The following is a 144,179-nucleotide window of genomic DNA, read 5'->3' on the forward strand; positions in this document are numbered from 1 at the left end:
TGAACCAGACAAACACTATCTGTGTGAAGAACAGTGTGTTATGAGAATTGGTCCCTATTGTGTGTTTTCTATATGTGTGGGTGTATGTGTGTGTGTCTGTATGTGTGTGTGTGTGTATGTGCTTGCATGCGTGTGTGCGTGTGTGTGTCTGTGTGTGTGTATGCATGTGCATATGTGTGTATTTGTGCATGTTTGCAAGGGAGCTCAAGGATATGATCTGTGCGTTTGTACTTTATGCCAATGGGAATGTATGTGAGCTCAAATTTTTTTGCATCTGCCTGGTGGCCGTCGGCATGTATGTGTGTGTGCTTTGTCACTGTCAGTATGGGAGTGGAGCATCCATGGCACATTGTATATTGTGGGCACTCTTGGCATCTGGTGAGCACCCTTGGAGTATGGTATAGGCTCTGGGTTAAGATAGACATCCCATGACAACTTACAGCTGGTCAAAATCCTAGTGGAAGTTGTGAGATCCTGACATTTGGGGCCAATCTGTCCAAGAGGTACAACAGGCATGTGGGGGATGGCCTCATGAATGGCAGAAATCCCTTGCCTTTGCGCCTGTTCAATATGATAAACCAGATTGTTTCCAGTCCAGGGAGGACTTGCCCTGGCAGTTCTGGCTGGACTGTTCCCATTGGGCGCAGGGTCAAGACTGATTTGCATATGGCTGGGTCCAATCTGGAATGGCATTGTGAGCAAAAAAACAATGGATTTAGGCTCAGATCTCTGTACTGAGGTGAATGTATGACATTGTTCTGCATTCTGTCCATCAATAGTTCTTTTTGCATTTGTTACCCCGAGTGGGACGGGTATGCTCAGACGTGAGTCCCGTGCTCTCCATGCCACTGAAATCAAGCTATCCTGGCTGAAGAGGGGTGAAACCCCGAAATCGGACCTAGAATGCTTGTTTCCAGTCCAGGGAGGACCTGACCTGGCAGTTCGGGCTGGACTGTTCCCATTGGGCGCAGGGTCAAGACTGATTTGCATATGGCTGGGTCCAAACTGGTATGGCATGGTGAGCAAAAAAACAATGGATTTAGGCCCAGATCTCTGTACTGGGGTGAATGTATGACATTGTTCTGCATTCTGTCCATCAATAGTTCTTTTTGCATTTGTCACCCCGAGTGGGACGGGTATGCTCAGACATGAGTCCTGTGCTCTCCAAGCCAGTGGAATCAAGCTATCCTGGCTGAAGAGGGGTGAAACCCTGAAACCGGTCCGAGGATGCTTGTTTCCAGTCCAGGGAGGACCTGGCCTGGCAGTTCAGGCTGGACTGTTCTCATTGGACACAGGGTAAAGACTGATTTGCATATGGCTGGGTCCAAAATGGAATGGCATGGTGAGCAAAAAAATGATTGATTAAGGCCCAGATCTCCGTACTGGGGTGAATGTATGACATTGTTCTGCATTCTGTCCATCAATAGTTCTTTTTGCGTTTGTCACCCCGAGTTGGACGGGTATGCTCAGACGTGAATCCCGTGCTCTCCATGCCACTGAACTCAAGCTATCCTGGCTAAAGAGGGGTGAAACCCCGAAACCGGTCCTAGGATGCTTGTTTCCAGTCCAGGGAGGACCTGGGCTGGTACTTCGGGCTGGACTGTTCCCATTGAGCGCAAGGTCAAGACTGATTTGCATATGGCTGGGTCCAAACTGGAATGGCATGGTGAGCAAAAAAATTATGGATTTAGGCCCAGATCTCTGTACTGGGGGGAATGTATGACATTGTTCTGCATTCTGTCCATCAATAGCTCTTTTTGCATTTGTCCCCCCAAGTGGGACGGGTATGCGCAGACGTGAGTCCCGTGCTCTCCATGCCACTGGAATCAAGCTATCCTGGCTGAAGAGGGGTGAAACCCTGAAACCGGTCCTAGGATGCTTGTTTCCAGTCCAGGGAGGACCTGGCCTGGCAGTTCGGGCTGGACTGTTCCCATTGGGCGCAGGGTCAAGACTGATTTGCATATGGCTGGGTCCAAACTGGAATGGCATGATGAACAAAAAAACGATGTATTTAGGTCCATATCTCTGTACTGAAGTGAATGTATGATATTGTTCTGCATTTTGTCTATCAATAGTTCTTTTTAGCATTTGTCACCCGAGTGGGAAGGGTATGCTCAGACGTGAGTCCCGTGCTCTCCATGCCACTGGAATCAAGCTATCCTGGCTGAAAAGGGGTGAAACCCCGAAACCGGTCCTAGGATGCTTGTTTCCAGTCCAGGGAGGACCTGGCCTGGCAGTTCAGGCTGGACTGTTCCAATGGGGCGCAGGGTCAAGACTGATTTATAAATTGAATCTATATATATATATTTTATACCAACTAAAACGATAAAGACTAATAAAATCAAAAAAAATCTAAATTGGTTGGTATAGCGTATATTATGTTATAAAGTGTCTAGAGTTGGAGCACTATTTTATTGTCAATCAGCACTTAGCCCGGTGCTACTGCTCTTTTCAAAATAGTTTACTTTCCCTGTTAGGGTTTCATCCTTGGTTCAGGGGCCCGTGTGTTTTCCATAGTTAGTATAATTGCAGCCTGTCTGTAAAGGGGTTTAACAGATATTATGTGTAGTCCAATATTGTAATTTATGGTATAGATTTCTGGCTGGTCTGAAATTCTGAATTTGGATATTTACTGTGTTGTTTTGATTCTCTGCATGTGAGTATATATGTGATCACTGGGTGACGGCAATAAGGTGTTTGCATATTGGTGAGTTTAAGTGTTGTACGTTTATTCCTCTCTCTGAAACTGTATTTCAATCGTGTCTAATTTAGCCACCTTTGGCTTTACGGACGAGCAATTTGCCAGTATGTTTGGGCAGTTCAGCCACCTTTAGCAACCAAACATCTAGGGCCAGATGTAGGTAAAATTATTTTACCGATTCTAAAATACCGACTCATACCGAATCGGTATTTCAGAATCGGAAAATGAGATGTAGGTAATAAATCAGTAAAAATTACCGATTCGGAATCACTCGGAATCTGAAATCAGTATTTACCGAATCGGTATTTTCCGACTCGGTAAATTCCGATTCGGTAAAACCCATTCATTCCTATGGGTCCCTGGCCCATAGGAATGAATGGGTTTTACCGAATCGGAATTTACCGAGTCGGAAAATACCGAATCGGTAAATACCGATTCGAAAATTTGAAACTGACAAACATGTGAGCCTGTGAACCAATCAGGAACACCAACCACACCCAAAAACAAAGGTACAGTGGAATCAACCAATCAGAATCAAGCACCCCTCCCCAGTACCTGGGAGTGGCCACACCCATGCAGGTGCAGAAACCAACAGTCAGGAGAGCAGTGGGACAGACTGAAGAGCAGGCTTCCCTGAGCTTACCAGTACAGCACCATGGAGAGTCAGGATGGACAGAGGGATGCTGCTGAGCGCAGAAGAAAATTGAAATTCAGCCCTGAAGAACTGCAGGTGCTTGTTGCAGAGGTTGTCAAACATTACAGCAAGATTTTTGGCAAACAATCACTGCATGTTGCAGAGTCCATCAAGCGCACTACCTGAATTGACATACAAGCAAAGATAAATGCCATTGGTGTCACCCACCGTGAAATAGTCGATTTAAAAAAAAAGATGATATGACCTTTCTGAGAAGAAGGCCTACTTCGCGAGAAAAATCGAAGCTGCCTCCAATTCCTGTAAGGAGCTCTTTGCTATTGTGCGGGAGTTTACGACCTCACGCGCTGCACCAACGCAGACTCCCCCTCCTGCGCCTTGGGTCAGAGCGATCGCGGACTTTTTTACCTCTAAGATCCAATCGATCCAAGACTCTTTCCCTGTGCAGGGACCCGAGGCGCCCTGCTGGGCGGAGAATGTTGCTGCTACCTTGCCCAGTGCAGGTGTGGCCCTGACAGCTTTTCCTCCTCTCTCTATGACCGCCTCATTCGATCTGATGGCTTGTCTTAAATCAGGTTCTCCTCGGGATGCCTGCCCTGCCAAGTTTTTGGCAAAAATGGCAGCTATCATTAACCCATATGTGAACCCTCTGCTGAACTGTTCTCTTGCACAGGGTGTGGTTCCCCAGTCTTGGAAGCAGGCAATGATTATCCCCCTGCTCAAAAAGCCCGGTTTGGATGCGGAGGTGTTGGCAAATTACAGGCCTATCTCGCTCTTGCCTGCTTTCGCGAAGATCATTGAAAAGCATGTGCACAAGGTGCTGGCCGATTATCTGGAGTCCCATGATCTACTGCACCCTACTCAATCGGGTTTCCGCACCAATCTTAGCACCGAGACTGCTCTCCTGGAAGTTTTGGAGGCGATTAAGGAGGTGCTGGATTCGGGTGGCAGGGCGATGCTGGTGATGTTAGATCTGTCGGCGGCCTTTGACACCGTCCCCCATGAAGGTCTCCTTGCGAGACTCTCAGAGATTGGACTCAGGGGGACGGTGCTCCAGTGGTTCCGTTCATTCCTGGCAGGCCGTCGACAAACGGTCTGGGCCTCCGCCTGCTCCGCCGAGATGTCGCCATTGGGTGTCGGAGTTCCCCAGGGCTCAGTATTGAGCCCAACTCTATTTAACATCTTCATGACCCCTCTGGCGGCTCTGGCGGAGTCTTTCGGGGGCTCAGATCGTCTCTTACGCCGATGACACCCAGCTCCTCTTCACCTGCGAGAGGGGTGCGGATTTCGATGGAGGTAGGATCCAGGGTTGCCTTGAGGCTGTATTTCAGTGGTTCCAACATCACAGCCTCAAGTGCAACTCGGATAAATCCGAGGTCCTCTTTTTCGGGTGCAGTTTGGATCCGGACTGGAAAGAGTGGTGGCCTGAGAACATGTTTCCACCAGCAAGTTCGTCCCAGGTGGCGAAAAACCTTGGGATTAAGATTGACAACGGCCTCACACTGCGCTCACAGATAATTGGCCTCACGGGCACCTGTTTTGGCTTGCTCCGGATGTTGCGTAAGTTTCTCCCTTTGTTATCGGAGGAACACAGGAAGATGACAGTGCAGACGATAATTGGCTCGAGAATTGACCATGCTAACGCTCTCTATCTCGGCCTGCCAGAATATCTGCTTCAACGGCTACAGGTGGTCCAGAATTCAGCAGCTCTGGCCATCTTTGGACTATCTCGCCGTGCTAGAGCCTCTGGTCTCCTGGAGGCACTGCACTGGCTTCCTGTCCGGAAGCGGATAACTTTTAAGATCCTGACTCTGGCGCACAAAGCCCTGCACGCCTCCGGTGCGAAATACCTCCAAAAAAGACTGACCTTCTACCACCCAGCCAGGTCGCTGAGGTCAGAATCCTTGTTTCTTGTTGCAGTGCCTCGTGTGAAGAGGGCACGCATTGGAGGCCGCTCTTTCAGACTACTGGCGCCCCAGTTGTGGAATAAGCTGCCAGTGGCCCTGCGCAGCATTTCAAACTTGTTGGCCTTTAGGAAAGGGCTCAAAACCTGGCTTTTTACTTCTTAGTTTTTTCTGGGCTCAGTTGGTTTTCTTTCTGCTTTTTATCTGTTTTCCTCTTGTTATGTTGTGAGATCGGTGTGCAAAACAAAGCGCCGGGACACTCTATGAGTAGCCGTGCGCTATATAAAACCCCAGTATAACATAACATAACATAACATCATTACCAAAAAGAAACTAGCAGCCCACCGAAAAGAAGCTGCAGCAACAGGGGGAGGAAGAAACCGAGCACCACGACTCACCGACATTGAGGAGCTGGTGGAATCCACCCTTGAGCCTGAATCCATCCATGGCATTGGGGACGCTGACAGCTCCGCAAGAGCTGCAAAGAAACAAGGTAAGATGCATGTACATTTTCATTAACCCATATACCTATTCCCCTTCCACACTCTGTGTGCCTACATCACACTCCAGAACAGGTTTTACTCATGCCCAGCAATGCATTATGGGAGAGGTAGTCATAGGTAGATACCTCTATGCAGTCAGCATACCATACAGCAAGGGATGCAACACACCACTAGCATAAGCTAATGAGGGACAGGCAAATGTGTGATAGTAGTGTGTTTAATAAAGAGACACAGGTGAACAACTCCACTGACACAATGTCCATGTCTGTCCACAGGGTAGTCATTGCGCAGCACAGCAAAGGAGAGGGAGAAGAGGAGAGAAGAAGCTTGTCCCAGCACAGTACACGGAGGGAAGGACACAGAGCAGGCAGCCAAGTCATCAGAGGATACAACCACACCACAGCCTCAGTCTCCTCTTTTGTTTGGGAGTCAGGAGTCAGGAGCAGCTGCACAGTCCCCCACCCCGACAACTCCATCCCCTGTGCTGGAAAGGGCAAGGCGGCTTGATGTGCCCCCTCCCCGCATACTGAAAACATCTGAGGAGGAAGAGGATGAGGGTGACATGGCCATCAATCCACTAGAGTCAGCCAACGCTGAGCAGCTGCCCACTCCCAGAGCTGTGCGGGCCAGTGTCCGAGGACGAAGGTCACGGGAGGCAGCTGAGGAGCATCACGGTCAGGGGGTGTTCTGCGGTCTGGAGGCCACCATGGTCAAAGTCCAGCGCCTGCAGACAAGAGCAATGATGGGTGTTCAGAGGCAGGCATGCACCACCAACAACAAGCTGGATGACATAGGCAAGGGCATAGGAGACATTTCTGAGAGCATGCAGTCGCTGGCATCTGGCATTACAGACATGACCCAGTGCATGACTGTCCTGTGCGACAAGTTGGACAGGGACCACTTGGAGAGGCGCAAGGGTCGTGTGGATGTGCGGCAGCAGACAAAAGCCTTAAACAGATTTTTCGACTGCAACCTCCCTGCTGTGCAGACGGTCAGTGGCGATGCAGGATGCTATTGTTCAGTACTGACCCAATTTATCTGTGGGGATGGCCAGAGTGACCTCTGCCATGGAGCTTATGCTCGCACAACAGACAGCCACTCGAGGCGACACATGTGTGGCTGACAGTGAGGAATCCACCGGCAGGAGTGGCGCAAGCACTCCTGTCCCAGAAATACGCAGGAGCGGCAGGCGTCATTCGACAGAGACAGGCCACACCGAAAGCCATGACACACAGCCACATCAGTCCCACCCTGTAATCCGTGGTCGTAAACATTGACTATGCCCTCCACCCAAAGGACAGGTCACGGTGGTGTTAACCGTGGGAACCCAGTCATGGACATTGCTATTTCGTGTAACCATTGTGTGGTATCATTGCAATTGCGTAGCGAAAATAAAACTACGTACATCATAATCACAGCCTGTCTGTGTCTCATTACTTACTCAGAAATATTGCTGTGTGATCTCTGCCAGTCTCAGTCTCCCATCTGTAGCTGGTGCTGCTACTGTAGCATGGGGCTCTGCCTGTTCTGTGTCATCATCAATGTCCTCATGATGTGTGATCTCCACCTCTGTGCCTTCCTTGGTTGCGAGATTGTGTAACATGGCACAGGTCACAATGATTTTGCAGCACAGGATTGGAGTGTACTGGCGTGCCCCTCCACTGTTGTGGAGGCAGCGAAACCTGCTCTTGAGGAGTCCAAATGTGCACTCCACAACGTTGCGTGTAGAACTGTGAGCCGCATTGTACCGCCTTTCACTCCTGTTTAATGGGTTGAGGTAGGGGGTGAGCACAAAGGACCGCAGGGCATATGCACTGTCGCCTAGGAGGGAGGAAGATTGACATTAGTTGCATGTACATGATGCATTATTCTACTGTGAGTGTCAGGGTGTGTCAATGTAATTTACCTAGCAGGTATCCATTTCCAAACTCTCCGGCAACTAGGCGTGTGTATATTCCACTATTCTGAAATATATACGAATCATGGGTACTTCCTGGAAATTTCGCTACGATGTCTTTTATAATGTTGCCAGCGTTGCATATGACCTGTACATTGAGGGAGTGCGTTGACTTCCGGTTCCTGTATATGTGTTCTGTGGCTGCAGGTGGACAGAGTGGTACGTGAGTGCCATCTATGCAGCCTATCACGTGAGGGAAGTGTGCCAGTTGATAGAAATCAGTCTTGGTCTTTGCAAGTTCCACAGGTGTGTCAGGGAATGAAATATAATGCTCCACCCTCTGCATCATGGCGTCAAGAAACCTCCTGAAGAAGCGGGACAGGCAGCTCTGGGACACACCACCCACTGCAGCTATCACACTCCGGTTGCTCCCAGAGGCAAGCAGGTGTAAGCTACACAGCTGGAAAACAAAAATGTGAGGGAGGGTCTAAGGGGAAAGAGATTTTAAAGACCAGCTTGCATCCTGTCCCCCGAACTTACAGCTACACAGCACCTGCACATGGGGTGGGAAGGCATGGGCCCTGGGTGTTGTGTGCTCCAGGAGTGGGTGTAGGTCCCTGATCACGTCCTGGATGGTTTGGGGATGTAGCCTGTACCTCTGGAGTATTTCTGTCTCTGTCAGTTGAAAAAGTGTCATCCTCTGCCTGTACACTTGTTCCTCCCTTAGCCATTCCCTCTCTCCTGCTGCCTGTAGTCTTTGACGCCTTGCAATGACGTAGAAAGCCGCCATTCTGCTCACACTGTTGCATTTTGGGACTCATTGTATGGCCTTCACCTGGTTACCACCTGCATTCAATCTATGGTAAATACTGACTCATAAATACCGAATTTCCGTGAAATCGGTATTTTTCGGGTTTCCTACATCTCCAAGCCCATTGTTTTACCGTTTCTTATTTACCGAATCGGTAAATAAGGAATTGGTAAATGTGAATTCGGAATTTTCCGCATCGGTAAAAAAACGACTCATATTTACCGAGTCGGTATTATACCGACTCATGTTTTCCAATTCGGTATTCTACCGACTCATGTTTTCCGATTCGGTGAATATTAGCCTCCTACATCTCATTTCATGTATACTGTCGGGTAACGGCCGAAGTTACCGATTTTCGGCCGTTACCGACCGGTATTGGGCGACCTACATCTGGCCCCTACTGTCTCAGATAAAAATGAAGATGCTATAACATTATTGGCATTAAAAAAGAAAATGAAACGTATAGAGCTACACAGGCATTATATGCTTGAATACCTAAAAGCAGGCGTAATACCTCAGGGGTTGCGTTTTAGGAATATCCCAGGTCTGTTCATTCAAATAAAAGAATTTTTAGAACGATCGGCCTTGATATCAAACCGCTGCTCACGTGACTATATGATGCTAATAGTGGAAACAGCCAAAAAGTTTTAGAACAGCTGGCAGCAGAAATTCAGGATCTAGAAGAAAAAAATAAAAGCTCAGGTATAGTGGAAGACACCAAAAAAAAGTTAGAGGATATAGAAAAGGATCTTCACTCATATAAAGAATACCTCACCAAGCGTAAAATAGAAAAGTTAAAAAAAGATGTAAGGTTTTATAGGAAAGAAACTACCTACCCCTATCTGGTAGAGCAATATTACAATCAATCAGAAGGAGATCAATATGATCAATACACAAATAAACAGTATAATTATGGTAAGAAAATTACAACTTTTTCGGATTCCTCAGACTCAGAGAATGAGGATATGTAGGCAATGGATATCGAGGTTTCAGATCCAACACTAGACAACGGAGTATGCAACCTTTTTTAGGGAGGCGCTTTCCCAGAAGGGGCAATTGGAGACCTAAATACCAACCGAGGTTCCAAAGCAGCCCACAAATGGACTTCAATCAGTTCCAAGGCAATCCACTGATGGGTTTCAACCAATATCTAGAAACACGGAACAAAAGATATTGGAGGGAATAGAAACTATTCCTATTTTCAACCTAAGCGGATCCCAGTTGTCACCAACAATTATGTCAGTCCTTTCCAAAGGCCTGACATTTGCACCTCATTCAGGTCTAAATAAATCTGAATTATTTAGAGTCCTTCAAGCATTCCTGAGAAAGATCAGATTGAAAGTTTTTTTCTCAAATCATGATAGTCAAAGTGATGGGCTGAATTTATATAGTTTAACCCCAAAATCAATTTTTACACCTACGGTGGATCAGTTTCCTCCGCCGGTGGCTATTTTTGAACAAGTGTTGTATAAAAAATGTATCAATATCACCAAACATGTCCAGAAAACTCCATTTAATTTGAATAGCGAAGAGTACAAAGCCTTGGAACATCTAAAGGTCAGTACAGACAAAACTATTAAAGCATGCGACAAAAGGGGAAGGAATCGTTGTATACGATACCCCTACCTATGTAGCAAAAATGGAGAATATGCTGAGTGACACGCATTTTTATACACGGATTACCAGAGACCCCACAGTGCATACAGTTAATAAGATACGTAAGCTGACGAACCAAGCATTGAACGAGGGAGAGATCAGTCAAAAAGAATGGGCCTTTCTTAATGTAGAGAAACCTCGGATGGCTAGCATATATGGTATATCCAAGGTGCACAAGAGTGCAATAGATCCACCTCTAAGACCAATAGTAACTACCATAGGTTCAGCTACAGAGCTTCTAGCCAAATACATTGATGCGATTTTATGCGCTCATGTATCTCGGACACCAGCCTTTGTGCAAGACACAAGACATATCATCAATCTTGTGGAAAACATAACGTTTTTTCCAGACACCCAATATTTGGTGACAATGGATATCGAGTCTCTTTATAATAATATCCCTATTGATGGAGCCTTAGAAGCAATACATTGGTTCATCCAAACGTACAATATCAAATGTCCATCTGTATTCATTTTATTTATTTATTTGCAGAGTTTTATATAGCGCTGGCTGAGTGTCTCAAGATAGTACTATGTGATAATATCTTTGAATTTAACAAAAAGTTATTTAAACAAAAGCAGGGGGTAAGTATGGGGCATTATGTGCACCTACAGTAGCCAATATCTACATGTCACAATTTGAGAAGAGATATGTTTTTAACGAAATCGCTCTGTTCTATGAATCAGTGACCAAATGGTTGTGATTCATAGACGATGTTTTCTTCATTTGGAATGACACCTATGAAAATTTACAACAATATTTAGAGTGGATCAATTTATGTGATGTCAACATACACTTTACCAATCACATAAGTACAGAACAGGTTGAGTACCTAGATGTGCTGATAAAACATGAGAGAGGTATCCTGGTGGTGGATTTATTTGTTAAAACTTCCGCCAGGAATACTTTACTCCATTACGATAGTTACCATCCAGCAACACAGAAGAACAGTATTCAGTTCGGCGAGTTCTTAAGTCTCCGACGGAATTGTACTAAAATTGGAGATTTTAACATCAGGGCAGAAACAATGAAAAGGAAGTTCCTGGCTAGGGCTATCCCAAGAGGATCATAAGAGACTCTTATAAAAGACCTCGTTTTTATGATTGGCAGCATTTATTGACAAACACCAAAGACAAAAAGGATCCAGCATTAGTATTTATTACCAGACACTCTATGTTAAACGAGAGAATTAGGCAGGCAGTATGTGCAAGTTGGCATATACAGAATGTGAATACGTCTAAAGCAGAGCAGATCCCCAAACCAATGTTTGCATATAGACGAAATGAATCCATAAAAGATCATGTGGTACACTCACGCATGAGGATAACAAATGTCTCTCAGCAAATGAGTATCAGTGGAAATAAACCAGTGGTGGGCACATACAAATGCACAAACTGTAAATCCTGTGCAACAGCCATAGAAGCGCCAACACTACATTTTAATGATGAAGTAATTGCACTCGATAATTTGAACAACTGTCGGACATCAAATGTAATTTACTTAATAATATATCCCTACAGACTAGGTTAAGTAGGGGAGACAGGTAGAGCGTTAAATGTACGATTGACAGAACATAGGTCAGCGATCAGAACCAAGAAAACAATGGCACCTATGGTTAATCATTACATGGAGAAGAACCACGCGCCGGAAGATATGCAATGGTATATCTTGGAAAGGATCAATCAGAGAGAAGTGCTACACATAGACAAAATCAGAAAACTTAGAGAGGTCTATTGGATTTTTGTATTAGGAACATCAACTAGAGGTCTTATTCTTGAAATACCCTGGGATCAGGTGATTAAATAGAGATTGATCGTATTGAGAAGAAAAAGCTCCTTTTTTCTTCTGTACATCTTCCTGCCTCCTTTATATAAGGAGGATTTTCTCTAAATAAAATAAATTACAGGACTGTAGTTTGTAGAAATAAGAGAACACCGGGTGAGATGGACTACAGATATTGTAAACGTCCCCTTAATAAAGTAAGAGGCTATGTTGCCCTAAAACTAAGAAATAGATGTCGACATCAATTAAAGCATTGGGCCAATTGATTCCATGTTGTAAGTAACATGTATTAGGGTTCCTACATAAAAACATAGATAGCTACTATTTGAACTAAATGAATACAAAGACTCACGTATACAGTAGTCTCAGCCAAATTCGGGCACTTACAGTGATAAATTTAGCAGGTATAAATATATTGGCGGGGAGTTAAGTATGGGTCACTTAATAGAGATCATGAGTGGATCTATGGACTATGTCTATATACCTATGTGGGCCACACATTTACAACGTTAACTAAAGAGGCACATAAGATTGTAATATTAAAATAAGATTAATGTTGCCGTTTCTGTATTAAATAGTATGTGCAAGTTGGCAATGATGGGCATATCCTACTTTATTTTTGGGCTTAATTTTAAATGTCACTGTTAAGTAAGTTGGAAGGGAGTCCAATATAGCTACCATAGTTATAATGGCCTGTAGAATATAATAATGTGTGGTAATTAAAATAGTCGCTAACACAAGTGTCAATCAGTGAAAAATGGCAAGATCGATATTCTCTTATAAAGGGCCTATAACTATATATAATATAGGTACGTGTGGTATTATTATATCAATATATGCTTAAGGGATCAGTAAAAACTTACTTCAAGAAGGCAGCCGCAATATATACAAAGTGCGATAGAGTGGCACGGCAGACATCATGACGTCAGGGCGCTGGTTGAGATCTGGAGATAATATTTAAAATGGAAGATAGAGTGGGAAGCCGCGCTAGACGGAGAAGCCGGTCGGAGATGTAACAGAGAATGCCACACAACCGGTAAGCCGCAAATGACCCCAATAGGGCGGGAGGACTCGTACAATAGTGTTTAATCACCCACATGTTACAATGCAGATCCCAGGCCAAATATACGGTAAGTTAGTTGAAACGAGGGCGGGAGGACTGGTATAATAGAGTTTAGACACCCACATGTTAAAATTTAGACCCCGGGCGGACTATACGGTAAATCTGTTGAAACTGTGTTTCATGCAACATAACGTGGACCCATTGTGTAATACTTTTTAACAAAAAAGCCCACTTCAGTTACGGTTACTGAGATCTACTGAGCGCTCTTGTGGCCATATGTGAAAGCGCTGTTATCAATCATAAGAGATCTCGTGTCTTGGATACATAATTTTTTTACTCCAAATAACAAGTTTATTGGTCGTACACAATCATTTAAACCATAACAGAGAATTGTGATACCCTAATTAATAAGGAGTCCTGATATGTCTAGCCTAAAAAATATAAATAAAATAACGGTGCTTTTTCTATAAATGTCTGATTGTTAGCCCTGAGCTGAGATTCTGTTCTTTATGTGTTTTATCCGTAGTGGTCTTCATAACAAAATAGGAGAACATGGAGGGTCCCTTAAGTGAATACATTTCAATCTTGGAACGACTACGAAAGTAGATACAGGTAACACATATACATTTAGGGGAATTATATTTTTCTGTTTATCACAATGAGAATAACTTTTGGGCATGCATGAATTAAACCTGGTTTGACATAAGGTTATCATTGCTTCCTTTTCCTTGTGTAGTGTACAGCACTCTGGAAGCTCAATAAATAATTCTGCTCAAATTGGGGGCCAAGACATTAGGAAAATCGCATTGCTGATGAGCTTTTGCTCATGTCAGGTTAGTATGGGGATATCGCAGGATCGATTTTAATAGTCTATATTATATTGGAAGAGTCGGCAGAAAACTGCTGGTAAAACGGCGATAATGGGCTTGATATTATGCTCTATGGAATTCCAATTGAAGCTCATGTTAGATGGGAAGGACATCTACCATGGGCTTTAATTGGAATTCAATAGAGCATATTATCAAGCCCATTATCGCCCCGTTAAAGCGGCGATAATTTTATCGTCTGTCTTGATAATATGCCCCTAAATTCCTGCCATTATATAGGAGCCTGATAATACCTACTTAAGTGGAAAGATATAAACCTTTATCCAACTCAATATTAGATAATATTGAACCATATATAATAGAATTAAGAAACCCTGGTACCATACAAAAATATATAAATATGCCTCTCCATTTTCTGTTTGATACTGATTAGAGTGGTCAATCGCAGTTCATAACCTTACAAGTGAGGAAGGGCCGGCACGGATAATATCTTCGAACGAGATAATACAGGTAACCTGTATCCATATCGTAATCTTGTAATATAGGAATACCTGCTAGAATTCTAAAAAAATACAAGGAGGACTCAGGTAAATTAGACAACAGGGATGAGAACATTTACGTAGAGCCAATGAAATTGGAAAAATCTTTAAGATCAGTCGATAGATATTTCTTGCATGATTTCAGTAAGTTTTCTTCTGGGTTAGATGTACATATTTTTTATGTGTAACACTTTTCACAAGAACTTTGTAATATAATATGCAGCACAATTCACTTTGGCATGAGAGAGCGATTGGTTATTCACTTCACTTAGATAAGTCACAGTGTTGTTCATTTTCATTTTTCAGACCATAGCTTAGAATTATCAGTAATTGTACATAATACTGACATGTTGATTAAAATATTGAAACAGTGTGCTTAAACTCTAGATGACATAATCTTTTTACTTTTTAGTATTCACTGGTAAAAGAAAAATCCTGAAGAAGTCATTTGCCGAAAAGCGTTGGTGGTCTTCTTCAAATCACAACCAGTGTTTTTGTTTATACAATGTCAAAACTTGCTGCATATTGTGTACAGATGACATAAAATGTGATAAATATAATATGCTGTCTAATTGTGAATTCTACATAAGTTTGCGGTTGGATTTACTAGTGCAATATAGGCAGTAATGTGGAATTATTTATGTGTTCAAATTAATGATGTATAAATTGAATCTATATATTTTTTTATACTAACTAAAAACATAAAGACTAATAAAATCAAAAATATTTTTCTAAATTGGTTGGTATGGTGCATATTATGTTATAAAGTGTCTAGAGTTGGCGCACTATTTTATTGTCAATCGGCACTGAGCCCAGTTCTACTGCCCTTTTCAAAATAGTTTACTTTCCCTGTTAGGGTTTCATCCTTGTTTCAGGGGCCTCGTGTGTTTTCCATAGCTGGGGTGAATGTATGACAATGTTCTGCAGTCTGTCCATCAATAGTTTTTTTATCTTTACGTTTTGTCATCGCTCTGATGTGGCCTCTTGTCGGAAAATTCCTGCACTTTTCAAAACGAATGGAAGTGTAGTCACACAGAAATGCAGACGGGACATTTTTGTTTTCCGTCTTACTTTTTATAATTCACATATGTTTTCCACTCATCAGTGTGTGATCTAGCTTAAATTGACTCAACGTGACAACCTTTATTTATTTATCCTCCAGTGCTGACCATGTCATGACATCATCAGAGCCCTTTACAGTGGTATAGACAATATGATTTATGAGCAGTGTAAAACAGTATTTTCATACCTACTTATACGTGTCTATTTACAGAGATAAATTATAACCTATATATTGTAGTGCTGATCGTAGCTTGTGCAGTACGTCTAAAAGAAGAGTTTTGAAGGGACAAAATCCTAACTTTACGACTTTCAGTATTCACAAAAGGCATTTAGTAGTTGTAAAGTTAGGAGTCCTAACTTTACTACTACTAAAAGCCTTCTGTGAATACCAAAAGTAGTAAGTTTAGGTTTTTATCTCAGATTAGTTCTGTGAATCGGCCCACAGTGCGCATGACAATTTGGCCGACCATTTTGGCTCAGCCAAACAGTCATGCGCACTTAGCATGTGCCCCACTGGGCTGTAATATACAGCCTGATCAGTAACATGCACAGGCTCCCAGTCCCCTTCTGAGCACTGAACCACGGTGCTCAGACCAATCACAACACTGCGTTGTGATTGACTTAGGGGAGCCTATGTGCTTCAGAGACTTGTCAGGAAGCAACGACTGAGGAGAAATGGAGGCGGCCTCGAGGAGGTGTTTTTTTCATGTTTTCTTTCCCTCTCACCACCCCCTCCACCCCGTTCCCTGCCAGCCACCACTGGATACATCCCCAAACAATATATATGTATGTACTAATCCAGGCTGCCATAAGGGGAGCAGTATGTGACAGAGAATTGAGATAAACATATGAGCACTTAATTCAGAACATGACAATTTCCAGAAATGAAAGATAGGTTTCTGTCATGGTGGAGGTGCCGAGTACTGAGGAAGTCTGTGTGTCTCAATATCATTAGGACAGAAGAGCAAGTACTTAGGCAATTTAGCTGTTGAATACGAGTGGTTTCATTCAAGCACAAGTTGTGTGCAGTTAAAGTTACTTGCTGATCACATTTTCACAGATGCCTTCATTTTTCATTTACTAGCACATTTCTCTTAGGAGTAGGTAGTTTGCTGTTTCTGGCTGGAGTTCTTTTACCAGCTTCAAAGCACAGGAGTGCTTCACATAGTATTGCTACTCCTGCTTTTGGGAGGATGCAGACAATAATAATCCCTTTCAGCAGGGGGGCCTTTAGTAACTGACACAAACACCTTTTCTTGTGGGCAAGATTTGTCACAGGTTTATTAAATGCGCAGGTTGGGTTCTCTCATGGGTGATCGAGGTGGCCGTGGGAAAGTTTACATAAGCATTCAACATCTATCGTGGGAAAGCCCAAGCAAACTTGTGAAGCATTAGAGACCAGGGGAATTCTTTAGCATTAGATACCAGAAAGATTCTAAAGCATTGGAGACCAGGAAAATTCTTATTCATTAGAGATAAGGAAAATTCGAAAGCATTAGAGACTGGGCAACTTCTAAAGCATTAGAGAGCAAGAAAATTCTAAAGTATTAGAGACCAGGAAACTTCAACAACGTTAGAGACCAGTAAAATGCTAAAGCATTAGACACCAAGGAAACTTCTAAAGCATTTGAGACCAAGACATTATAAAGCATTATAGACCAGGAAAGTTCTAAAGCATTAGAGACAAGGAACCTTCTAAAGTGTTAGAGACCAGGAACATTCTAAGGCACTAGAGACCAAGGAAACTTCTAAAGCATTAGAGACCAGGAAACTTCTAACGCATTAGAGACCAGGAAACTTCTAAAGCATTAGAGACCAGGAAACGTCTAAAGCATTAGAGACCAGGAAAATTCTAAAGCATTACAGACCAAGAAAATTCTAAAGCATTAGAGACAAGGAACCTCTTAAAGTGTTGGAGACCAAGAACATTCTAAAGCACTAGAGACCAAGGAAACTTCTAAAACATTAGAGACCAGGGAAACTCTAAAGCATTAGAGACCAGGGAAATTCTAAAGCATTAGATACCAGGAAACATTTAAAGCATTAGAGACCAGGACAATTCTAAAGCATTAGATACCAGGAAACATTTAAAGCATTAGAGACCAGGACAATTCTAAAGCATTAGATACCAGGAAACATCTAAAGCATTAGAGACCAGGAAAAATTCTAAAGCATTAGAGAAAAGGAACCTCCTAAAGTGTTAGTGACCAGGAAAATTCTAAAGCATTATGGACCAGGAGCATTCTAAAGCATTAGAGATCAGGGAAACTCTAAGGCATTAGAGACCAGGAAAATTCTAAAGCATTAGAGACCAGGAAAATTCTAAAGCATTAGAGACCAGGAAAATTCTTCTTCATTAGAGATCTGGAAAATTCGAAAACATTAGAGACTGGGCAACTTCTAAAGCATTAGATACCAGGAAACATCTAAAGCATTAGACAGTCCCCCCAGGATATTGCGGCATAGATTTGCAAATTTAACGGCACAAAGGTGGGCATTTAGCGGCACAAAAGTGGAAATTTAGCTGCATTATTGCGGCACTTAATTTTATTCGTAATCATTCCTTTTCAGCCTTAAATCAATGTAAACTGATTTAGCAGGGTATTCTACTGTGAAAGTGGCATGTTTAAAGTGTGTGCAGCTCCACAGAAGCACAGCTCCAAGCTGCACATCATGAGAGGGGGCCCTATTTCTCCATTAGGTGTTCCAGCACCCATGTATGCATCCCTGCCGGGGCACCGCTGCCTCCATTGGTCATGTCAGTTTTTCTGAGTATTCTGAAGAGCAGGTGATGTGACTGAAATTGAATCCCTGTTGATGACGGATCGCAGACCACTCTCTGATCCACAGACATGGACAGAAGCCCAAATTCACAAAACACTTCTTGCAGGTCAATGAGCAGCAGTCTCCTAATCCTGCTTTCTGACAAGGCAAGCGTTTGCTGAGCCACCACAATAAAAGCAGTGTTACATGAAGAATAACACCAACAAAAGGCAGGACGACATGGAGCGTGCTCAACAGGCACTCATCACCCAGCCATAAGTTTTCCTTAACATTCCATGCGTAATCTTTCTCGCCCTCTATGGAAAATGAAAAGAGACGGGATAATGGTGCATAGGCAGAGGAGTCTTTGAGACCCACAGACAGCCACATTATGGTGCCCAGGCTGCTAAAGCAGCAAGACTCTGGCTTCTATGATGAATTATTTCCTCTGTGTCCATCAATTGTTCTTTTTGCATCTGTGTTAAAAATGGCCACTGCCACGATACATTACGCGGCTGGAATATCTTGTATTTGCATGTTCAGATTCAGTAAGAACACTTTAGCAGCTTCTGATGTTTGAATGGACAGGCATATGAAACAGTGAGGTGGTAGGTGCCCATCTTTTGACTAATGACAGTACAGTTTCAGTTCTCGTCCATGCTCCACTCACCTTCCACTGTGACTGCTGTTGCAGGATAAGCCTACTTATCCAGGGCACGCCTAACCCATTTCTTGAGCAACCTTCCCCTAGACATTAGTGCCAGGAAATGCCTGGGCGGCAGGAAATTGCTACCATACTGCCGCAGCCTGAGCCGACCGACACTCTCTCTTAGTCTCTGGCGTCATGAGAGTAAAACTCCTGTTCACGTGGGACTTACCGGAGCGAGGTGCCAGTAGCCAAAGTTAAGGAGTGCTGCAGCAGATGAAAGCCACAAAGGCTAAAGGCTTGGATCTTGGCCAGGAGGAAGCAGATATTGGCGGCTGGACAGCGGCAGGTAGTGAGGGGTGCACGCACAGCCAATAAACAGGCATTGTTTGTTTTGCAGACACTTTTTTCTAAAAATCGCAGCAATATTTGTAAATATCGCGGCGATCGCACTATTCAGCAGATTTCGCGATTTTTTCAGTGAATCGCGAAATCGCAAAATGCTGGAGGGTCTGATTAGAGACCAGGGGAATTGTTCTTAAGCATTAGGGTCCATGAAACAACTAAAGCATTAGATACCAGTAAACATCTAAAGCATTAGAGACCAGGGAAATTGTAAAGCATTAGAGACCAGGAAAATTCTAAAGCATTAGAGACCAGGAAAATTCTAAAGCATTAGAGACCAGGAAAATTCTAAAGCATTAGAGACCAGGAAAATTCTAAAGCATTAGAGACCAGGCAAATTCTAAAGCATTAGAGACCAGGGAAATTGTAAAGCGGTAGAGACCAGGAAAATTCTTAAGCATTAGAGACCATGAACTTCTAAAGCGTTAGAGACCAGAAAAATAGTAAAGCATTAGAGGCCAGGAAAATTCTAAAGCATTAGAGACCAGAAAAATTCTAAAGCATTAGAGGCCAGGAAAATTCTAAAGCATTAGAGGCCAGGAAAATTCTAAAGCATTAGGGACAAGGAAAATTCTAAAGCATTAGATACCAGGTAACTTCTAAAGCATTAGAGACCAGGAAAACTGTAAAGCAGTAGAGACCAGGAAATGTCTAAAGCATTAGAGACCAGGAAAACTGTAAAGCAGTAGGGACCAGGAAATGTCTAAAGCATTAGAGACCAAGAAAACTCTAAAGCATTAGAGACCAGGAAAATTCTTAAGCATTAGATACCAGGAAAGAACTAAAGCATTAGAGACCAGGAAAATTCTAAAGCACTAGCGATCAGGAAATGTCTAAAGCATTAGAGACCAGGAAAATTCCAAAGCGTTAGAGATCAGGAAAACTCTTAAGCGTTAGAGACCAGGACATTTCTTAAGCATTAGAGACCATGAACATTCTTAAACCCAGATTGAAAGGACAGGTAGGAGAAGCTGGTGTTCACCAAAGAGGCCAAGGCCCTCGCACTGGCCCCTTTCATACTGTCCCTGACCTCAGTCCACCTCCCGCAGTGATGTCATCTTTAGGGAAGGGTGAACATCTGCCTGGTGCCCCATGCAGCGCTTCCACAGGCACAGAATTCCTCTTCTAAGGAGGGTAGGAACACCACATTGCTGCAAAGAAAGCACTGTACTGGCGGTTGGAGTTCTGCCTCACGCCCTGGGGAATGGTAATAAATGATCTTCATTCATCGTGAGGGGTGCCTACCATACATCTCCCCTCTCTCCCGTGTTTTTGGTCCACACTTGGCACCTGCTGCACACCTGCTGCACTGAAAACACATGCAAATATACATTTAGGGAAAGCAGCCCTTCTGTGCATAAAGGCAGCATGGTTGTATATTGAAAAAATGATGAAACGTCATCTGACTTACATCTTCTTAGGGCAGCCTTTAAGAGTCTGATGGCACTCCTAGCTGTGTGCTCTATGGTTCCTGCTGGCTGTCTGCTACAATTATAGAAGAGTTGATCCCAAGGCAATGAATAAAACATCAGACAGTTGTTGGAGGGGCTGTGATACATGGGGGACTTATATACCCATATAGTGGGATTGCCCATAAATACAGCCAGATGGAGAGCAGGTTTTGGACCTCATTAAAGACATTACCAAACATTGATGTACCATGGTCACCACAAATATTACTATTGGGCGACTTGGAGGTTGATGACCTTTGCACCCTTTCTCGAGAAGAAGACAAACTATTAACCCCACTTTTATCAGCAGTCAATTTGGTGGTAGCCCAAAAATGGCAGAACTCAACCCTACCAACGACAGAACAGTGATGGGTATGGACGATCCATGCAGTGGAACGCCTCATGGCCAACCTTAGAGACACATTGCCTAGATTTGAAAATACCGGCACCCCTTTACGCACATATTTCAAGCGAGCTGGGAGAAGACCACGAACCCCAGAGCTGGTGAGGCTAGCAGGAGCTGGGGAATCAGAGGCCTGCACTGTGCAGGACTCCGACAGAGACTCTGTATGTTGTTCAGGGATGAGATCAGCCTTCTGTTTCTTAGGGGCATATTATCAACAACTAGCGATATTTATCGCTAAATAAGCTTAGCGAAATTTGTTTTATCGCCGCGCATCGCCGGATTTTATCGCAGAGATAACGAGCTATTAGCAACGTTTATCTCCAAAGCGATAAAATATCCGCCGATAGCGGCGAAATTCGTGAATATCGCTGGAAATCCACCAATATTCAGGCATTATCGCTAATAGGGACTTAGCCCGAATATCCCCCTCCCATTGGCTATACAGGCTAAGAACTGGTCTGAGCAGGCGTTACTTTTCAGGGATATTCGAATTTTGTTGTCCCTACGCCTGCATTGATAATAGGCGATAGCAATGTTAGCGACTGCTTTCAGTCGCTAATAGGTTGGGTACGCCCACTTTGCATATCATTAGCGATAAAAATCGCTGACATGCAAAGCGGGCCCCAAACCGCTCGCTATCACCTAAAAGCTGTCGCTAACTGATGTTAGCGACAGCTTCCTAATAGGGCGATGAAATTATCGCCGCTTAGCAGCCGAAAACGGCCGCAAAAGCGGCGATAATTTCATTTTGCCTGCCTTGGTAATATGCTCCGTAGTGTTTCCCCTGTCCTTCCATGTCTGTAAGTGTAATGGTACTGTGATGGCCTTTGAAAACGGTTTAAATAAAGCTGTTAAAAAAAGGGTTGAGCCCACCTTTCAGTGTCTTTTAAGGGTGAACCAACTGGACTGGGTCAGCATACGCTCCCTGGGAGCGGAACGCGGGCTTAGCACCTAGCGCAAGGTTTCAGACAACCCCTCACACCAGGTTCTGGGAGTTTATCCCCTCCTGTACCACTTGCAAGGGGTGGTAAGTCCACAGTTGTGACACGCTTTGTGTCACCCGCTTACTGCTAATGGGTGTGCAGTGAATCCAGCCCTAGGTTAATGTTAATGTTAATGTTAAGTGTGCTTGTAGAGCGCAAACTGATACCCGAGGGTGTGCTGGCACTATGTGAAGACCTGCTGAGGGCTGGAGGGGAGAGGAAAAGTACACCGGGTCAGTTAGCAAACAGCCATGTTTTTAGTGCTTTCCTAAATGGCAAAAGATTGTTCATATTTCTAAGGGCTAGTGGTAGAGTATTCCATGATGTAGCTGCATTGACAGTAAAACTTCTGCCGCCCCAGTTGGCTTTTTTCACCCGCGGGACATTTACGAGTTATCTATCCTCGCTGTTCGCTGCAGAGGCAGTCTTTTATCAAGAGATTTGCAGGAAAACAGCCTACTGTGAATACAAGCCAGGTGAGGGCTGGCATGTTCAACCCTGAGGGTCCAGTCCCCTTTGTTCCTGGGTAAATCCTGTCCCAGGCTAGAGGTTTCCAGGTGAGAAAACAACTGGGCTGCATGCTCCAGGGGGGCAACAGGACCACAGCCATGCAGCTCCCTCTTTCACCAACGTAGCAACTCCTCTAAATAAACCTATCACAATCTACCAGAAGTGACTTGAACACTCTTAATTCACACTAGCAAAGACACCCAATCTAACACACACCCAGTGGTCCATTTCCAAGTGCTGCCTCTTGCAATAGAATCAGTCTAGGCACACACTATGAACGCCCCCACTCTAGCACCTTTGGTGGCAACGTCCCTCCATCTGTCAGGGCGCTCTACCTATCAATGCATGTGACCAATTACCTTCACCTCCAGTGTCACTTGAACACCGTAATCTGTCAGCTAGAAGGAATCCTTCAGCAAGGGCGTATGTCTTATTGTATGCTACAATAATGAATTATTTTATTATCATCACAAACCTTAATTGTCCCTATCAAAGCATCATGACAACACCTATGGACATCATATCTAGGCAATAGTGGTTTAAATGGATATAATTCAGCAGAAGATTTGAATGAGGGTTGGTCATCTTTTCACATCTCGCTTTTTAACTAACTCTCAAAACTGATGTTTTAATGTGGACTGGGGAGTGCATCCCACCAGAAGGCGAAAGACTAGCAGTTTTGGAGAGTGTGCATCAAGGTCATGTCTGCCTTCAAGAGTTCATTGAGGACTCTTTTTAAGTGGCCTGGTATTCATCTGGATTCCAATAAGTTGGTCTATGGCTGCAACGTTTGATGTTCTAGTGATAGGAGTTTGAGAGTTAGAGCTACACCATTCACCAATTTATGGTCACAGTATCTGGCTCTCTCTCTCCCTCTCTCTCTCTGTCTCCCTCCTCCTGTCTCTCGCTGATTCTCTCCCTGATTCTTTCTCTCTCTGTCACACTCCCTCTGTCTCCCTCTGATTCTCTCTCTCTGTCTCACTTCCTTTGTCTCTCTCTGATTCTCTCCCTCTGTCTCACTCCCTCTGTCACACTCCCTCTGTCTCTCTCTGATACTCTCTCTGTCTCACTCCCTCTGTTTTTCTTTGATTCTCACTCTGTCTCACTCTCTGGGGCATATTTACAAAAGAATGGCAGATCACAGCATTAAGCCACAATAGCTAACCCCGAACTCCACCATTCTAAAAAATCGGATGTACCGTAGCAACAACAATACGGTGCATCGCTGCATTTTCCCTAGCGCTGGTGCTCAACTCAGCTGCCAAGCGCCAACACAGGCACCATTGCACCATAGTACAAGAGTTTAATGCAAGGAAGGTACTCCTTTATACACATAAACAATCCAGAATGGCGATTTGTAAATTCTATGTGTGCTGCTTTGTGCAGCACATATAAGTTGCAAATAGTATATTTTTGAATGATTGTTTAAAGGCAAGAAGGAACATGACACCTTCCTGCACATAAACAATCATTCATGGCGTTTTGCTGTTTCTATGTGTGCTGTACGGCGGTCAGTATTTGTTACCCAGGATATTAAGAAATGGCCAGAAGTAAGAAAATGAATTTCTTTAACACAAAAAACTGAAGGTTATATTAATAATCCACTCAAGTAATGCCCTTTTCTGGCCACACGATGGCGACATTGTACAATGAAAAAACATTGCGAACTCTAGATCTTGTTCAGTGCATCAGCCTGGTGATAGGGAGTTATTCTTAAGGAGCAATGTTTCATGAACGACCAGTGCTACCAGGCTCTGCCATTCCATGTGTGTCTGGAATCCGGCTTGAGACACTTTAAACACCCACAGACAAAGCGTAATACAAAGAATGAGGCCACATCTAAATATACAGGGCCTCATTTATGAAGAGTGACGCATCGTTGCGAGAAAACAGCGATACGCCACTTTTTATTGCGCCCTCCTTGCGACACCAACGATGAGTCATATTTATAGTATGACGCATCATGTCGCAAGGAGTTACAGTTACGTCAGTATTTCAGACATATCTGTAGGCGCAAAAATGACGCATTGCTGGAGTGTGTCACAAAAGTGAAGCAACTATAGCAATAGGTCATTACACATGGGCAAGTCCCATGTGAAATGTGCTTCAATCAATCAATCAATCACAGCACTTGTATAGCGCGCTACTCACCCGGGAGGGTCTCAAGGCGCTTGGGGGAAGGGGTTCGCTACTGCTCGAACAGCCAGGTCTTGAGTTGCCTCCTGAAGGCAAGGTGGTCCTGGGTCAGCCGAAGGTGGATGGGGAGGGAGTTCCATGTCTTGGCCGCCAGGTAGGAGAAGGATCTGCCTCCGGCGGTGGCTCTTCGGATGCATGGTACGGCGGCGAGGGCGAGGCTAGCAGACCGTTGCTGGCGGGTGGGCGTGTGGAAGGTCAGGCGGTCGTTGAGGTACTTAGGGCCCAGGTCGTGGAGAGACTTGTGTGCGTGGGTGAGGAGCCTGAACGTGATCCTCTTGTTGACGGGGAGCCAGTGTAGGTCCCTCAGGTGTCCGGAGATGTGGCTGCGTCGGGGGATGTCCAGGATGAGTCGGGTGGAGGCGTTCTGGATGCGTTGGAGTCTTTTCTGTAACTTGGCTGTGGTTCCGGCGTAGAGGGTGTTTCCGTAGTCCAGTCGGCTGGTGACGAGGGCCTGGGTGACCGTCTTCCTGGTTTCGGTCGGGATCCAACGGAAGACCTTGCGGAGCATACGGAGGGTGTGAAAGCATGAAGAGGAGACGGCGTTGACTTGTCTGGTCATTGAGAGGGAGGAGTCCAGGATGAAGCCCAGGTTGCGTGCGTGGTCCGTTGGCTTGGGAGTGGTGCCCAGGGCAGGGGGCCACCAGGAGTCGTCCCAGGCGGAGGGTGATGGTCCCAGGATGAGGACTTCCGTCTTGTCTGAGTTCAGTTTCAGGCGGCTGTTCTTCATCCACTCGGCGACGTCTTTCATCCCTTCGTGGAGGCTGGTTCTGGCGGTGTCGGGGTCTCTGGTGAGGGAGAGGATCAGCTGGGTGTCGTCGGCGTAGGAGATGATGTTGAGGTTGTGTTGGCGTGCGATGGCAGCAAGAGGTCTCATGTAGACGTTGAAGAGGGTGGGGCTGAGTGATGATCCTTGCGGGACGCCGCAGATGACTTCGGTGGCCTCGGATCGAAACGGGGGGAGGCGGACTCTCTGTGTTCTTCCGGCGAGGAACGAGTTGATCCACTCCAGTGCCTTCTCTTGGATGCTGGTGTTGCTGAGGCGTTGGACTAGGGTGCGGTGGCAGACCGTGTCGAACGCTGCTGAGAGGTCCAGGAGGATGAGTGCCGCTGTTTCCCCGTTGTCGAGAAGGGCTCGGATGTCAGTCTTACGCCTGCCATGAGGTAGGCTTAAGATATTGACGCATTTGCGTCCTAGAAGTGGTGCAGTGAAATCTTATAGATTTTACTAGGTCACTTCTATGACCCTTTCTTGCATCGGAACGCCCCCACCCTGCATACATTATACCTGGCGCAGGTATAATGTTGCTCATGGGTTTACAAAGTGACGCATCTACCTAGATGTTCATTAATCTTTCCAGAGACTGTTAGCATGTGTACACATGTGAAAATAATAAAATATCAGAAAATATACTGCAGTACTCTACAGCCTTTTTTAATGCATAATTTAGTCAACACTGCAGCATCATTTTGTCCTCCTTTGCTGCATAAATAAATCCAGTGGCCCCACAGCAAGCAGCACGTGTTAAAAGTGCTTGTGAATGAAGCAGAGAGACTGTGAAGTTTGCAAACTTAGTTTGGTGTGTGTGCAAATCCTGCATTGCCAATCCCTGGTGCGTTGCAGCTACCACTTCTGAAACAAGGCCAATGGAGGTACCTATGGGTGAGGCAGACTGGCCTCAAGGGCAGGGCCGGCTTTAGCACTGGTGGTGCCCTGTGCATTCATGTTTGTTATTGCCCCCCAATGACCACCTCTGCCATGGATTCCCTCACTACCACCCTTTAACAGTGCCCCTCAAGTCTTCATAACCACACTCTCATATGCATTTAATTTGATTTACAGCACCACTCATACCAGTGTAGGGTGTCCGAGCATTTGACATCACACAGATTACTCAGAGGCAATCAATATGTGTGTGAATCACTGTATAGAAAATGTTACATAAGATTAAGGACTACAAGGTGAAGGAGTCACATGACAACCATACTAGTAGGCCATATAGTTTGATAGTGATTGGTCTGGAAAAACACAAACTCAGAATTTAAAATGTAATGCATTGGTTTTGAGTAAAGTGGTGTAGAGCGCATTGGCGTAGAGTGCAGAGATGCAGAGTAGAGTGCAATGGCACAGGGTAGAGTGCAATGGCACCATGCACAGTGATGCCAAGTACAGTGACTCCGAGTAGAGTGTTTCAGAGTAGAGTGGAGTGTTGCATGGTAGTATACAGTGGTGTAGAGTGCAGAGTAGATTAGAGTGTCATAGATTGGATTGGCATAGAGTGTACTGGCGTAGAATAGAGTGATACAGACTAGCGTCAATTGGTGTAGAGTACAGTGGCATAGAGTGCAGTGTTGCAGAGTACAGTGGCATAGCGTGGAGTGGTGGCGAAGAGCGCAGAGGTGCATAGTAGAGTAGTGTGGAGTAGAGTGCACTGGCATAGAGTAGAGTGGTTTAGAGAATAGAGGATTAGAGTGAAGGGGCATAGAGTGGAGTGGAGCAGAGTATAGTGTAGTGATGCAGTGCGGAGTAGTATGGAGAGTGGTGCGCAGGAGACTGCAGTGGTGTGGAGTGGTGCAGTGTAGAGTGTGATGGGGTAAAGTGATGTATGCATAGTGTAGTAGTGCACTTCCATTACTGACAACACATCTTCAATGCAAATGACCATTACATTTGCACTGACACACCGTTTTACTGATAAATGTGTACAACACACTTCAGAATTACCAAAAATTGTGCATCCTTTGTGCTTTTCGAAATGCAATATAATCTGAAATATCTGCACGGTTCACTTACAGACATTTAAATGTTGTGTGCTAGTAAAACAAATAACATTGTGCACCCCTTCTCAAGCACATCCCCAGCAGCCAGCAGGATTGTCACATAAATCCTCTCTTTAAAGTCAGAGAAAGAAAAGTAAACACCAAGCTCCCTGGAAGACAAATCCTGACATTTGTCCTCTCCCTTTGAATTCTCAGCAAATGTGATAAGATAAGAACAAGATTTAAAGGCATGTTTACAGAAATCTAGCACTCATGCAAGGATACGGTAAATAGGGTTTGGGCAACAGAAGGGATGAACTCAAGTTGGACAGCCTAACACAACCAGAGCTAGCAAATAGAAAGCAAGCAAATGTGTGTTACAAACCACAAAGCCAAACAGGCAGAATGCATTCCCAGAGAAGCTTTCCGAATGCCCCCAAGATGTTGTTAGCAAACCAGACTGCTGCGCTGGTAGGCTTCGACCTGAAAGTGCTTGGAGCCCACCCATTGCTTACCATTTTTGCACTTTTATCAGTGATGTTATCTGTTGGGTAAACCCGTCTGTTTTATCGCATACCCACCAGCGCAAATATTCCAAAGAGCAGGCTCGTATACCCTCCCATCTCATCCTGTGTGAAAATCATACCTCATCCTTGCACGTGTGCCTGTTCTGCTCCTCTTCTAGTTCACACATTTTTATGACCTCCCACTGTGTATATCGCTCATATTATGACCCGTTCCTCATGTGCAGCTCTTTCACTTCACATGTTTGCGCTCACGCACATTTCTGGATGCTAATGTTTTTGAAAATATTTCCCCAGTGAGCTTGTCTCGCCATGTTTGTATATGTCGTCCCTGTGTGGGTGCCCATCTTTCCTTGTGAGCTTTTTTCACCATGTGCGTTTCTCAATTCTGACGCAGCGTATCTCCTCATAGACAGGAATTGATAGAGTCAGCGAGCAAGTATACTAAGGACCTCATTTATGAGGCCATGCGTCACTTTTATGCCGCTGGTGCGTCACTTTTTGTGACGCACCAGCAGCGTAGAAAATGTGCCTTGTTGCACCATATTTACAAAGTGACGCATCTAGGTAGATGCGTCACTTTGTAAACCCCTGTGCTACATTATACCTGCGCCAGGTATAATGTATGCAGGGGGGAGTTCTGACGCAAGAAAAAGTTATAGAAGTGACGCAGTGGAATCTATAACATTTCACTGCATCACTTCTAGGACGCGAAGCGTCAATTTCTTACGGCTGCCTCACAGCAGGCGTAAGACTGACGCAGGCCCTTTCACATGGGGCTTGCTGTAAATATGCCGCATCATTGGTGTCCCAAGGAGGGCGCAATGAAAAGTGACGCATCGCTGTTTTCACGCAGCAATGCGTCACTTTTCATAAATGAAGCCCTATGTATATGAAACACATACAGGCCTGTGCATGTTTGTATATACTACCCATCATTCTTAGCACTGAGACTGCTTTGACAAATAGCAGAATAAGGACCCAGGACATAAATACGAAATAATAGCCTGAATTGTAGTACTATTTGATTTGAACAGAACTTCATATTTTAAAACAAAACAATATTAAAGTGGTTCATCTTGATGCCCCCTCCTGTCCCTCTCCTACTGTCTCTTATGTTTTTGATCCTCTTGAAGTCCGTGGTCTTGCTTCGTATCCCACTGTTCCTCATGTTGCTCTCTTCTGGGTATTAATGTTCACCTTCCCCCATCCGCACCCAATCAGTGATATATTTAAATATTATGAGGAGAAGGACATTAGGCCCATGTATAACACTCAACAAACCAACCTAGAGACAGATTCCGAACAGCAGACGGAAATAAAATGTACACATTATTTCAAAGAAGCCCTAAACACACCCTTCAAAGAAAACGCGTACAAGGAATGCACATAAAAAAATGTGCATTTATAACCGAGAACCATTGCACACATCATCCTATCATTGAAACGTTTCAACGGGAAGAAGACAGTGTGTACTACCAAGAGAAACAGCGTACAGACCAGTTATAGAAACAGTGTGAAGGTTTGTACTATGTTATGTTTTAAAAACAAACGCTTATAGATATTGTGCTTCAAATGTTGGTTTTGTTGCCTAGTTCGCCCGGAGACATTATAAAGCATGGGTAAAGTTGGCTCTGGGCCAGGGCCCTAGCCTTGCAGGGGGCCCTGATAGAGCCAGATCTGTTCTGGAGAGAGTCTTGCTCTGATGACCTTTAATATAGCCTTATAGCCTGCCGTAGCAGGCTATACCGGCTATTAAAGGCCCGAGCCGAAGGTGAGGGACTTTAACAAGGGAGCGGGACTTTAATAGCCGGTATAGCCCAGCTACGAAGGGCTATATGGCTATCAGAACATTCTGCCACAAGAGGGCAGAATGTTCCAACAAATAAAACAAAGCCTCTTGGAGTTCGAGGGGTTTAAATTCCCTCCGGCTCCAAGAGTCCTTTGAAAACAACATTGGAATGTTACTTTGCGGGCCTTTACCAGCCTATAAAAGCACGGAGCACTCCATTGTATTCAATGGAGCTCCCAACATTCCAATGTTCTAATAATTCTTAAAGAGATTGTTTTAAATACCGTTTTTCCTTTAATCTATTTTCATTGTGGGTGATATGTGAGAGTCTATTACAGACATTTTGAAGAGAAATGTGTGCATGTTTCATGCAACATCCATACAAAAAAGTTTGTTTTAGATCAAAACAGGACCTCACATATGAGAAATGGGAGGATGCCACAGAGATTATTTGCAGCAATATTAGCGAGCTGCTGCTGTGTTACAATATTGAAAACACACATCACTATCCCTGAATATTAGATGTAAACACATTTAGAATTTGGATGATTGTGCCTGTTAGTGACCTGGCCAAAGGCGACATGAAATAGCTCAAATTGGATCATAAATTCAAAACTGTTCAAAACAGAGGCCCCCAAAATACGTTTTGCCCAGGGTCCTCAAAATCCTTAAGATGTCCCTGCGCCCATGTTGTTTTTGTTTCACACTGTTTGTTTTTTCTTTATAGTATTTTGGATTTGCGGGTCCTATGTACCAAACAGCACAATAACACAGTCTAGCAGCATATGCAGTGTTCCCACACATCAGTCGTCATACTTTTGTTTCCAGTTCACACCAAATATTTGCATAGAATTGATGCAGTCGGCAAACGATTACAATATTTGAATAAAACTTATACAGGATAGTTCATCTTTCGATTTACTGTTCCTGTCTTTCTTAACACTGGGACTGTTAAGCATGGCACACAATTTCACTCCACTTAATTCCACACCACACAATTGTATGCCACACAATTCCCCACCACACCACGCAATTCCACTCCACGCCACACATGATTATTTCCAGGGCCTTGAGGAGGGAGGGACGGAGGGGCATTACTCCCCTGGCCACATGGTGTTTCAGGGCCTGTGATACAATATTTCTTTATGGAATTTAAAGAAAGCCCATGCTAGGGGGGCACTGATTTGGGTTCGGGCGGGCGTCCCCTTCCAGCCCCTGCAGACGGAGATTGACTCGGAGGGGAGGTTTGTGGCAGTGTTGGGGAGGTTAGATGGCCGGGACGTTACACTTTGCAGTGTTTATGTCCCTAATTTTGATCAGGCTGCGTTCTTCTCGGCCTTCTCGAAAAGGTTAGCCCCTCTGTTGATCGGTACGGTGTTTATGGGGGGGACTTTAACACAGTGGTGGATGTGGATTTAGATCGCTCGCATCCGCCTCTAGCTCAGTTGGGGGTGCACAGGGTGGCCAAAGCTCGGAGAACCTGGCAAGAACACTGGGGCCTACTGGACGCTTGGCGTACGCTTCATCCCAATGATAGGGACTATTCATTCTATTCTCCGCCCCATGATCTCCACGTCCGCCTTGACACCTTTCTTTGTACTGCCGGGGCCCAGGAACTGGTGTGCAGTAGCGAATACCTGGCGAGGACCATTTCGGATCACAACCCCTGCCTACTCGCAGTCCTATGGTCTAGGCAGCGGCAGCCGATCCCAACGTGGCGGTTGAATCCGCTGATGTTGGAGGATCCGGTCTTCCGCTCGGAACTGCAGGAGCACCTTGAACGCTACTTTCAGGAGAACGCGGGCACCGCATCCACCAGAGCTGTCGAATGGGACGCCTTTAAGGTGGTGGTGCGAGGAGCGTGCCTTTCTTCCTCGACCGGGGTGCGTAGGACGCTGTTGGCTGACGTGAACCGGGAGGAGGACTCGCTTAGGCGGGTGGAGAAGGCTAACCATGCGGCGGGGAGCGATAGGGCGGAGGTGCTGGCGGCAAGAGAACGTGTAGCTGCACAGGTGGAGAGGCTCCGCTGCCACGACTATCGGGAATACATGATCCGGGCCCATGCCGAGAGGGACCGGGCTGGTTCGCTGCTGGCGTGGCTCGCTAGTCCCCATTCAGGGGGCTCGCCGATTCTGTCCCTGACCACGCCTACCGGGGCGCTGGTTTACTCCCAACGGGACGTTAATGACCAGTTCTTGGCTTATTACTCGGAGCTGTACCGATGCAAACTGTCCCTCCCTTCGCCTGGTCTGGATGCCTTCTTGGAGGGGGTCCAGCTGCCACAGCTGGACTTAGAACAGGGGAACGCTCTGGGTGCCGCTGTGACGCCGGGAGAGATTAGGGCAGCGATTAAGCATATGGCTCGGAAGAAGACGCCTGGGGGCGATGGTCTCCCTGTGGAGTTCTATGCGGCATTCCTTGACCTCCTGGCACCACAGTTGTCGCGGGTCTATGGTGAGGCATGGGAGCTGGGCAGGCTACCGGAGTCGGCGCGGGAGGCGATCATTGTGCCGTTGTTGAAGAAGGGCGGCCAACCCGCGTTGAGGACGGCGTACCGTCCCCTATCGATGCTCACTGTGGACTATAAGGTGTTGAGCAGAATTTTGGCTACACGACTGTCGGCCCATATGTGCTCCCTTGTCCACCCGGACCAGGCGGGCTTTATTCCCACGCGGAATACTTCTACCTGTATCCGCCGCTTACTACGGGTTATGGATGTTGAGGGGGAGGGTCCTCCGTCCGCGGCTGTCCTATCGGTGGATATAGAAAAGGCATTCGACAGCGTGGAATGGCCATATCTGTTCGGCGTGTTGCGTCGGTTCGGATTGGGGGACGGCTTTATCCGCTGGACGCAGCTCTTATATGCCTCCGCTACCGCCAGGGTTCGCACGGGCCGTACAATCTCTGCGGCGTGTGCAGTGACGAGGGGTACTAGACAGGGCTGCTCTCTGTCCTCGCTCCTGTTCGCCTTGGCGATCGAGCCGTTGGCGGCGTGGGCGCGTCAGGGGCAACATTATGAAGGGGTGCTGATGCGTGGTGTTCGACACCACATCTCCCTGTATGCTGATGACCTCTTGTTGTACCTGGCTGACATGACGGCCTCAGTGCAAGGAGCGCGGGCGTTGCTTCGAGAGTTTGGTGAACTGTCGGGTCTCCGTGTTAATTGGTCTAAGACTTGCCTATTCCCCCTGACCCCCCGGTGTGCGCGACCTGCGGGGCTCGGAGAGCTGCGCTGGGAACCGGAGTGTATACCATACCTCGGGGTTCACATTTATCACACCTACTCGTCCCTGTATGAGGGAAATGTGGGCAGAGCGTTGAGAGGCATCAGGGGCAGTATTGGTTTCTGGCGTACCCTCCCCTTGTCTGTGGCCGGACGCATCGCTTTATTGAAGATGGTGGTCTTCCCACGCTTACTCTATTTTTTCAGTACACTGCCGGTGCGGATCCCGCTATCCTTCTTTCGGACGTTACGATCAGTAGTGATAGGGTTCATATGGGGCCCTGGCAGGAGGCGTGTGGCTATTTCCACCCTACTCCGGTCACGGGAGGCAGGGGGGCTTGAATGGTATTACCTGGCGGCACAGCTGCAGTGGCTCACCCAGGCAGTGGCACGGGAGTTCAGGGGTCCAGACGGTCCACAGGGCAGAATTATACAGCGTCATGTTCTGTCCTTCATATTGCTCCAACAGGGCCTTCGCCAGGACCAGTTGTCTTTGGAGGAACGCACCCTCCGACACTGCTGGCTTCGTAGTCAGAAACGAGCGGGCATCCACGTCCCGTATGCGCCGGAGATCCCCCTGGGCATGTGCACAGCTCTACCACACGGCGGGGACTGGTCGGGGCTAGCCGCATGGGAGGACTGCGGGCTCCATGTGGTGGGAGACCTCTATAGGGATGGTGTCTTGCTGTCGTTCTCTGATCTGCGGGAGGCGTTTGATTTGCCGAGAGGCGACTTCTTGCTCCATGCGGCTTTGGTCTCGGCGGTCCAGAGACGTTGGAGGAAAGGTCGGGCGGAGCCGCCTACATCTCTGGGATGCCAGTACGTTGTGATGGCTGCTGGCACCTTTAAGGCTGTCACTTGCCTGTATAGGAGACTGGCGCTGGATGACCCCCCTCCATTGAATGCACTGCGGGAACGATGGGAGGCGGATCTTGGTCGGCAGATACCGGAGACCACGTGGCCCCAGCTTGTGCGCCGTGCCTGGAAGGGCACGCGCAATGTCTGATTTCAACTGGTCCAATACTTCACGCTACACAGAGCGTATTGGACGCCTGCCAAGATCCAGCGGGTTTTTGGTGGTGCCCAGTCGGTGTGTCCCCGTTGCAACTGTGCGGTAGGGGGACTGTGAGAGCGTCTCCCCGATCCGCTGACACCCAGGTATCCTGACACTGAATTTGGCAGCAAATGATTTTAAAATTTGAATGTCACTGATATTGTGTTTTTAAATGCACTGATCTTACTAGTGTAGCATTTTATAGTTAATTCCTTTGTCAGCAGTAAAAGCGCCACTCGCTAGTGTGGTAAAACGATAAAAAGTTACTTGCCTAGCCTGGGCTCGATTTCCCGTCCTGCCCGCCCCGGTCCGACTCGGCAACCAGTGCCGTTGAGCGGAGGGCGGGTCAGGCAGAGCCAGGTCACTTCCGCACTTCCGCATTGACAGAGCGGTCAGCGCTCTAGTTGCTGTACCTAAGGGTATTTAGGCAGCGAGGAGCAGGCGGTGCACTGCGGTAGGGGGACTGTGAGAGCGTCTCCCCGATCCGCTGACACCCAGGTATCCTGACACTGAATTTGGCAGCAAATGATTTTAAAATTTGAATGTCACTGATATTGTGTTTTTAAATGCACTGATTTTACTAGTGTAGCATTTTATAGTTAATTCCTTTGTCAGCAGTAAAAGCGCCACTCGCTAGTGTGGTAAAACGATAAAAAGTTACTTGCCTAGCCTGGGCTCGATTTCCCGTCCTGCCCGCCCCGGTCCGACTCGGCAACCAGTGCCGTTGAGCGGAGGGCGGGTCAGGCAGAGCCAGGTCACTTCCGCACTTCCGCATTGACAGAGCGGTCAGCGCTCTAGTTGCTGTACCTAAGGGTATTTAGCCCCCTCGTCACAGTAAGCGCGCAGCGATCGCGCGCAGCGAAGCGCCTGAGACGCGCCAGAGAGAAGCCCGTCTGCGCCCGTCCGCGACAGGACGTGGCTAGGGGCTATGGATGTTCCATACAAAACTATCAAGGTACATAGGCTGCCATACTCTTCGCAAGCCTTATTGCGCCTACGCCCTACTGTGTTAAATCCTGACTGTAAGCTTCCTCTCCTCTGTTTTCCCGAAGGACCTTTTTCATGCAGATCGTGCTACACACAATTTCTGACAGTGAAACACTCCCTCGAACAGCGTCCCTGTTATACTCCTAAAGTACTGAAACAGGAGGGAAGGTTTTTGTTGTGTAATGTAAGATCCTTGGTTAAACACTCCGTTGAGGTCTGGGATCTAATCTCCTCTCAACAAGCAGATCTCTGCTTCTTAACAGAAACATGGTTAAAGCCCCATACCACCCCTGCTATTACCCTTGGAATACCCGAGGGTTATAAGATAATCAGATCAGATCGACCCAAAAAAATAGGTGGGGGAATAGCAATCGTTTTCAAAAATGAAATCTCTGTTTCGGTCATAGATCAGTGCTGTAATTCAGACTTAGAAATGATGATATTTAGGATTGGCTCCTCCACTAAACATTGTAGGAAAGGAGCTTTGGTTTATCGCCCACCGGGCCCTTTAAAAAATGTGTCCAAACAGTTAATGGAATCACTAGCCCCCCATGTGTGTCAAGATAAAGATTTCCTGTTGCTCGGGGACTTTAACATTCATAGTGAGGAAGAGGCCAACAGTGATGCACAATCTTTTCTAACCGACATGTCCCTTCTAGGACTAAAGCAACGTAACCATGGACCTACACATCAGGCAGGACATACCCTGGACCTGATTATATCCAACTTTCCTGGTATTAAATGTTGTGCACCCAAACAATATCCCTGGACAGACCACTTTGTACTTGAGTTCTCTATGCCAATAAATGATTACCGACCTATCTCTCACATACAAATTCCTCCTAAACGCAGACAGTGGCACAAAATAACTAACACCGTTTTTGCGCAGAAATATCTCTCTCCCCCTATTCTCAGTACAGATGATATTAATACTGCCCTCTCCACTTGGGATTCTGCAGTCACTGCCGTAGTACAACAAATTGCCCCAATGAAGACTTTTAAAATCAGTCCAGCCAGGAAGCAAGAGGTCTGGTACTCGGAGGAACTGCATAATATCAAACGCTTAGTTAGAAAGGCGGAGAAAACTTGGAGGAAAACCTCCTTGGAGGAGGACAAAATTAAATATAAAAATAATCTCAGTACCTACCATAAAGCCATAAGATCTGCACGGAAAAACCATGTCACTGCCCAGTTAGAAGCAGCCGGCAATGACTCAAAAACTCTCTATCAGATTGTCACAACATTTCTGAAACCCAAAGCGTGTGAAAGTGCAGACATGGCCTCACAACAGCTTTGCGACAGCATCTCCTGCTTCTTCACAGACAAAATCGATGCCATCTATAATAAAATAGAGGCATTCAGTTCTGGCATAAGTAGCCAGGATAATCCTACTCTGGTACAGACTGCATCTACTAACATCCACTCTCTTAATGATTTCCCTGAGATTTCGTTGGTTGAGGTTGAGAGACTGTTTACGGACATCAAAAGTGGAAGTCCCGCGGACTTGCTTCCTGCCAGACTTATGGGCCCTCTAGGGAGTACACTAGGCCCTGATGTTCAGAAACTGGTGAACCTCTCACTTGCATCTGGAGTTGTCCCACAGTGCTGGAAAAAAGCCCTAGTCAGACCCATCAGGAAGAATTCATCTGTTCCTTGGACCAACATGTCTAACCTGAGGCCTATCTCCCTCCTACCATTCTTAGGGAAAATTATTGAAAAACACACCAACAAGCACCTATCCACCTACTTGGAACAGTCTGGTAGCCTTGACCGATCCCAATCAGGCTTTAGGCCAAAATTTAGTACAGAAACGGCCTTGCTGTCGGTAACGGACGATCTGCGGCTGTACCAGGACAGGGGTTACTCTGTTGTCCTGGTACTGCTAGATTTATCGGCAGCGTTCGATACGATTTCCCACACTATTCTGATCGAACGACTGTCCAGGAGTGGAATCGGCGGTAGGGCACTGGACTGGATCAGGAGCTTCCTCTCCAACCGCACCCAATCTGTCAGCATGGGTGAGTTCAGGTCGGAAGAGGTTAACATCACCAAGGGAGTACCACAGGGCTCTTGCCTGAGCCCTACTTTATTTAACACCTATGTGGCTCCCTTGGCAGATGTTACCAGAGCTTTTGGGTTCTACCCGGTGTCCTACGCTGACGACACGCAGCTGCTCTTCCCCTTTAAACACCTTTCCCCGGAAACAATACAATCTTTTTCCGATGGGATGAAGGCAGTTGCTAGGTGGATGTCCTCCAACCTCCTTCAATGTAACGTTGGAAAAACGGAGGTGATGCTCTTCGGGGAAGCTAGGATTCAATGGTCCCCCGACTGGTGGCCTTCAGACTTGGGTCAAGCTCCTGAGCCCAAAACAGTAATCAAGAGTTTGGGAGTCACACTGGAGCCGGAGCTGACCATGAAGCATAATGTTAACATCACTGTGGGATCCTGTTTCCATGCGATTGGTCTGCTCCGTAGGATTTTTCCTTTCCTACCGGACTCCCACAGGAAAACCTTAGTTCAAGCTCTGGTCATGAGCAGACTTGATTATTGTAACGGTCTCCTGGCAGGTGCAAATGAGGAGGTTCTAGACCGCCTACAGGTGGTACAAAATACCGCAGCTAGGCTGGTGTTAAATGTACCTCCTAGATCCCCCTCCAAACCACTACTTCAAAAACTACATTGGCTATCAATACGCCAACGTGTGAAGTTCAAGACCTGCTGCGTTATCCACAAGGGCCTTAATCAATTGGGACCAGAGTATTTGGCGAGCAAGTTTGTTCCTTACGCCCCTACTCGTTCCCTCAGATCCAGTGACCAGCTGTTACTGAATGTTCCTAGGATAACCAAAACCAGACTAGGTGGTAGGGCCTTGTCGGTAGTAGGTCCTAGTCTTTGGAACTCCCTCCCACTTTCACTAAGACAATGCCATAACCACCTCCAATTCAGAAAATGTTTAAAAACCTTTCTGTTTGGTTTAGTTTAGTTGTTTACTTTCTGGACCCTGAACACTCTCTTTTAATTGAAATGCTCCTTTGTCAGTTGCGATACTGGTTGTCAACAGCGCGGAGATACTCCTTCGGGAGTCGATTCATAGCGCTATAAAAACTCGCAAATAAATAAATAAATAAAATAAACTCGGAGGGAGCCGACTTTGGCCACATGTTTTGGGCCTGCGCGGGGCTTGGTTCCTACTGGACTGATGTTGTGGCCTGTCTGAATGAGATCAATGACCGTCACATTGATATGGACATAGGAGTCTGCCTCCTGCTTTGGTTCCCGCACACCCCGACCACGAAGGTCACCAGTAAATTCATCGACTTGGGACTGATCCTGGCCAAGTGGGAACTTACTCTACACTGGAAGTCTAGGGGGGGTCCCAGCTTCTTGAGATGGCGGGGGTGCTTTTTACAGTGGGCAACTAGTGAAGGGACACTCCGCTTGCAACTGGCCAACCGCGCAGCTAATGAGACGGCGCTAGAAACGGCTAGGGCGTGGTGCGCGCTAGTGGCAGAGCTACAACCAATGTCAGAGGTGGAGGTGGATAGTGAGGAAGAGGCGCAGGCGTGCTAGGGGATGAAGGAAGCGATGGGGAGAGCAGGGACACACACGGGGGACTTTACGCGTTAGGATTGCATTTCATTGGTTATTGAGGACTAAGGCAGCTGCTAGGGGCTGTGGAGTTGGGACGGGGTCGCACACGCGGGCTCGTTTGGCGTTTGAGGCATGTCGGGGCTCAGGGACCTCCTCCCGAGAATTGAGAGGCGCTACCTGTGATTCCATGTTGAGTTATGTTGCATTGTGGATTTGACACAGACGGCACACTGACAGGGGGGGGTGGGGGTAGAGAGGGAGGGAGTGGGGGGACAGATAGGGAATGGTTGGCGGGACGAGATAATTGACATGTTGATATATGCATTGCAAAACGATGACCTGCAACCATTTGTTTGTATGTTGGTATTGAAAATCAATAAAAATCTGTTTAAAAAAAAAAAATGGAATTTAAAGAAAGCCTGCCCTATTCAGGTCAAGCCTGCTAGACAGCGCAAGCTGTTCCCCTGCGAAAGACCTATTGTCAGCGTACTAATTCTTAAAGTGGACCCATTGCTTACCATCGGGTGGCTTTACTGTTGCTCTTGTTTGCTTGCTTCATATTTGATGGCTTGCCTTGTCCATCTCGAGTCTGCCCATCCCTGGAACAAAGCCTCAATACTTGTGTCTATCCACTGGTCCCTTTTAGGAATTACTTATTTTTCCTTAACTTTCAGCACTCAGGGCCATATGTATCATCATCACCATTTGCGATTTCTAAATAGCGATTTTTAAGGAATCGCTATTTAGAAATCACAAAATGGTATGTATGTAGGAAATCGCTTCTTTTTAGCGATTCCTTAACATTCCTAAATTGCGATTAGCAAATTGCTAATCGCAAATTTCCCATTCATTTCTATGGGCCAGGAGGCCCATAGGAATGAAGGGGAAATTTGCGATTAGCAATTTGCAAATCGCAATTTAGGAATATTTTCAAGGGTGCAGGGGTGTCACAAGAACACACTGCTGCACCCCTGACAATTACATGTGTGGGCATATGGTGCACAATCATGCCCTAAGGGCATGTATGAGCGTCATATGGCACCTTTGGATTTTAAATAAATTTCTTTTTTAAAAGTATTCGCAACTTACCACCAACTAGAAGTTGGTGGTAATTTGCGAATCCTTATGGGCATTTTTGAATTAATTTTTCTTTGATACATTGCATTTAAGGAATCGCAAAATTTGCGATTCCTTAAGTGCAATCACAAAATAAGGAATGGCAAATTTTGCGATTCCTTATTTTGCAGCCAAAATGTTTCATACATACCATTTAGCAAATTAGCATTCGCAAAGGCCGAAATTCTGCGAATTTCGGCCTTTGCGAATGCTAATTTGCTTGATACATATGGCCCTCAGTGAGAGTGCTTGTGTTTCTTGTTCTCTCTCCCAACTATCCCCCCTCCATCCTCTCTGTGTTGTTCCCTCCTCCCACATCATCCATTGCTTCCTTCCATGATAGACTAAAGTCACCCAATGTGATCACAACTACATTAGCTAGACACGCTGGACTAAAAATCCTGCCTCTACAGCTATCCATCCAGTGGTGATTTTAAACTTAAAATACAGTAAAAACAGCAAACAACGCCCATAGCAACATTGCACTCTGTTGCTGCCTTTACTGTGACTCAGTTGTACGTGTAGCTGCCTCCAAACGTCAGCCAACTTTATGTCCATTTAGGGGAAACTGTTATTTTTTTCCATTACTGCATGAGAGCTAAGCTGTGACTCAGCATCAGGTCCTCCAAGGAGATTCCCTTAGCTCTCCATCTGACCCCAGTCCAGCCCGCCTTGCACTCAGGACTCTCCCAAACCTCCTGACCCGCTATGTAATTCTTGCTGCCTCCTCTGCCCCCTCCCCAGCTCACTCTTCACCATACAGGCGGTGACATGCTGCCTTCTTTCTCCATCATTCCTTCTCTGAGAGGTGGAAACAACACAATCACAAGTCTTGTCATCTTGCCACAGTCATCTAAAGCTGTACGATATGTTGTTAGTAGCAAGAACTGGATATCTTCTTCAGTTACATTCTACAGAATATTCATCACCAAGATAAGGGTATCGATCAAATAAAATGTGCAGGGACAACCTCATAATTTCTCAAATTGAATTATTTTTAAACTACATCCCCATCATAATGGTATCAATATATAAGATTCAGAACATCTGGATTGAAATTTGTTGATATAATATCGAAGCAACATCCAGAGAGTACTTTAGTGTGTGTATATGTGCATGTTTTCCCTCACACATCACTCTATTGCTTACTAATGTGCATGATTCATTGTATTATAACATAACATATATTTATTTTGGTACAAATCAGTGACCCTGACCTGCATTTATGGTGTGGAGTAAATGACTCATAATATGTGAAAATGACGAGGTGGACACATTCAAACACTTTTGTTGAGAAAGGCAACCAAAGAACCACTGTATGTATTCTAATAAGCTTGTCCCAGGTTCCGTAGATTTGGTATAAGGGTAAGTCCTGTCTTCTTAAATGTATATCGCTGCATGTCACTGCGCTTTTAGGTCACAGTCATCAATGCATTATTATAATTAAAGCTCACGGTTTTATGGTATTTTTTGACACTTCCCTCTGTAATTATCTATATTATTTTTTTGCTAATATTCTATGTATTTATCGAATTATAGTTTGTGTTTAGGGTATAAATGAAGCTGCAGTGGGTATAGTTCCACATTTTTGTTAATTGTTATATTATACTCTCTTTTGAATGCCCAACAAGATGTAGTCGCATACAATACATTACAGTCACCACAACACATTTGCATTGTAGAACAGGGCCAACAGCCTTATATCTGTACTTGTTTAAGCTCATTATGGAGTCTTTTTTTTCTTTAACTCCCCTACCTGTCAATCTGCACAACTACAAACCTGGCACTCGAAATTGTCCATAGCGAGAATAATCCAAAGAAGACCTATTTTCCAAATGTTTGCATATTTCAAAATAAATACAACTGAACCCCCCCTGCTCTGTCTGTATTTAGTTGTAATAATCAATAAAAACTGGGAGCCCTAATTAAAATATGTGGATGTGCTTTTTAAAAACTCCTAACTGTACCGAAGGATAACACACTCTCATTTTGAGCATTTTATGTCAGTGCCTTTACTTGTTATTTCAGTGTTCAATAAAAGCTTAGGCGGTGTATAATTTATTCTCAGCTGCCCATTTGACACTGTGCTCAGTACTCTTATGGATACAAGGGACAAACTCTCTCCATCCTTTCTGGGATTATATCTTTTGTTTTCTCTTAGCAGGTTTTTAGCACATTTCTGATAATCTGTTTCCAATACTTAAGAGCCACCCTATAGCCTTACTCGTTAATCAAATAATTTACCCCAAAACACGTCTCTGCTCATTGCTTTAACCTCTTCCACAACATCCCTTACTTCCATACAGAAGGGTCACCTTTAAAGTTGAAAATAACAACAAAAGGTCCAATCTTAAACGTCGGCACTTCCTGCAGCACTTTGCCAAGAGTCATTGAGTCTGATTTATAAAATATAAATGGAGTTTTCCACACAAATTTCCATCCATTGGAGCGACAGCCTGACAACTCACACACTGCAGCACCACAATCTGCTCCCAAATGTACTTACAAGACCTGTATCACTCACATACTGATTGATTGATTGATAGCTTTATTTCGATATGCGTATATCATAAAAGCATTACACAAGAATATATAAAAACGACATATCATACTCATAGACTGTACAAACATCATAGTAAAAACAGAATAAATAGATAACTTAGTTAAGAAAAGCATTAAATCGATAGGGACAGTCTTTTGAGACGTATCAACCAGGCCCATTTTAAAAATTTAGACACAGCACAAACAATAAGGGGGGCAGTATTAGTCAATAAAATGCGTAGGGCCTCAGAATGCTTGCGAATACCCAACTCGTTGCAGAGGGGTTTAAGCCAAACAGATCTTGGGCGCGCATAATCTGGACAATCAAGGAGAAAGTGCACCACAGTTTCGCAACAATCAGAGCAGAGCGCACAGAAGCGTGATACCTGATTTTGCAAGTTCCATCTAGAGAGGAGGTCAGCTAGAGGTAGAGTTCCTAGTCTGAACTTGATGTAGAGAGCCCGATCCATTGGAATGGTGATAATGTCCAAAAAGGGTTCAAAGGCAGTGACATCTTTAATCCTTAAAAATGCTGCGGTAGAATTGCAGTGGTGATGGTTGCTCATAAGCTTAGTGGACACCCAACCCCAGTATATTTTTTTCAGGATCTCCTTTGGGGGGGCTGAGTGAGTAAGCCAACAGTTGCCCAGACCTAGTTCCCCAAGCAGGTATTTAATGTCCCTGAGCCACTTGATCTTTGACCAACCAACCGAATGCATTATCTCTGCCAGCCCATCTGCATAGGATTTAAGTTCCGGGACTCTCCAAAGACGTGCCCACAGTAGGAGGGGCCGCAGACGGGCCAGATCTTTCAATGGTTTACAACCCACATCCATAAGCATCGGTACAGTCGGGGTGCTCATCGGGAGTGCCATCAAATCTTTAATAAATTTGTTCTCTGCTTTGGACAAGGACTCCAAGCAGCCCAGACCCCATAGCTCTGCTCCATATAGCGATGCAGGTACCGCTCTAGCCTTGTATATATCAATGATTGGTGATACACAATATTTCGATGAAGTGCTATACTCCTTGAGCAGGGCTCCCCCCACCCTTTTATGGGCCAGTGTCATTTTAGTGATATGGGGTACCCAACTCATGCGGTCGCTCAGCCGAATTCCCAAATAGTCAAATTCGGCGACTTTTTCCAGCGGGATCGAATTTAAGATAGGGGGACACCCCAATTTCCTGGGAGGGTTCATTACTAAGTATTTAGTTTTTTGTACATTAATAACGAGACCTCTCATTGAACAGAAGTCCTGGAACCGATTCAGGAGTTTTTGGAAGCCCTGGGGAGTTTTCGAGATGAGAAGGGTGTCGTCAGCAAACAACAAAGTTGGAATTTTAACATGACAGAGTGTGGGGGCGTCTGCTGGATCTTCAAGCAAGTAGTCAACCACCCCATTCACATAAAGCGAAAAAAGGGTGGGTGCTAGGACGCAACCCTGCCGTACACCCCTCTCTACCTTGATCTTGTCAGTCTTCTCCCCATTCAAGCCCCATCTAACCTGAGCATAGGTGGCTTTGTGCAATTTCATTAGGAGGTCCACGATGTATGGGGGCATCCCAAGGCCGTACAGCACCCTCCAGAGTTCCTCCCGGGGGACAAGGTCAAAGGCAGTCTTTAGGTCTATAAAGGCCAGATAAAGACTGCCCTTGCCCAGTACCACCACCTTCCAGTACAGTAACAGGAGTCTGAAAACTTGTTCAATGGTTCCTGTGCCAGTACGGAACCCAGCCTGCATCTCGGATAGTATATGGTTTTCGTCTACCCATGAGAGGATCCTACCCAAAATTGCTTTTCCCGCCACCTTCTGGGTCGAGTCAATCAGGCTTATGGGCCTATAGTTTCCAGGTAGATCCCGATTTCCTTTTTTAAATATTGGGACTACCTCGGCCCCTTTCCAGGACTCTGGAACCAACCCTCCCCCCATGATGGCATTGAGGAGAGCGGAGATCAACACCCCCAGTCACCTGGATGAGCACGAAGAAGATCCCCTGGTAGCCCATCCGGGCCTGCTGCTTTTAGTGGAGTGAGGCTTTTAATTATATTCGTAACCTCTTGGGCTGAGAAAAGAACCATATCTCTATCAATAGGATAGGAAGGGAGAATGAATTGGTCGTTAAGTGGGCCTTCAATAGCACAGTAAAGACCCAAGAAGTGATCAAACCATGCCTTGGCAGTAATAGTACACGTCCTCATGGTATCATCAGGACGCTTCCTACTACCCACCAAATTCCAAAAACTTCTCGCATTTCTCCCGCGACTGGCCGTCAGGAGTTCCTGCCAGAAGTTATCTTCCCACTCCTTCTTTGCGGCATTTTGACATAGTAAATATGACCTTCTGGCCTCCCTGGTCCTTTCTTGGGATTTGGATTTAACTGCAGCAACCAGCAGAGTCTTCGCCTCTCTGCACGCGCGGTTAAACCACCCCTGTCTAGCCCAAAAACCTGGTCTCTTTCCCTTGGTGCTACTTGGGACAGTAAAAAGATCACTAAGCGCCAGGGTTAAGGTACAAAATCTTGGAAGGACGTCCCCCACCCCACACCCCCGGGGATCAAGGTTACCCACTGCTGCCGCTAGGCTTTGCGATATAAAAAGTAATTTCTCAGGTGAGAGGGACAACTTGGCCCATTTAAGCCGACGACCACAGTTCGAAACAACTGACATATCCGGGACTGAGGAGCACAGATTGGTCCTACCAGAATCGTCTGAACACCAGTTGGACAAGGTAAGTGATAGAAGGTTATGGTCACTATCTACAGTAGGTATAATGACCATATCCTTAACAAACGTCCACAAATGAGTGTGCAGAAGAAGATAATCTATCCTGGAGGAGTGCGCAGGCCTATTGTAGGTATGAGCTCCCTCTTTATCGGAGTTGGTCCTACCATTAAGTGCCCTCAGGTCAAACTCAGATGTTATAGAGATGACCTGGAGCGCCACTTCCGACCATTTCTTGATTGGACTAAGCTCTAAGGCCGGAATGCCCCACCTATTGTCGACAACCTCTTGATCCTCTAAAACTTCAAGGCCAAGAGGCTCAAAGGTGCAATTAAAATCCCCTCCCACCAGGATACAATGCTTGTATGGCGATGCTCGTAGCAGGGCTTCCAACCGTGCTATAATGGGGGATTCTCTGCCTCCCTTTACACCTCGGGCATAGATGTTAAATATATTAAGAATGACCTGGCCCTTAGGATTTTTTAGTGTGATATTAAGAAGGTCGGGACATTGAGTATCGTGCTCAACCACCCTACAATTGAGTGCGGTAGCTACCCATACAAGGAGGCCTCCCGAAGGACGGCCACGACCGCACTCTGTTTGTACCGCTGGTATGTGGTGGGATGAATATCCCGCCTTATGAGAAGGCTCCCTGCACCAGGTTTCCTGGAACAGACATATAGAATAGTCCTCCACCAGGGCGTTCCAGTCAGGCATTGGAAGTTTCCTATCCAGCCCGGCCACATTCCAACTGAGAATCCTGAGGAGTGGATCCGTCACAGTCGGGATGCTACCGGCCTCGATGGTATTAACCAGATCTATAACTTCCACCAAGGGACTGGTGTACATAGACTCTGTCGGAATCTGCACCATCTCTAGTTCCCTTGCGCCACCTAGTACCTTATGCTCCCTAGAAGCGGGCGACGAGATAGATTCAACAAAAGAATTTAGATTCCCGCTATAAGGGGTACCAGTCGTTCTGTTGGGTGTTGTGGTCCTATTGTTAACCTGACAGTCAAGGGATTGTCACTGCCCCCTCCCTAAATCATTCCACACATCCACAACAGAGGTGGACTGGATGGTAGGGTAAGTAAGGTTCTGTATGGGATGGCCTGCAATCCCTGGCCACAAGCAATTTCCAGGGCCGTTCGCCTCAACAATCAGGGAGGTCAAGACACAAGAGGGGCGCGGGTAGAAAAATGTAAGGTCGACTATACCAATGCCTCCCTTGCCCGTGCACCAGCCCTGTCTCGTAATCCACCCCACCACCCTTGGATCTTGAAAATTAATCAAAATACAGTCCCCCCCCAGGTTTTTAGTGGTAGAGCCTATCCAATCTATTCGCCTCACTCCCAGAATAAGACCATCTACGTCCCCAGGCAGCGGCCGATTCACCCTTAACCAGTGCATGGTTTTGTTCTTAAGCGTCTGGAAGGATTCTCTCTGTCCAGATAGAAGAGGTGGGACATTAATCAGGACCGCTGCATAGGGGAAGGAGTCAGGGGTGAGGTTCATAGGGGGTGTCTTATGTGGGGGCTTTTTCAAGGGTGGTGGGGGCGGTCTGGGAACAGACGGGACAGGGCGGGGTAACGATTTGATCGTTGTTGACTGGTTTACAGTTCCTGGGGCAGATGATACGGCAATACCCTTTTTGGTACCCTCCGATCCTCCTCCCTCTGCAGTACCCAGCCGAATACTGCTAGGCATTGGCTGTTGCAAGACAGATTGGCCCGTTGATGCAATGATGGGTGCATTTGCGACAATACCTAGTGGTGCTGGATTAAGCGACTTCGAGGGTCTCTTTGCCAATCCACCACTAGTTATTACAGACAGGGGCGAGTTCAGATGTTCCCGTTGACCCTTAGCATTTGATGGGGCTTCAGCAATGGTCTTACAGCTGTTAATGCCCTCCTGCCTTAATTGTGTTTTTAATAGTGCCTTAGTCGAGAAGAAATTGTCAAAAGTAGCCTGCTCAAAATGGTTTAAGCGGTCAGCAAGCTTTATGATGCGTTCTTCTAGTGGAAGCAATAGGGACCGTAATAAGCGTTCTACCTCGGGAAGCAAGCTAGTCAACCACGGCTGTGTGTCAACTGTTACCGTCTCTCTATCTATAGAGGTGGGTAAACTAGGATCTAAGTTGCCAGAAGGTGTAGTTACCCCCTCTAGCGCGGGTTCCCCCCCTCGACTCTCTACAGTAGCTGTCTTGCTAAGATACATGCTTTTGTTAACTTTCCTTAGTTTATGGGGTGGTTTAGGGGGAAGGCTTTTCCTAGGTGTATAGTTACCTTTCCTTTTGAGACCCGGCTTTAAGTTGGTCAGTGGAGCACCTACCACAGGTAGGGGGATTGGGGTTGTGATAGGACTTCCACTTGCACGGGAGACAGACGAATCACCCACGCTACCCTGATTGTCCCCATTCGTGCTTGCATCTTGACCCAGATTACAGAAATCAGGTAGTTGGAGTGAGGACAATGGTGTTACTAAAGCAGGATAAATTTGGCCAGAGCGCTTGTCCCCCGAATTCTTTAACAGTTCAATTGATAGTCTGCGCTCTGTGCGCCTCTCAGCCAGCGATAGCTCTTTGTCAACAGGATTAATGGGGCGATTGAAAAACTTGTCCAAGGGACCAACGACAGATTGGCCAACATCGGCCGTTGGAGACCTCAGGACTGGACCATTGAAGTGGTCCGGCATGTTGGGACGTTGAAAGCCCGCTTGACTGATAGCTAGTAGATTTATGCAAAGATCAGCGGAGTGGCCCAGCCCGGCCTCCAGCGGCCCCGGACGGCCACAGACGGTCCCGCCCTTGTCCCGGGCTTCTCCCGGCACGCTCCCGCACGCTCCCGCGTAGCGGAAGCTCCGCGGACCTAAGTACTATGGGCACTGTTGTCGTTGGCTGATAAGCAAGGGGGCGTGGCCAGCGGGGAGAGCAGCCCAGGTGTTGCTTGATGGGCGCGCAGGGGCTCCTGGAGACTGGAGTCCCTGCCTAACAACTCGCAGCCCCGCTGGTCCGGCCGCCACTCCCGCGCTCCTCCCAACAGACGCCTGAGACTATCAGGCTCCTCTGCCACAGACGCGCTGCGGGACCCGCGAAGCGGGTCCGGCGAGTCGTCAAAGAAGCCGCCTCCGCCCTGCAGGGGCACACCAGGTCACCAGGTCTCAGGAAACAGCGAGGAGTCAGGTATGAACAGCAAACCAAACGGCAGAAAATCCAAGAGGGGTCCCAGCTGCGTGAGGGAGAGTACCGCTTTTAACACCGTCAGCAGGGGGGCGTGGCCAGCGGGGAGAGCAGCCCAGGTGTTGCTTGATGGGCGCGCAGGGGCTCCTGGAGACTGGAGTCCCTGCCTAACAGCTCGCAGCCCCGCTGGTCCGGCCGCCACTCCCGCGCTCCTCCCAACAGACGCCTGAGACTATCAGGCTCCTCTGCCACAGACGCGCTGCGGGACCCGCGAAGCGGGTCCGGCGAGTCGTCAAAGAAGCCGCCTCCGCCCTGCAGGGGCACACCAGGTCACCAGGTCTCAGGAAACAGCGAGGAGTCAGGTATGAACAGCAAACCAAACGGCAGAAAATCCAAGAGGGGTCACTCACATACTACAAAATGTAACATCTCTTACCTAAAAGCTCATTCAGATACCATAGTGTCACTTGGGGAAACACATTGTGACTGTATCTACACTATTGACTTGTATTATTTAAACATGTTTTTACTACCTGTACACTTTTTAGGTAACACAATACTTTGCAACTTTGTGACAAATGCAGATAACCAACAGCGAGAGCCACAAACGTATAGAATGTTGCAAAAATGTGAAGTTAGTGCTAATGTGCAATATGTATTACTAAAAGAGATGTTCGCCAGTAGGAAAGGACGCTATTACTTAAAAAAATATATATTCTTCCGTGTAATATTTATACGCAGTAAATTGAAAATTGGAATTATTTATCTTGTCTATTTTTACTGTATAATTGAGCAGCTGATTATATTTTTAAACCTCCCTAAATGTATTTTTATTTACCATGGCGAATTTCGACCTCTCCTATTAGCGAAGGAGAGCAAGGTAACATAATTGTTTTCAATACCTTTTTGACACTCCTTGACAGAGCATTTTTTTCTTGCTTTCTTTCATAGTTTCTCACTCCCAATTGCCACCCCTTTGCTTATGCATTCTTACACTTCCACCTACTAGCCCCCCCCCCCACTGACTTTTTAAGATACCATGGTATGTACTGTGATGCACCTACATCCAAAAGATTATATTTGTATGGTTCCTTTTAATTCATTTCGAAGTAAAATAGCAAGGTCAAAAACTCATCATATAATCTTGAAGGTGAGATGACTTTTGCTTAGTCAAAGCTTGTTATTTTTAAAGAGGTCGTTAACACTGTTCATACCACCAGGTGGCGCCAGAAGCTGTATCTGCCGTGTCTTCTGCTCTTTTGCAGGACGATTTTCTTTAAACTTATAAACAGGTGCCCCTCCTTTGGAGGCCTCCTGAAGTTGTTGACCCAGGCTTCGCAAACCATTCTGACATACCTGACCAACACAGTTTTCACAGGAGTAATCCTGAAATCATTTTGTGAATTTAATTTTAGCATGAGCAAATATACACTAGTAAAATTTCTCTAATTAACTTTTGTATTCTTCCAGGATGAATAGTCCATGGATATTCTCTTCTCAATTAGTCAACTGAAACAGATTTATACCTGCAATGTACACTGGGTGGAAGCACGGGTTTGTGAACACAGACCACCATGTTTGTGGATACAAACAAGCTCTCCAGGGTATTCTATCCTGAAACACCTCCTCAGGGTCTCTGAGAGAAGTCAGGCTCTGGAATTCCCTTCCTCCAGAGTTGGCCGGTCAATCCTCGCCAGGGCTCTTTCGCAAACAACTAAAAACCTGGCTCTTTTTGGAGGCTTATCCGTAGATCTTGGATTCGGTGCTGTAAGTTTATATGCCTTTCTTTTCTATCTCTTGCCATTGATGTGGCAGGCGCCTTGATGCCCGTGGGCTAAGTTGCGCCTTATAAGACCCCCATTGATTCATTAAAAATCTAAGTATGAGTAAATCATGTTACATGTCTAGAACGACATTTTTTTAATCACCCATATGGCCTTGCAGTGGTCACAAAAAAAAATACATTTTACAGGTGTAACCTGAACATACATATCCAAATGACTTTGTATATCCGCCTACTGTGTGCCGAAAAAGGCCATAGACAATGTTAGACGAGATACACGATAGATGCAAAAGGTCCTGTAACACCTGAACTTCCATCTACCTCCTCCATGCTAGTCACCACACAGTGTTATAAAAATGTTATGTGAATTTGTATAGTGCGGCTAATCACCCGCGAGGGAATCCAGGCGCTAGAGCAGTATTCAGCCTCCTTATGGCTGAGGGTACAATTTGGATCTACCTCCTTTCAGCAGTGCAGTAGGAAATCCTAAAGTAGAAAAGGAAAAATGGTCCAAGGAGTTGGTACAACTTTTGACTTTGTGTACGCTCTTGTATCATTGTGATGCTCTTTACGTGCAAGGGCATAATTAAAATAGCGTGGTACCATCTTTAGACTGGTCTGAGGGTTAGCGCATTCGCCACTGCTGTCCTATGCTACTGCATTCGTAAAGCTTGTTGTCACCCTGGAGGATATCCTGGCACTAAGAAGGAAACTGCTCCAAGAGGAGGGGGCTGTTAAAAAAAAAGAGTTTTTTCGAGATTTGAAAAAAAAAGCAAGCTACTTATCAATACTTAGAATTTGGAAAGTGAGATAGAATGCCAGGATTTTTTCAGCCAATATGAGAATGAACAAAGTCAGGCACAGCTAGGCCAAATACCAGGGAACATAAAACAATTATTAGATGGTCTGAGTGGGTGCAAGTGTGTGTAGTGAACAAACCTCTGGAGTATTGTCATCTCATACCCTGGCTGTATTATTTTACAAGTACTCTGGGTGAGCTTGGTAGACCAGAGCTTTCATCTGACCCAGAATTTAGGGGCATATTTACAAGGGCTTTATCTCCGCTTTTTTTACTTAAAAAGCCAAAAAAAAGCGGAGATAAAACAATCACCCTATTTACAAGCGGGTGCTAACATGCATAATGGCATGTTAGCACCCTTTCTCCCAACGCCTCCCTTTGCATCTCTAATGAGATGCAAAGTGGGCGTCACTGGGCGTACCCCGGAGGGACAACCTTGTAAATATTGCTGATGTTCACATCGCAATATTTACATGGCTGCCCCAGCATTTTAGCACACGTTAGATTTTGGAGAAAACTGCTGGCCGTCGATAATATGCCCCCAAATTCCTAAGCAGATGTCTTACGGGTTAATGAGGTCTTTTGCGTTAACGTGCAAGGAAAAAGGGCTGAATGTATGATGTCTAAAATTTGTATGTGCGGTCGCTGCTATGGTGAAACCCTCATGTAAAATAGAGCTGTATTTAACACTTAATATGCCCGTTTTGTACAGACGACTATTGTCCTATTTCCATTTGAATTTGTTTCCCCAGCCTAATGCTTGTTGCCACAACTCCCTCGAATCTCCAATTTGCACGTGAAATCGCTACTGCACTGGACATTTTACATATTGTTTTTATTTGTCCCATATTTATTAGTTTACAACATAAGTTTATACGTCCACTCTTTTTGCCATTGAATTGTACTCAAGTAAGGCCTGCTCTATAATATCTACAACTTTTATCCAATCACAGTGTCTGGTTTTATGTATTGTGGTTTTTAGCGGGGGTGTTTCATTCCTCTTTACGAGATGTGATTTAATGTATTTGGAAGTGATTTTATTGTACTGTTTTTATCTATGATCTTTTATGTTTTACTACGCTAAGTTGAATAAAGTGATTATTAAATTGAATTGAACAAACTTTTGTTGCAGAAACTTAGGGCCAGATTCATCAAGCTTAAATCCGCTCGCAAAGGGCCAGATTCTGAGAATCTGGCCCTTTGCGAGCGGTATTTTTGCATTTGGGATGCATCATCCCAAATGCAAAAATCGCTAATTAAGAATTCGCTAAATTGCGATTCTTTGCATTTAAGGAATCTCACATAGAGATTCCTTAAATGCAATGCATGAAAGTGAAAAAAATTGTGAATTCGCTATTAGGGCATGCAAATTACCATTAAGTACATCTTCGTGGTAATTTGCAAAAACTTTGAAAAATGCACTAAAGTGCATTTTTCAAAGTTTCATGTTGCACACACACATGTCCTAAGGGCATGTGTGTGCACAACATATGTGCACATATCAATTTCAGGGGTGCAACAGGTTGTCCTTTGGACACCCCTGCACCCTTGAAATCGCAATCTCAATTTGCGAATCGCTAATTGCGATTAGCAAATTGGGATTGTCTTCCCATTCATTCCTATGGGCCTCTAGGGAAACATCCTTTACAACGCAACTTTTACCACGCAGTGCCTTTACGACGCAACTTTTACAACGCAAACCATTACAACGCATTGTGCTGGGGGGCGCTCTAGGATAGGGAATAGATTTAATTTACTATCCAACACCTTCCCTACTATCCACGGGGACTGGAGTTGGAATAGTAAATTAAACTATTCACTATCTAGCACCCCAAAGCGCTATGCGTTGTAAAGGCATGCGTTGTAAATACCGCGTTGTAAAGGCATGCGTGGTAAAAGCATACGTTGTAATGTCATACATCGGGCCTCTAGGCCCATAGGAATGAATGGGGAGATATTCCTTAATTGCGACTCGCAATTTGCGAGTCGCAAAATAAGGAATTTTTAGAAATCGCAATTTTTGTAGTGATTTCTTGATGCATAGCATTTTGCTATTCCTTAATAGCGAATCGGTATTTTTCGCTATTAAGGAATAGCAAAATGTGTTCTTGATGAATCTGGGGTTTAGTTCCTAATAAGCGAAAAGCATAATGACCTAGGCAGAGTTGTAGCTGCGAACTGGAAGCCACTGCAGAGTAGATAACAGGCTGATTACGACTGAAGTCTGTCCACCATCGTTTCGTATTTGGGACCGCACGCCTACAAGGCGGCAGTCCCACAGTACGAATTATAATGCGACCGCCACTGAGGCGGTCGCATTGCCTATGTTTTGCATTGTAGTGGTTGCTGCTGAATGCAGCACCCGCCACAAGGAACAATTTGCATTTCCCTGCACTACGTGGCAAGCACCATGCAGTGCCTGCCACATGGTGAAGGGATATGTAGGGGGGCACCATAGGTGACCCCCAGGTCCCATGTCTGGGGGTAATGGGGGCTTGGGGGCCTGCCATGTGCCCCCAAAGTCTCTTTCTGCCTGCATGTTCATGTCGGTTTAACCGCCATGAACAGGCAGGTGGAAAGGGACATCGTAATCCCCACGGCGGTGCCTGGTAGGTACCGTCACCATTGTAGGGACTAGGAGGCCCTTTGCTGCACCGGCGGGCTCAAGGAGCCCGTCGGATGCATGACCATCGATCTTTACGGCCGCCACACACCCGCCCCCATCATAATGTGTCGGGCAGTAAAGTTGGTTACAAGGGCGGGTACACCGCCACCGATCTCCCCACCTTGTAATCAGGCCCATAGTTTGGAGGCATACGAGAGTAATGTAGGGGCTAGATAATGACAAGAGCCATGGTGTTCTGGATTTTTTGACAGTCTAACAGTATAAAAACCAAGACACCCAAATAAAGTGGATTGCAGTGGTACAGTTTCGAAAGGATGACAGCTTGGACAACTGTTTGTTAGACAGCATAGGGTGACTGTGTGAAGCAGCAGAATATGGTAAATGCAAGTGGAGGAAACTGGGAGGAGAGGGAGAGGGAATGATTGAAGAAGAATCTGGATGCCATTGGCATAAATAATGAGCTAAAATCTGAAAAAGTGGATACAATTAGCCAGTGGAGTAATCTAAACATTAAACAGTTAGGCTGAGAAATGATCCTTGTGGTACCTCATGAGATGTGAACAGCTTGTGTGCAGTCAACTAGGCATGAGGCAATCCAGGGCAGGGCGTGATGCTGATGCCCGAGATACAAGATAGCAGCCACTATGGTGAAGACGGCAGATATAACAAGGAGGACCAGGGCAGCTCAAACAAAACTTCAATCAGGGCTGATTCTGTGCTTAGTATGGGACATACATATGTTTAATGTGAATCTAGGATGCTATAGGCCTCCAGCTTCCTTCAGCGGTGTGAAATGTGTCCAACTGATCGAATTGATTCATTTTTTGTGTGATGAAAATTGAGTCAGTGCAGTCTCTTTATGCTGGTGTGCTGTTGGCCTTGTGCATCGGATTGGAAAGGTTCCCATGTGTTTGGGCAGTTTTTCAGTTTTGCATTCCTCCTTGAGTCTGGTCATTGTGTCCTTCTGAACATCTATCATGCTGAGTAGATCAGCACAGAAGGGATGTATGACGGTACGACACGGGCTATTACTACGGGTACCGTTACAACGCGTGTTTTACAACGCAAGTCGTTACCACGACTTGCGCTGTAGGGTGCGGACTTAGGAATAGTTTAATTTATTATTCCAACACCAGTCCCCGTGGATAGTAGGGAAGGTGTTGGAATAGTAAATTAACTATTCCTTGCCTTGAGCGCCCTCCAGCGCAAGTCGTGGTTACGACTTGCGTTGTAAGAGACGCGTCGTAATGGTAGCGCGGGGTAACATCCGCGTCGTAAAGGATGTTCCCCACACAGAAGGGATCTGAATGGGTCCGTTATACACAGAGAATAACCTTAACTGGGCATTATCAGCTCTGTCAGCCATACAACTCGAAAGAAATTCTCTGATTGGTGTTCCTGGAAGGGCATAGTAGATTAGCATTAGAGACTTTTTGGTTAATGGTGGTAAGGAATTCCTTTTGGATGCTATGGGCTACACTGCTTTCCTCTATTTCCTTGTCCTCTTCTGCTGTGGCCCAGTTTATTCATCAAGGAAAAGACACAGGAAAGTGCATTTCTCTCCGAAGACTTTAGCCTCTCCTGTTCTCTGTCAATGTCAAGGCTTTGCCTTCACTGTAGGATTCCCCTATAACTCTATCGCTGATTAAATTGACTGCACACACTTTGCAGTGGCGTGTGAGCCAGTGCTTAACTTGTGCCGCTGTTTACCAGTACTCAGCACCGGTACTTATCTCTGATAATCAACCACACTGTGTCATTGTCTATCTATTTTTCAGCTGGGCATTAGCAACACTGTGTAAGGAATACACATTAGTAAAAATAAACCAGCTCACCCAATCTATTCTTACAACTTTGGGAGACATGGAATAGTCAAAATTGTCACATTTGTTGGAGTGTGGTCACTGGTATTTATCATTGACACTAGTATTTGGCAGCAATCTTTGGGCACAAGCTGAGGTGGTCTCCCGTGAAACACCTGGGACCCTGGCACTGATTTTTTTTTTTTTTTACATATTAAGACTTTTTAAAAGGTCCAGGATTTTCAAGAAGGGTGAGGAAAAGCAGTGACAGAATGACAGGTTAGAAAACAGCTTTTGATAAAGTGAGGTGACCACAACTGTCTTGATGCCGGGATTCGGGCCCATTGCTGGGTGACACATTAAAGAGTGTTGTAAGATTGCGCCGTAAGTGTGAGTAATGTGATCTTGATATTTGGAGTGCAAATGGGGCATCGAGGAGAATGTAGAATGAGTTCTGTGAGGGAAGGTAAGATAAAGGCAGAGAGGGTAGAAAAGGAAAATGAGAACTGGGGGAGTAGGAGTGATAGAACTAAGCGTAGAGAGTGAGCCCCGCAGTAGTGGCTTTTTTTGCTTCTTCTCTCAATAGTATTTCAGTAATTTAGGATGTTCTGTGCTCAGTCGCAGCCACACTCCCTCACCCTGCCTAAAAAATTAATTACACTGGGGTGCTGGCACCCAATGAGGAGACGTGGGTTCAACACTAAGGGCCTGATTATGATGTTGGACGAACCTGAGTCTGTCTGACATCGTTTGGGAACTGGGACCGAACGACCTACTGTAGTCGGTCCCAACCCAACAATTAGTATGCGACTGAACACTGTTCAGTCGCATTCCTATTCTTTATAATGGGAGCATACTTTCTGACCGGAATGCATGCTCTCATTGTAAAGAGCTAAGAGGAGTTCATTCCTGCACCTGGTGGCAGGCCCCAGGTCTCTCGCAAAAAGCTGTACAGTTGGTTTCAGAGTCGATGATTTTAGAAGCTGCCATATCCGATCATTCCCCTGTTCTCTTGTCTCTTGATTTAGGTCTCTCTAGTCCGGGACTCAAACAGTGGCGATTGAATATAAACAAATATAAAAGGTGCCTGCCACCAGGTGCAGGGATCAACAGGGGGCTTCCTTGGGTGCCCCCTAGGCCATCATCTGGAGACCCTGCTGGGGTCCCCAAAGTCAGATTCCCCCAGCCTTTCTGTGTCTGAAACGCTGGCAACGAAAGTCTGTTTGAATCTGCCATTGTAATCCCATGGGCGGAAAGAGCCGCCCGAGGTATTACTGGAGGCTTTCCGAATGGCAGATGGGCTCTCTCGGAGGACATTGGGAAATCTGGTTCGGATTCCTTTCCAACCAACCCCATCAAAAGGGGTCAGTAGGAAAGGAATCCGAATGGAGCAGTTCGATGGTCGGAGCCGTTTCCGACCACATCAAAATCGGGCCCCAAGTGTGAAATTATCAATACTAAAGAAGTAAGCATTTCACAAGAAGAGTCAGATGTTCATTACTGTCCAGACACTGATTCATCATAGTCAGGCTATAAACGCCACTCTCACCACAACCCTTTAAAGTTCACTTTGACTCACAATAGAACTGACCCGACCTTTCTTACATATCAGTACAGCAAAGAGAATATGCTATTGCCACATAGATCTATTCACAGTAAACCAGCTGACAAGAATACTTATTAATGGTCTCCAGTCATCATCCTACACTACTAAAACGAGTGGGATCTTACATTCCTGATGCAAGAATAATAGACAATCCTCCTGAGCTGTTAGAAAAAACATGTCAACATCACTGAAATAAAGATTCCCCTGAAAGGATTATAATCTTGATGAGTGTCCTTTGCATATAGTAATACCAAAAGGGAAGTGAGGGTTTCTATTAGATTTGGGGTCTCCACAATCCCTGAAACAGACAGAAATGCATGTAAATGATGAATGAACGAATGACTGAATGAATGGATTGATGAATGAACAAAATAATCAATGACGAATCTTGAAAGCACACTGCCACCCACAAGAAGGCTTTCTGGCAATGAGAAGTGAATCAAAACTAAAAGTATCATATTCTAAAGACTGAGGGCCTCATTCATGAAAAGTGACGCATCGCTGGGCAAAAAAAAACCAATGTATCTAGGGGTGCAAAAATTATACATTGTTGGAGTGTCGCGGAACTCCAGAAATGTGTCCTAACCCATCGACGAGTCCCATGTGCAAAGAACTGCATCAAACCTTACACTACTTTAAGCTGGCTTAAGGATTTCGACACAGTCAATTCGTAGAAGTGGCGTAGTGAATTCTCATAAATTTCACAGTGCCACTTCTATGAGGCTTTTTTATGGGGTAACGTCCACCCTGCATACATTATACCTGACGCAGGAATAAGGTAGCGCAGGCCTTTACAAAGTGACACCTAGTTGCGTCACTTTGTAGAAAGCGCGCAGTGCAGTGCATTCATTACGCCGCCGCAGAGTCACAAAAAAGAAATGCTACGTTGGTGCAAGGCCTTCATAAATAAGGACCTTAATGGTCAGGTTTTGGCGTATGAGATGATGAAGATAAAAAAGGGCCTCTAATGCAGAAGGCTAAAAAAGAAAGCAAGGAGCCGTGAAAGTAGAGTTGGTTATGGGCAGCCTGTAAAGCTCTCTAAAGGTGCTGGAGATGGAATGATGATGGGGAATGTTAAGTAGTAAAGTTGTCATTGGGATGGAGGAGAGATGACCTCTAACAGCTTAGCCAAAAGTTGCAAAACTAAGTATATTTTTATGCTGCCAACCTTGAAGAGTGCATCTGCGGGTATCAGATGCCCATGACCCTCACTGGCCCACAAGGAAACCATGCAGTTCTTCAGCTTTTGAATGGAATTTAAAAAAATCTGGTGCTTCTTTTAGGCCTTCCACCTATACAAAATGCTAGCAGGACAGGTGGCCACCCCATCTACGATACCATCTGTTCTACACGGCCCCATGCAGTTCACTGATACAGTTTATGTATAGGTGACACATTAGTTCTAGTCCCTTAGCATGTGTGGTAGTCCATCAGCATTTTATATTTGGAAATCAATTGTAATTAACATTCCCATTCTGCTAGCCCATAAGAAAGTATAAGTCATTTGCAAACCTCTTTGCTTAAGAATATCAAACGCTGAAGAAAGCACTAGTCTAAAGGTGTGGCTTCAGTCTAACCCCCAGTCATGTGCTAGTGCTATGCAGCAGTTACAACAAGTCTGGGACCCATTGTGTTATCTTTCCTATCAGTGTGATTGAGAGGTTGTCTGCAGGGTGCATGTGAACATGTGGCCCAGCCCCACAAGGTCACTCTTGTGACATCACAAGTAGAATGTCAATCTGCTGTTTTCTGGTTCCAGGACAGAGAGACAGGTAGGTTAGTCTGAAGAGCTGGAGGTAGAAGGGCGACAGGACAGTCTGTCCTGGTGGAGTCCCTGAAGAACCCTTTAAGGTGGACACCAATAGCATGATTTTGAAGTTGTCTGATGCAGGGTATCGATGACACACCAACAGCATGGCGGCTGTCCAATCGCCTACTTGTTCTCCTGCTCCATTATGGGTGGCAATAGACTGTTTCTGCCAAAGGAGCCTTAGCTGGCTGTGCTGTCATAGTCATAGTCAAGTTTATTTGTTTGATTAATTAAAATCTTACAAAAATATATTTTAAAAGTATCATCAACAGTAAAAAGCTTAAAACACCATGCGCATAATTATTCTAGTATTACATAATTTAAAAAGGAGGAACCTAAATAATGTTTTCCTTAAGGTTTTTGGCAATCACAGATACAAATTTTACAAATGCAGAATTTATTAATACATCATTCGGGTTTAGACATGCCATTAGCGCCTGTCTGCATGTTCTTACTCCTCGAGCATTAAATAGTCTCTTAAGGGTAACTTTCCTTTCCACCTCTATTGCAGGGCGCAGACATAGCAGATGCAACTCACCCTTCTTGACCACATTTACATAACCTACATATCGTATTGTCCTCAAAAGTCTTCCATAGTGGCCGATGGCACAAACCAGGCCAAAGACCAAAACGTACTCTTATACAAGTTTGTTTGCTTTGCTGTGACCAAGGAGTTTCAAGATAATTTTGGACTTGCTTTTTTTGTATCCATTTATAATTGGCCATGCATGTCTTCTTTTTACCAATAATTCTTTGTCTTTTATCAGTGATAGATGAATGTCAACTTATTAATTGTTCTTTCAGAAACCCCTTGACTTAGAGGAGAAGTCCACCAGAGGGCTGCAGGTCACAGTGAAGGATGAACCACCATATTTGTTGAGGGCAACCGTCTCTGGTTTTCCATAGCTGAGTCTGCACTGTAGCCTAGCAATCAAGGGAAGAGAGAATAAACAATTGAGCGCTCATCCAAGGAGAAACACTGTTTGTATCACGACTATTGTCATCTGTTTTTTTTCTAAAAGAAACTCCTGCTTTGTCTATTTGCTTCACAAAAAGCATGCCAATTAATGCAAAAAATAGGCATCCACTTGAAATGCGATTCTGCCCTTAGCGCAACCGCCACACCAGATGTTGCACTGAAGGCAGAGAGATCACAGGTAGGCAGTGAGGATCTCACAGCATGGCAACCAGTCCTCAGTCCAGGGGACTGAGGACTGGTTGCTCCACTGACCTGGTGGAGGATCGAAACAGCCATACAGGTTCACGTCAGCACTATCTTTTGTTGAGCAAATCATACCCCTCTCAGGGTTAGTCTGAGAGGAGTCCCAGGCTCCTGAAGCAATGTCTGACCTAGGTAAACCCCCCTCCCCCAAAGGTGGCAATTCACTGCTAGCGAGAGAACCACATGGTCCAACTAATAGAATACTAAGAGATGCCGCTTGTAGGAGGCTGCTGACTAATAACAGGCTGCAGGTAGGATAAAACAACGAAAAGTGTATTAAGACCAAGCGTAACCAGGTAGGCCCAGCCTAGTGTTGGAAATTAACTTCTTGCATGCGCGGCGAATTTTCGCAATGTGCGGGTCATTTACACATTGGGCGGAATTCGGACGGTCCCCAGCCATCTTGAGCACATCCCACCGTGACTCATGACGCCCAGGTGAGCATGCAAGGGGTTAAGAAGGCATTTCACTTAAGAGTGAGATGTGTTTTGATGTCCTCTGAAGCTCTGTGGAGGACTCAGACCCTACCAGAATAAGTTGCCTGTGTGCCTTAGGAGGCGTTGTGCGCAGAGCGAAGACTCTCTACAGCCTAAAGGGAAGTGGGAGATGGTCAGGTTAAGAGACTTCCTAACCCTCATAGGGTTAGTGAGTATAAAGTGAAGCACTCACTGAACTACAACCAGAGGTGGAATACTGACCCCCAGAGCATGTTGAAACAGTAGGTTAACTCATGCTGGACATCAGAGTAATGTAAGGGTCCATGAAGAGCTCCATATTTAACCTGGATCGTATTGTGGGTACCGTAAAGATTTTTTTAAATAATTTTTATTGGAATAGCAATAAAGTACCAAAGCTAACAGAAAAGCATAAGATGGAACAGTAGAGTGATAAAACGTATAACATCAAAAGATATTGCAGCAAGGAACAATTTGATACAGAGATAATGATAAAAAGGGGTAAAGAAACCATCTTATGAATGAGAAAATGAGTAAGAATATTTATGGGTACATATTAAAACAGGTGTTTTACTCCTTACCTTAGAGATTTTACTTGGGTATGTGTTAGACATGGAAAGAAGAGCAAGGAACAAAGCATCTGTTGGGATCAGACCCACTGCCAGTGGAAGGTGGCCAAGTCTGCCAGTGAACATAATACAACACAAAAGGTAATGGTTGGCACAAAGGTGCACTAAACCCCTTACAGCGGTGCTTGAAGGGTGAGTTGCAAGAAGTTAAGGAAATGAGAGGACCCCCAATACAGGACTCAACCCATTGCCAATAGGTCAGTGGAGAAAACTGTATGGGGAAAAGTAAATGGGAAATGGTTTGAGTTTCCTCTTTTATATAAGTAAATAAAACAGAGGAGAGTTTCATAATGTAAACACATTAATCAATGAATAAACCAAAGGATTAGAGTACACCTACACTAAGGAGTGTGGACTTTGTCCAATGAGAGACCGTAGATAGGAATGTGAGCCTCTCCGTCTACTCCTGGTTTATTAAAAGATGAGAAAGTGAAGGCACCTCACAGGTAAATATAAGCAGAGTGACGGTGCAGTGAAGATGAGGAAAGTAACTAGGTAGTGCACTTGTTGTCTTTTAAACAAAATATACGCATGTGACTGATTGTGACAATATGCTGTCACAAATGGCACTCATAGTACGAGTGTCAATGGACAAAATCAAATTTTTTTTTTTTTAAACAGTCCACATAGAATTTTTGTCGACATTTCGATTTCTTAGTACAATTATTTAGAATGGGGTCATCATCAGGACAGAATACGAATGGGGGACTCAAGGTAATTTGGGCAAAAAGACCCACCAGCATAGATTTATCACAATCAGTCCAAGGAAAATCTCAGCAAACTGCATTAAACCGCATTAAAGTAACAAAGGGGCATATTACCAACAACTAGCGATAATTATCGCTATGTTGGCTTAGCGGCAATAATTTTATCGCTGTGTTGCGGCGATTTTTATCGCTTAGGAGCCTTGCTATTACAAGGTTTATCTCCTAAGCGATAAAAATCGGCCGAAATGCATGAATATCGCTGTAAAGTCAGCGATATTCATGCATTACCGAGCTAATGCTCTTAGCCATGTTATCCACCTCCCATTGGATAACATGGCTAAGAACTGCTCAGGGCAGGTGTTAGCTTTTGGAGATAATCGCGCTTAGCGCGAATATCTCCAAAAGTTGGTAATAGGAGATAGCGATGTTAGCGACTGTTTCCAGTCGCTAACATCTTGGCACGCCCACTTTGCATGTCATTAGTGATAAATATCTCTGACATTCAAAGCGGGGCCCAAGATGGTCGCTGTCTCCTACTAGCGGTCGCTAACTGGTGTTAGCGACATCTAGGTAATAGGGAGATAATTTTATCTCCGCTTACTTGGCTCTTAAAGCCAAAAAAGCGTAGATAAATCCCTTGATAATATGCCCCAAAATGTTGTGCCACATTCCTTGTCTGTACCGGTCTCATTCGTGTTCTGAATAGAGGCTCGGGGAATGATTATCAAGTTTATAAGATACCAAAGTTCTGTTTGGTAACAAAAGAAGACCTTTGTACGCAATCAAATATAGTTCTGAGCTCAATTTATGTGCGGGCAGCAGACTCTGAAATGAATCTATCTTGATTAACTCCCCATGAATGTGGGAGATAAGAATGACCTCCAAAGAAGCAAAATAAATACCCACTGACTTCCACTTTCTTTGAGTAGCCTGATTCCCATGCTTGAACATGGAATGGTGCAGGCAAAGGGGGAAGGTGTGTCAAAATCCATGACTAAGGCTTTAGTAACACAATGTTTAGCATTACGGAAAAAGTGAGACACGGTGTACAATTTTCACCATGCTCAAAGGGAGGGCCAAACCGAAGAACAAGAAGTGAAGTCCATACAAGCTAGTAAATAAGAAGAAATCAAAAGACAGCAACAATGAAGCCAACTAATGGTGTGTAGTGGGCGGGCTCTTAGCCCACTGTGAGCTAGCAAAATGTCTCGCAAGAGGCAACCCATATGCTTTTGTATGCAAGACATAAAAAATGCATGTATATACATATGGGTAATCTAAAATAATTTTTCACATAAGGGTTTCTGGTGGGAATAGCAAATATGCACGACAGTTTGCAGGTTCTATGAATAACAAATACATCCTCTGAAGAGATCTCTCCAATGCATCTGAAATAATAAAAATCATGTCAGCTGAACTGTTATTTGGGAACTGCTTTTGACAAGACCCTAAAAGCCTGTATTGGTTAACCGTGGAATAGTTCATAAGGATTCAAGAGATGTGCAATTCATTTTTCCTGTGCTGTTTGTATATAAAACCACAAAAATATAATTTTTTTAAAAAGTACAGCTGAAGACCTGTAACATTAAACTGAGGATTAAGCAAGAGTCATTAAGTTGAACCTTAATTTCAGTATTAAGAAACACAAGCCCTAACTTAAAAAGCCAGGTTTGTATTTTGGTGGTAACTAATTGCACAAACTACTCCAAATCTGACATGTTTTGTGCACAATGTTCATCTCTTAAAATCATTATTTACTTTGGCAACCTTTAAATACTGGGCATAAAATCAAGAAATAGCTATTTCTCCTATCACCAGACATTTCAAGAGGGCAGGCGGAGGTGAATCCTAGCACAATACAAAAAGCATACTCAAAAAGGGAAATAGACTAGACTCCAGAGCAGCCAAGGCGGATAGGTTGTGTTGTGTTTATTGAATGTGAATTGCTCCTAAATACAGTACAGCACAATTATGTCAGTCACTGGGCTGAACATGCAACAAAGCCAAGAATTATTTTGATATCGGCTGCATGTCCTAAAAATAAATCCCTCTATATGAAATTGACAAAAAGGTTTGTTTTCAGTGAGCAGAAAGATCTATATGAAGCCTAAACATTTTAACAAGCACTCACAAAGTCATTAGGGCTAGCGTTAGCTGCCAGCAATTTGGCATTGTCAATGCTTGTTTTGTTTTGCCATGGTTTTTAAAATCCGTTATTGAAGGGGAGCTGCCAGGCCCTTGTCAATAGAAAAGAAAAAAACACAGGCTAAAAGAAAAAATATTTTTTGTCTTAAAAAGCACACAATGCTGTAGTAGGCCCCGAAACTGAAGGGAACTAATTTGTGTATGGATGTGCTCCTTGTGGAAGAGCGGTGTACCGTGACTCACAGTGAAGTTAGCCAATGGCTGAAGTGGGATGACCCATTGATCATGCCGTATGGAGTCTAGATGTGTGGTCTGGAGGTGTGACCCTGCAAGAATGGTCTGTGGTCCATGGTTGCTGCAGTCAGAGTCTTAGGGACAGGGCACTAAAATGGAAAGCCTCTAAGGCACTCTTGCTGTGTTTTGGAATCCTTTCTCAGTTGGATGGCAAGTCCCTGTGGTTGTGGGATGTATGTGGATACAGAATCTCCATGTGCCCATCATACGGCTGAGATAAAAGTGCCAGTCTTATTTGTCCAGTAGTTTTCAGCAGCAGGACTCTGTAGAGATTTTTGATGGCAAATTGGTGGTCTACAGGTTCCAGGCTCACAGGGGCAAGGGTGAATGGAGAAAAGTGCTACCCTAAGAGGTCTGTCCTCCCTAGAACACCCTTCAGGTTATCAAGGCGGCTACATGTGGTGAGGCCTAGCCAGGTTTTGCATACACAGCTGCAACAGCTCTCTTCCAGTTTTCATTTTGGCTTCACCGGCCAGAGAAGTGAAAAAGCACTTGGCAGCTGGATCTTCATATGCCATGCCCGCGACAAGAAGGCCTCTTAGCATAAAGCAGCATTTCTCGAGAAAGGCAGATATACAATCATCTGTGGGTGAGCACTACACAGACCGCCCAACAACTGTCCAGGAAAATATTGTGAGGTTACAGACACACTTTACTCCAGAGTTTTGTGATCTTCCTCTGTGCTGGAAGAATTCTGTGAATTCATGATTTGCATTGAATTGTACTCAAAAGTAATGTAAACTGTACAATGTGGTTCCCACTGCCTTGCATTACTTTGCGTCCAGGACACATTCCATGTGTGGTGCATGGGTGTTCCCATGCTACCACTCCTACGTGTTGATGCAAATCCAGTTCTTAATTTGAGCTGATGATTGCCGGTGGGGCCCCATCAACTATTTTTTGGGGACCAGCACTTACTTTTCTTCATCAGATGTTGCCCGCGAGGTAAGAGAGAGAAAACACAGATGGGAAAGAAGGATAAAGACATATGGCGAAACTGGCTCAAATGGAGAAAGCAGGGACTGGTAAGAGTGAGAGAAATGGGCTGCAGTGTCCGGAAGTGGAATAAAGATGTCTGAAGTGAACTCAACACCACACAGCCCTGGTATTCAGCATGATGATTTTTAATGGCACCGCCAGAGCAGAGCTTTGGGCACCAGCACTCATGCTTTTTTTAATTAAACACTATGCAAATATATTTCTAGAATGAATTGTAGAGGGCTTGATTCTCAAATCCTACACCTCCTAGAGGTAAGCGTAACAAGGAGAAATGTTTTCATTTCTCCTCATTTTTCCCTCTTTGCAGCACACATACAAAGTGGGAAACACCTTAAAGCATAGTTTGTCTACTGGAACGGACCTATTCCTGTACAGAAACTATTCTTACCACAACATAGATACCCATGCACTAGGGCGCAAGGAGTCTGTGTTGGTGAATGGCAGCCAAAAGTGCACCAGCGTAGGGAGAGAGCAGAACAGCGTCACATCTTAGTAGGTATGGTGCTGTCCTGCTCTCTGCAGTTCCTGCCACGAAGTGCAGCAGCTTTACTTGCTGTGCTGCGTTGCGTGATATTTTGTAAATCTGGGCCCTAATGCAGACGACAAATCAAGACCAATCAGCCAGTCCCTTCTCCCTGTCCTTGCACACCTTCAGTGAGGCCTACAAGTTCCTGAGTGCTCTCTGGAGCCAGGCTCTTTGCTGTGGATTTACCCATCCATTGCACTCCTTTGTGGTATGATTGTGCTCTGGTCTTTGTGGACGTGGGACTGGAGCAGTGCTCACGTACACAGGCCCTTCTGCAGTACAGTGGGCAGACTCACCTCTAGCTTGAGGGAAGAGATCCAGTGTCCAGGGTGAGAGCAGCATCTCTAGTCACACAGGGCTTTGCATAGCCTGGGGAAAGATGACTCTCTGGTCCTTAAGGAGAGAAGCAGACCATAATAATCACATTTAAGGCCATCCCTTTATAGGCCATGAAGGTCCCCTTGTAAGGTGCCACCATACCAGGGCAACTCCTCTTTAACTACTGAAACAGTGCATCAATGTAGAGTGAGTGGAACATAACTGCATTAATCACTCCATATGTAGGGTTAGCAGGGCCGGACTGGCCATAGCGGGCACCGGGCCTGTCCCCGGTGGGCCGCCCGGGTGGGGGCTGGTTTTGGAACCCTGGGGAGAATTGTTTTCACTGGGGCCGCTTTTGAACCATATCTGCAATATCAGCCCCCTGTAACAACAGCAGCTGCAGTGCTTTCCAAGCGCTGCCCCTGCCCCACCCCCTTCACCCTCTCCCCCGGCTGCTGGCTCAACTCAATGGCGAGGGCCGGTTGCGTTCCCAGTCAGGCCCTGAGGTTTAGTCAAAGGAACTTATCTTATAGCATCAGCTACTACACCCCCTGCTCAGGCAATGTGTTAACTTCCTCCACATATTGTGCTTTAACATTTCTGTGTAACACATATAATGAGTAAAAGCTGTTGTTCGCTTGGACTCCTATCAAACCATTTGAGTGCCATGAGGTCTGACACGTGAATCCCAGATTTTAGATGACTCAGGCTGAAACATGTTTTTTGGAAGGGGGTCCAGAGGACAACATTCTCTGTCTAACTAGTATGAGGCCTTGTGTCCTGATTTGATTCCTTTAATGCAGACAGTGATGGTGGAATTGCCGGTTTGTCATACACATCTTTTCCGGATACACGCATCACCTAACTACACCCCAGAATCTGTGAACTCTGGTCTATGTATATTGGTCTGTTAATTCTTGAAATCCTCTTCTTCACCTTGTTATTGTTGACCAGCCAGTTTTCTGGTTGCTGAATCTCAGTGGTGGGAACTTCATGAAGACGTTCTGCAGGCAGATTATTCCTCTGAAGAGGCATTGTTAGGTCAGACTTCCAAAAGACACCTATAGGCTGGTCTGTCATTCATCTCCTGAATTGCAGGCTGGGGGCTGATATCTCAGCAAACCCAATCTTGCTCTTCCCTTGGTGCTGAAACTTTGAATCAGGAAGAAGGCTTCTGGCAGAAGTTCATGGTCATTCACCCTCATGTTGAGTCTGGTATTTTCTTCCAGCAATGTTGGTGGCATCTTTGTGGGCCACTTCGTATGCCTTCTGAATTTGCTTCTCGAGATCTTTAGGTACTTTATATATGTCTCTCATCTATTACAGCTGTGATGATGAGAAAAAATATTGCTTCATAGAAGAGCCTTCTGTACACCCCAAAAGTAATAAATTAGTGGGCAAACCCTGTGGCAAAGTTCTTGGTTGTAAAAAAATGAACTAAAGAACCAACAAGATGAGCATGTATTTGGGGTACACAGCAATAACTTAATAACTTCCTTTATATAGTGATGCTGTTTCTAAGCACTGTATATACCAGCTGTACTCAATTACCCAATGTAATGGAGCTCAATTTACCAAACTAAGAAGAGTGGTACCCTAAAATAGCAATGCCAATATTAAAACTCATGCCATGGGCTTAACCACATTGATCACATGCATGCGTATACATCGCTTATCCACCTACTTGTAGCATCCATTTGAGCATCATTTTTTCCTTTATAGAGGTTGTCCTGTTATTCTAAACCCTTGTTAGGTCCATGATGTATTAAGTGAGAAGTCTCAACACTGGTCAGAGTGAAGTCTGTCTTGCCACCTACAGTAGGAATATTTACAACAAGGGGTGGTGAGGGACAGAGTCTCTGAATTAAGCAGAATACTCTCACCCAGTCAAGAGATCAGGGCTAGATCCAACACCGTTTTTTAGCTCACTGCACCATCCCAGTTTCAGAACCTGGCTGTATGCAAATTAGTCTGTTCCTGTCCCAGTGCATGATGGGAACAGGGCAAACCAAACTACAAAAGCCAATTCTTACACTGGGAAGGAAACAAGCTTCCGGGGACCGGTTTCTGGCATTTCAGCCGTCTTCGGCCCGGCTTGCTTGAATCCTGATGGTGCAATGAGCAAGGGACTCATGTCTGAGTATACCCTTCCACGCTTAGGTTCTGAAACTGGGATGGTGCAATGAGCTAAAAAACGGTGTTGGATCTAGCCCTGATCTCTTGACTGGGTGAGAGTACTCTGCTTAATTCAGAGACTCTGTCCATCACCACCCCTTGTTGTAAATAATTTTGTCCACCCTAAGCGTGGAAGGGTATACTCAGATGTGAGTCCCTTGCTCATTGCACCATCAGGATTCAAGCAAGCCGGGCCGAAGACGCTTGAAATGGCAGAAACCGGTCCCCGGAAGCTTGTTTCCTTCCCAGTGTAAGAATTGGCCTTTGTAGTCTGGTCTGCCCTGTTCCCATGATGCACTGGGCCAGGGACAGACTAATTTGCATACAGCCAGGTTCTGAAACTGGGATGGTGCAATGAGCTAAAAAACGGTGTTGGATCTAGCCCTGATCTCTTGACTGGGTGAGAGTACTCTGCTTAATTCAGAGACTCTGTCCATCACCACCCCTTGTTGTAAATTACCTACAGTAGGAAGGCAGAGGACTTTGACCACAGTTGATGCCTTCAGGTCATTGTACGAGAACACCTGCTCATATCTTTTGTAATGGTTGGTTATCGCCAACATGTTTTTGATTCCCTTCCTGCCCGATGCCTCAGACGAGAAGTGTACGCAGACCAGCTCTGTGGATCCAATTCTCTGCAGGTGTTTCTCACTGCATCCCTCTGATGTTGGACTTCCAGACTGTGCAGGGGCACATATCTTGCAATGTCACTTCACATTGTTAGCTTGTGGGGCCAATAAAACTGTCTTTGAACCAAGTCGAAGTCATTGTCAAAACAGAGCTGTCCATTATTATCATGGCTGTACTTCAGAGCCATCACCCAGATCACCAGAGTCAGCAGAAGTGACTGAAAAGTGAAGAACTCTGGGTTCTGGTTCTCCAGGTCCAGCATACCTTAGTGGGAAAACATTCTGTCCTAGGTTTAGAGTATGCTACTGTGCGTTCTTTCATCATGCGCAGTTGAGCGATGACATTGCTTCCCTATCTTTTTTGCACTGATAATGACTGAGATGATGGGATCACTAAGCTGGTCGGAATGAATGTCTTTTTGTTTACTTGGGACAGAGATGTCAAAGGCAGGTTGAACACATTGCACTGGGACACTCGAAGATGGCTCTAAAGATTTAATCTATATTCCTTCGCTCGACCGCATGGACAGGCTTGGTACCACAGCTCTAAAGAGTACCTTTTCAGTTGCACCTAATCAGGTTCGAGCCCTTTTGAATATAGTCATCTCGAGAGAGCACCTTCATCGATGTTCTTCTTCCCAGACTAAGACTTGAGTTATTTGCAGCTAGAGCAATAATTGACGGCATCAAGGCAAGAAAACTGGGCTTATGGACCATGTACTTCTTCTCTGATCACAGGAGACTGCAACTGTTGCCTGACAATGGCTGGCCTCCTTTCCCTCCTCTTGTGCATGGAAGATACATTAATACCGGTGATAGGGGCATGACTATACCACCGCCTTACAGAACAGCTTGTAACGGAGAGAGGAATTGGGTGTCAAGGGGGTGTGCTTGAATAGATGGGCTTTAAAAGGGTCATTCTGATGTTTGACTGATTATCCAATTTGTCTGACCCACATAGCAAACCACTTGGGGTGAACACATTTGTGGGACTTAAAATCCTCAGAGATGCCTCAAAATGCAAATAGACAATTTTAATGAGAAACTTCCAAATATTAACTTGGATTCAGACAGTTCTCCTTTATTAAATATTTGCATATCTAGTAAAATAAACCACGTTTACTTAAACACATATATGTACCTCTATCTAACAGTGGTTTTGAACTTCCTGCCCTGTTCTTACATGTCATAGTTTTTAATCCTCATCACCTTACAAAATGATTGGCATCAGAATTAGAAGACAAGGCAGTCTGGATGCACCTGTGCGAAATTGCACTTGCCCCTATTCCCAAATAATTAATACTCATAATGGATGCTATGTAGCATATGAGATTGATCACAAATGTCTACATTGTTCATGGTTAAGACTTACATAAACTTTTAAAGACTAGAAGACTTGAAATGCATTCTTTGCTTAAACAGATCTTTGTGGGCAAATGCTGCCTCAACCAACTAAGAAAATACTCATGGTGGAAAAAAGTATGAACAATTAGGGGAACGGTGTCATAGTAAGATTTGATAAATCCATATATAATTTTTAATAAAGAAAGAAGCAGCTACTTAATTTTAGATCGGACATTCAAAAATTCAAAAAGATAGAGGTCTCATTAGTTTGGGTCCTGCACTATAGCTTCATCTCATTTTGACATTTGTGATTCTGCAAGCTGTTCATAAGACACCTTGTTACTGATGTCAAAATGTAGAGCATTACTTGGATTGATGCACTAAATTTATCAATAAAGAATATTGACAGAGCATTTCCAAAAATACTTAGGAATATGCTTTGGACATGAATGTGAGAACATTCTCAGCAGCACTTATCATTTCTCAAATACTGCATATGTGTTTTTGATGCATTTTTGTGATATGTCCAGTGGAGCTTTCGTTAACGTCATTTACTTTTTCGACCTTCTACCAATATTCTTATCTGATTGTCAGGGATCTAGCAGGGTAATCTGTCGGGGGACAAGCTGGGTGAGACTGGGACAAGACTGGATAACTGAAGTGTAAATAAACCAGAGGACACCTGGACTGGACAGAGGCTGAGGACTGAAGCAGGTTATAACAAGCAGTGAGCAGGAAACTATACGTCTACTGGAAAAACACAAGTACTAACAACAGGGAGGTAAAGTAGGGAAATAATAAACAAACTATCATAAATTATAGTTTGTCTGCTCCTCGGAAATTATCTCTCTGTGAGGTGAAAAGATCTTCATCGAAAGCATGGAGCAGATTAATCGCACAGAGTTCTGGGAGACACCCGGCAGCTCCTTTGGAGAAGAAGTGTTGGGTTCACGTCTGTGCCAAGGGCACAAACCTTGGCGTCTAACTGGCACCCTTGAAGGTTAAGACAATCAGAATTACAATATTTCCACATGGCAGAACAACAGAGAACAGAACAAGAAACACCAAAACAGAAACTGGGCTCAGGGAAATCCAGGATTGGAATCAGGCAAGGAACACTCAGAGCTGAAATACTTTCTCTCAAACAAGGCAAGACAGAAATATGCAGACAAAAAAGGAACAAAGAACACAAGGCAAGGAGTCTGCATATGACAGGGAAGATCAAGAAGAGTGCGGACAGGAGACTATGACCTATGGCTAACACAGGAACAGAGATACCGGAAAACAAGGGACAGAAACAGATACCACAAATAGTAAAAAACAGGAAAATGGGTACAGAGAAAAAGGAAACAGAATCAAGGAACAGGCCTGTTATAGCAGCAGAAACACAACAGAGCACAAGGAGACTCAACAGAAGTCAGTTGCAACCCGGTGAAAAACATCTTTTGCAAGCCATCGAAACATTGCTCAAAGATATATGTGCCTATGTGTGCTATGGAAGTGGAGGAGAATGCACTCCTTACTTTGACATCTGCTCAGGGGTGTGCAAGGAAGCGTTCTCGCCCTGTTGCTATTCTCCCCCTTTTTGAATGACTCCTAGGAATTTCTACTTGCGGGGGTCTCGGACGCACCGAAACTGGTCAATAAAAAAACTAGTTTTTCTCCTGTTTGCCAATGACACACAAATATTATCCTGCACTCAAAACAAGCTTCACAGGAGGTTGGGCAGCTTCGAAAGTTACTGCAGTCAAAAAGACCTTGTCATCAACAAAGACAAAAGTAATGCCCCTGAGACTATCCCCACTCCTGATAAAATCCCTAAAAATTAATGGTAAGGTGCTTGAAATTGCCTGGGGCTACAATTATCTGGGGACAAGTTGTCTTGGCGTGCTCATGTTGACAAAGCGGCTACCACCTTAGAGTGTTCTGCCAACGCAATTCTGAGGCTGAAGAATAAATTTGGGTGCCGCTCATTGCGCGTCATCTTCTATGTGTGCTGCGGAATGTAGCACACATGGAAAGGTGTTGGAATAGTATATTTTACTATTCCTTAGTTTAGCGCACCCCCTACAGCAAGTCATAGAAATGAATTGCATTGTAATGGTTAGCGTTGTAACAACTCGGTCGTTGTAACAACCGCGTTGTAATCGCATGTGTTGTACCGCCTGCGATGTAAAGGCTGCTTCCCCCTTTATTGTGTTTTACTTGATGTATTTTGCTGCTACTGATAACAGTTCCCTGGGCAGGGAAAACACAATTGTCTAAACAAATCCCTAGGCAACTACTGTTTATATCACAATATTTGATATATCATTGTGAAGGCCAAGTGTACACAAAATAAAGAAATACTAACTTTATTTTAGCAAAATAAGTATAAAAACAATGATATTCAAAGTCTGTAATAATACATGACTGATTAAAAACACAATAAATCACAGCAAACAATTATCTCATCAATACATACAGTCAGTAGTCTGAAAAAACATTTGATAACATAAAGGCAGGTATAGTAAATAAAATCACTGCATGGATTTAATTCAAATTGAACAAATAGTGAAACCTCTATCTTTTTGAGAGATATGGTGGCTTGAATTAGTGATGAATCTTCATAACTCGATTCCATGAAGATTCTTCGATAATTCAAACCACCATATTTTCTCTCAAACTTTAAAGATTATTAGTCAGATTCCTATTATCACAATTTTTGCTGTACTGTTTTAAAATAATGACGAATACCAGTTCGTAGATGTGAACCCTGAAGATAGAGGTTTCACTTTTTGTTCAATTTGAATAAAATCCAAGTGTATTTAATCAGTCATGTATTATTACAGACATTGAATATCGTTGTTTTTATAGCTATTTTGCTAAAATAAAGTTTGCATTTTGTATCTTTTGTGTACACTTGATCTTCACAGTAATATATCAAACATTGGGACAGTTAATTGCCTAGGGATTTGTTTAGACAATTTTATAAGCAGGATCATGGGGACATATTATCAAGGACCGGTGTTAAAATTATCGCCGTTTTATCGGCAAGAAACTGCTGATAAAACGGCGAAAATGGGCTTGATAATACGCCCTTGTAAATTCCCATAGAAGCCCATGTTAACATCAGAACATGGGCTTCTATGGGAATTAACAAGGGCGTATTATCAAGCCCATTATCGCCGTTTTATCAGCAGTTTCTTGCCGATAAAACGGCGATCATTTTAACACCGGTCCTTGATAATATGCCCCAAAGTTCTTTAAACTTCATGCTCATATTACGTACAATTTTGGATTCATTGGCAAATATCTGTTGAATATCATATTAGGTTTTTAGTAAGACAAATACCTCTTTACATTGTATATACTAGAATGACTATTCTGTTTAACCTCAACTACCGGATTACTATTTCAATTATTTTTGAAATTTAGACAATTTTGTATCTACTCACCTGCTGAACTAGCATAAGTCTACTATGCTTCGGTCGCTGGGGAGATACAGGGAGAAATTATTTGTGTATTGTGCATTATTTGACTCCACTGCCCACGACTTACCTGGCAGTCTACAATGCCTGTTGTGCGGGGTGCTCTGATTACTACTTTTGCCACAGAGCCGCGTGACCAGAGCTGCCGAACAGAGGCTGGAAGGAATCTTCAGTGCCCATCTGAGCTATGCAGGGCATGGACACCTCCAGCGAGTCGGTTCTCACAGCGCCACAATCCTCTTTGTGCATCACTGCTCCTGACAAAGAGCCAGTGACAGAACTGGGCCACTGAAGATGCGTGAACAGGAAGGGTGGAGGGAGGGAGACAGTCTACAAGTACATGGTGGCAATGGGATTAGAGTTGTGTGAAATATGAAGTTTGTTCACATGTCTGGAAATTTCTCAGTAGCCAGTTGAAGATTCTTAACTTAACATACCCTTGACAAGGCAATGTTTTTATATTTTCTGGTTCAGATTCTATGCAGCAAGTTGTCTTGCCCAACCAGTACTTAATTTGTAATAAATAAATAAATGTTATGTGAGCCTCCATTTATAACGCGCGCGGCTACTCGGAAGAGTCCCGGCGCGAAAGCCAAATGGTAGAGAAGGGAAAAGAAATGGCCTAACAAAAGATTACTTAAACAATAAATAACTGTTTTTTAAACACCCTGAGGCTCTCAATATTTCGTAATTCAAAGGTCAGGGCATTCCATGCCATGGCTGCTTTAACGGAAAGAGAGCTACCGCCTAATATAGTCTGGCAGATCCTAGGAACCACAGCAAGGCATTGGCCTGTGGAACTAAGATGTCGAGATGGCTCATAGAACGAGAACCGTCTCCTAAGGTATTAAGGCACTACCTTGTGGAGGGCACCATGGACTAATGTAAGAGCCTTGAACCGTACCCGCTGCTCAACCGGGAGCCAATGCAGGTCTCGATGGTTCTGACTAGCACTGAATCTCCCTGGCATACCCAACAAGGCTCTAGCCATCACGTTCTGGACAATCTGTAGCTTTTTTAGCTGATATGCCGGGAGACCAATGTACAAAGCGTTGGCATAATCTAACCTTGACAGGATGAACGCGCAAGTCACCATTTCCTTAGCCCTTTTAGTAAAAGAGGCAGAAACTTCTTTAGGCGTTTCAGTGTGCCAAAGCACACACCCGCGAATTTGTCAATCTGAGGCAGAAATCACAAATCCTCACCGAACCAGACCCCTAGATTGTTAGCTGGACACCCGGAAGATGAATGATGATGCCCATTTTTTTGTAAGGAGGCCATGACTCACTGGTACAGCTAGATCTCTTGTTTTACTGTGACCACCATGTATGTCGATGCCTGGTCCTGCATTACAAAGCGGCACATGTCGGGCCCCACACTGACTTCCAAAAGATCACTTCTCAACTCAGCGCTGTTTGATCTTCAATGCATCCACAGAAAGGCGTTTCTTGGGTCTGCAGTGATTCAGCCACTGGCTCTTTTAATGGCTGTGGTTCGTCAATCAAGTCAGAGTTTCTGTCTCTTGAAGCTCATGCCTCCTGACTGTCCCATTTCCCTAAAAAACAAGTCTACAGGTGCTCCCTCTGTGACTCTTCAATGGCGAACTCTTTCAGCTCCTGTGAAGAAGCTCTGATTTTCCAAGTGTCGACCCCTGCCTTTGCAGCCCTATACCCTCAGGTACTGCAGCCACAACAACCAAGCTGTAGAACACTTATGACACAGGCACTAGCATGCACCAGGAGACATCATTAAAACTATCTCTGTCTCCAGCTGACATCTAGACTGCTCCTTCTTCAGATCTTTCAGTTTATAGGGCCTTCCCATGTGGCTTCCATCTTGGGCTCACTGGACCTCTTTCTTGCTAGCTTGGAATTAGCAGAAAGCGCATTCCATGCACTTATACATACAATGCAATGTGTTTCCACCCTGTTTTAGGTTATTGAAATGGCATTGCCTCAAACTATGCTGAGTGAACAACAAAAACTACACTGTTAGTCATCGAGACATGAATGCTGAGCTCATCGATTGTCCATTTCCAATGGCCAGCCTTCTCATTCACAGTGTCTAAGCAAATCCATACCCAACATTCAATGATTCTGCTTGTTGCTGTGTGAAAATGCAGTGTTTTTTATGAAGCACCCATCATACTCACTCAACTCCTAAACACTGTAGGCCTGATTTAGAGTTTGGTGGACAGACCTCCAGACTGCGAGGTCAGTGGCGGCTATGCCTTTCGCTCTCCTGGTGGAAGATTGCCCACCGTATTTAGATATTCCCACCAGCTATACGATAATCTCTGTGGCTTCACAGGAGCTGCCATCATGGCAGCCGACAGAAACCACTGAAGCCACGACTGTGCCATGTTTCAAGCACCCACTTGACAAAACATCTTGGTTTTATATAACAAACTAAATAACAATGGTCCTGATTGTGGGTTCCACAGGAAGAGCATCCCCCAAATTCTAAATGATTCTTTGACTAACTTCTATCGCCCCTCCACCTTTTCCTCCCACAGGTTGCTCAGCTGCTCGGATGTGCTAGTGAAACTGATTAAGGAAGGAATCCTCAATTCTTCTGCCCAATGCTGCTCAGCTTACTGTATCTCTCAGATAAACAAGAGAAAATGAGATACACTCCAGCATTTAAACTGTGTCACTCTTTTTATTACTTCACCTTTCTCTGCTGCCTTCTTGAAGAGCAATATATTTAGGTGCTTGCATCTCATACCAGCAAGTCAGAGGCAGAAATCTACACAATCTTACGCCAATTGGCAGAGGTCTGAATTACCTCTCTCCCGTCAAGTGGTGCAGCTATATTCTAAATGACCAGCTTCATTCCCGACACAATTGTCGAATTAAGTTTGATTTTCTCTTTTCCAATCATTCCTGCCTATGTACCCAATCTCAAGCAGGTTTAGACATCTTAAGTTCCACTGTGCTATGATACAATTAGAACTAGGAGTGAAAATAATATTGGCAGTGGTGTTGCAATAATACATTTGCAACAACCTGCCTCTGTATAAAAAGAAACACAACTTATCCCTCCCCCAATACCACTAAATATGGGCATATTGTTTATTGCATTTCCAAATTGCGCAAAAACGTTATTAGTGATCTCACTGACTATATCAGACAGCAACAAACACTGACTGACTAGCTATGAGAATTGAGGGCAAAATCTTATATCTCATTGTATGCGGCCAGAATGAAGTGGAGCGTCTCAGTGCCACTGAAGATCATTTCCTTATCCCTCTGAACATACACATGAAACATGTCCCTTTGCTAGCCATGTTCCACCAATGATTTCCACAAAAATTCCTTCAAGGCAGTCACAGAAGCTGAACTTGCTCAAGTACTACCTGACGTTTCCTGCAAATGATTATAACGCATGTTGTGTATGTATCGGTCACCAGTCATATTAATTGTCACAGACTTGACTTCTTATTTGGTTTCTTCTGCTACTTCTCGTCCTCAACGGCCAACTCTTCCCAGACGAAGTCTGTCAGAGATAAGGGCAACCCCTTCCAGTAGCCACGATGCCGCAAGTGAGCACATAGCATATAGTGCCTTCCAAAAGGATCCTCAAGGAGCAAAAAGTTAATTTTAGAGATATCTGAAGATCCTTGATTTGTCCAAAGACCAGAGGTGTTCCTCCCACGGTCTGTACCTGCTTAGGAGATTCCTTTGTAATTCATGAAATACCTCTTTCCTTTGCCCATTTCTCATCCAAATACAATCCGCTAGCTCCACTATCCAGAAGGGCTCAGACCTTAGTCAATGTTCTTTCCGGCAAGCCAGCCTGTACTGGCAGAAGAGAAAGTGAGAAATGGGACTCCTCAGAAGCTCAGACAAATGGAAACTGATATACTTCCATCCCCTCTTCTGTCACAAAAGACAAAATTTGACGTTTCTCAAGGATGTTTTTGAGGACAAATTTGAAACGTTTGATGTTTGGAAGAATCGTAATTTAAGCACAGACCATTTCTACGACAACGTGATCCCTCAGTCCCCAAAAGATAACCACGGATGATGCCAATCCGCATTTACTCTTTACTTGAAGATGTAGACAGTTCTTCAGAATAAATGTACATTTTAGAAGATGTTTGTCAGAAGTGGAGTAACTCAGATCATCCGTCTCTCAGATCTGGGTTCTCAAAATGAAACTTGATTAGTAGGACTTGATCCATACGTTCAGAGAAAGTGTACACTTGGGGACAATGAATTAACTCATCTTTAATCTCACTTCTCAGACCTCTACGAAATAAAGTCATCAAACTCCACTCTACCCATGCAGTCTCAGCTGCTAACTGGTGGAAACGAGTATTATAGATTAAGACATATTGCCCACCTTGATGAATGTCACGAAATGACTCTTCAGCTGAAATTCAAGGTCAGATCTTTCGAACATTTGCATGAAGGCAGTTCAAAAGCTGGCACAGTTTGAAAGGCTTGGCTCTTCAGAGGTTGATGGAGGGGTTGCCCAAGTTAGTGCCAGTATGGAAAAGACAATTTGGGGTGTGACAAAAAGCAAAGAAAACAGTAAAAGACTCAAGGAACTCTTTCAATTTATTTGGATCGTGGAAAAATACTGACTTGTGGGAAAAACCACAGGAATATCAGTTGTTCTGGAAATAGAGGCTTGACGCAAACTCTGTTTTTCATGACGCAGTTGCTGTAATTTCTGCGTCTGCTGCAGTACCTTTTGGGCTAAAGCTTTAGTTTGATCCAGCTTCGAACTGGGTGACAGGTGTCACAGACTGTCATGAACTTGATACCTGATTTGGTTCCTAACGCAACTTCACTACCTCAACAGACTGGTCTTCACAGACTTAGTCTGCCAGAGATAAATGTGACACCACCAGTAGTCACATTTTGGCACAAAAAAGGGGTGAAGCAGTTAGTGCTTTCCAGAAGGAGCCCCAAGAAGGAAAAAAGATCAATGGGCGAAAACCTTCATAAACAATCCACGAAGGCTACGGAAGGCTGAGTCGACTTGCCACAGAAGATGCCAAGTGGTGAGCTGTAGATAAGCTGGAAGTAAGGAAGCTGGAGTTGCAGTCTTGTACAATAGTACTGAAAAGGCAAGATTACTGAAGAGCAGAGGAATACGGAAAAGAAAAACAGGCAAAGGTTCAGGAAGAAATCCAGAAGCAAGGAACACAAAGCTTTGCAACATGAAAGTAGAAAGAGTAACTTCCTTTTATAGGTCAGGAGACAGTAAGTTGTCTGGTTTCCATATTAATTTGGGAAGGCTTCCTGGTTTGGTTGGGACAGATATTACCTTCTACAACCACCTCACCAAGAAACACTAGGAAGAATAACGCCAAGCAGGCCCATGGCGTAGTCTGCATAGTCTGGAAGAAGGCCCCAAATATAACAAGCATTAACAATGCAACGGTTTCGCCTTTGCAAAAGTTTGAGCTATTGGCATTTTAAATGACAAACTTTTTATTTATGTGTTGGTTTTGAAAACAGATAAATAAATGGCATTGTCATTTACAATGACAATAGCTTAATCTCTCGCAAATGCGAGACCTATTGCATTTTCAATCACAGATCAGCAGCTCGGTGTTAAGCTCGTGCTGACCCAAAGATCTAGCGTCCTATCACAGATCAGCAGCTCAGTGTTAGGCTTATGCTGACCCGAAGCTCTAGCGTCCTATCACAGATCAGCAGCTGGGTGTTCGGCTCGTGCTGATTGGAAAGTAAGTGTCCTATCACGGAGAAGCTGCTGGGCAAAAACATCTATGTTCAGTGGCTGGTCATGGTTGCCATGGTTCCTAAAACAAGGAGGAAAAATGGAAGTAAAAGATGTCCGTAATTGCGGTCAACTGGCAGGTGTGGATAAGTAGCTGGCGCAGTGGGTGCCTCAGACATGGGCCCCACTGCCACCTGCGTTTGCTGCACCAACTCTGGCTTCGCCTCTGGTTCGCTTCTCTTGCTGACAGAGAGAAGCGTTTGGCAGAGGCCTGTGTTTGATAGCGAGTGCAGTTTTGTCCTGACCATGGCTGATATTTGGCGTCATAAGCTCGTTTTTACTTCCATTCTCATCCAATGCACCAAAATATGATACTTCTGTAAGAAATGTGGTGCCCTTTCCTTTCACTCTTATCGGCTGCCTCGAAGCAAATGCTGCCCTGTTCCTCTCAGAGGGGAACACATGGGGCTATCCCTTCTCCCGCTCTTTGTAATCTCAGAAGCTCTTATCTGTGGTCTTGCACTATCAGAAAGCAGCAGGTGGGGGCTTCCCCTCTTTGCCTGATCCCCCTTACTTCCAGACGGGTCTCATCTGTCTGAGAACAACCTTCAGAGGGCGGCCTATCTCTCATCCCAGCAGGGGTCTCGTTCTTTCAGAGACAAGAAGCCATCTGACTCTTAAGGCCTTCTCCCCTTGAAGGGGGAGCCGGTCACCGGGCAGAGGCCGCTTCCAAGCCAGGGAATGTCGTCAGGTTCTCCTAGGAGACCAAGACCTCGCCGCAAGGCCCGTAAAGCCACACTTAAGGCGATTACAATCAAACAAAGGGAATTCAGTTTCACAAACCTCCTGCAAAACTACCTCAGCCAAAGGCTGCCTGCAGGTTCTCTTCGAGCACACCGCCTTGGCGTGTGGGAATCGGCTGCCAGTGGGCAAGGGGGGCAGTCTAGAGAGTCAGGTGCCCGGCGGGTGCCGCCAAAACAGGAGTACAAACTGTTCCAAGCCAGGCAGGTCGAACGCAGCTCTCCAGTGCAACTAAGCACGTGTGTCAAAGGTGCAAGCCTGCTTCCTGGCGTGGCCCATCAATGGTGATAGGTCTGCTATGGGACTCCCTCCGTCGCATTAAAGGGTTAAAATCACAAATAACCATTGGTTCTGACCCCCACAGTATAAAGCCTAGGCAAAGGGTCAGCCTACTTCATGCCTTTAGTTTCTTGCCCTGCTGCTCTGTACGTTTTGTTGAATTTTTATACTTTTGCCATTTGTGGGTCACGATCGTGGGTGCATGGTGAGTCCGTGTTGCACAGCAGTTGAAGGCATGGGAACGGCACGGACAGCGGGAGGGGGGACGGGAAAGGCACGGACAGCGGGAGGGGGACGGGAAAGGCACGGACAGTGGGAGAGGGGGCGCAAAAGGCACGGACAGTGGGAGGGGGGGGCGGGAACAGCACGGACAGCGGGAGGGGGGGCGGGAAAGGCACAGACAGCGGGAGGGGGGGCGGGGACGGCAAAGGGCAAGAAAAAGCACTCACCTGGACTTCTTCCGGCGGCGGTCGGCCTGCAATGACCAAAACAAACCTTCCCCCCCAAAAAAAATAGGAACCGCCCACCACCGCATGACGTGAGCCTAAAATTCTCGGGAACGCCCCCGAATCTGCTCTGCAATTGACCGACAGATCTCTGTTCCAATGGCTAGACTCCATTTATGGAGCTAGCCAATGGAACAGAGGGCGGATTCCCAAGCCACATACTGTAAACATTAGATTTCGCCTGCGCCAAAAAGCTCGAGGCGAAACCTCAAACGAAGACCAATTGGTTGTCCGCCGCCAGGTAAATCGTGAAAGGAAATGCGGTGATCCGGAGAAAGAAATTCATCTTGTCTATCTAAGGCACACTCTTTGTAGAATGGCTGGTGAGACAGAGGTTGAGCATGCTGCAGAGACATGAAAACTAATGCTGTGCAAAAAGCATTTGATAGGATTGTGCCTACTAAAAAGAAAAAGCTTACTCCTAAGACATCCGACCCATGGTTTTTCAATGATTTTCTTTCTCTGAAAAAAAAATATTAAAAAATTAGAGAGATAATGAAGATGCACTAAAATGTCTGAAACACTTTCAGCAATTAAAATGACTAAGAAGAACTATGGAACTACAAAAGAACTGTCACAGAAAGTAATCAGACTTAAGTCAAAGGCAATGTATAAAGTATTTAAGCAGTGCATATACAATAGAAAACGTCATACAAAACATAATAAAATTCCACAGACAATTTTTAAATAAAGACAAAAACTTTGTGTGCAGTAAGACCAAAATGACAAAAATCCAATAAAAGAAACCAGCGCTCTGAATGTTTAAATATTTATGTGAAAATAGCACCAAAAAGCACATAGCTCCAATGATAGACTATAGAAGCGGTAGACCGGGACCTAGGCATTATTTGAGGCTCAACACAATGGAGCTGTGCTCAGTTACTTGCTACAAGTGATTTGGTACTGTTAAATCTCTACAAGCTAAAAACTTCAAAAGCCTTTCTAGTCCCAACGCAGAAAAGGACTTTGCCACTTTTTAAGAGTAAAAATCCTCTTTGAGCTGAACACCACGGAAATTGTAACTGTCATCATCAAAACAAAGGCTGAAAACTTGAAGCAGGTTGGTCCTGCTGGAGCTCTATAGCTTTGGATATTTCTTTTTTTTTGTTTTGTGTCCTCATTCTCCACCCAACTAGCTCCAACCTACCCTAGAGATATCCACATACTGCCTCAGCATACTGGATATGTAGGCACTTGGAGGTTACGACCCTCGCCTACCAGTGTTAACGGATACTCAAAGGCTTATATGGAGACCTATGGGGAGCCGCCTTACCGGGCATGACCAACACAGCCATATCAGGGCAAAACCTGATGTCTCCGGGTACATCTACAAAGTATCAGGGCAGCAAAATCATAGGACTACGGAAAAAAAAACGTCCATTGTGCCAATTCTACTCCCAGTTCAAAAGCTTCCAAAAGGCTTGGATATTTCTTGATGAAAAAAGTTAAAGTCCCAAAGCAGAATAGGACTTAGTTGTTTTTTCGGAGGTGCTTGGAGGTGCTTGGAGCCTTGACAAAGCGAAATTCAATCTGATGCTGTGGCACTGCCAACCAGATACTTTTTTCCCACAGGTCACTCTGAAGCTCTGGAAGAAAAGAGTTTCAAAGTTTTCGAACTTTCTTCTGCTGCTCACATAACCATAGGAGTACAATTCTAAGGATCGGGAACATAGAGACACTCCGGGCCCAATTCACAAAGATAAACTTACACATTTATGTAAGTTTATGATTATTTGCTATTCACAAATGGATTTACAAGTAGTATCTTTATGAGTGCGGAGTCTCCACACATAAAAATCCGGACTGTCCTATCTTTGTGAATAGCAAACAATTATAAACGAACGTACACAAAAGTGTAAGTTTACCATTCTGAACCTGGCCCTTAGGGTATCAGGCAGCACTGCCAACAAAGTCTAGTACATGTCTAGTTGCCACTGGTCAGCTGGGTACTTCCAGGAATAGGTATCGTGCAGTTAGTTATGTCCCTGTCGCCACAGAGGGAGTCAGCCAACTGACCTTTGGAATCCACTGCTTTGCCCTGGGTACAAGCGGGAGACAACCAGTCCTTTGAGGATCCTGTCAAGTCACAGACTGCAGGTCCAGTCCTCTTCTGTCCTTTCACAGGTCCAGAAAGTGTTCTCGAGAGGTACCTTGGGGTGCCACATTTATGCCCGGCACCAGCTAGTCAGTGGGGGTGACTCCTGGGCAATGCCTAATCAATTGGGTAAAACTTACTAGGGCAACCCTCTTCACTTTTTCAGCAGTTCCTGTTTGCCCTCTCGCAAACAGTCCAACATTTCCCCCCACGGTTCTGTGGGCTACAGAAAGTGACTGTCCTCATGTGCTCTTTTAAGTGAAGCTGGATGAGGAGTCTTGCTGCAGCACTTCGGATTCATTGCATTTTGCATATGATGAAACAGGACACGCCATAGAATAGCTTGGAGGTTACAAGTGTGAGGATAGTTTGTAGTTTTGTTGGTATTCATGGTAAGGGAAGATGTGCTGCAGCGTTTTCATTGTGTAGAAGGAACTCCTTGTGGCTTTGTTGGCATGTGGTGTCAGGGTGAGATCTGAGTCCATGGTCAGCCCCACGGTTCTCACCTCTCTTGATGTAACTGTGTGGTCATGAAGTTCATTTGGCCACATGTCTGTAGGCATTTGTGTTATTGTCATTGTGCTATTTTTGAGTTCATCTCTGTTTTTGTCGATCTCGACTAGTCCAGTAAAAGGGTTAGGTAGATGTTGACAAGAAGAAAAGGGCTCATGGCCTCTGATGGACAACACAGTGTTTATCCTGTGGAGCAGATATGAAAGGTGGTAGGAATACCAAGCTCTGTCTTACTTTGAAGCAGCCAACAATCTTTTTTTTGGCACATTGCAAGATGATGGCATGTCTTGTAGTAGCGTCTGATGGTAGATAGTGTCAAATGTCGCTGACAGGTTCAGCAACAGTAGGGTTTAGTTTTGTTCTTTCCCACGAAGATAAAGTCTAGTCACCTGAGACTTTCAGGGGCTCTGTAGATCTAGAAGCAACATTTCAGTTGGGTCTTGACCAGGATCTGTCAGCGCCTCTTGGTGTTAATTAGGGATACCAACTGGGCCTAATTGTTATGGTCATCACAGTGTGAGTGACCCACTCTTAAAAGTGGTCAGGGTGGCAGGAGAGGTGGGCCATCAGGTGAGTATGGCCCTGGAGTGGTGGTGCACTGAAGTTCTGAGCTGGGCAGATGGAGCTGAGCATTTGTGTTCCCATAAGACTCAGAAATATTGCGGTCTCTGCAGAATGCAAAGTCTCTGTGACTATCTTAGAAGGGCAGACTTTTTAAACCACTAATTTTCCATGCCCGCCTTGCTAGGCAATTGACAGACAGAGGAGCAGCCTCACATTCCAGTACTTAACTGTGAGAAATTGGGTTGTTGGTTTTTCGGGGTGTGAGCCCTGGTCAAACAACAGTCACAATCCCTTGCAGGGTGAACCCCAAAAAGTCACTAAATTAACCAGTGCTTAAACCTGCATAACTTGGCACAAAAAGCAATCAGGCTTAACTTAGAGGCAATGTGTAAAGTACTTATGCAGCACACAAATAGTAATAAAGTGAAAACATGACACAAGAAATATTCTAAACCAATTGAGAAAAATAGAGTACTTATTGATAAATTATTGGACACCAAAACAACAAAAATCCAATCATTAGAACCAAAGTCTGAATTTTTAAGATTTAAGGTTAAAAATGGTGCCTCAAAGATCAAAGCACCAACCACGGATAGTTAGTCATGCGAGACCAGGAAAAAGCCACGAGTTAAGTCCGATAGCAATGGAGCACTGTTCAGATACAGGATGTGAATTGAGCCTTTTTGGAGCTTACCTTCGGACTTAGAAACATTTCTGAAGAAAAATGTCTGAAAAGGTAAAGTTCCGTGGGACAAAGATGCAGGAGGTGTCTGAGGAGGGAGAGTCATCGTCAGATGATCTTGTGTCGAAACTGCGGTGAAGATTTCTACGTTCTGACTTAGTTGCCAAAATGGAATTTGAGAAACTCCAGTAGAAAGACTGTGGCTGAAGACAGTTCCACAAGTTTGGATACGCCATTGGTGAAGGATCACTGAAACAGATTTTCTGCTGCAGATAAGAATATAGCTGGAGAAGCCGCAAAATCTATCTGATTGATGATACACCTTGGGCAGATAGGCTAGCCAGTTGGCCCCAGTCTCCTCCTTTTGGGCTAAATTTAAGTCCTCAGTTTTAGGAATTAGCCATCTGGGCACTTTTAATATCACAACCAAGAGTTCAGGACTGGTGGGACACCTCTTTAGGGTTCAGAACTCAGTCAGGATGGGTCCAGGTGCAGGTTAGAGATGTTGGGAGCCTGTTATGTCTCTGTGGCTCTGAACAGGAGATCAGACAGCTAGCCCTTGGAGTCAATTCTGGTAGTCCTGGGTACAGATGTAGGTGCAGGGCTCCACAGCAGGACTGATCTCTGAGGGTCCAAGACAGACTCCAGGCAGCAGAGCAGTCTTTCCAAGTACAGCAGTAGTCTGGCAGAGCGCACAGCAGCTCACAGTAGTATGCAGTCCACTGAGAATCCTTCCACAGGTCAAGTAGTGAACTGAAGGGTGGGTCTGAAGGCCCTATATATATATATGCTCTGGTGCCTTTCTTTTGGAAGGTGGGAGAAGTTTCTGCAAAGGTTCTTTGAAATGCATGGACTTCCCTGCCTTCCCTGCCCTTGCTGCAAGGTGGCTGAAGGGACAATACAGGGTTGTTAGGCCCTTTTTGTGAAGGCAGAGCACAGGCTATTCAAGTGTAAGGGGGGCTGTGCTCAGCTTCACACCTCAACCTGCCAGCAGATAACCCCTTCAGACACACCTAATCCCTCTATTGTATGAATGTCTGGGAGGAATTCACTAAGTCTAACTGTCAGCTGCACTCAACCATGTGACCCAAGACAGGCTGTAGGCTCAAAGGGCTAAGGTTAGGAAAATGGCAACTTTCTAAAAGTAAAAAAAAAAGAACAATTGACAAACAGAATGCTGAACAATGTCATACATTCACCCCAGTACAGAGATATGGGCCTAAATCCATTGTTTTTCTGCTACCCATGCCATTCCAGTTCAGACCCAGCCATATGTAAATCAGCCTTAACCCTGTTCCCCATGGGAACAGTCCAGCCCGAACTCCCAAGCCAGGTCCTCCCTGGACTGGATCAGGCATCCTAGGACCAGTTTGGGGATTTCATCCCTCATCAGCCAGGCTAGCTTGACTCAAGTGGCATTGAGAGCACGGGACCCATGATTTGCATATGGCTGGGTCTAAACTGGGGTGGCATGGTGAGCAAAAGAATGATGGATGTAACCCGGATCTCTTGACTGGGGGTGAATGTTTGATTTTCTCTGCATTACGTCCATCATCTGTGTGTCTTCAACTTTCTAAAAGTGGCAATTTCAAAATTGCAATGAAAAATCTGACTTTATCATTAAAGAGGGTTTATCATTGCAATTTCATAGGTAACAAGCACAACACACCTATCTCCTCTCAATTAGAAATTACAGCTTATTAAATGCAATAGGAAATCCACAATGTTATCCTTATAGGAGAAGTAGACCTGACAGTATTGAAAAACGAATTTGCAAGTTTTTCACTACCAGGACATATAAAACTTAAAAGTACATTTCAAACCTTTTCATTACACATCACCCTGCCCCATGGGCTACCTAGGGCCTACCTTGGAGGTGGCTTATATGTGATTAAAGGGGATTTTAGGGCTTGAAAATGGAGTTTAAATGTCAAGTTGACATGGCAGTAAGACACTGCATTCAGGCTGCAATGGCAGGCATGGGACACAACCTGAGAGAGCTACTTAAGTGGGTGGCACAATACATGTGCAGGCCAACTTTTAGCATTTAATGTACAGGCCCTGGGTATATTGTATACCACTCTATAAGGGACTTAGAAGTAAATTAAATATACCAATTGGATATAAGCCAATTGCACCATGTTTTAGAGACAGAGCACAAGTACTTTAGCACTGGTTAGCAGTGGTAAATTGCACAGAGTCCTAAGGCCAACAAAAACGAATTCAGCAAAAACTAGGAAACTAATAGGAGGAAGGCAAAAGGTTTGGAGATGACCCTAGAGAGAGGGCCAGGTCCAACAATAAACAATAATGGCTACCAGCTTGTAACAGCCCATCTTCCTGTTGATTCCAGGTAGACAGTTGTTTCACCCGACAATCATCGAGAAAAGCTGCAGAGTTCAACACACCAGAGAAGGGTTATTGTTCACGAGCAACAATTAAATGGGAACATCACAATGAGAAATGCATTGCACATATAATAATAATGAGGAATTCTGGAAAAAGTAATTTTGATTATAGGAAGACAAAATATTTTAACCAAGTACTGAGTCTCTCAGAAACTATCACTAGGAAAATAATGGTAATTGGAAAATACCTTTGATTAGGTAAAGGTGACTAAGTTATGGGATATTCATGTAAAGTGCATTGTGAACTAAGTACTGATTCTCCGAGAGAGAACAGCACTGTGATCAGAACACCAGGGCAACCATTCAGATGCAGTGCACTCCAGGAGAAGATCTTCTGGGAAGAAGAGCTGTGTTATCTCTCTCTCTCTCTCTCTCTCCTTCTCTCTCCTCCCTTATCCCAATGCCCCTGGTGATAGTATCTCACCACATGTTTAATCAGGGCCACAGGACTAATGCAATGTTGCAGCTGCTGCATTTTCTGTATAATTGTGGATTTTCTGGATTTGCCACATAATCCATCATCTGCTGATTTTACTAAAATAATATTTTGTTTCAAGCTCAAACGATTTAAGTTACTAAAAAAGTGCCAACTCTTGTTGCTGTACAGTGGAAGAGCTTCACAAAGGTTTATTTGTTATGTTTCTGTTGCTTATTGCTGTATTTAGGTATCACGCTTGTACTAATGAGATTAAACCTTTGCCCAGATAGTGTTAAATTGTGCAAAAATGTCAAAATCATGAGGTAACACAATACTAAAATGTGCATGATTGTTCTGCATAATCCGCCTTTGTTCACTGCATAATTTAGTTACCTCTGGGTCATAATTTGGCCCATTCCTATAATTCACAGGAAAACAGATTGTCTGGAGGGGCAAAGGTGGGCATTCGTTGCTTGTTCTGAAAGAAATACCAGGTTAATTTGTAACAATATTATTCAAATTAGATTAATCACTGGGCGCCCACCAAGAAACAGAGTATTCAACAACTCCAACTATTAGCCAGCCTTTCAAACATGGCTGAATTGAAAATCAGAGTCTCCGAGCGATCCACTCTCCTGAAGGGGGCAACGCAATGAATCTTAGTTGTGAGCAGTGGTCAAAGTTGGTGGGATATGAGGTGCACAATGGGCCCATACTTCATTAATTTAAGAAAAACAGGGGCATATTAGCAAGAACCTTGTTAAAATGATCGCTGTTTTAGCGGCAGTTTCCTGACGCTAAAGCGGCGATAATGGGCTTGCTAATATGCGTTATAGAATTCCAATAGAAGCCCATGTTAGATGTCCTGCACATCTAACCTGGGCTTCTATTGGAAATCTAAGACGCATATTAGCAAGCCCATTATCGCCGTTTTAGCGGCAGTTTCCTGCTGCTAAAACAACGATAATTTTAACAAGATTCTTGCTAATATACCCCACAGTTCCACTGGTTTTCGTGGAAAGACGAGTGACCCGGGACAGTTAAGTCCGCCAGCTGAAATGCTTCTGCTGAAGTATAAGACAGGGAGTCTCCTGTGAAACCTAGGGAGGTACAGAGAGCTAAACAAGCCTTCTTGCCAGGGTGCCTGCTTGCCTGACAGAAATGTAAATGTGCGCAAATGGTTAATTTGTAGATGTAAAGGGTGTTTGGAAGCTGGTTTTGGCTTTAATTGATGGAAGCACTTGAAGCTTCCTGGTGACACTGATTTATTCTTTTTGAGTGTTATTGCAAGGGAATTACCACCTGAACTGTGAAGTGTGTGCTTTTAAAGGCCAGTTATAAAAAATGCGCTATGTACTGTCTGGGTATTACTAAAATCTATATTTTGAATGCACTTTTTTATCTTAAAACTTTTTGCGTGTGTTGTAGCAGCCTATCTTATACCATGTGTAATGCAAATCTAAAATAATGACTTACATATTCACAGTGTTTTGTCACAAACTGGGACCTCATAACACTACACATACACAAGTCCCTATTCATCATTGCACCAACCAGGATTCAATTCTTGGCTCTCTGGTTACACACACATACCTCTGCAGTGCATTAACTAATAGAGGTAACATAATGTACGACAGTGCATTTCCCACTGATTTACGTAACTTGCATTTATTTTTCATGTAAGCCATGCGTTATTTTATGTGTAATTCATTGAAGGTTAAAGGCCGCAAAAAATGTACAGAACAGTTTTTAGCCACGCCTTAGACCCCACTTCTATGCTCACTCACCCCGCCCCCATTGCGCACAGCATCAGAGTGCCCACACTTTTTGAATGCACTTTGACCGCTTGTTGTGTTGGAAAGTTGTATAAGTACTACCTGGCCTATACGTGTTCTCTGTGTGAGTTAAGAGGGACCTGGTGCTACTCAAACACCTGTACGGCACCTCTGCCGTGTATATGTAGTACCGGCGGGCAGAGGAAGCTTACACTAATGCTGCCCTTTCTGAACCTATTTTATGTATGAAGGCAGCTTTCTGTGCTGAATGTCACTCTGTACCAGTGCTTAATTTGAGCTGGTGGTTTCCGCGGCTTTGCATTGGCACTTAATTTTCAACACTGGCGCTTGTGACAGTCTGCCAAAAGGTGGCGCTGTCTGGCTAATTTAGATATGCCACAACAACAGTTAATTATTTACTCAATATACATAAAAAATTAATATTATCAAGCCATTCTTATAGCTTTGGGGGCCTGAAATAGTCCGAACTGTCACACTTGTTAGTACTTGTGTTGTTACTATCATTGACGGGGCTGGTAGGGGCAATGTGTGGTACAAGGTGCAGTGGCCTCCTGACGGGTGCCCTGGCACTTATGTTTTTACAAATTAAGCACTGCTCTGTACCAGCTCATTGTGCCTAAGTAAGGCCTGGTGCATCAATTTAAATATACAAAAACTCAAACTAAGAATGAGTGGTCAAAATGTGACTTCTTATAAAAGGTGATGGGCACTTGTATCCCCCAGATGCCGCTTGACTCTGAAGCGGTCCCCACCGACAGAAATACGTCACAGTCCCCTCCCGGTTAATGGAGGCACGAGAGGCCCCGCAGCAGGAGGGCGGGAGGTGTGCGGCGACGGCGCTGACAGCTTCCGGTCCAGGTCACTTCCATGCGCATAGTTTTCTAGGAAGTTTGGGGCCCACTAACATCCTTAAAGCTGTTCTTTCGAGTCCCTGTTCCAAGCAAAGCACAGTCAGTTGCTGTGGCGTCTGTTCCCGATAGGATCTGACTTCTGGGAAGTGAAAAGCCAGGTGTCCAGTCACCTTGAAGTGAGCTCCTCTGTTGTGAAAAGAGCTAAACTGAAAGTCGTGTGTAGTCCACACCATCACCTGACCGCACGGAGCTAGACGAACGCCATCCTTGTCTGTGAGGTGTGACGGGAACTATAGAGACATTAAGACCAGCCCTGCTAACGCTGAAATACCTGTGTAGTATTTCGAATTGTGTCTTCTTCAAATATTTTTTTTAGAAACACTATTTAATTTGGTCCATTTTGCAATTATACTTGAAGTAGAGCTTTGGAAATATGTGTTACGCACACATACCTTCGTTTGGAAACAGGAAAGGGTAATTTTGGAAAAAATATAGATACATTTAGGGGCATATTTACAAGGGCTTTATTTGCGCTTTTTTGGCTTACAAAGCCAAAAATGTGGAGATAAAACCAGCGCCCTATTCACAAGAGGGTGCTAACCTGCATACTCGCATGTTAGCACCCTTTTTCCCAACGCCTCCCTTTGCATCTCCAATGAGATGCAAAGTGGTTATTACTGGGCATACCCCAGTGGACTACCTTGCAAATATCCCCCTGGAGTAACGCGTTATTAATTACGCGCTACCAGGGCATTAAATACCAGAGATAGCCTGCGATAATATAATTATCGCTAACCACGGCCAGCGATGATTATCGCTGGCTGTTTTTAATATGTCCCTTGGTTCTTCTTCTAAAGTCAGAATAAAACGCCCAACAAACAAAGGGACATATTAACAACGGCCAGCGATAATCATCATTGGCCATGCTTAGCGATAATTATGTTATCGCCGGCTATCTCTGGTATTTATCTGGTAGCGGGTAATTAACAACGCGTTACTCCAGGGCGATAAAAATTCCAGAGATAGCGCGGTTATCGCCCTTTCGCAGGGGAACATCGCTGGTTTTCCAGTGATGTTCCCTGCAAAAGGGCGATAACCTTGCTGATACGACCCACAGGGTCGTATCAGCATAATCCACCCCCTATGTTAGGGATGGCTAAGTCAGGATTTTAGCAGACTTTAAATTTTGGCATAAACGGTAGTTTTCGCCAAAATCTAATGTCTGCTAAAATCATGTGGGCTGCCTTGTAAATATCGCAAAGTAAACATCAGCGATATTTGCAAGGTAGTCCATCTGGGGTACACCCAGTAACGCCCACTTTGCATCTCATTGGAGATGCAGAGGGAGGCATTTGGAAAAAGGGTGCTAACATGCGATTATGCATGTTAGCACCCTCTTGTAAATAGGGCGCTGGTTTTATTACCGCTTTTTTGGCTTTGTAAGCCAAAAAAACGGAGATAAAGTCCTTGTAAATATGCCCCCAAGTACGGTGGTCTAGGAAGTACAACATACAATGGTACAAGTTCTAAGCTGTTGGACCTGGCCTCGTGGCGTGGTTCCCGCCCGATCCTCAGCACCCTGTACGCACAACCCTGCACCTCGAGAACCACTGGCCGGCCTGTCCCCAGTCCGCCCAGAGCCCTATACAACTCTCCCTGCATGCTCTGACCCGGTGCCGGGTGCCCCGTCCCTACATCCCTACACGTGGCCACTGGTCACCATTATTGCCACACAGGCCCACCGGCCGTCATTTTTCCTTCCCGCAGTCCCTGGCTCTGCAACCCTTGGCCGACCCCGGCCCCAGAGAAGCTTAGGCGGCAGACGCGCCATGACCCGGCTGCGGGGTAAAGGGCCCTCGAAGTACCCAGGACCAAAGAATTCAATAGCACCTCTGGCCTCCCCCCCCCCGAGAGACTGGTTTCTCTCGCACCTCTGGCCTGCCCCTGGGGGCTGGTTTCGATCACACCTCTGGCCTCCCTGAGAGCTGGCTCCAGACATGGATGGGCGTCTGGGAATCCCCGGACGCATCTTCTAAAGCATCAAAGGGCCAGCCGACGGGACACTCTGCCGACCCGCCCCCGGCCCATGAGGTTGCCTCCTGCGAGGGTCCGAACATCAAAGGGCCACTGGACTATATGAAGGCCCGCCCCAGAACTAGTGGGCGGTTGTATCCTGGACAAGAAAGCCCTGCTGATCGGATCGCGGCTGACCTTGAGGAGAATCCGAACTTTGTACTCTACGAGCCCTGCTGACGCTGTCGTGGCTCACCCTCGAAAAGAAGGAACTGGAACCACGGAGCCCTGCTGACCTCGTCGCGGCTCATTCTTGAAACTCTAAGGACTTCGCTGAACATCCTGAGCCCTGCTGACGTTGTCGCGGCTCCCCGCGAACTAACAACACCTCTGTGCACTCCGGATCGAGCCCTGCTGACCTCGTCGCGGCTTGAGGAGTACTCTGGTCCGGCTGGACCATCGACGCTACCAACACAACCTGACTCGAACCGAAGTGAGTAGAAAAGTCAGTACCACCTCCAACTTCCGTATTCCCCCGGCTCGAGGATTGAGAGCTGTGCGCAGGGTACGTGACGTACTGGCCTACTATTGAGACTGTCCCGCTTCCCTATTCCTTCCAACCGAGACTTCATGATCCCTCGATCATTTGTAAATATTGATTCCTTTTAATTGTGATAAAGAACGTGCTTACTAAAAAGATCCACGGTGTGGTGTCCGTTTATAAGTGTGGTGTGAGCTCAGTGTGTACGATCATAGATTCAGAGTCCTCCCCGGCGGGGACCGCACGCTAAGACTCTGCAGTATTCGTGGGAGTGGAGGATTCCGGGGTGGTCGGGAGAGCACATCCTGACCCCTGGGGTCGCCCCTTCTAACATAAGCAAACACAGACCTACCTAAGAAACGAAGGAGCAAAGAACAGCTGTTGCCCCAGGGGCATAACAGAGGCCCCTACAGCCTCTGTACCTCAGGGGGCCCCCAAACCCTTCAGAGGGGTCCCATTCTACCCAAGGCCAATGAATATCTGTGATATATGAGCGACTCTGGGCTCTAGTTCACATTTTAAAGAGGGGTCCTCATTTTGTGTTAAGCCACTGTGTATCCCGGAGCTTGACTCAATGTTGATTACAGAGGTAACCGGTGCGGTCCTATTTTGTGGGTGGGTAATGTTTCCTGAAGAGATTCATGGAAATTAGTAACATGTGCGTGTGTGTGGGTGTGCGTGTGTATGTAAACACATCAAACCTTACAATGATATGCACATATATTATACCCATATGTTCACAGAGCCTATGACTGTATAATCAGAAGAGACTTCTTATAGCTATACAATCATAGAAGAGCAGCTTAATTTAGATTTTATTCAAGTTCACCACCACAAGTGAAATACTTGCGATTTCGATTGAGCTGTGATAGCTAAGACGTACGAAAAAGCGATTGAAGGCACCCTCCTCACTAAGGATTAATAATAAGAAGGACCCTTGCGATAGGTGCTACTCATTATCAAGCTGTGTTGTCAGTTGGGTGTAGTGTATGTTTTTACCTGTTCTGAGATAGTAGAGTTTCTCAAGGGCACCACCCATACCATAGCTGTTTCAATGCACACCGGTCCAACGTCACCCATTGCTTGAGGAGACATTGCACAGGGGCTACCTATAGGCACACAGACTTCTTGTTGCTGTGTCCCAGGTTGCATGTCTTCAGTGTGTGGTCTCTTGGCTGCGGCCCTGCCTGTTGTTGTTGAGTTGGGATAGGTAAGAATGATACAAACTGCCCAAGTCTCTGTGGTTCCTTATTGGGTAAGGAGGGCCTTGTAATCTGCCCCTGTTTCTCAGCAGGCTTTCTCCCTATATGTGGCTACAGTGCACTCACTGACCGGATGCACGTCAGGACTCCCAAATGATAATAAATACATCTAAAGCAAGAGGTTAAGACTTATTCTGCATTTATTGGTGTGCAATGAATTTATTGGTGTGCACTGATAACTAGCGCATATTGAAAACATGCTGTACGTGTAGACCTTGTAGGTCGAGCCTGGGCAGCGCATGCGCTGCTCTGCGTGCCATGCTGTAGTATTGAGCTAGGGATTTGAAGCCCCGCCCACTCTCCGCCCATATTTTTTATTGGCTTGTGTTGACTCGTTGTCCTTTGTAAATGCTGGCTTCTGGTTCTTTAATCGCCTTGTTAGTACCGCTGTGTCTTTATTTGAAACCTCCCATGGCGACTGGCCCTTTTTCTGTTGCAACACCGTATGTTTTAATTCATCTGTAAGCACTATTTTCTTTAATGGGTTTTGCCCTACTACAGGCATGACCTGCTTTCCTTACATGCAGCACGCCATGTGAGCTTTCACATTCCAAGCAGCCAGGACAATGGCGGCCCCTACTTTGCAAAGCCATAGGTCGCATTTACAAGAGGTTGAGCTATTGGCATTGAAAATGCCAATAACTCAAAATATCGCAAATGCGAGACTTACGGCTTTGCAAATATGTTTTTTTACTGTCACAGCGCAATGCCGCACTTTCGTGTGCATGAAGGCCACCGCCGCTTCTTTAGAAGAGCTGTGTCTAAGGAAAGGTCAGCGACCGTTATTAAAGTGAAACTGCGGCATGGGTGCTTTTACAAAAAAATGGCCTTTATTTGACGAACAGATGCTTTTTTGGGGGTAAATGCTCCCATACCACGGTTTGACTTAGATAGCGCCCGCGCACCTTTTATTAGACATGGCTTTTTTAAAGAAAGGGGCGCAGGCTTCATCCACGTGAAAGTGCACCATGGGGGCTTTAACAGCAAAATAAATATTTGCAACGCCGTGTGTTTCACATTTTCGAGAGTTTAGGCTGTTTAATAGCTCAAAATCTCATAAATGCAAGACCTATTGTATTGCAAATAAAGAAGGTCGACATGTTTCACTGCCTTAATGTGTGCTGGCACGAGCAGGCCATGGCACGTGTGCCATGGCAATTAAAGCGTTTCAATCTGACGGTCTTAGCTGGTTGAGTTCCTACCGGCTCAGTATCACGCTGGATCGCTGTCCGTGGCTACCCTCGACCACCTTTGGAGGCCCAGAAGAGGAGGAACGCAGGCGATACTGGACTGGCGCGTGCTGCCATGGCAAGATCCAGGGCCGGCTTTAGCGCTGGTGGCGCCCAGTGCGTGAATCATTTTTGGCGCCCTCACATCCAATGACCGCCTCCTCGGATTCTCTCACTACCACCAGGCATAATGGCCCCTCATGTGTCCAATCATAAGTTATTGCTAAACAAAGCGCCCCCCCCCCCTCGTGAAGTCCGCGCCCTCTCCACAGGTCAGCGCCCAGTGTGGGTCCGCACCAGTCGCACTGCCCTAAAGCCGGCCCTGGCAAGAGCACAGGGGCCCACATTTTAAGGAGCTGCAGCTAGGCTGAATTTCAACTTTCCGTTTAGACAGCACAGAGCATATAAAAGTTGTCTTTAACTTGTGTGAAGGAGACCTGTCTGCAAAGTAGACGTCATTGTAGGTATATTTTGGGTTTTGAATTGAACCGACTGCACAAAGCATCTTTTATTGTTTACGAGAACACATCCTGCTTTCATTTCTGCATCTTCGAGACCTAAGCCCCCTTTAGTCTTTTGGCTTTGTGTTGTACAGTTCAGAGGAGCGTCTGTGACGTCAGCAGCAGCACGAGCCACCAGCCCAGGAAAGGTTCGAGAGCCGCAGTGGTCTGAGGCCGAACAATCCGTGGAAGTGACACACGGGCCCAGGAGAAGAGAGAGGACAGGATGTCAGGGCGGGGAAACCAGGGAGCGCATTGTGTGCACACGGACCGCAGGACCCCGGCCATTCCTGCATTTTATTACTCGGGAAGGGGATGGGGGCAGGTCAGGGTACTGAACTGTAAGGAAATGGCGCCTTGTAGCAAAAGTCAGTTTCCAGTTTACTGTCTTTTGTAATATTGCCTCACAAAAATAGCTCAACGGCATTAGACATTGGGTGAACTTCAATTGGCACAACATTATGGCTTAAATTCTTCCAAGATTGCTTCTCATTTAGAGCTACGTACATTTAGGACTTTTTGTATTTTGATAAACTTTGATATGTTATGGACAGGGTCTCCTTCCATTTTTGCGTGCTGGTGGGAGTGGACATAGCAAACAACACAAGATGATGGACGTACTGCGGAAACATTTAGCCACTCATCCCCAGTCAAGAGATCTGGGTTTAATCCATCGTTCTTTTGCCCACTACGCCACCCCAGTTTAGACCCAGCCATATGCAAATCAGTCTTGGCCCTGCTCCTCAAGGGAACAGTCCACCCCGAATTGCCTGGCCAGGTCCTCCCTGGACAGGAAACAAGCATCCTAGGACCGGTTTCAGAATATTACCCCTCATCAGCCAGGCTAACTTGAATCCAGGGGCACTGCGAGAAAGGTACCCACGTCTGGGCATAACCTTGGCCAGGGAGTGGCCATGGCAGTAGCGGGGAATAATGAAGGTGCCCACAAAGAACTTTATTATGTGCACACTCACTTTCACACAGGCGAGTCTAAAATGTGCAAATGAGTATGGGACTGTGGAATTCCTGGAATATAGATTGATGCATGAACGGAATCCGATAAAATAATTATCACAATTTATGGAAATATTGACCAAGATTTGCAAACCATACCCTTCCCTTCACTTGGGGGGTTTGAAAACACTGCTACTTTTCACTAATTGAATGAAATTTGCTATTAATGGGAGTAATTTCCAGAGATTATGGACAATAATGACGAGGCTCGATCTCATTCCTGTGAAGTAATGGTTGAGGAACCATAGCTTTGTCTGCAATAAGAATAGTCAAACATGTAATATGTTGAAGATAGGTGATAGGTATCTATTTGTTCTGGACCTGTGATGCTATGGAGAGGTTCAATTGACATAAACCATGTAATTGAAGAATGAATGACTTATAAATGTCACTAGAACCCCAAGATCACTGTAAAGGTCCATAACACTGGTTACGCCATCACGCCTCCTAGTCACTCCCTCGTAATTGTTCTCTTAGTAGGGGTGCCAGGATACAGCTTGTCCAGAGGTCACTTATAGATTCCTCATAAACCCTAGTTCTTTGCAACTCTGCTCTACTATTTACCATGAATGGAGAAACAGTCAGAAAAGATGGAGAAACAGTCAGATACCAACTCAGGTCACCAGTTCTCAAAAGACTATTTTCCTCCAATTAGAAAACCAAGCATTCTTTTTTGTACTCTTGATTCTCCAAGGGTAGATTGGGCAAACAGTTCAAGGCTTATTCCAGGACATTGTACTAGTTTCGGAACTCGGAAAAAGTGTGAGGTTAGAATCACACCCAACACCTCAATGTTAAGTCAGACTACTATCTCCAGCAAAGAAGAGAAATGTAAGCATAATTCTAAACCTAGTGCTGCTACTCACTCAGGGGCTCATTAGGATGGCGGTTTTTCCGCATCCTCTGGGCCGGCGGAATCCACTGCCGGCCCGGAGGATGCGGAAAAACCGCAGCGGACCCACCAAAGACCCACCGCCACATTAGGATGGCTGGTGGGTCCTGGTTTGCGTCCGCAGCTTTTCCGCCGCGGTTGGCTTACAACCGCGGCGGAAAAGCTGTAATATGGTGACGGTGTCTCTCAGACACCGCCCACCATATTAGGATGCACAGAAAGAAATGCTTTTACACGGCGGATATTCCGCCGTGTAAAAGCATACGGAGCTTCACTGCGGGGGCCCGTTGCGGGCCCCCTGGGTGAAGGGGGGGTGGGGGGTGCACATGGGGGGTACTTATGGTACCCCCCTGCATATGTATGCAGCAAGCGGCAGGCACCGCGCGGTGCCTGCTGCTTGCTGCATACATATGCAATGTATGCTTTTTTAACATTGCGGCGGGTGCAGCTTGAAGCTGCACCCGCCGCTTGCACGGAGGGACCGCCGCAGCCCATGCGGACGGTCCCTCCTACTCTAGGGTGGCGGACGGACGCAAGTCCGTCCGCCATCCTAATGAGCCCCATAGTGCTTAGTTTATGCCGGTGGTTGCAGGTGGTACGGTACCACCACTGTTTTTAAGGAGGGGCGCAATATCAGACTTTTTCCCAGATCAAGTGAGGGAACACGAGGAAAGAGAGAAGGAAGGAGGAAAAGAAAAGATGAAAGAAAACAATGACAAAATGGGAAGGCAGGGTTGAATAAGAGGCTGCAACAGTGAGATAAAGAGACAGGATGTGGAAGGTGGCAGAAGAAAAAAGGCATGAGGTGGCATGAAGGCCAGGCAGCCTTGGTCCTGATCAACCCCAACATTTGGCAGCACTGGTGGTGGGCTCCTAGGTGCAACTGAGGAGTAGGTTGAGTCCTACGGCATTAGGCCCCGGTGTTGCTATTTCTCTTGAGCTACCACTTGATGATCAGATTGTGACTCACATATTTCCTTGCAGTGTTCACCTCCTTTCATAGCAGTCATTTTGATATCATTACGCCCTTCCTTTCCTCAATATATATGAATATATGTAACTCTAACCACTAGTATCTGTAGTAGACGCATGTAATTACAACCATTCTTATGGGAATTTAGAGTTGATCTGTTTGTATCTTTTATGTAATTCATGTACTCCGTAGTCTTTATGTAATGTAACTGGTTCTATGGTAAAGCGCTCTGACACCTTCGGGTAAAGTTTGCGCTATCTAACAACGCATAAATACATAAATCATCTTTTAGCATTATACAATACCACAGTTTTGTGTTTAGCCTTTTAAACTAGCAACTTTGACTGAAAATTCTAAAGCACTCTCAAGTTCTTCCTGCATTACTGAGTGTTGTACAAGATACTATATTTATTAATTGCCATTCGCCCTTTCATGTGCACTTGGGTTTGTCTAGAGTCACATCAATTGGGATGAAGATGATCTTCCCACAATGCCCTCTAAAATATTAATTGATGCTAAGAATAGATCGTATCCCAGCATAAGAGTGCGTGTAGGGGGAACAGCCTTTACAACGCGGGTATTACCACGCGCTACCATTACAACGCTGCTATTACAACGCAAGTCGTTACGACGACTTGCGCTGGAGGGCGCTGTTAGATAGGGAATAGTTTAATTTTCTATTCCAACACATTCCCTACTGTAACGTGGGCTGGAGTTGGAATAGAAAATTAAACTATTCCACTATCCAGCGCTTACAGCGCAAGTTGTTGTAACGACTTGCGTTGTAAAAACAGCGTTGTAATGGCACGCGTGGTAAAAGCCCGCGTTGTAATGGCATACAACCGTGTGTAGAAAATGATGGCACACTTGCTAGTTGTGACATTTTGTTTTACATTTGTGTTCTTTTCTTTGGCTACGAAATGTATTATTCTTGAATATATCGATGAAAACACCATTATTTGATGGGCATGCATTAAAGACTATAAATCCTACTTTGATGCGCTTTACACATTTCTCTTACTACAGATGCCATATTTAGGGAAGCTTGGAACATCATGATCATACAAACATGTAAAAGAAGTTGAAGAACACGAAGAAAGGAGGAAGGGTCAGGAGGAGATGGTATAGTAGACGTGTGTGGTGTGGCCACTGAAATGATACCAGTCGCTCCCAAAAGGGAGGACTGGAGTACCAGAAGTAAGTCTCATTTTAATGCAGTTCCAAGGATGGAAAGGCCAAAGAAAGAATGAAAGTTGCCTAGAATACTACACCCAGTGTTAATGTTCTACATGACGGATTATTGGCCTCGAGATGGGCAATAACTCTAGGTAATGGCCCTCGCCTCACATATGGGCCAAAAACCTTGGCAAGGGACACAGGGGCAGAAAGAAATAAAATGGCTAAAGTGGCACCTAGCATCCAAACTCCAACACAATAACACCCACAGGCAGGTGGCGCTGTGTAAGTACACTCTTGAGTATGTATGGTAAGTGCAGAACGTAGCATCCCGTAAGTATTGTAGAAACTGCACAGCCAGGAATGTAAGGCAGTACTAAGAGCATGGCCAACAATACTCTACTAATTTATTTCCTGTTTATCAGATTTCTGTAGTGCCCACACACCATGAGATATAGGTGTTCTTTTCAAATATAACAAGAGCAGTGACACTAAGTCATTACATCAAATAATAAGAACTATGACAGAGTAAAAACACAGCATATGCAAGGTACCAACGAATTGCCCAAACAGGGGGCATTCTAATTGGTAGAACAAGGTGCGCTCTAACTGCTATTACAAGGTACCACCAGATTCCATAGAGTGAATCTGAGGTTCCTCCTACCAATGCTGCTGAATGGACAGCCAGTTCTGAGCTAGCAGGATGGGTGCTACTCAGAACAGCATAGTATTGGACTAAGCCCGAACAGCAATGTGCGCTGTAAAGCTCCAGTGCAATGTCCTTCAGCAGTTTGTGTTCATTGCTCCATGATCCCACCAGTCCATCTAATCTGTTTATCCCTACCAGAGCTTCAACTCTCAGGTACGCTCACTTCAAGTGCTGCTTCAGTGGGTTTTAACACATTCTCCCTGTTTTTTGTGTGCATTGTGGATCAAATTTACTAGGGCCTTGCGGCAGGGCTAGTGTGATGTAAAGGAGCACCTGTTATTTATTATCCAGCGCCAAAGGTGTTTCACACAGGAAAGGTCCACTTTTCACAGCACAAAATCTTTGCAGCACTTTGCACTACTTTGCGTCAAGGGAGCATTACTGGGCTGGATCAGCTCAAACACCTTGAGAATGTTATGCTAATCCCAACCTACTGAGATAGCCAAACCGGTCTTTGCGTCACAAACTAATGTCTACTTGAAGCATGCTCAAGCAAGGAAAATGTGTTAATTTCTCAAAATACCTGACACTTCAAATGTGTGCTGAACTGGACAGCATACAGTCAATGTATATGAACCTTCTGAGTTCGTCTGTGCATATGAATTTGTACTGGAAAGATATGCCTTCCTGTGCTAGACAGCGAACGCCTCTTAACCATGGTGCATGGATGGGTGCCATGCAGGCAGTCTTATTTGAGTGCCAGTTCCAGTAATGACACCAGCATCAGGCCCATCTAGGTAGATATGGCTTTGCACTGTGTTTTGCCTTTTGCACAACAAAGCGCAATTTGCATGCTGCACTACAATATGTGAAAAATTTGTAAATCGGGCTTTAAGTTGTGGAAAACTGTTTAATAATGTCTTGGCTAAATGATTGCGCTAGTTGTAGGAAAACATTTTCAAAAAGATGCCATAGCAGTGGTATGGCTAGTGATTCCACATGTCCCCACTACAAATCGCAACAGAAGAAAATGGGCAGCGCTATCATAATTACTATTACAAGGTGTTTCCATGTGATTTAGCAGACCTGGAGGACCAGTGCATCATAATTACCATTGCAGGGTGTTACAGTGTGATCTAGGAAGCCTAGAGGCTCAGTTCACCATAATATAGCCTTATAGCCCGGCGAAGTGGGCTATACCGGCTATTAAAGGCCCGCTCCAGCGTTAAAGACCCGAGCTGAAGGCAAGGACTTTGACAAGGGAGCGGAACTTTAATAGCTGGTATAGCCCAGCTACGAAGAGCTATAAGGCAATTAGAACATTCTGCCACTAGAGGGCAGAATGTTCCAACAAATAAAACAAAGGCCTCTCAGAGTTCGAGGGTTTTAAATTCCCTCAGGCTCTGAGAGGCCTTTGAAAACAACACTGAAATGCGATTTGTCATTTATTCTTAGGGGTTTGCAAAAAGACCCTTCTGAGGATCTTAAATTGGCCTCTCTTACGTGGCTGTCCTCAATAACTTTTTTTTCTAGTTGCCAGTACTTCGGCACGAAGACTGGGTAAGTTGGGGGTACTTACTATTTTGCAGCCCTACCTCCATTGTTTTCCAGTTAGAGTGGTTCCATGTTTAGATCCTAAATTATCTCCAGTGTGGCAGCTCCATTTAATTTTTCTCAGGAGGTTGTTCTACCTGTGTTTCAGGACGAGCCTGCTTATTCCATCCTGCCAACTCTAGATACTAAATGGGTTTTGACCATATATCTTGATCGCACCAACTCCTTTTGATATCAACATTTCTTTTTATAGCTCATGAATCATTCTCCAAGGGTAAGGCAGTATTTACGTCTACTCTGGGCAGGTGGATACGTCAGGCCATTTCTCAGGATGATTCTGTTGAAGGTATTCCTTTCTCAGGTTCCATTCAGGGCCTTTCCACTAGGGGAGTTTTGGCTTCTTGGGTTGAAGCAGCAGGGGTTCGCCTAATGGAGATTCATAGGGAAGCCCCTGATCCTCATCTCACACTTTCATTAAACATTATTGTTTAGATTTATCTGATTCTGTGCAAGAGAATGTTGGTTCTACACTTCTTTCCTCAGCAATGATCCCATTGTGAAGGGAATAAACATGTATTGAAGGTGCACATGTTTTTCTTGCATGATCCTCTTATGTTAATGACTGGGACTCCATGAGGGGACAATGCACCTTTTACTTACTGGTAATCTTCATTACCCCGATTAGGAGTCCTTCTCATCACAGTCACATCCCACCTTTCCTCCCATTGTGCACCTCCATTTCTTGATTACTTGTTTAGGTGACAGGAGGTGTGAGAGGGCAGGTGGCATTTTATGTTATGCATATACATTGAGGTAGGACTTCGGTGTCACATCTTAGTAAAACAAGCATTTACAATGCAATGGTTTTGCCTTAGTTAAAGTTAGAGCTATTGGCATTGCTCTTGACATTATTTTTATTTATGTTTATTTTAACATAAATAAATGGCATTGTCATTTACAATAGCAGGGCACAGGGAAGGGGGGGGCGAGGAGAGACTAAGGAGAGCTGCGGGCTCAGGGAAGGGGGGGCGAGGAGAGACGAAGGAGAGCTGCGGGCTCAGGGAAGGGGGGGCGAGGAGAGACGAAGGAGAGCTGCGGGCTCAGGGAAGGGGGGGCGAGGAGAGACGAAGGAGAGCTGCGGGCTGTTGTTGTAATGCTTGCATGGATGAGTTGGTGGATGCATGGATGGGTGCATGCATGGATGGGTGTATGGATGGGTGTATGGATAGATGCATGGATGGGTGGATGGATAGATGCATATATACAGCCAATCCCTTAACAATTTATGCAATCCACCAACCCATCCAACCAACAACCCATCCATGCATCCACCCATACATCCATGCATCATGCATACATCCATCCATCATGCATCCATCCACCCATCATGCATCCATCCACCCACTGCGTCCCACTCCGACCCTCTAAATATAACTCATGTTTTCTGTATATAGAGATGACTGTATTCACTAGTATATGCAGTAGACCGTTCTACTCTAACATTCCTATGTGACTCTTGCAGTACATCTATTCATATCCCTTCCATATGTATATAGAAATATAACGAGAATCAACAGTCTCTTCTTTGTGTGACTACATCTAGTACATTTCAATTGTTTTCCTTTTTGTATCTTTTACTTAACGCATGTAAATCAAAGTCCTTAGGTTTGGCAACTGGTTCTTATGTAAAGCGCTCTGACACCTTCGGGTAAAGTTCGCGCTACATAAAATCACATTAAATAAAACTTTACCCCACAAATCCAACCATCCATTTGTGCCTAGGCTTACATTTGTGCCTAGGCTTACATTTTACGGCCTCGAAGCACACAGAGAAGGGACAGTTTACTAAGTCGAGGCTTTGTAGGGTGCATGGCAGGGGACAGTTTTAGGCGCCAAGGGAGGGTAGGGAGCAGAGTCAGAGTACTTCACAGAGGTAGGGGGCAGTTTTTTATGGTTCAGGGCAGGGGGCTGCGGTACTTTTTGGAGCATGGCCTTATTTTAAAGGGCTCAGTTCAGGTGGAGGAACGGCACAAAACACCAGGCAGACAGAGGGCAGAAGGACACAAAACGAGGGGAAACACTTATAACTGAGGGCAGATTGGCACAAAAAACTAGGCAGACAGAGGGAAGAAGGACACAAAAACGAGGGGAAACAATTATAACTGAGGGCAGATTGGCACAAAAAACTAGGCAGACAGAGGGAAGAAGGACACAAAAACGAGGGGGGGATGATTCTAACGGAGGGCAGAACGGCACAAATCACGAGGCAGACAGAGGGCAGAAGGACACAAAAACGAGGGGGGGGGTGATTGTAACAGAGGGCAGAACGGCACAAAACACGAAAAAGTGCAAGCGATACCTTTACAATAGCACTTCACCAAATACCACCTAGTCGTCACACAAATCCACAATAGGGGGAAAAAACTCATTGCAATACCTGAAGTAAAGCACCTGTTGAAGGTCATAGATTGATTATAAAAATTATATATTCTTGGTGCTCAAAAACGCTGGTGCCCATCACCCGCAACCACAAATTAAAACCTTTTGCCCGAAAAATCTCTTGGCGAGTCTCCATTGATAATACTGAACATGTAATGCCTTTAGCAGCAGTGCTTGCACCACCTTGTAATACTGTCATAAACATGCCAAGTCACTCATTCGCTCAAAAAAAAAAGGGCGCAGATGAGAATGCGTCAGAGCAATACCAATAAATACAGTATCCACGAAGCAGGTGGTCTTTATATGCAATACATTTTCAAATTGTCTGAGAAGAAGCAGGAGTGTGTGCTATAAAAGCCGAAGAACAAATGTTGTTGTTTCCCCCTGTGAGCATGTTGTGCATTGCTGGCTCTGCAATGAAAATACAAGCAGCTGCTGGTGATGGCAGAGGTCTCCAGTCTGCCCTTTCCGAAAGAACTTGAGGCTTCCTTGCATTCACTGTCCTTAATTATGCGTGGGAAGAAAATACAAATGGAGATGGACTCCAGCAAGGAGGGGTAATGTGTGCGCCCCAAAATCAGCAAGAAAGGGTGAGAATTTGGCAATGAACAATAAATGAAATGGGCACAATTCATTAAAAAGAAAATAACAGGAACAGTCGGGGATCGAACCCCGTGCCGTTTGATTGCATGACCAGATAACCAACCATGTGAGCCGTCCTAGACTTAAAGATGAAGCAGCCACACTTTCCAGAAGTAGGGTTATAAAGGGGCTGCAAAGTGCAGTAACAGTAGTTAACTGTGAAGTCCTTCTGTATGCGTTGATAGAAAATGTATGTGGAGGCTCCTGATGTGAGCAGGCTGGTATTGTTAATTACAACAGAAGTGAATTCCTGCTCAGAGAATCGCTCAGAGGATGGTCCCGCTCGTCAGAGTGTGATAAGTTAATGATGAGGTACCCAGGCAGAGCGGCGCCCTCGAGTAGGATGTGAGCTGGTGGGTATGGTAGTAGGAGCACGCGTATGGCTCTGTGTATTGCGCGGGACCCGAACGGCCTCCAGTAGAGGGCTAAACTGTGTGCAGCCCTAAAATCATCACGAAAGGGTACAAATTTTACAACGAAAAATAAATAAAACAGAGAAAATTAGTTAAAAAGAAAATAACTGGAACAATCGGGGATCGAACCTGGCACCTGTTGATTGTATGCTCAGATAACCAACCGTGTGAGGCACCTTCCCCATTAACAGTATTACGGAGAGCGGGAGGGGGGGGGAGGCGGAAACGGGCACCGGGAGAGGCTGCAGAGCAGCACCGCCAACACCCAGAGATGCAGGCCGGGCCACGGGATTGCCAGCAGCCGCCGCTGCCCCCAGGACAGAACCACATCGCTGCCGGCGGCTGAGATCCCCGGGACTCCTGTACTCCCGAGCCTCCTGCACGCACAGGTCCTCCCACAGGACACGGCAGAGTGAGCTCCGCTCCGAGGGGAACCGACCCTCGCTGCCCCTCCGAGAGGTCCAAAGGGAGAACTCTCCGACCGCCTCCAAGACGAACGGAACCACGCCCAGGGAAAAAAACGCGGGAACGCCCCCGAATCTGGTCCGGCCTTGACGGACAGATCCGGCTCCCAATGGCTAGCCTCCATTTATGGAGCTAGCCAATGGGAGCCGGGGGCGGGTCATCGATCCCACATAGAACTCATAAGGTTTTTTAGCGTATGCGCACTAAGTGCGCACTTGCAGGCAAAACCTAAAAAAGTATTTTAACATCTCATGGGCTGCATGGAGGTGGAATGCCTCATATGTTAATCATTGGAACGAGGAGGACTCTTAATCGGGGTAATGAAGATTACCAGTAGGTAGAAGGTTCATTCCATGACTATCTGGAACAGCAATGGAGCTAGTTTTCAGTCGACGGAGTCCTCAAAGAAGCTACAATTCAAGTCCACTGCCACTTTTGCTTTCCATGGACAATATTTTGGCATTACAAAAAACTTGATGATTCAAATTACAATACCAAAAATCTTAGTTGTCTGCTGCAAGCAGGCTGTATCTGTTTCCTTCTTAGGCATTTATTGAACCACCAAGATATTGTCCATTCTAAGGAAAACATTTTGCTTTGCCCCCTTGCCAGGCAATTCACCGAGTAAGAGCCTGGCAGAATTTCTAGTCAATTAATGAGTGAATGAATCTTTATTTGACAGTTAATAAAAACGATGTCCATATGAACATGGCATCATACCTCACTACATCAGAACCAGTTCCATGCACCCTGCTCTTGGGACAGAAACTATAAAATATTTGTCATGGAGAAATGCATAGCATCAAAAAGTTGTACAGTTGTACATTTGTCATGACTAGTAAAATATCCTAAACATACATCAATATAATATTACAAAATATTTACACATAAAAAGAAGAGGCATCCTTCACAGCAAAAGTATGACTAATAAAGCAAATCTATCTGGGGATCCGAGATTACTCAATTAAGTTGTAGCAGCTGCATGCACTGCATATGCAAATGTGACCACACATCTCACCAATTGGAAATAATTGCTATTAAATACTAAAAAAACTGCCTTTAGAGATGAGCATATGCTCACTGGACACCGTGAAAGAAATTGATATAATTTCTATGTAGTTATGAATGCATTACAGCAGCAAACTGTGTGAGATAGGCTTTCTTTACTATATTGGTAGAAGCGGCAAATGACAATTACGTATATGATTTTCAAAACTGTTGGTAGTCATTTATTTGAAACAAGCACAGCGTTGTTTCGCGTATTGTCTTTAAATATTGAATGACAGTGATACTGTTATATCTAGATGATACAATATTAAATAATATGAGGGCATGAGTAATTAGAGGGCCTCACCTTTGTCAATATTTCTAGATCAGCCTCATAAGATGTTGTTTTTAGTTGCTGAAAAAGGACTTAGTTAAGTGTTCAGAATGAAGCCCTTAACCACCAGAGTAATTCCAGTTTAGCTTACTTGTATCCTCTCTCTATAGATGGAATAGCACTCAAATATCATTAAATTAATATTTTTTTCTTTCTTTGAATACGAGCCCATACATAAGTTGTTCCTCTCAATTGTAGTCCATAAGGATCAGGATAGAATATGCACCACACTTGCGCATTTTAAATTCCAAATACTTTATTGTACTTTCTTTTTTAAAGTGCAGCCTTCAGCCAACGCGTTTTGTACTGAACTTTCTCAAGGGGGCATGGCCAAGATGGCAGCTAGAGCAGACGTACATTGCAGAGCTCCGCCTCGAACCCTAAAAATAAATACTTCATCATCCTCCATCTCATGCCCCGGAAGACTTGACCCCCCTGCAAGATGCCCCCTCTTGAACTGCAAAGCTGATTGACTGTAGCCGGGAGTGCGGGGTGCCCGGGCTTGACAAGAGCGACAGGTCCCCCTGTTTGCTGTGTGGCCGGCGGGCCCAGAGTGTACGGTGGCTGCCAGGTGGAGGATCACGGAAGGATCGGAGCATGGGGGCCTTGTGACGACGGGTGGAGCCCCACTGTGATTATGTCGCTGCAGAGGGTAGCACCCCCTGTGCCAAGATTAATACAATCCTCATGGAAGTGCCCCTTACCAAGATCCGATCATAGGAAACTAACAGAGAGGGTTGATGCATGGGAGTAGAACCCTCACGAAGATGCGCCCCACTCTAAAAGATGTGCAGTCACAGATGGAATGTATGAAAACTAGCATCCAGCGACTTAGTTGAGAGCAGAAGAGCTAAAGGTGTTGTCAAAGTGCAATAAGGTATGTTTCTTGGGTATACTGGAAAGAGCCAAGGATCCAAATATAGACCTGTTCCTCGAGCAATGGTTAATGGACACAGTCCTGGTGGGTAAGGTTCCAAAATTCTTCTCCATTTAAAGAGTTCACTGGACTCTGGATCGGCCTCCGCCACCTGGACCTGCCCCGCACTTGGTCATTGCACGCCTCTTGAATTACGGAGGCAGGAACTTAATCCTGCAGGCATTTAGAACTAAAGAACCTTGGCACTGTGAGGGGGTCACAGTAACAGCCTATCCAGACTACATGATGGAGATGCAACAGAGACATAGGGCCAGATGTAGGAAGCCTAATTCCGGTCGGTAACGGCAGAAATTACCGAATTTCGGCCGTTACCGACCGGAATTAGGCTTTTCAGATGTAGGTGGTAACTTGAGGAATCGGTAAATTATCGAATTCTTAACATACCGATTCGGTAAATTACCGAATCCTTAATGTAGAGAGCACTCAAGTGAGTGCTTTTTACATTTAAGGATTCGTTATTTACCACCAACTATTAGTTGGTGGTAAATTCCGAATACCTTTTAAAAAGCAATTTTGTGCTTTTTAGGGCTCGGACTCCTCCCCACTGAAAGTGGGAGGAGTTAGAGAACTAATGTTAAAGAAGGAAAAAAAAGAAGTATCTCCTAGGGCCTTGGCGAGAGGAATTCCACACATTCCTTAGCGTTTTCTGTCATCTGGCCAGTGATTCGTCTTCCTTGTGTTTTCGTTTTAATAGGCTTGAAGTGATAGGGTAAATGTAGTTTTGTTCCGCCATTTTGGGCATATTTCGTTCGTGCTCGCGCAAAGAAGTACATAAATTATAATTAGGAGCTGTCAGGGTGGCTCCGTTAGTGAATCCAGATGGCCGGGCGCGTTCACAATTCTGCAGCGCTCCGCGCGCAGCTTCCTTGTTCTTGCATGTTATGACTACGTTGCGTTGTATGACTAAATGGGGATACGGTAATGGCGCCGCTTTAATTTCTTTCGTATGTCACTGAGGTCCAGACATGCCGATCATTGCGGTGGTCTCCGGGGCTTGTTTACATTTGGGCACTGGAAATACGGGGTACGAAGCAGAGTCGTCATTTAATCAGGACTTGTCATTTGCTGGTTTGTGCACACCGTTGCAGCTTCTGCCGCTCTCAGAGCTCTCTATCTTTGTCGAAGTTTAAACCCTGCTTCCTCCGTTTGTGTGTCTTTTACTTGCCGCGGGTTGTGTGCAGAATTACGCTGCAGCTGATGTCCAGAAGAAAGCGGAAAGAAAACTGCGGCGCATCGCTGCTCTCCGGCTGATTGGCTATATTATATATTTATAACGCCCAAGAATTGCTCTTTCTCTGTATTCGTTCCTGCGGTATTTTTAGGCGAACATAATAGTTTCATGCATGGAGGGTAAACATTAATTTTAATCTGAGTGATGTCATCTGCGTATAACAAGACTAGAGGCAACGACCCCCTCGTGATGATTTATCGAAGCGCCTCTCACATTTCGATGCTCGGCTCTTTAGATGCTTAATGCTTAATGCGAAGTTTACCGAATGTCCAGTACAATTTACTTTTCCGTGCAGAATGTTTAATATATTATTAAAATGTTATTCACAACTTTTGGATTCATAATCATGCCGCATTCTAGGCGGGAATGCCAGGCTGGGAAGCACAACTAAGGGAGGCGGTGGCCTCCTTCCAGACCGCGCGCCCCTCCCTGGCACCCAGGGGCGGGCTCGCGCTCCTTGCCGTGGTCACCCCCGCCTTGCCAGAGATGAGTTCCAGCTGTCTGCCTGGGGTTCCGCGCTGCACATCTCTCGCGTGCCCTTTCTCATGCTCTGATGTCACGTGCTCCCCGTAGATCGGGCACCCTTCCGATTCTGGGCAAAGGGCCGGGCCTCTTTCCTTTCCAAGATTGCCGAAATTCAACGGGAAACTACGGGATCCAGTCAGTGGGCATCTCGGGCCGACATTGGTGCCACCCGGGTGGTGCTGCAGCTCTCCGGTGCATCGTGGGATTAGTAGTGTAACACTTCCTCTTTACCCTGCTCCTAATCCCCATTAGTCACCTAGTGTCAGTTCTCCCTTCTGTGCCTGTTCCCACACAAGCTTGCATCTTTCCTGTTCTTCTCTCCTGTAGTCTTACGTCTCTCGTTCTCGGTACCTTCTGGGAAGGAAATTTAATAAATAAGACATACCATTCTATTCTGTATACCACGAACATGCCTGGAGATAATGTGTTCGGGTTTATGCTGTAAAAATAGCATTTGCCTGCAGTTATAGTTGGACCAGCTTGGAGGTCGGCCGCTCTAGCTGTTAAGCCACATCCTCTCGTCTGCCTGTTAAGAAACGTTAATATTTTTTTGGACCTGTCTGTCTACGCGTTTTTAGCCTTCAACTGAAGTCTGAAGCTTTTCTTTTTTTCCTCTCCCCTATAGCACACCAGTTTCTCTCTTTCGCTTTAAGCTCCTGTTCTGCAGAGCTTGGCGGCACGTGGAGCACAAAGAGCTTCTGTGATCTAACTTCTCTCCACTAACACTCTCCACTAACACTCTCCAATAACACTCTCCACTACCACTCTCCACTACCACTCTCCACTACCACTCTCCACTACCACTCTCCACTAACGCTCTCCACTAACACTCTCCACTAACACTCTCCACTACCACTCTCCACTACCACTCTCCACTAACACTCTCCACTACCACTCTCCACTACCACTCTCCACTAACACTCTCCACTACCACTCTCCACTAACACTCTCCACTAACACTCTCCACTAACACTCTCCACTAACACTCTCCACTCTCCACTAACACTCTCCACTAACACTCTCCACTAACACTCTCCACTAACACTCTCCACTAACACTCTCCACTAACACTCTCCACTCTCCACTACCACTCTCCACTACCACTCTCCACTAACACTCTCCACTAACACTCTCCACTCTCCACTACCACTCTCCACTACCACTCTCCACTACCACTCTCCACTAACACTCTCCACTAACACTCTGCACTAACACTCTCCACTAACACTCTCCACTAACACTCTCCACTCTCCACTACCACTCACTACTACCACTCTCCACTACCACTCTCCACTACCACTCTCCACTACCACTCTCCACTACCACTCTCCACTAACACTCTCCACTACCACTCTCCACTACCATTTACCACTCTCCACTACCACTCTCCACTACCACTCTCCACTACCACTCTCCACTACCACTCTCCACTCTGCACTACCACTCTCCACTAACACTTTCCACTAACACTCTCCACTCTCCACTACCACTCTCAACTACCGATGACAGAGCACACTTACACGAAGGACATCACAGGCAGCAGCTGTGCAAGCTTGTTACACTCACAAGGATACCACAGGCAGCTGAGGTGCAAGCTTCTCCCACTCACAAGAAGGATATCACAAGCAGCAGCGGTGCAATATTCCCTCACACACTCACAGCAGGTACTGTGCCAAGGCAGCAGCAGCAACAGAGCAAGAGTCCCTTATAAAGAACAGGCACAGCACAGAGATGCACAATGCAATCTTCTCATACTCACAGGCAGCAGCTGTGCAAGCTTGTCACACTCACAACAACGACATCACAGGCAGCAGCAGTGCAAGCTTCTTACACTCACAAGAAGGACATCACAGGCAGCAGCAGTTCAAGCTTCTTACACTCACAAGGAGACCACAGGCAGCAGAGGTGCAAGCTTCTCACACTCACAAGAAGGACAACACAGGCAGTAACGGTGCAATATTCTCACACTCACAATGAGATCACTGGCAGTACACACCACATGAACACACTCCATAACACATAGCAACAATACATTGGCATTTACAATGCCATTAGCTCAAACTCAAATAAATCCGAGCCCGATTGCATTTCTAATGCTTGTTATTCAGTGCCATGTGGCAGACATACATGCCCTAAGGGCATATATGTCTGCCACATGTGCACCCATGCACTATAAAGTGGTGCAACAGGGTGTCAATGTGACACCCTGCCACCCTTGTAGGTCTACCCCCTATTACCAATTCGGTATTTGCTGAATCTGCAATTCTCATTCATTCCTATGGGCCTCCAGGCCCATAGGGATGAATGGGGAATACCGATTCGGTAAATACCGAATCGTTATTTACCAAATTTTACTGATTCGGTAAAATTTACCTTATCATTAGCTACATATCATTTACGGATTCTAAAATACCGAATCGGTTAAATTTGGTATTTTAGAATCGCTATTTACCTACATCTGGCCCATAGTTCTTACAGAATAGTCAAGCAGCAGTAACAGCACATGTGCCTCAAATATGTGCTACTCTTCCCCGCCAGATTGCGAGTGGTGAACGGGGAGACAACACACTTCTTTCAGACACCTGAAGAAGCCTGCTCCTGGATACTCGCATAAAGGCGCACCGCTCAGCGCAGATGGCAGTCAACTTCAGGAGCACTAGGAGATGCGGAAAACAACTAACAGGCACAACCTCAGACCACTGCATCGTCCAACAAGTGAGCACCCTGCCAAGGAGAGGGCGCTGGTGGTGACTGATGTTTGGTTTCACAGCAGGAATTCCTATGGTGCCCTATCGTCGGATCACGGTTCAGATACAGAGACTGGGATTAACAGATCCGATGCATCAGAGGAGGGTGAGGCCCGGGGACTGGCGCTTACACCACCCTATAGTCTGAATTGGACAGTGATCAGATGATGCACTAAAGGATGGGCACAGGTACATTTGCCATTGTGTGAGAAATCCCAAATTGATATTAATTCACCCTTTCTAGAGTACTATTGCACCCTCTATGCGGTACAAGAGATATGAAAATGGATAACACCAGGGACTTCCTACGGGGGATCCCCCTCACTCATTTCGACCAACCCCAGCGTGCACAACTGAAGGAGCCCATACAGGAGTAGGAGATACGTGAGGCTATAGCACAGATAGCATGAAACAAGACACCGGGAACGAACGGACTCTCCATAGCATACTGTGCTGCTTATACCACCCTCCTCTCACCACATCTACTGAAAATGTAAGAGGAAGCAAAAGACGAGGGCATGCTCCTGAATTCCCTTGATTGTTGTGCTACCTGAGCCAGGGTGTGATCTGCTCGATGTGCGGTCATATCGACCCCTCTCGTTGTTAAACTTAGATTATAATATATTGGGGACGGTATCGATTTAGATTAGCACCAGTCACTGGAACACTCGTCTATCCAGACCAAAATGGTTTCATACCAGGACACAATACATTCTTGAATATCCCCCAATTGCTGGGTTTAATGGGTACGAATCCAGGCAATCTGAAGATCTCCTTGGCGGTGTTGCTTGATATAAAAAAAGCATTCGACACCCTGGGCTGGACTCACTTAATCATAGTTCTGGAGCAGCTGGGTGTGGGGCCATCCTTTGTGTGGTGGGTGTTGATGCTACAGAGAGGGTTAGGACAGGCTGGACAGGATCAGAATGGATTGAAATACACAGAGGCACCCGGCAGGGTTGCCCAATGTCCCCACTCATCTTTGCGCTTGTGACGGAGCCTCTGGCGAGCTGGCTACCCACCAGGGTCCGGCTATGGGGCGTGTGGGTGTTCGAAGAGTGGCATATCGTATCATTATAGGCAGACAATGCGCTGATTTACATATGTGATGCCCTTACATCACTACAACCATTGATGGAGATGCTCAATACATTTGGAGAGTTGTCTGGCCTCAGAATTAATTAGCCTGCTTTGGCGGTTACCGGAACACCAGAGACAGTCTATGGTACCCACCATGCTTGTGTGGCACTTTGATACATTTAAATAAGAAGGGGTGAATATTTATCATTCTAATGCCTAACTGAAACAAGGGAACTTGGATCGAGCACTCGCCTCGACACATCGCACCTCCCTTCCGCACCTCGTTTTCACTGTCCCCAGTGGCACAAGTGGCGATAGGTAAAATGTTGGTATTACCCCGGCTGCTGTACATATTCGTGACTCTACCTACGACAAATTACGAGACAGTTCTTTGATAACCTCCAAGGACTGTTATTGGATTAGGCCAAAGCGTACGTACACATACCCGCCACTTAGAAGGGGATTGCCATCCCTGTTGGATGGAATTAGCCTGATGAATCGATATGGGGCCCTGACTGATATGGAGGAATGCGACTGACTACATGGTGTCTCTAATAATTTTTTAAGTAATATACCCTCGAATGGCCAAGTGAACAGTCACCTGGTGCAAGTTAATGCGGGTGTCCACCAAGATTCTATGTCGCCTGCATGTCTTTTAGTTAGATCGCCTGCCAATGTGGGGACCTCTTATGGAACACTAATTGGTGTGTTTGTCTTCCACCAGAGAGTCTGGACCCGGTATTACGCAAAGAATCTCGTCAAACCAACATACTTCAAAGCTTACCCTTGTTGAAGATTCCCCAGAGAAGGAGGGTGTCATCCTAGGAGGAACAGAGAGTCCCCTTAACATGAGTACATTCCTGCTGGGGAAGGAAGGTCTGTCCATCCTCTCATGGAATCTTGCGGGAATTTGTAATAAGATAATGTCTCCGGAATGGTGTAGCTTTATAGACCAGTTTGATATTAACCTCTTTCAGGAGTCTTGGTCGGTAGCCCCAGTCTTTCGAGTGGGATTTCTCAATTTTTACAGCCCTGCCATCAAAAAACCAAAAGGTCGGCCTGCAGGAGGTCTGGTGATTTGGGTCCGCCAGTCATTGTGATGTAAGGTGCAGCATATCGGGTCCCCTAGTGAGTGATACTCTGACAGTTAGACTTGAATGGTCTCATGGCCATAAGGTGGCTATTTTTAATGTTTACGCCAGGGGGTTAACAGGGGGACACACTTCAGAGGTAATAGCCGCTCTTGACATTCAGCTAGAGGCTCTTCCAGAGCAGATTGTTCCAATAGTGGGGGGAGATTTTAATACCACCTATGAACCACTTGGCCAAGAGGATCAGGATCTCTCGGCAGACCAGGATCATAGATGGGGAATCCCAAAACTCGAAGTGCCTGCTATAAAAAGATGGACTGCTGTAGCTATTCAGCTAAAAGCTATGTGCTTAGAAAGAGGTCTAAGAGCAGCAAATGGGAGAACCCCCTCGGACCAGCAGGGAGTGAACACTTTTGATAATGGATGGAACAGCAGTCGCATAGATTATCTGCTGGTGAATATCAGATTATGGCATTGGTTGGTCGATATGGTCATTAAACCCCGGCTGGAAAGCGACCACAACCCCCTCTGTTCATTATTCCAAGCTCAAATGGGGATAGTGTTGAGCCTTTAAGGGGAGGGACCACTACACTAGACATCATTGCCTCAAATAACATGCGCCAAGTCAAATGGAATAAACTTATTGAGAACCCTGCTCAATTGGATGCACTCAAAGCTGAAGTCATGAGTGAATTGGCCCAACTTAATCTTCAAATTAGTAGCCCGGACTTTCCCCAAATTATGTCAGAGGCACATACCCAATTTTTTCTTAGACTCAAAGCATTTTTTATAAAGGCTCCAATCAGGGAAAAAAGAAGTACAAGGCCGGCTACGGCTAGGTGGTACAACGAGCCCTGTAAATATGCCCACCAAAATCTGAGTGTAGAATTAAGGGCAAAGAATCCCACTAGAGTGAGAGAGGCAAGGGATGCATATAGACATGCACAGAGGGTGGCCAAAAGGCAGTGGGACAAGGATAGGTGGCAGGACTTGAAACATGCTTGTGAGGTAAAAGATTCCAAGCAATTTTGGAACATTATAAAATGGGATAGGGGAGGACTAGCAGAACCTCCTCAAAACAATGTAGCTCAGTCACAGTGGCTTGAATTTTTTAAACCCCAATATGCCCGAAATTTGGAAGAGGAGTGCCCTCTACCTACCGCTTTTTTTTATCAAAGCCAGCTCTTCACTATCAAAGATGTCAGTATAGCATTAGACTGTGTGACAAGTGGCAGAGCTCCAGGCATGGATGGCATCCCTGCTGATGTCTTTTTAAGTGACAGAGCATCTTGGTGTCAGTATTTTACCCTGCTAGCAAATTCAGTGGCCAGGGGTGCTCCCATCCCGGCTTCATGGAAGGGAGCTGAAATAATCCCGGTTTTTAAAAAGGGTGACAAATCGCTCCCAAACAACTATAGGTCCATTTGTCTTATAGACTCAGCACAAAAACTTGTTGGTCGCCTAGTACAAAACAAAGTACAATCATGGGTAGAGGAACATAACATCTTATCCCCATTTCAAGCTGGTTTTCGACCCTGTACTAGTTCTATCGACCAAGTCTTCTATTTTATCACACTTTTTTGGAGGAACGTGGTCCTGACCAAGGGGTCACTTTATGCAGTCTTTGTAGACTTGAAATCGGCTTTCGATTTAGTCCCCCGCTGTAAACTCTGGAGGGTACTTGCTGAATTGGGGATGTCCCCTGAGCTATTGACCTTCCTCGTCCACTTGTATGAGAACAACTACGCCAGAATTAGGTGGGGGGCACAGGGTGAGGTCACCGATTCATTCCCTGTCGAACATGGTGTTCGGCAAGGATGTGTCTTGGCCCCCACCCTGTTTTCCGTATACATAAATGGAATAGTTGACCATCTTCGTAGTTCACCCACCGATGCCCCCGTATTGGCTGGGGTTCGCGTACCTGTCCTCATGTTCGCGGACGATACTCTGATTGTCTCGCGGACCCCGAGCGGGCTGCAGAAGGCTGTCAACGCCTTTGGGGAGTTTTGTCAGCAGCGTGGACTTGAGATCAACACCACAAAAACCAAGTTCATGTCCTTGAACCAGCACAAACCTTATAAAGGTAGAATCCTTCTGAACGACACACCACTAGAGCAGGTCGAGGCCTTCACCTATTTAGGCATATTCCTTCAGGCTAATATGGGATGGAATCGTCATATGGATATGGCCATTTTAAAATTTCACCAGCTTGCAGGAGCCTTATCCTCCAAACACAAATCTTCCCTACAAAGCCAATTATATCTGCTTTGGAGATATACAACATGAAAGTATTAAGTGCCACCCTCTATGGATCAGAGCTATGGGGCTTTAACAATTTGAGTCACCTAGCTAAAGCGGAGAACACATTTTAAAGAAATTTAGTTGGTGTCCCCCAAAGTACCCCTATTGCTCCGCTCTTACTTGATCTAGGCAGGAAAAATGTTGTAGATATAGCGAGGTTACAGCCATTATTGTATTGGAGGTGAATCTGGACGGCCCCTGACTTAACCCATTATGCCAAGGGCCTAAAGGATGTGATCTTGGTCGACCGTTCTTACAAAATCCAGTGGCTTAAAGAGCTTAGGTCCCTCTTAATAAAGTTAGATCTAAGCCCCCTATGGGATGAACCGGATACCTCGATCTTCCCCTCTAAAAAACAAATGAAGAAAAAATATTGGGAAATGGTTCAGACAGCATCCCATAGAGCCACCACGAACTCCAACTTAACTGGCCGTTTCCTAGATCATAAATCACGCCCATTTTGTGAAGCATATTGGGATATTATTGAGAGGCCTCTAGACCGTAAGTTATATTTTCAATTTAGAGTTGGAACCTTAACGGTCAAAGCTTTTACCTATAAATGGGCGCCATCATTTAATGACAAATGTCATAACTGTTTAGACATGGCAGAAACTATAGCTCACCTATTTTTTGTATGTCTCCTTTATGCTGCCCCACGACGCAAGTGGCTTAGACCGATTTGCTTAAATCTGGGCACGCGAAGACACATAGAAGCATTAAGGATTCTAGGGTCAGATTGTTCTCCCTGTATAGCTGTTGCTGTAGCCAAATTCCTAAGGTGGGCCTGGATAATACGCACTCACACTTTTTTGCCTCCCGTTGCTAGCTAGCACAATGTATGTTGCCACCATGCTGCCCCCATTCTATGAACTAATTTTCCTGGATCATATATGAATTTTAACCTGTTTTTAAATCGACAGTAACCAATTGAATTTAATATCTTTTTATATTGTGTATTGTTATGTATTATTTATTGTGTTTTGTGATTGATGTGTTGTTCGTGCTTTTATGACTTACTGTCCAATAAAGCTCTTTTGAATTGAATTTGAATTGTTATTGGATTTGATTTGGGGGATGGGCAGGAAACGGGTCGCCCTGCAGGTGTCACAGCGCCACATAACAGAGGGGGCTTTGGAGCACCCAATTATGAGCTGTTTTATGCAGCGGCACGATTGCACTGGCTGATGCATTGGCTGGGAACTGCCCTCTCCGCTGAGAGAGATACAGTAAAACGCATCTTGAGTGGCCAAGATATACTTACAAGGCTGTTGCGCAACAAACAATTGCAAACACTGGAACCCAAATATATGGTAGCTGCACATAGATGCTGTTACACATATGCGAGGTGAAGGAAGGCACTCACCCTATGTTCCACAGCTACCTATTAGGTCATTACTGAGAATTAGAACCTTCATGGGCCGATCTGAGGTGCACTCCTGGAGACACTGGTACTGCAAACTATGCTAACACATGGCAACTCGAAGAAAGCTGTGTCGATATTACACAAGGCCCTACCCACACAACAATACACAATAGAACCTCCAGCCACAGCTAAGTGGGCAGCTGACCTCAGAATGGTATGGACATATAAACAGTGGGAGGGTGCTGCCACTCAAGTGAAGGAAGTTTCCAGAAACCCATGATTCTGCTATACACAATTAATTATTCATTATTTAACCAGACACATCTGACACCAAAACTCATTCACCCTATGTTCTCAAGACCCCCATGGAATTGTCTCAGGTGCTGTCTGCACAATTCTGGATTTTACCATGTGGTCTGGAGCTGCCAGCCGCTTCAATGCAAGTGGAGGGAAGTAACAGGGGTGTCTACAGACCAGGCGCGCAACACCCATTGGGCTCACGGGGCTTCAGCCCCCCCGTCATGTGTGTCAGCCCGTGCTGACCCATCTTTGCGGGCTGGCGACCATCTAATTGTAGCAGCACCCGAGTACCTAACAGGTCTTTAAAAGACCATTTACTTATAAATTAGACGTTTGTTGTGTTTTCACCCCTTCTTTCAGTCACTCTGTCTATGGTTGGAAGAATTAGCCCCCCCCCCCCGAAATATTTTTCAGCCTCTCCTCCCCCCCCCCTAGTTGCCCGCCTGCTTCAGACTACCCACCAACCCCGAATACTGCCCACTAGGCGTGGGACCCAGGACTTAGGGAGACAAATATGTCTGTGGGTTCATTGACTTGGCCCTGGTACTGTTTAAGAGGCAGCTAGCAATGTCCTGGAAGGCCAGCGCAGCACCTGAGATGAGGCGATGGTTGCCCCTGCCTGGGACACATACATTGCGAGGATGGAGACCTAGAAGGATGGGAGACCACCCTGAGAAGAGTCTTGATGCTAAGGAAGTTTAGAGTACAGTAATCCATTGTAAATCCAGAGTTTATGATCGTCATGACAGTGTTATTGTTTAATAAGTTTGAAACTCAGTGTCCTCCGAAGTACATGCCCACATTTTGTGTTTATTATATACACATCGTCTTGGTTGCACGCGCTCTTGGTGGCTCCACACGCGCCGAGGGAGGTCTGCCCTGAAAATATGAGGTTTGACTTGACGCTGATAACGCTGTTATCATTGATAGGGTTTATGCCCCTGGTGTTGGTTGCTTATCTCTGTATGTTGTGAAAAAAAAAAAGAAATATCATTTTTAAAAAACTGAACTTTCTCAAGGCCTAAATCTCGTATCGATATTCTGTGAATATCAAAACAAGTACATTCTGTAGTCTTTGAGAATAAATATATAATCTCAAATAGACGTCCCAAATCCCATCACTGACAATGGGTGATCGCGTGTGGCATGTTTTCACCACTACCTCCATAAACTCACTGTCAGGTCTTTACACAAACAAATAACCCCTCTGCAATGGGTATCTCTTTACTAAAACACTAAGAATAAATACTTTTTAAGGAAGTGTAAATAATTCAATAATCTTCAATTCTTTTGAGTGATTGGTCCATTGGCATGGAAAGAAGAAGAACCAAGGTACCTGAGGCAGAGAAAGTAAATAAGTAACCACAGACACTGTGGATGTGGCCTGGAGGGTGCAGACAGGAAGTGGGAGGTCCTCAGAGCAGAGATCTAATCGGACAGCACATGATATGAGTATATGACTATATTGGGCGGCTGTGCACAAGACTGTCATGCCACCATATCCTCAGAGTGATAGGCATCTCTTGCAGAATTGCTCACGCCACGTGGTTTTGCAGATCTCAGTGTAGGTATGGACACAGCCTTTCATTCTCCAAGGTCAATTTTTATATACTGGTAGATAATATAAACCCTTGCCAAAACCGTATTAATGGCCCTTGGCCCCTTCCCCATTTCAGCTCTTTCAGAAATATTTCATGTTAACTATGCATTTAACGAACATAGAGAACTGCAACACACTTTTAGTTACAAGTGTTTATTTGTAAAGTATGCCCCACAGAATTGAATTGCTTCCTGCTTCCTGTTGAGACAGTGTGGAGACATTGAGCAGGTTTTTAATGGGTAAACAAAATGCATTGAGTTCATTGGTTGTGCATCTCCATTGCAAAGTATGCCCAGGTCCTCAGGCAAACACTAGTGCATTGGCAGGGATGATCCTCAGCAGAGGACATTAGAGTATGGCCCTCACAGTGCTTGGGGGTGAGCATGTGGAGTGGGGTTTAAAATCTGAGTTAGATCACATGAACACAGATTCCCCAGGTTTTGACTTTAGACAACTGTGCTTTCACCCAATGTAGGGCAGTTCATCATTTTTCCTTATTCTTTGTATGGTCTTTGTTCTCAGTCGTATTTTTACCACTGTAGTGGCTGCAGCCTCATTATGAGGCCCATCTGTTTGTGCTGTGTTTAATAATAATAATAATATAATAATCTATATTTTTAAAGTGCAAACGTATCAACCTCTTAAGGTTTCAAGGTGCTGGGGGCCGTCGGGGAGATGAAGTGAGCTATTACCCAGAGTCGCATGATGCTGAGCTGAGCTGCCACTGGCGATCGAGCCGTGAGCCCCGCGTTCTGGAGTCAGCCACTCTGGCCTCTGTGCCACACCTCCCCTTTTTAACAGAGAAGGTTTTTTAATTTCAAAATTGTCATAACTCTCAATACGGTAATTCAAAATGTAAACACATTAAGTTAAATAAAATATCTCAACATCCAGGTAAGTCCAAGGTAGACTTGTTGTTGGGGGAACGCGGGGCCTTGGTATAGGATCGTGAAAGGAGTGCTGAACGAACCAGTCAATCTAATAATGCTTTGGTGGCTAATCTTACATATTCATGTGTTGTTTAAACAGAAACATTTTGTGTTCTTCCCTCAAGGCCATCAACCACTTTCCTGTCTGATCTCTTCCAATATTAAGTTCAAGGGAGTGGGAGTTGCAGCTGCAATGATTTGTGATGGACTGGGTTAGATTTGAATTTCTTACACCCCAGTCTGAGGGATGCCTTGCTCCCAAGCTCTCTTTCACCCTTGGCTGGGAGCAGTAAGGAGGGAAGGTGGGATGGTTGGCCACGTGGATTTAAATTTAATTTTTGCCTTAAGGGGGAGCCAGTTTAGGTCCTTCAGTGCAGAGGAGCTGTGGTTGAAATTCTGCCAATGCAGACTTTTTAGCACCCGTAAGAAGGGCAATTCTATGGCAAAGTTTCAAAATGATAATGTCTTGTATAAATGATGAAAGTCCTGGTTTGTTAGAACGGATTTGAGGCGTTTTAGGAGGTAGAGTGGTGGTCGTGCCGATATAACACATTGATCAATCTGGGGGTTCATGGCTTGATTCAGGTCACGCTCTGCACAACGTTTAATTACTAAATTATATTAAACCCACATTGCAAGTCTCTAAGTTAGCTAGGTGAAAAGACCAGTATTGTTGCTAATTTACTGCTACCAATTACTTTTGTAACAGTTCTGAAGTGTGAGCCACATTGTGCCAGAGTGCTGCCACTGCACCTGCTGCACCATTGGAGTCTACGCCCTTGGGGCCTCATCTACAAAAAATGTCCCAGCATGGCGCTGCAAGCCATTTAGATGCACTGTGCTGTGACATTTTAAAAGCACAGCGATGCGTTGTATTAACCAGACCCTCCAGAATTTCGCGATATCACGATTTGCAAAAAAGTCACGACAGCGGCAGTTTTGTAAAAATGGCGTGCTTTTTACAAAACTACTGCGAAATGTGCTTCTCGTCCTCGCTATTATTACATTTCAGCCGCACATGGCAGAATTTTGCACTTCCCCAATCGCTATTTTACTCTTTACACCACACCCTTCTCTCCAATTCCATGCAGTTAGAGCTACTAGGCCCAGTCCGCACTGCCCTCCCCCCCACCCATCCCCTTTCCCTTCTATAGACCCATCCTCCCTCCACCCCACCCGTTAAATCATGCTCCGCCTGCCACAGATAGGCCATCTGCAGCTTCAAAGACACTGGGGCATATTATCAAGCCCCTTATCGCCGCGTTATCGGCACTTTTCTGCCGATAACGCAGCGATATTTGCATCGCCCTATTATCAAGGCAGCGTTAAGTCAATTAACGTGGCTTAAAGCCACGTTAATTGACTTAATGCTGCCTTGGTAATAGGGCCCCTTTGACGATAAACTCATCGTGAAAGGGGGCGTGCAGTGGGTGTTGCGGTGGGCGTTCCACCGCAACACCAATTCACTTTGACGCTGCCACCTATTATCAAGTTTGATGATAATAGGTGGCGGCGCTAAATTTAGCACCAGAAAAACCCTGGTGTTAAGGTGGCGAAATGAGGAGAAATGCTTCATTTCTCCTCGTTTTTGGTTTTTTCATGTGTGCTGCCTTGTGGAGCACACATGGAAAAAGCAAAACGCAAGGTTTCTTTATGTAACATAAACAAACCTCTTTTTAAAAATGCCAATTTGTAACTTACATGTGTGCTGCATAAAGCAGCACACATGTAAGTTACAAAATGGCATTTAAGGTTTGTTTATGTGCAGGAAGGAACTCCTGATACAAAAGGGGGGATGATGGACGGAGCGTTTGAGCAAATCAAACACTCACCCCCAGTCAACTGATCTGGGTTTAATCCATCACCATTCTTTAGCCCACTCAGCCACCCCATTTCAGACATGGCTATATGCAAATCAGTCTGACCCTGTACCTCATGGGAACAGTCCAGCCCGAACTGCCAAGCCACGTCTTCCATGGACCGGAAACAAGCATCCTGGGACTGGTTTCGGATTCATAATCCTCATCAGCCAGCCAATCTTGAATCCAGTGGCCAAGTGAGCAAGGGACTCACGTCTGAGCATACCCTGCCACACTTAGGGCGAACAAAGCGATACAAAAGGGGATGATGGACGGAGCATTTGAGCAAATCAAACACTCACCCCCAGTCAACTGATCTGGGTTTAATCCATCACCATTCTTTAGCCCACTCAGCCACCCCATTTCAGACATGGCTATATGCAAATCAGTCTGACCCTGTACCTCATGGGAACAGTCCAGCCCGAACTGCCAAGCCACGTCTTCCATGGACCGGAAACAAGCATCCTGGGACTGGTTTCGGATTCATAATCCTCATCAGCCAGCCAATCTTGAATCCAGTGGCCAAGTGAGCAAGGGACTCACGTCTGAGCATACCCTGCCACACTTAGGGCGAACAAAGCGATACAAAAGTGGGATGATGGACGGAGCATTTGAGCAAATCAAACACTCACCCCCAGTCAACTGATCTGGGTTTAATCCATCACCATTCTTTAGCCCACTCAGCCACCCCATTTCAGACATGGCTATATGCAAATCAGTCTGACCCTGTGCCTCATGGGAACAGTCCAGCCCGAACTGCCAAGCCATGTCTTCCATGGACCGGAAACAAGCATCCTGGGACCGGTTTCGGATTCATAATCCTCATCAGCCAGGCTATCTTGAATCCAGTGGCCAAGTGAGCAAGGGATTCACGTCTGAGCATACCCTGCCACACTTAGGGCGAACAAAGCGATACAAAAGGGGATGATGGACGGAGCGTTTGAGGAAATGAAACACTCACCCCCAGTCAACTGATCTGGGTTTAATCCATCACCATTCTTTAGCCCACTCAGCCACCCCATTTCAGACATGGCTATATGCAAATCAGTCTGACCCTGTGCCTCATGGGAACAGTCCAGCCCGAACTGCCAAGCCATGTCTTCCATGGACCGGAAACAAGCATCCTGGGACTGGTTTCGGATTCATAATCCTCATCAGCCAGGCTATCTTGAATCCAGTGGCCAAGCGAGCAAGGGACCCACGTCTGAGCATACCCTGCCACACTTAGGGCGAACAAAGCGATACAAAAGGGGATGATGGACGGAGCGTTTGAGCAAATCAAACACTCACCCCCAGTCAACTGATCTGGGTTTAATCCATCACCATTCTTTAGCCCACTCAGCCACCCCATTTCAGACATGGCTATATGCAAATCAGTCTGACCCTGTGCCTCATGGGAACAGTCTAGCCCGAACTGCCAAGCCATGTCTTCCATGGACCGGAAATAAGCATCCTGGGACCGGTTTCGGATTCATAATCCTCATCAGCCAGGCTATCTTGAATCCAGTGGCCAAGTGAGCAAGGGACTCACGTCTGAGCATACCCTGCCACACTTAGGGCGAACAAAGCGATACAAAAGGGGATGATGGACGGAGCGTTTGAGCAAATCAAACACTCACCCCCAGTCAACTGATCTGGGTTTAATCCATCACCATTCTTTAGCCCACTCAGCCACCCCATTTCAGACATGGCCATATGAAAATCATTCTGACCCTGTGCCTCATGGGAACAGTCCAGCCCGAACTGCCAAGCCATGTCTTCCATGGACCGGAAACAAGCATCCTGGGACCGGTTTCGGATTCATAATCCTCATCAGCCAGGCTATCTTGAATCCAGTGGCCAAGTGAGCAAGGGACTCACGTCTGAGCATACCCTGCCACACTTAGGGCGAACAAAGCGATACAAAAGGGGATGATGGACGGAGCGTTTGAGCAAATCAAACACTCACCCCCAGTCAACTGATCTGGGTTTAATCCATCACCATTCTTTAGCCCACTCAGCCACCCCATTTCAGACATGGCTATATGCAAATCAGTCTGACCCTGTGCCTCATGGGAACAGTCCAGCCCGAACTGCCAAGCCATGTCTTCCATGGACCGGAAACAAGCATCCTGGGACCGGTTTTGGATTCATAAACCTCATCAGGCTCATCATTCTGTTTTGTTACTCCTCTGAGGCGGAAAGCCGGAGGCATTTTGTGCTCCATGTTCTTTGCCCCACTTCTACTTGCTGATTGAACAATAATCGCGCCTGAAATAATCTTTTTTTAAAAAGTGTATCATATTTTAAATAGTGTGTTTTTATACTTGTGCTTACCTCGAGACGAGACTACTTCGCCGCCGAGGCTTATTTACTGGTACCACGCCGACTTAGTCAGGCGCTGGGAAACTCCAGGCACAATTTCAGGGGCCATCTTGGGAAGGGAAGGCTGAACCGAGACCTCGGCGCCCCTCCCACCCTCCTCCGTCACTATCTATATGTATATAAACAAGGGACCTACCCGACCGCGCAGCGGGCGGGCGCAGCGGGCGCGCCGATGGCGCGCCGAAGGCGCGCCTAAGGCAAGCCCGTCTGCGCCCGTCCGCGCCTGGCCCGGGCCTAGGGCCACCCCCCCTGGTTCACTTGACTCGCCTCACCGCATTATTTACTCCTCCGCTCTGCTCCAGCGTCTTCGCCCGTTGTGCAATCGAACCTGTTCGATTTTTCACCCTACTACCCTGTCTACCAGCACAGTCATATACTGTCCTAGCTGTCATAATATGATCCCCTCTAAACCTTCGGAAAGCAAGCCCCACATCCTGAAACCCCATGTTATAGCTCTCACGAACGTCCGTTCACTGGGCAAACACAGCCAGGACATTCATGATTTAATCCAAGATTACAAGATTGACCTTCTATTTATGACCGAAACTTGGATGGGCCAAGCTTCCGATCCAGACTTAGTCATAGCTGTTCCGTTGGGATATACTACCCACAGGCTAGATAGGCAAATTAAGAAAAAGGGAGGTGGTATCGCCATTATTGCCCGTGACACTTACACTGTAAGGTTCACTATAATCCCACAGATTTTTTGTGAAGCTATTGAGTTTGCTATTAAAATATCTCCTTCCTACACTTTTAGAGGGATTCTCCTCTATCGCCCCCCAGGGCCAAGAACTGATTTTATCGATGCATTTAGGTCGACGCTGGAAGTATCTGCATTAGACAATCCCTTCACCATTTTGGGTGATTTTAATTTCCATTTTGACGACCTTGACAACCCTGATTCAGCAACATTATTAACTGATCTATCTACATTTGGCCTTGCCCCCCTGGTTCACGCCCCCACGCATGATGGAGGTCACATATTAGACGGCATCTTTACCAATGCTACAGGTTTTCAAGCTACTCAAATACTCCCGTTAACCTGGTCTGATCATCATCTCATTCTGACAGCGATACAAATACGTGACCCTCCATCCAATCATTCGAATTCTATCCCTCGTCAATCATATCTGGCTTGGGAGAATATGGATGAATGTAGGTTTAAAAATCTCCTTACAGCTACCACTCCCTTGTTATCTATTGACCCTAATACTGCTACTTCCCAATTCAACAACTGGGTAAGTTCAGCAGCCAAGGATCTGGTTCCCGTTAAGCAACGCTCACGGAACAGATCCACCCCTTCGGCCCCATGGTATACGGATGTTTTACGCAAACAAAAACAACAGTGCCGTAACAGAGAGAGACACTGGAGGAAAGACTACTCTCAGGAGTCAAAAGTCCTGTACAAAGAGTCAGTGGCCTCATACAAATATCTCATTATAGAAGCCAAGAAAATGTACTACTGCCAAAAAATTGAATCTGCACAAAACTCCAACAAATGTCTATATGAAACTACCAAACAGCTTGCCGGCTCCTCTGTTGATCTTACTCCCCCTCCGTCTCAAATGATCTGTGATGCTTTGTCTAAGTTTTTCTTTAGCAAGGTTGACGACATTTATCGAATCTTTGCTAATACTACCATTAGCTCTCACGATGCCTTGGTTCAGCTAGATGGACCTGTTTTTCACCAGTTCAGTGATGTCACAGGCCCACAGGTACTAGACACTATAGCTTCCATTAAATCAGGATCGGCTCTGGACCCGTGCCCGTTGAAGGTCATACGGCCCATCATGGATGTAGTTTTTACATCCATAACAGAGATTTGCAATTCCATGTTCTCTACGGGTATCTTTCCGGATATCCTCAAGAGAACAATTATAAAACCGCTCCTTAAGAAACCTAATCTAGATAAAGAAGAACCTAAAAGTTATCGGCCTATTGCCAGCTTGCCACTCTTGGCGAAAATAGCGGAAAAAACCATGAATACCCAACTCTCCTTCTTTATAGAGGAGAATAAAAAGCTGGATGATTCGCAGTTTGGCTTTCGCCGATGTCATGGCACTGAGACCGCTCTGGTCAAGGCGGCGGATGATATTAGATCCATCCGGGATGCAGGAGGTTCGGCCATCCTGATTCTACTGGACCTATCGGCAGCCTTCGACACGGTCGACCATGTTATCCTGGTCGACCGTGTCGAGAAAATGGGCATCCGAGGCAATGCCAAAAATCTTATTGCCTCTTTCTTGGCTAATAGGACCCAGATTGTCACCGTGGGACCTTTTGAATCCTCTCCCTTGTCACTACCTTGTGGAGTTCCTCAGGGCTCATCCCTCAGTCCGACACTCTTTAATATTTATGTGTCGGACCTTGCCAAAGTCATCAGGGCACACGGGATGAGCCTGACGTCCTACGCTGATGACACCCAATTGGTCCTAGCGGTCAAGAACGATGGGCCACAAAGAGCCAACATGCTTACTCAGGGCATGCAGGCAATCAGCAGTTGGATGGCCCACAACTGCTTGAAATTAAATTCCGAGAAATCTGAAGTGGTAGTCTTCGGCAATCTCTCCCCAGAGTGGTCCTCTTCATGGTGGCCCTCGTCCATGGGCCAGCCTCCAGACCCAGTTGACAAAGTTAGGAATCTGGGTGTCATGTTTGACAACCGTTTGAATTTCCTACCTCATGCCAACCAGATCTCCTCTTCTGCCTTCTACAAACTTCGGCTCATCAAGAAAATCATGCCCTTTTTGCCTGAACATCTTGCTAAAACCCTGGTGAGCGCTCTGGTCCTCTCCACCCTAGATTACTGTAACGCCTTGTTTCTGGGTGCTCAGGAGAGAGTGCTTGCCAAAATGCAGGCTATACAAAATGCAGCGGCAAGGCTACTAGGGCGTATTCCGAAATTTCAACCGGTCTCACCAACTATAAGACAACTTCATTGGCTTCCGGTAAAAAAGAGGATAAAGTTTAAGGCACTGTGCTTGATATACAAGGCCTTACACAATGCCGGACCAGCGTTCTTCACCCAGAACTTAATCCCCTACTGTCCGTCTAGAACACTGCGATCCTCTAGCTCCCTTGATCTGGTGGTCCCCCGCACTAAAACAGTCAACTGGGGTGACAGACGATTTCTGGTGGCTGCACCAAGACTGTGGAACACACTCCCTCTATCGATAAGGACCAGCTCCTCCCTCTGGTCTTTCCGAAAAAGCGTTAAAACCTGGCTTTTTAACATCTGATGAACCATTCCAGTTTTTAGGTGTCTTTATGGGAAAACATTTCAGTTATCTAGCGCCGAGATGCCTAAGGGCCTTCGTTCGCGCTCTACAAGTGTTATAATAAATAAATAAATAAATAAATAAATCAGCCAGGCTATCTTGAATCCAGTGGCCAAGTGAGCAAGGGACTCACGTCTGAGCATACCCTGCCACACTTAGGGCAAACAAAGCGATACAAAAGGAGATGATGGACGGAGCGTTTGAGCAAATCAAACACTCACCCCCAGTCAACTGATCTGGGTTTAATCCATCACCATTCTTTAGCCCACTCAGCCACCCCATTTCAGACATGGCTATATGCAAATCAGTCTGACCCTGTGCCTCATGGGAACAGTCCAGCCCGAACTGCCAAGCCATGTCTTCCATGGACCGGAAACAAGCATCCTGGGACCGGTGTCGGATTCATAATCCTCATCAGCCAGGCTATCTTGAATCCAGTGGCCAAGTGAGCAAGGGACTCACGTCTGAGCATACCCTGCCACACTTAGGGCGAACAAAGCGATACAAAAGGGGATGATGGACGGAGCGTTTGAGCAAATCAAACACTCACCCCCAGTCAACTGATCTGGGTTTAATCCATCACCATTCTTTAGCCCACTCAGCCACCCCATTTCAGACATGGCTATATGAAAATCAGTCTGACCCTGTGCCTCATGGGAACAGTCCAGCCCGAACTGCCAAGCCATGTCTTCCATGGACCGGAAACAAGCATCCTGGGACCGGTTTCGGATTCATAATCCTCATCAGCCAGGCTATCTTGAATCCAGTGGCCAAGTGAGCAAGGGACTCACGTCTGAGCATACCCTGCCACACTTAGGGCGAACAAAGCGATACAAAAGGGGATGATGGACGGAGCGTTTGAGCAAATCAAACACTCACCCCCAGTCAACTGATCTGGGTTTAATCCATCACCATTCTTTAGCCCACTCAGCCACCCCATTTCAGACATGGCTATATGCAAATCAGTCTGACCCTGTGCCTCATGGGAACAGTCCAGCCCGAACTGCCAAGCCATGTCTTCCATGGACCGGAAACAAGCATCCTGGGACCGGTTTCGGATTCATAAACCTCATCAGCCAGGCTATCTTGAATCCAGTGGCCAAGTGAGCAAGGGACTCACGTCTGAGCATACCCTGCCACACTTAGGGCAAACAAAGCGATACAAAAGGAGATGATGGACGGAGCGTTTGAGCAAATCAAACACTCACCCCCAGTCAACTGATCTGGGTTTAATCCATCACCATTCTTTAGCCCACTCAGCCACCCCATTTCAGACATGGCTATATGCAAATCAGTCTGACCCTGTGCCTCATGGGAACAGTCCAGCCCGAACTGCCAAGCCATGTCTTCCATGGACCGGAAACAAGCATCCTGGGACCGGTGTCGGATTCATAATCCTCATCAGCCAGGCTATCTTGAATCCAGTGGCCAAGTGAGCAAGGGACTCATGTCTGAGCATACCCTGCCACACTTAGGGCGAACAAAGCGATACAAAAGGGGATGATGACTCCTTCCTGATCATAAAGAAACCTCCCTGCTCGCAGACACCCTTGCACTCTGATGCAAGGGTGCCTGCGCTGGCGATAAGTTGTAAAACCTACCGCCATCGCAGGGGGAAATGGTAGGCTGCACCATAACCTTGGTAATATGGTGCAGCCTAGCGTTTCCGAAGTGGCGAAGAGAGGCATTAAGCCAAGATGGCTAACGCCTCTTTTCGCCACTCTGTTGATAATATGCCTCACTGTGTGCAGGACATGAGTTTTTCCCTCCTACAGACTCCAACTGATATTCAGACGTCCGTTTGTGTGTCATGACACGCTGCACACTTTGGTACATTTCAATTTCTTATCTACTCTCTATTTTTACAGATTAGCATTCAGGAGTCATGCTTCTGCCGACGTCCAATATCTGCTTCCTCCTGGCCAAGTGAGATTCGCAGGGTTGCATTAGGCATGCACAGACCCGCCAGCAACACAGGAGGTGGTGGTGGGGGCGGGCTCTTTAAAACTCAGTGGTCCCTCCAAGCTTGTGGGGGTTCAGCAGCAAGGACCCTGCAGCCTGACCTTAGAATCTCAGTTTTTGGCAATTATCAACCTATAAAACGGTTCAGTTCAGCTGAGGGCTCACGTAAGAGAGTCACAGCACTGCGCAGGCTCCGCTCCTGTAATTTACAGTACCCGTAGATTACTAGTTAAATCCCAAGGAATGTGGAATAACAAAAGCGTGGACACAGGTTTACCGAGCAGACATGTGCATGTAATCCCTCATTCCTCAGATATTGACACCTTCTGGGTAAATGGAAGAGGGTGGGGTGGCGGGGGGTATGTGGTGAGGAGGGTGTCTGGGGCAGCTCCGGTTTGCTGGAGGGAGGGGGCTGGAGGGGGTAATCCACACTCCCTGCATGTTGTAGGATATTCGACATTGTGCATTCTTACCCCCTACCCGACCCTTAACCCCATCGCTGCTCATGACGAGCTCAGCTCGTCATGAGCCACGGTGCTCGTGTGCTCATGATGAGCTGAGCTCGTCATAACGGCTCCAACGCTCGCACGCGGGCTAATTACCCCACTGTGCTGAGCGTTCCACACAAACGGGTGTGGCCGTGACAAGCAATATAGACTATAGTTTTTTTCTGGCCAATAAAATTGGTTTGATTTTCACGGTTACCACTCAAGACAGGTGTGGAAACAGTAGTGTAGAAAAGATGCCATGAGCCGTGATGCAAGCAGGGCAAAGGGCCCCTTTCACTGCTGTAGAGGTGGGAAAAACAGCACTGTGAGGATTCAATGGGCCCTCGGGTCTCTGGGCCCCAGAGCCTTTGCACCTGTTGCACCAATGGTAACTACGTCCATGTGGGAACACTAATACAGTCATGATCAGGAAGAGCGGTATCCCATCCGGCGATACCACCATCCCTGACTCCTAATCAGAGCCATGAGGCAGATAACAACTCATATTAGTATTTCAGAATCAGGCAGCGTGCTTCAAGGCGCACTGGCACATTATGTGGCACAGCTGCTAGCCTCCCAAAGCATTCTGGTACTTGTAGTGCTTAATGTTCTCAGCCAAACAAGACAGCCGCCCAATCCCACTGCCCTAATATTGGTCACCACATACCTCAGCTATACTCGACACAAAGTCATATAACTGGCTCTCAATTGGGGGTGATGGTGCCTGGATTTGGGTAAACAGGGCATGTGCTGCATCACCATTTAGTCACAGGGTGGCACCTTAACTACACTGTGTTCATATGATGCACTAATAGCACTCTAAAGTATCTCCCTTTTAGCTTTTGCGGGACCCCAGTTGTTTTGCTGCATCAGTAACAGCACAGATGGGGGCAGTCTCACTGCACAAACGCTTTAAACATGCCTAATTCACAGTGGTATACTCTGCTAAATCAGTTTACATTGATTTAAGGCTGAAAAGGAATGATTATGAGTACACTAAAGTGGCGCAATAATGGAGCTAAATTTCCATTTTTGTGATGCTAAATTTGCAAATCTATTCCACAATATCCTGGGGGGTCTGATTAACAACAATACAATGTATCCCTGTGCTTTCCCATGCGCTGGTGTACAATTCGCTGTCATGCACCTGTGCAGACACCCTTGTGTCATTTTGCAAGGGTGCCTCCGCTGCAGGGATGATTGTTTCAGGCAGGAAAGGACACCTTCCTGCACAAAAACAATTATTAATGGCATTTTCCTCTTTCTATGCATGCTGCAGAATGCAGCACACATAGAAAGAGGAAAAAACGAGGAAAAATTAAAGTAGCTCTCTTCGTTGTGCCATTCCTACGCCTCACCTTGGGGGCATAGGATTCTGAGGCATTCCCAGTTTTTCAAAATGTTGTGAATGTGAGAATGCGTTAAGTTCCATGGATTTTGCGTAGAAACACACACACAGCAACATCAATTGAACGCCCCTTTCCAGCAGAGTAATGCGTGAAAGAGGCCTATATTTACAAGGTCAAAAGTCATGCAGGGTGACTTTACGTGGCCTTGTAAATATGGGCAGGCACACTATGCCACCAGTGCGTCTAAAAAAGTCACTCACCGGCGGCGCAAGGTGCTTGTAAATAAGTCCCTTTGACTTAACCGCATATCAGGATCCCCAGCCTCCAACTCTGAACTGTACAGAGAGCAGATCTCATTTCCTGTAAACAAGCCTCAGGCCGTGTTCCCAGAATGTAACATGTTCTTCCCCAAAACGTGCACTGTGTGAGATAACAAGAGTGGGAGGAGCAGGTTCAGGGGAACCCCTGGATAAATCACCAGTGAGTCATGTGGGGGCTTCAAATCACCCCCTGAAGATCCTGCAGGTCTGAGCTTTGACAATGAAAGTGGTCAAAAGAGCAAAGGGTGTGAAGAAATGACAGAAAATCCCATGCCAACGAGGGAACAGACTATTATTAATTTACAGCTATCACAATGACTTTCACTTTCTTTTAACAGTGGTGTAATTACAGCTTCTGGTGGATGCTTTTATTTAATGTTATGTTATGTTATTTTATCTTTAGTTGTTTACATCACACCTGACGTTGGTAAGAACTAGTTAAGGCATAAGCTGTCTAGAACGTGTGTTTCTGCGCACCTCAGGGTTTGTTACACAACTGGAGGCTAGTTTGGGAAGTTTGTCGGGCGGGACGGTTCGTCCAGAAACCACAGGAGCCGCCACTGGTTGTGGAAAAGGCCGCTTTGATGAGACAAGTGCAGGCTTCAGTTATGGAAAATCTTGGCATCTAGCCATACAAACTAGTTTAAACCTGGCCTCGCTAGACATTATAACAACTAACTATACACCTCCACCATCCCTAAAGAACCCTTTCAAGGCCCATGGTGGAGAGGTATTATGCAGCGGCCAGGGCAGCTGACTTTGGAGCATAGGGATTACGGTTCTATCCCCGGCTCCGGCGGCAGCTCAGCTCAGCACCATGTGACTCTGGGCAATCGCTCACTTAATTTCCACGACAGCCCCCAGCGCCTTGAGACCCGTAAGGGTGAGTAGTTTGTGCTTTACAAATACGGATTTACATTTATTTTTTATTTACATGCCAAACAAAAACTCTAGAAACTCTCCTCAGTCAACACTTCACCTGTCCAAAACCTTTGCCTCCACCCCAAAACATTTGGCTTCCTCTTGCCTTTCAAATTGCTCCTCTCTCTCCCCTGCATGCATCTTTGAACTGGGTCTTGACCTGACCAATGTCCCTTGAAATAACTTTAAATCTGTTTAACTATCCGCCACCAGGAAAATCTTTTTCTGCCCCTTCAGCGCTTCAACCTGACAACACCGTCTTCAAATGCAGTAAGTACAAATCCATCCCCAGCACTGACAGATGGACCCTATGGTCCCTAAAGAAATGCACTTCATATTTGATGTTGTCATGCTCAAGCACAAACATCCTGTCTCACCTACAAATTGTCTTCATGTCTCGGTTACATTTCTTCCTCACCGTCAATTGCCCCAGGCCTCCTAGCCCCTCTCCAAGCTCTCTGTGGCAAAAACGACACCCACACAATCGACGAGCCTACCCACATTCTCTTGATTTCACACAAATTGTCCTCGACACATTTTGTTAGGGCCACGCCCTTCATTTGAACTTAATCATTCTCCCCCAAATGCAGCACCAAAACATTTGGACCATGAAAACATTTCTGCAAACATTCCAAATTAGGCAATAGCTCAAACCATCACATTCCAATGTTGCCATTTTAACTGTACTTTCAAATCATCAAACCCAATTGTTTCCGGAGTCAGCCTGTCGTTTGGCCCATTTAGTGATAGAGTGCCCGCAAATCCAGGTCTCGATGTGCTCTCGTCCAGGCCCTGCAATGCACCCTACAACAAACAAAACAAGCATTGGCATAGCTAATAGGTCTCGCCTTTGGGCCCTTATAAGTGTTTTGCAAGAGACTAGCACAGAAGTAATGAGTGGCATACAAGCAGAAAGCCCACACATGGAATTGGTGGAATGGGGAGGATATATCCAAAGCAGGCAGGATGGGGAGGGATATACCTAAAACAGACAGCAGGATGGAGGGTTTTAGCCACAGCAGTGGGTGGCATGGGGCTAAAGCCACAGTAGAGGGTAGGGGGAGCAGGATATAGCACACCTTGTTTCTGGGAATGGGGATGGCGCGCCAGTAAAACTCAAATTATTCCAACACGCTGCTTTAGTTTACTGTTATGTAGTCATCCAAAAACAATGTTCCTAAAATACCCAGCGCTTTTCCCACGTTAGGTTCGCCCCTGCGAGCCAAGTTCTATCTGTATCAGATAGCTAGCAGTTCCAAGGAAGTTTGTACACTCGTGCTTCACTGGTGCACAGGTCTCTCTGCACAGGGACAGGTCTCTCTGGAAGGGAACTCTCTCAGCCCGGGCTGCAGCCATGTCTCCCTGCAAGGAACCAGTCACTAGTAGCACCAGTCTCTCTGGACCAGTATGAGTCTCCAGACTGTCTGCTATTCACACTGTTCCACAGAGTGAGTAAATGAGTGAATGAATGAAGTGCCTGGAATAAATCATCTGACCCCCCAATGTTGCAAATGGGAGGAGGTGTGGCCTAGTAGCTAGAGCTGCAGAACTTGAAACTTCGTGGCCTAGGCTCGAATCCTAGCCGCACTCTTGGAGCCACATGGTGTGATTCTGGACAAATCACTTACAGCCAGATTCATCAAGCGAAATGCGCTTGCAAAAGGGCCAGATTCTGAGAATCTGGCCCTTTGCGAGTGCAATTTTTGCATTTAGGATTCATCATCCCAAATGCAAAAATCGCTAATAAAGAATTCGCAAATATGCGAGGATTAGCATTTAAGGAATCTCTATTAGAGATTCCTTAAATGCTATTCATGAAACATTTAAAAATCGTGAATTCGCAATTTAGGACCGCTATTTACCACAAAGTCAAACCTCGTGGTAAATAGCGAAAAAAATAGAATAAAGCACTTTAATGCATTATTCTATGTTGCATGTTACACACACACATGTCCTTTGGACATGTGTGTGCGCAACACATGTGTACATTTGCATTTCAGGGGTGTTACAGGGTGTCCTTTGGACACCCCTGGCACCCTTGAAATCGCATCCTTATTTGCGATTAGCAAATTGCTAATCGCAAATAAGGAATAACTCCCCATGCATTCCTATGGGCCTGTAGGCCCATAGGAATGCATGGGGAGTTATCCCTTATTTGCGATTAGCAATTTGCTAATCGCAAATAAGGAACATGTAGGAATTGCAATATTTTTTGCAATTTCTACATGAATCCCGTTTTGCAAGTCCTTAATAGCGATTCCTTATGAATCGCTATTAAAGACTCGCAAAACGGGTCTTTGATGAATCTAGCTGTTAATCTCCTTGTGCCTACTAATGAGACATATATTTGTGTAATCCCCATTTGATGTGCACAAACTTGTGTTTCATCTTCTCCTAACTGCGCTATATAAAAATTACTAATACATGGTGAACATTTGGTCGGGTTCGGGGAGGTTCATTCTTTGAAGTGGACTCTTCGGCAAAGGAGCACGCTTTCAAATGGTGTTTAATACAGGCGCAAACACATACCAGCGCATTTGAGGTGACAAGAATTGCCCAAGATCATCGAACACAGTTAAGAGGCAAAGCCGGGATTAGAGAAGAGATCTTCACCCACCACCAGCGCACATTTAATAATGACATGCACTGTGCTCGTGGTGACTTCGATGTGGTCAAAAGCGGAAGCCGAGATTAAAGTTATCTCCCAGTTTACAGAGTGCAAGTGAGCCTTAAAAGATCAAGTATTTTACCCCAGGGTCAGGCAGTGTGGCCAGTTGAGGGAGCCGGGATTTTAAAGCCTGGTTTCTGATCTTCGCAGCTGGTAATTTGGTTCACGTGTCTCGGCGCTGCAGCTGCCACCCTGCGCGCCGCTGCTCGCTCCCGTGTCAAAACGCTGTGGGAGTGAACCTTTTCAGAAGAGGTGGGACATGCACCCACCTTTAGCTATTTGCGTGCTTTCATTCTTGAAAGACACACGCAAAAGCCAATCAACTGTGTGGGAGGAGTCAGACCCACACGGAGCAGCTACAAGAAGCCTCGCAGCGCATGCTCGCTGCTAGGCTCGACCTAAAAAGGAAGCATTAATAAACCTTCTCTACCATGTCAAACCCCATTGCATGTATCATTTGTTGCACTCAGACTCACACTTCCCCTCCCTCTGAATGTCATGCCCTGACCAGCCAGGCATCTCTTCCTCTGTTGCCATCCCTATTCTGAAGGAATGTTACCAAAATCCTCCCCCGGTAACCTTCCCCTCCCACCCTACTCCTCCGGCACTTTCTCTCTTTATTTTTTGCACTGCTGGCCAGCCAGCAGCGCTTTGCTCTCACCTCTCACTCCTCCGTGTCGTGCCCCGACGAGGGCACTAGGACCCTGGGGACACAGGGTGGGGGACAGGGGACACCGGACACCACATCCGGTCAGGGGTGGGGACGAGAGGGCAGACTGGACCTGGACCTTGGGGTGAGAGGTCGCGCAGACATCGCGCTGCGCCCAGCATGTAGCCAACAAATAAAGTTACCTCGAAATAGCCAGCACCGTGTCCTGTGTGTGTTCCTGGGCAAGGGGAACACGACACTCCGGCACTGGGCTTCTCCTTCCTCACCTTAGATTTAGGGGCGAGCAGGGTAATACTGCTGCCGCCACCTCCCGGCTGACCTCCTGTGCACCGCACCCTCCAGGGGACCCAAGCCTGGTCCAACACTCAAGGCATTATGAGGTTCGACCTCCTCTCCGCCTCTAAAGTAATCAGAGCTTTCACAAACCTCTTACTTAACTTACTGGCCATCTACCCAAATTGGTTCTATCCTACTCTAACCAAATACATTTTTTTGCACCCTCTGACCAACGTGTTGTGCAATCTCTAAACACTGTATCAGTCCTCCACAGCCATCCCCATTTAACTATCCAGACCCTGCGCACTTAATTGTATACACCCAGCCTGGGGTTGTAGGACTAGGCACCCACCCCTCCCAAGCCCACGTTGTAACTTCTGCTGTCTGATAAATTGCTTCCGGGTTAATATGTAAGACAGTGTTGCCGACAGGGCCAGACTGGGAGTGCAAACCGACCCTAGCAATTGAGACGGGTCAGCCATGGGGAGTGGGGGTGGGAAGGGGTGGGTGCGCGTGTTAAACAATGCAGACTTTGTTACAGGGGGCCAATAGTGCAGCTATACTGCAAAACCGGCCCGGGTAACAAAAACGGCCTCCCAGGGGTCCAAAATCGGCCCCACTATGGTGTCCCACCGGGGAACTTCCGGGGCCGCTACAGCCAGTCCGGCCCTGGTTGCTGAGAAGTGGTCTGCAGAGTGTAGTGGTCTTCTAAATGAGTGTATTGGACTACAGAATATGAGGGGGAAAGTGAAAGCAGCCCTACAAATCAAATGAAATACAAACCAAAGTCAATCACAGCATTAGATACCAGTCTACCCAGCCCCAAGCAGGACTGCTGCACATAGTTGCTGAAAGTATGCGTGCAGCGGCTGCTGAAGCACCCCCTGAAATAACCATGCTGAGTTCAGAAGATGACTATGCAATGACTCTCTCGACTGTTTATTCCCTTAACATGGAGATTGGTTCTTACTTTTTTATTTTCTGACTATAAAGTGAGATGGTTTTTTAAAGTGAACTATGTGGCAATCTGAATGGAGTACAAGGCTGTAGGATGTCATTTTTTTCTAACACAATACAATTTAAATACATGAATTTGTATTATACACATATTTCAAAATACCCCAGCAGTTAAGAATGCTCAAATCAAGCAGTGTTTTTGGTATTCTGAAGTGTGATGGGACCAAAGATTTTTAACAGGATGAAAACAATTTAAGACAATTAGTGATTTGCAAATGATAATTAGTCACTGAAACCTGATTTCCAGACATTGTCGTTTGTGCGCTATGCGGTTGTATCAGTCAAACTGTATGTCTGTGAAAATGGAATTACCTTTTCATAAGAAAGCTACTGCACTACTTTTCCATAAGGCTATCCGCTGTCCCGAACTTCACTGGGCATTGTGCTATTTGGTTCTGAACACCATTACTTTTTTTACCTGCCTTTTGTCTCGTAGTAACCGTGCCAAAAAGCAAAAACAACAGTTGATGGACAGAATGCAGAACAATGTCATACATTCACCCCAGTACAGAGATCTGGGCCTAAATCCATAATTTTTTGCTCACCATTTTATTCCAGTTTGAATCCAGCCATATGCAAATCAGTCATGACCCCGTGCCTCATGACAACAGTCCAGCCTGAACTGTCAAGCCAGGTCCTCCCTGCACTGGAAACAAGCATCCTAGGACCGGTTTCGGGGTTTCACCCCTCTTCAGCCAGGATAGCTTGATTCCAGTGGCATGGAGAGCACAGGACTCACGTCTGAGCATACCCATCCCACTCGGGGTGATAAATGCAAAAACTACAGTTGATGGACAGAATGCACAACAATGTCATACATTCATCCCCGTACAGAGATCTGGCCTAAATCCATCGTTTGTTTGCTCACCATGCCATTCCAGTTTGAATCGAGCCATATGCAAATCAGTCATGACCCTGTGCCTCATGACAACAGTCCAGCCCGAACTGCCAAGCCAGGTCCTCCCTGCACTGGAAACAAGCATCCGTGGACCGGTTTCGGGGTTTCACCCCTCTTCAGCCAGGATAGCTTGATTCCAGTTGCATGGAGAGCACGGGACTCATCCCTGAGCATACCCGTCCCACTCGGGTGACAAATTCAAAAACAGCAGTTGATGGTCAGAATGCAGAACAATGTCATACATTCACCCCAGTACAGAGATCTGGGCCTAAATCCATTGTTTTCTTGCTCACCATGCCATTCCAGTTTGAATCCAGCCATATGCAAATCAGTCATTACCCTGTGCCTCATGGGAACAGTCTAGCCGCGGCCGGTAGTGGGAGTACCAGCCGGGCGGTGATGTGGGGAGGGGGAGGGGCAGGGTGGGGGGTAGTAATGTATGGATTCCGGACCTTAACAGGTAAGTAAACATAAAAATAAATAAAACGAATTTCGTTGCGCGCACTGCATCACCAAATGCGATGCAGTGCGCGCAACGAAGTTCATTTTATTTATTTTTATGTTTACTTACCTGTTATGGCCCTGAATCCATACATTATTGCCACTGGATTCAAGCTAGCCTGTCTGATGAAGGCTGATTAGCCAGAAAACAGTCCCAGGATTCTTGTTTCCGGTCCAGGGAAGACATGGCTTGGCAGTTCGGTTTGAACTGTTCCCATGAGGCACAGGGTCAGACTGATTTGTATATGGCCATATTTGAACTGGGGTGGTGGAGTGAGCTAAAGAATGATGATGGATTAAACCCAGATCAGTTGACTGGGGGTGAGTGTTTGATTTGCTCAAACGCTCCGTCCATCATCCCCTTTGGTATCGCTCATAGTGACAGTGAGCAGCACCAGTTTGTGGCGCAGAGGTACTCACAGTCACGGAGGCTGAAGCATAATTTTTAAGTGGAGGAATGATTGGCGACCTAGGGTAGGCTGAAATAACTCATCATTCAATTGTCAGGGCTCTGGGGGCCAAGAAGAGAGACTCTGGCTCTTTATTGAGTGTCTGCAATGGACACCTTTATCCTGGCTGGCCTGTGAGACTGGGGCTGGTGAACAGAATCTTTCCTGAATCTTTCCCTAGACCGGCTCAGTGTGAATGGATTCCTCCTCGCAGTAGATTCAGTGGTGTGACCTGCTGTTGAGAGTCGACTGGTCACCTTGTGTGGCCCCACCTAACCTCCCTGCTTCTTCTACCAGGGCCCCTTTAAACACCATTGCTGCAGACAATCTTTTGTGTGACAGGCTCAGTCTGTCCTCTGCAACTCCTGTGTGGATGGCCCTTCACCTGCTGCCCCCATCTTAGGCCTGCCTCACCATCTGGCCCAGTAGGACTGTGGTAAGTGGGACCTCGAAGAGTGGTTCCCCACCAAGCAATGGGTTGGCCCATCTGGGAGCTATGCACCCAGTGTAACGCTTTTTTCTTTGGTTTGTGGAGCAGTCAGTATTTACTGGACAGTACCATGTGTGTATTCAGTCATTTACCACTGCTGTACCAAGGCACCAATACTATTGCTCACCAATTGTATAATGAAGTTACTCTCTGTGGGCACTTGAGCCTCTTGTGGTAGTGTGGGTGAGTCGTCAGGGTTACTCTAAGAGGCGCAGGGGATTAGAATCACGTGTTATGATTGGACCGGAAACGAGCTTGCGAGGACCGGTTTCTGGCATTCCAGACGTCTTTGTACCGCTTTGGCCGCCATAAGTGTGGCAAGGTATGCTCAGACGTGAGTCCCTTGTTCACTTTGCCACTGGATTCAAGCAAGCCGGGCTGAAGACGGCTGTAATGCCAGAAACCGGTCCTCGGAAGCTTGTTTCCGGTCCAGGAAAGGCATGGCTTGGCAGTTCGGGCTGGACTGTTCCCATGAGGCACAGGGTCAGACTAATTTGCATATAGCCATGTCTGAACTGGGGTGGCAGAGTGGGCTAAAGAACGGTGATGGATCAAACCCAGATCTTTTGACTGGGTGTGAGTGTTTGATTGGTTCAGATGCTCCGTCCATCACCACCCCCTTTTCTACTGCTTTGGCCCCCATAAGTGTGGCAGGGTATGCTCAGACGTGAGTCCCTTGCTCACTTTGCCACTGGATTCTAGCAAGCCGGGCTGAAGACGGCTGGAATGCCAGAAACCGGTCCTCGGAAGCTTGTTTCCGGTCCAGGGAAGGCATGGCTTGGCAGTTCGGGCTGACTGTTCCCATGAGGCACAGGGTCAGACTGATTTGCATATAGCCATGTCTGAACTGGAGTGGCAGAATGGGCTAAAGAACGGTGATGGATCAAACCCAGATCTTTTGACTGGGTGTTAGTGTTTGATTGGTTCAGATGCTCCGTCCATCACCACTCCCTTTTGTACCGCTTTGGCCGCCATAAGTGTGGCAGGGTATGCTCAGACATGAGTCCCTTGCTCACTTTGCCACTGGATTCAAGCAAGCCGGGCTGAAGACGGCTGGAATGCCAGAAACCGGTCCTCGGAAGCTTGTTTCCGGTCCAGGGAAGGCATTGCTTGGCAGTTTGGGCTGGACTGTTCCCATGAGGCACAGGGTCAGACTGATTTGCATATAGCCATGTCTGAACTGGGGTGGCAGAGTGGGCTAAAGAACGGTGATGGATCAAACCCAGATCTTTTGACTGAATGTGAGTGTTTGATTGGTTCAGATGCTCCGTCCATCACCACCCCCTTTTGTACCACTTTGGCCGCCATAAGTGTGGCAGGGTATGCTCAGACGTGTGTCCCTTGCTCACTTTGCCACTGGATTCAAGCAAGCCGGGCTGAAGACAGCTGGAATGCCAGAACCTGTCCTCGGAAGCTTGTTTTCGGTCCAGGGAAGGCATGGCTTGGCAGTTTGGGCTGGACTGTACCCATGAGGCACAGGGTCAGACTGATTTGCATATAGCCATGTCTGAACTGGGGTGGCAGAGTGGGCTAAAGAACGGTGATGGATCAAACCCAGATCTTTTGACTGGGTTTGAGTGTTTGATTGGTTCAGATGCTCCGTCCATCACCACCCCCTTTTGTACCGCTTTGGCCGCCATAAGTGTGGCAGGGTATGCCTAGACGTGAGTCCCTTGCTCACTTTGCCACTGGATTCAAGCAAGCCGGGCTGAAGACGGCTGGAATGCCAGAAACCGGTCCTCGGAAGCTTGTTTCCGGTCCAGGGAAGGTATGGCTTGGCAGTTCGGGCTGGACTGTTCCCATGAGGCACAGGGTCAGACTGATTTGCATATAGCCATGTCTGAACTGGGGTGGCAGAGTGGGCTAAAGAACGGTGATGGATCAAACCCAGATCTTTTGACTGGGTGTGAGTGTTTGATTGGTTCAGATGCTCCGTCCATCACCACCCCCTTTTGTACCGCTTTGGCCACCATAAGTGTGGCAGGGTATGCTCAGACGTGAGTCCCTTGCTCACTTTGCCACTGGATTCAAGCAAGCCGGGCTGAAGACGGCTGGAATGCCAGAAACAGGTCCTCGGAAGCTTGTTTCCAGTCCAGGGAAGGCATGGCTTGGCAGTTCGGGCTGGACTGTTCCCATGAGGCACAGGGTCAGACTTATTTGCATATAGCCATGTCTGAACTGGGGTGGCAGAGTGGGCTAAAGAACGGTGATGGATCAAACCCAGATCTTTTGACTGGGTGTGAGTGTTTGATTGGTTCAGATGCTCCGTCCATCACCACCCCCTTTTGTACCGCTTTGGCCACCATAAGTATGGCAGGGTATGCTCAGACATGAGTCCCTTGCTCACTTTGCCACTGGATTCAAGCAAGCCGGGCTGAAGACGGCTGGAATGCCAGAAACCGGTCCTCGGAAGCTTGTTTCCGGTCCAGGGAAGGCATGGTTTGGCAGTTTGGGCTGGACTGTTCCCATGAGGCACAGGGTTAAACTGATTTGCATATAGCCATGTCTGAACTGTGGTGGCAGAGTGGACGAAAGAACGGTGATGGATCAAACCCAGATCTTTTGACTGGGTGTGAGTGTTTGATTGGTTCAGATGCTCCATCCATCACCACCCCCTTTTGTACCGCCAAAGGCTGATACTGCGCGGGTTGAGTGTGGAGTTTATTCTGAATATGTGCAGCTGTGATTCTGCAGCCTGGCTGTTGGTCTCGAGACTAGACTACCCTGGGATGGGGCGCAAGGAGGCCCCTTCACAGAAGGCAGAGGGTATAAGGGATGCAGTCCATGTGGAATTCTCACCTGAAACTGCCCCGTTTCTCAGAAGGGGATGGGTGAGGGTCAAATATTGTTTGGCCAATTAATCTTTTATGTGGCACGAGTCTCTAAAACTGATGTGGACAACAACACTGCTGGTCGGTGACTATAATTGGGACCGGTTTTCCTCGACTGGGGCTGCCATTGAGACGCAGTGAGGTGCCCTCCCCCACTGGTACCACCGGGCATTTGGCACACTGGCTGGCTCTGTTTGTGTGTGTGGCTCTGTGTGTGTGTGTGTGTGTGTGTGGCTCTGTGTGTGTGGCTCTGAGTGTGTGTGTGTGGGGCTCTGTGAGTGTGGCTCTGTGTCTGTGTGTGTGTGGTTCTGTGTGTGTGTGTGCAAATGAAATAGGTCTCACATTTGCGAGAGATTAGGCTATTGGCATTGTAAATGACAATGCCATTTTTTA

The sequence above is a fragment of the Lissotriton helveticus genome, chromosome 10 (genome assembly GCF_964261635.1).
Source record: "Lissotriton helveticus chromosome 10, aLisHel1.1, whole genome shotgun sequence".
Classification (NCBI taxonomy): domain Eukaryota; kingdom Metazoa; phylum Chordata; class Amphibia; order Caudata; family Salamandridae; genus Lissotriton; species Lissotriton helveticus.